This window comes from Odocoileus virginianus, chromosome 15 (genome assembly GCF_023699985.2).
Source record: "Odocoileus virginianus isolate 20LAN1187 ecotype Illinois chromosome 15, Ovbor_1.2, whole genome shotgun sequence".
Lineage (NCBI taxonomy): Eukaryota > Metazoa > Chordata > Mammalia > Artiodactyla > Cervidae > Odocoileus > Odocoileus virginianus.
This window is the reverse complement of record NC_069688.1, coordinates 30,275,673-30,419,851: the sequence shown is the minus strand read 5'-3', so window position 1 is coordinate 30,419,851 and position 144,179 is coordinate 30,275,673. Positions and strand designations below refer to the sequence as shown.

Sequence of the window (144,179 nt, the reverse complement as noted above, 5' to 3'; positions counted from 1 at the left end):
ATGCCCATACCTCTACCCACACTTTCCAGGTGATAACCACCTTCCTATTTCTGCAAGTTTCTTCTCCCTTGGGACCACATGGATGCCCTTTGCTCCACCAGGAATACGCTTCATGTGGCTGATTGCTTCTAACACATCAGGTCTCAGTTTACATGTCACTATGTCTGTGAGGCCAACTCAGGCCTTGTTACCTACATGGATAGTTTCTATAGCAATGCCCACCCTTTGTCAATTATCTTGCACTTCATATTTTAGCATCTGTCATTGTTTTTGCTTGTTTAGTGTCTGGTCTCTCCCCAGACTCTGAATTGCATGAGGACAAAGACTTTGTTTCACCTCTCACCCTGGCACCCAGTGCTTATTTCAGGGCTCAGCAAACAGTGTGCTCTCAGTAAATATTTGCAAAGGAAACGAAATTAATGAGGGCATTTTAAGAAAACTTTCCCTCAGTGTGCAGTATTTTCTTAGGAATTTCAAGAAGATTAAAGTTTTATTGGGGATTATAACTGCTTTGGGCAGAATTCATTTTAGAGGAAGTCTTACTGTCCAGACTATCTTTGGTTTATATATTTTGTCTCATGAATTTAAAGAGGAAAAGAGATTTCAATAAAATGTTGTGCCATAAAAAAAAAAAAAATCTAGGCAGCAACATTGAGTTTATGTATCTTGCTCTCAAGAATTCCTACAGCATTGCCATCAAAGTTATCATTCCTGCACTCGAGAACATTCCAGCCCAGTGAGGGCAGATGTGTGTGGAAAAATGACTAATGCACAATCGTAAAACTTTGTGATAAGGACCCAAGATGCTTTTGGAGCACCTCACAGAATGAGGGTAGAAGGGAGGAGATGTGGCCATGCAGAAGATTCTTTAAATGAGGCAACACTTGGGCTGAGCCTTGAAAGATACAGTGACATTGACCAGGAGGAGGCAAGAAGGAGAGGGGGAGGGGAGCACTGGGCAGCAGGTTGGCAGGCTCTGGACTGTGTGGTACTGGGGTACCAAGTCTCAGAGGGAGTTTGGAAGGGTCAGAGAGCCACATGACCAGCTCTCTATATATAGATAAATAGATAGATAGATAGATTTGGCCCCGCTATGCAACATAGGAGATCTTAGTTCCTCAGCGAGGGGCTGAACCTGTGCCCCCTGCATTGGAAACGCAGAGTCTCAGTCACTGAACTGCCAATGAGATCCCCAGATTTATATTTTTGATTGAGGAGAACTATGAACCTGGAATAAGTGACTTAGCCATAGTTTCACTGGGCAGATTCCTTGTGGAAAATTGGCTACCACAGAACAGCTGCCTTTGGCATTCAGAAGAAAGTGGACTGACCCGAGGATTCCCGGGAGCTTCAAGCACCATGGCAAGCCTGCAGCTCACTAGGAACTTGCAGCTGCTCCCAGGCATGGAGGTGTGAGGAATGAGGCTGTTCTTTTTGGCAAAGAATACACTGTATCTTGCAATGTCCCTGAGGCCAGGATGTAAGCAGCAACTGTGCTTTCCAACAGTTCCATGCAACTGGGAAGTTGAGTGAACACAGAATCTGAAACAATCTCTGTAGGCTGGATGATCAGCAGTGCTTATAAGGTTAGAATTGAATAAGGATAAATAATAAAGGCCACATTAAGAATAACCACAGTAAAACAAACAGAAACTCCACAAGTACAGATGAGAAAGCTGTGGTTGACTAGAAGCATATGTAGAAAAGATTTTGGAGTTTTGAGTGAGTCAGTGTAGTCAGCCATGTATGATGAGGGTGCTGAGAAAGTGAATATGAATTTAAACCACCTTGATAGCATTCTGATATTCAGGCTTAGGGAGGTGACAAACACTGTCCAACAAGGAAAAGAAAAGAATATTTGAAGTAACTGAAGTCACAGAGAAGAGGAATGAGATCATACAAATTAGCTCAGGAGGCCAGTATAAAACCAGCCAGTTAAAAGAGCAGGGAAGTACAAACAATAAGTGCTAGAGAGGATGTGGGGGAAAGGGAGCCCTCCTACACCGCTGGTGGGGATGTAAACTTATATGGCTGCTACGGAGACTGGTATGGGGGCTCCTCAAAAAACTAAAAATAGAACTACCGCACGATCCAGCAATCCTACTCTTGGGCAAATATCTGGAGAAAACCATAATTTGAGAAGATATATTCACCCTAATGTTCATTGCAGCACAATTTACATAGCCAGGATATATAATATGGAAGCAACTTAAATGTCCATCAACAGATGTGGTAGATATATACAATGAAATATTACTCAGCCATAAAAAACAAAATAATCCCACTTGCAGCAAGATGGATAGACCTAGAGATTGTCATACTGAGTGAAGTAAGGCAGACAGAGAAAGACAAATATGTGATATCACTTGCATGTGGAAACTAAAAAAATGATACAAACGAACGTGTTTACAAAACAGAAAAAGAGTCACAGATGCAGAAGACGAACTTACGGTTACCAAGGGACCAATGAGGGGAGGATGAACTGGGAGGCTGGAATCGACATATACGCACAATATATAAAGTAAATAGCTAGTAAGAGCCTGCTGTACAGCACAGCAAACTCCACTCAGTGCTCTGTAATGACCTACGTGGGAAAGGAACCTAAGAGTGGAGACGTGTATATATAGGCTTCCCTGGTGGATCAGAGGGTGAAGACTCTGCCTGCAGTGTAGCAGACCCAGGTTCAATCCCTGGGTCGGGAAGATCCCCTGGAGGAGGGCATGGCAACCACTCCAGTATTCTTGCCTGGAGAACTCCATGGACAGAGGAGCCTGGTGGGCTACACAGTCCATGGGGTTGCAAAGAGTTGGACATGACTGAGCCACTAACACTTTCACTTTTTTTCCATCAAAAAATGTAGTGATGGCAAAGAAAATGCAGAACAACATCACCAGCAAAAACAGTAGCTTCAGAAAAAAGCAGGAGGTTAAAAGCATCTTAGGTTTGTAATATCTAAATGAAGATCCTGTATATCCATTGTTGCCATGATAAAAAAAATATAATGGATTTATTTTATGACACTGGAAAACAGTTTCTTAAAAGGAAAGTTAAACAAGCAACTTCCACCAGCTTCTTTTAAAAAGATTTAGCAAAGTTTCATCTAATAACATATTAGGATAACATACAATATCACTCTGTTTCTACAACTGGCCTTTGGTTCTCTTTACCTTACTAATCTCAGAGCAAACAGAAACCTCACGACCAGCAGTAATATTTCCACTTCTCAGTAAACCTTCTTGAAAGAACAGATATTGATAAGAGTGGCAATTAACCATTTTATTGCCAATTGTAAATTAGCGATTAAAACCCAGAATTATTCATTGTTAGGCTGGCAAGCGTTCTCTTTTTGGTAGTATTTTTTTCTTGTTCTAGAAATCTGGTGTATTCCATCAATGTAAAGTGATAATAAAATTAATCAGTCTTGAGAACTCTTCTGTTCTCAATGTCCCACCCTCCAGGAAGCAGCCAGAGATATTTGTTTAAATGACAGAAGATTTTCATTTCTCTTAGGATAAAATCCAACCTCTATCCCAGAAAGCAAGGTTGTGAATCTCATTTCATGCTACTTTTCCTCTGTTCATCTTGTCCCAGCCACATGGACCTTTGTCATACCCTTAGTCATGCCTTTCTTTCCCCAAAATGAGGGGCTTTAAATTGTTCTTTACTCAGTTTACCTTTATCTGTATAGCCAAAGCTATGGTTTTTCCAGTTGTTATGTATGGATGTGAGAGTTGCACCTTAAATAAGGCTGAGTGCCCAAGAATTGATGCTTTTGAACTGTGGTGTTGGAGAAGATTCTTGAAAGTCCACTGGACAGCAAGGAGATCAAGCCACTCAATCCTAATGGAAATCACCCCTGAATTTTCATTGGAAGAACTGATGCTGAAGCTGAAACTCCAGTACTTTGGCTACCTGATGCGAAGAACTGACTCATTGGAAAAGACCCTGATGCTGGGAAAGATTGAAGGTGGGAAAAGGGGATGACAGAGGATGAGATGGTTGGATGGCATCACCGACTCAATGGACATGAGTTTGAACAAGCTCCGGGAGACAGAGAAGCCTGGCATGTTGCAATCCATGGGTCTGCAAACAGTCAGACACGACTGAGCAACTGAACAACAACAACAACAACAGTTCACTTTATTTAAAGGAACCCCTAAGGCCACAGCCCACAACTACTGTTTCTCTCTATCTCAGTTCCCTGCTTGTTTCCTTCACACCATTTAGGGCACCTTATAAACCCCTGTGTTTGTTTCTTGGTTTGCTGTTCATTTTCATGTTTCTCCTACTAGAGAGGCAAGCAAGACCCCAACCACATGAAGATCATGATGAAAAGGGACTTGACCCCAAAAGAAATGCAGAACCAGTGAAAAGTTTTAAGAAAGGGAGAGAAAAGACTGGAATTATTCTTGCAATAGCCTTGTGGCAGAACAAATGAAGAGTGAAGAACAGTCTGGAAAGATGCAAGAGGGGAAGCCCCATCAGGAGACTGTTGGGGTGGCCTAAGCCAGAAGTGATTATGGGGTGAACAAGGCATTGAATTGAGGCATTGAGGGGTGGAAAGAGGTGAATGGATTTAGGAGACATTTAGGAGATTGCACCATCAGACCTAGTGATTTTATGTGGGGAGAGAGGGAGGAAGATAAATCTAGATGATACAAGGCTTCTGGCTTGGGCAACTGAGTGGATGGATGATGTTGCCTTTGCTGCCATGGCCGGATGGGATGAAGAGCATCCTTGAGTGTCAGAACAGAATCTCCTTGGGATCTGTTGAGTTTGAGGATCATGGGAGTGGAGATGACCTGTTGAAAGTCAGAATCCCCCAAAATGCATTGGCTTAGAGAGGCAGATGCTTACTCCATACATATCTTTAAAAGAATATAAACGAATAATATTTTTATTCATTGTAGTACAGCAAATGGTAGACAAGAGTGGCATCACATGTGCCAAGAACATTATCACTTCAATGATTAGGTTAATTGGAGATGCTGAAGGGCCCAGTGACTAAGATGTGTTCTGTTGTCAAAGCCACACTAAGAGCCCAGCTCTGTACTGCTTAACCGTGTGCCCTGTGACAAGCTGCTTGGCTTTTTTTGGAGTGTCAATTTCCTTATCTGTAAAATGAGACATTTTCCCCTACTTGCAGTGTTGTGCAGAGTTAATGCAATACTTCGTGCAAGGTGCCTAGCGTCTGCAAAGTGTGGGAGAAAGAAACTGCTAGTCCACCCCTTATTTAAGGATTATTCATGGCCTTTAAGGGCTTCCCTGGTGGCTCAGATGGTAAAGAATTCACCTGCAGTGCAGGGGACCTGGGTTCGATCCCTAGGTTGGGAAGATCCCCTGGAGAAGGGACAGAGGAGCCTGGCAGGCTACAGTCCATGGGGTTGCAAAGAGTTGGACACAACTGAGTGACTTTCACTTTCATTGCCTTTAAAGCTGATTCCAGCTCAGAGATATAAGATTATGTCAGATAGGACTAGTGTAATTCAATTATATGTTTTTCCAATAATAAATATTACTGGTTAATTTATGTCTTTTTGGCTGCCCTGGGTCTTCCTCTGCTCGAGCTTTCTCTTGTTGTGGTGAGCGAGGGCTACTCTCTAGTTGCAACGCATGGGCTTTCCATTGCAGTGGCTTCTCTTCTTGCAGAGCACAGTCTCTAGGCACATGGACTTGGTAGTTGGGCTTAGTTGCCCTGCGGCATGTGGAATCTTCCCAGGCCCGGGATTGAACCCGTGTCCTCTGCTTTGGCAGGTGAATTCTTACCCACTGGACCATCAAGGAAGTCCTCTGGTAGTATTTTTTGATAAAACTTTGAGATTAGATTTATTGGCATTGACCACATTTACACAGATGGCCACAAAAGGCTAATACACAAGCCAAAGCCACAAAAATAATTTCACAAGCCAAAATCATTCCCCAAGTAAAGGGGCTATTTGGAGGAGCTGATGTCCCCAGCTTTAAGTAGGCAAATTTCAGTAACAGCTGAAGCACAATCAAGAGCAAAAAATGTAGTATTAGAAAGATTAGACACCTGTTGACTATGACAGTGTTCAAAGGCTTCTTTCTAACAGATATATGCTACACAGGAATGAGGATGATGACATGTAGTAGTGATTCCTAGAGCCTACCCAATTGGAATATTGTACACAAAGCAAATAAACCGTACAGACATTTGTGGAGGCAACAGATGCCACTTATTCTGAGAAAAGTGTTTCGTTTTGTAGCTTTATGCTTTGGAACATTCTGAGTTATAATTAACGACTAATGTTCTTACTCTCTTCATTCTGTGTGTGACATTCTAACCCTTCCCCTTTTTTTTATCCCCAGAAATTGTTTTTTTGTTTGTTTGTTCTTTGTTTTCTTGTTGTTGTTTTTGGCCCATGCAGCATGGCTTGCAGGATCTTAGTTCCCCGATCAGGGGTTGAACTTGGGTCCTCAGCATTGAAAGTACCAAGTCCTAACTGCTGTACTGCCAGGGAATTCCCAAGAAATTCTGTTTTAGATATAAACTATACTTTCCTTTTCTTGGGCAGGAAATAAAAATAGTATAAATAGCAGGAAGGAGTATATGTTTTATGAGGAAATACATAACAGATTAGGGAAGTAATTTTTTTTAATCAATTTGTCCCTAAAATGTTTCTGAACCTTTAGAGACATTTGAAGGTTTACGTATATGACTGCCAGGAAGTAGTTAAAAATTCTTCTCTGTTTATTTAGTCAAGAAGATTGGTTATCCAGTAAGTGGCAGCAAACAGCTTATAGATTCATCTTTTCTGATTTCCTAACTCTCAGATTCTTATGAATGAAGCAGAATCATTGATTGAGTAAATGGAAATGAACTTGAAAGTAGACTGTGCACATTATGACTCTCCAAAGAAGCAAATATGAATCTGTCACTTCCTTTTCTCTGAGAAGTTTTTGAAGGCAATAGAGTGTACTGATGTGTGAGCACTCAGAAGATACCATAAGGCATTTTCTGCATGACTTAATTCTTTTTCAGACGCAAAGAACAGATTCTGATGATTTACAATCATCAGTGTAAACTCCTAACACTGCCCTGCCAACTAGGGGTTGCAGACTACTTTTTTAAAGGATAATGAAAAGTGAGAAAATTGTATAGGAGTGTCATGGTCACCATATATATAAAATTTCCTGGGACAGTCCTAATTTCAAAGATTCTATGTTGCTAATCCTTTCATTATCAGACCATGCATTTAGGTTTGAAAAATATGTTCTTAAAGATCCAGTTGTTCTTAGATATATGTTAAGTAATATTTTCCAGAATCAAAGAAATTAGGAAAAGTGACTTCCTTTCTTGCAAATTATGGGAAAGCCACCTGAACAGCCTTGGCATAGATTAATGATTACTTGATCAGTTTTCATAGTATTGCAATGCTATAAATACAATAGGATTTTACCATTGCCAGTTTCATAAGCACAACATACAAACACACTGAAATATTTTTGAAGGACAACTAAGAAGTAGCATTTTAGTTTAATTCAGTTTCTGTGGCTATTTCCTAGAATCTGAAAGAAACCGTTAAAGAATGTACCTGAAACAAAGTTGCTAATCCGGAAAAATATGATATTTAGACTACACTTGATACTATTGGCCAAAAAATGACCTGGAAAAAATTACCTTTAAAGAATAAACAGTCAACTTTTTTATGACAAATTCTTTAAAAAAAAGATTCTTCTATTGAAGTTCTTATATTGCTGAAAATTGATTTGGATTAAAAGTGAACCTTCAGATCACCTTTCTGGGGATAGAAGCCATAGAAAACTTGAAAAATTCCAAAAATTTTTTATACTAATTTTTTTTTTATACTAATTTTGAAAAGAAGCAGTTCAAGCATACAGAAATGCTCCTTCCTTATTTATATGGAACTTGCTAAAGAATTAAGAGCTTATTAGAGGTACATTCTGCCTACAGTCAATACTGTACTGTATGTTTTGCAAATAAAGTTGTTTGTTGACATCATTTTGGGATATCCATGGTGCTTTTCAATTACTGTCCAACAGTAATATTTGTTTGTCTTTAAGTAAATTGCATCATCATTTGTCTAGCACCTGGCAACTTAACTCACTTTCTTATTTATTTTCTGTAAACTGACTTGCACAAAATTTCTCCCTTCTCTTTATCCTTCCCATTCCCTGAAGGGCTGAGGCTTATTATTCTGACTTGGTTTGTACACTGAAGAGGTCAAAGGTCAGCTGGAGGACTGGAATGTTTTCCCCTTACAAGAACCTTTCCTTTCCTCCAAGGCAGGGGCAAGATCCAGAGATATTTGGTTGGATTATCTGAAGTGTCATCGTTATCCAACCCAACAGAAGTATAGTGTTTACCACAGGAAGATAAAAGGCTTGTGTTTTTGTTTTGTTTTGTTGGCTGCAGTAGGTCTTCATTGCTGCCCGGGTTTTTCTCTACTTGTGGCAAGTGAGGGCTACTGGCTAGCTGCATTGCTCGGGTTTCTCTTGTTACAGAGCATGGGCTCTGGGGCACACAGACTTCAGTAGCTGTGGCTTGAGGCCTCAGTAGTTGTGGTTCAGGAATCTAGAGCACAGGCTCAATAGATGTGGCTCGAAGGCTTAGTTGCTCCGCAACCTGAGGGATCTTTCCAGACCAGGGATCGAATGCGTGTCTCCTGCATTGGCAGATGGATTCTTCACTAGGGAGCCTAAGGGAAGCTCAAAATCAGTGTTTTTATAGTCACACAAATCAGAGTTTGAATTTCTGTTCTGTTGCTTATTGCTTACAAAAACTATATTCCAAGTCACTCTCTCAGTTTTGACACCTATGATATAAGAAGCTCTGACAATTTTTTGAAGTTTAAGATATCTAGAATACTTAACTTTAGACCCTGGACTATAGTAGGATTCAAATAAATGTTAGCTAATTTGTTCAAACAATGAATAATTTTCAGTATAAAAAATACAACACAATAGAGACATTAGAGGTAAATAAACAAGGCATCTTTTGTGCCTAGGTGGCATGATACAATGGGAAAAGTGTAGGATTCAGTAACCTACCTATCTTCATCATGCTTCTCAATTAATTGAGCACCATACTGCCTCCCAGAGCTGTTACGGTAGAGTTAGACTCATACAGTGAAATATTCTCTGCCCATCCCTTTCTAGACAGAAACTGACTTATAATTTAATATCACTCTCATAATACTTGAAAAATAAGAGAGAAGAAACCAAATTTGAAGTGATCTAGGTTCTAGCTTATTTTTCCGATGGGAAAAATATGTTGATTATAACATGTTTATAACCTGTGGGTCTAAGTTCTTAGGCAGATAAACTAAGGGCTATAAAGTGAATGAGTTAAAGACATATACCAGCTCAGTAAAAAGTCCAGCCATTCTGATTTGCTGATTGCAGATCATTCATTCAACTTAGATTTATTAACTGCTTGCCATGTACAGGCATTGTATTAGGTGCTAATCATGCAACTATAAATAGAACAGTCCTTGCCGAGAGAGACACCTTAAACAGACTACTACCACAATGTCATAAGAAGTTTAATTCATTTATTTATTTAAGAAGTATCTATAGAGTGCCTATTGGGTGCTAGGCGTGGTGCTAGTGTCTTGGGTACAACAGAAAAGAAGAAAGACTCAGCCCATGATCCCATCATATATACAGTATAGTGGAGAAGACAGAAGTTTTAACAATAAATGGTTGTGACAAGAGAAGTATGGAGAACATGAAAGTGTTAGTGCTTAGTCTTGCCCAACTCTTTGCAACCCCATGAACTATTGCCTGCCAGGTTCCACTGTCCATGGAATTCTCCAAGCAAGAATATTGGAGTGACTAGCCATTTCCATCTCCAGAGGATCCTCCCAGTAGAGGGATTGAACCTGGGTCTCCCACATTGCACGCAGATTCTTTACCATCAGAGCCACCATGGGAGCTCTATGAGTGATCTTTTTTAAGGGAAATTAATCAAGTATATGGCAAATAGATGGGGGGAAAGTAGAAACAGTGACAGACTTTGTTTTCTTGGGCTCTAAAATCACTGCAGATGCTGACTACAACCATGAAATTATAGATGGGGGGAAAGTAGAAACAGTGACAGATTTTGTTTTCTTGGGCTCTAAAATCACTGCAGATGCTGACTACAGCCATGAAATTAAAAGATGCTTGCTCCTTGGAAGAAAAGCTATGACAAACCTAGACAGTGTATTAAAAAGCAAAGGCATGACTTTGCCAACAAAGGTCTATATAGTCAAAGTTATGGTCTTTCCAGTAGTCATAAAGAAGGCTGAGTGCCTAAGAATTGATGCTTTCAAACTGTAGTGCTGGAGAAACTCTTGAGAGTCCCTTGGACAACAAGAAGATCAACCCAGTCAATCCTAAAGGAAATCAATCCTGAATATTCATTGGAAGGATGGAAGCTGAAGCTCCAATACTTTGGCCACCTGATGCAAAGAGCTGACTCATTGGAAAAGATCCTGATGCTGGGAAAGATTGAAGGCAGGAGAAGGGAACAACAGAAGATAAGGTGGTTGGATGGCATCACCGACTCAATGGACATGAATTTGAGCAAACTCCAGGAGATAATAAAGGACAGGGAAGCCTGGCATGCTGCAGACCATAGGGTTGCAAAGAGTCGGACACAATTTAGCAACTAAACAATAGCAACAATCTCATGTGTGATAAAGAAGGCCTCCTAAAGGAAATGATGTTTAGGCTGAAAACTGAAAGACAGATAGAGAAAGAGGCATGTGGGAGAGAAAGTTCTGGTAGAGGTAAAAGCATGTTGGAGGGCCTAGGAGTAATACAGAGTTTGGCACATATGAGGAAATGACAAAAGTCTGACATCACTGGACAGAGAAAATGAAAAGGGGATTAGATACAGGTGTTAGGGAGCACAGAGGAAGATGCGCTTAACAGCATCCATGTCAGGGAAGGATGCCCAGAAGGGAGAAAACTAGAACTGAAGGATGAGCATGTGTTCACCAGCAGAACAAAGGGACGTGAGAGCATTTCCACCAAGGGAAGGCAAGTGTAACTGCTCAAAGATGACAAGGAGGCCGACACATTTAACTGTAGATCACATTTATGGTGATGGGTGTAAACATAATTGTATATCTGGGAATGTAATGAGGATGGAGTGCAGGATGGACCAGACTGGATGCAAGAAGACCAATTGGGAGATGAGTGCCATCATCCAGGTAGGATATAATGATGGTGTCAGGAGATGGGGAAGTGGGAGCCTGGGGGACATCTTCAAGAACATTGATGTAAAATTGGCAGGTCTTGAGAACTGATTAGGTGAAGAGATGAGGAGCAGAAGAGATCAGAACCACTCTGATCATGCCCCAACTGGAGAGATAACTATGGAGGAAGGAATAGATACTGGAGAAAAGATAAAGATGACAGTTAAAGAGATTCAACTAAGATGTCTATGGACATCCAAATGTGAACAGTCTGTAGTCAAGAGGGTATGCTAGGATGGACTCAGAAGAGAAGTCTGGGCTAAAGATGAGGATCTGGAAGTCAACAACAGTAGGCGATGATTAACTAGTGAGCTCATAACTACTTACTGTTGTTGACTTCCAGAAGTGAAAGGGTAGGGTCAATTAGAGTCAGGGTAGGGAGAAGATGAAAGTCATTTTTGAGTACCTATACTCTCTGATTTCTTAATTTTTTCTATGATGAGTATGTAATGGGCTGTGCTTAGTCACTCAGTCGTGACTGACTCTTTGCAACCCCGTGGGCTTGTAGCCCTCCAGGCTCCTCTGTCCATGGGACAAGAACACTGAATTCTTGTCCAGGCAGGAATACTGGAGTGGGCTGCCATGCCCTCCTCCAGGGGATCTTCCCAACCCAGGGATCAAACTCAGGTCTCCCACATTGCTGGTGGATTCTTTACTATCTGAGCTACCAGGGAAGCCCTGAGTGTGTAATACTACTAGGTAAAAATTTAAAGAATTTTTTAATTTAAATGTTATTTCCAGAGTTTTTACATACTAGGAGGAAAACCTCTTGTTCTGAGAACAAGGGATCAAATACTGGGTCTACATGTGCGTTTGTAGGCAAGAAGAGGAAATGTAGGCAAGAAGAGGAAATGTAGACAAAAAGTTTATTTTTTTTAATGTTCATACATTTGTTCTTCTTCATCAAACTGGTCCAAGGAGAGCACAGATGAAGGAAGCGGCAAAAATGTGGAACAGCCCACACAAAGGGAAGCAGAAGAGGGAGTTATCTAAAGGTAAGTTTAACAGGACTGAAATATATATATATATATTTTTTTTTTAATGATGCTAAACAAGCAGACAATGCTCTTAAACAGACAGTGAGAGTAATTGAAATCTGGGCTTTGTGTGATTTTTCTGGACAACATAATTGGACATGAATTGGGATGTGCAGTATTATTTACAAAAATGCAATGCAACACATTCCACAAATTAATACTTGTTATACTGCCAGGGAGGATGCAGTGTTCGTGGAGCCATGAATAGACAATAATTACATAAACTCTACATTTGCCGAGATGCACTTATTCTCTAGAAGACTCATGAGTTTGCAAAGTTAATAACATTAGACCCCTCCAGAGAATCATCACGCAGAAACTTATAAGGACAGCATGTATTTTCAAATTAATTTTGATGCCAGAGGGAAAGATAATAGGTGTGGCTCAATGTGTTGATGGGGCAAGAATTCACTGTGTCTGTTTTGAGAACATCGTCTTGCCCATTTTGTGGCTCCTTCAATACTTAAAAAAAAAAAATTATTTATTTGGCTGTGTTGGGTCTTAGTTGCAGCCCATGGGACCTTCGTTGCATCATAGGGGATCTTATGTTGTGGCACACAGGCCTCTCTAACTGTGGCACGAAAGCTCAGTTGCTCCACAGCAGGTGGGATCTTACTTTCCCGGCCAGGGTTTGAACCTGTGTTCCCTGCACTGCAAAGCAGAGTCTTAACCACTGGACCACCAAGAAAGTCCCTCCTTCAATAATTAACTCTATTCCTGGAAGATGCTGAATATCCCAGTATGAATGGCTCCTTCTAGCCTAGAGAATTTCGTTTACTTAGTGAAAGGATTTATTGGATTTTAAAATGTTTTCCTTTTGTGATTTTTCTGACCCAGAAATATGCTTTTTATTTCAGTGACTCTCTCAAAACAGCTGAATAAATGAAAGATTCTAAACAATCACCCTTAACTGTAAATCAAAATGTTATGTTTCCTCAGTTATGCTAAGATTCTTCAGTTTGTTTTCCTTCTATCATCAATAAAGAATAACCCACCACGAGAATGTTGATTAAAGGCATTCTACCAAAAATATTTACTCCATTCTGTGGCAAACACTTGTCATCTCTAACTTAAGTTGAACAGCCCATGCTTAAGTGTCATTGTGCTGCTGCATGAAATAGAGGCATCTGGAATTTATTCTCTTATTCTCTTTCTAATTATAGCTTAATTTATCAACTGCACATTTTTAAGATGGTTATTCCTAGTAGGCTTGCCCATTAGAAAACCATGCTAGAAGTATGCTTTTCAAAAATAACATTGATTTTCCTCTTTTGGGGGGCAAATATCATACTTGTTTCTATATAATTTTTTATGTATACTCAATTGTATAATTTCTAAAGTTATCCAAAAATATCTTCCTACCCCAATATTCCCCCGACCTCAATCAAAAAACTCTCATCCTTCTGGGGAATTCCCTGGCAGACCAGTGGTTAGGACTCCATGCTTCCTCTGCTTACGGCATGGGCTCAGTCTCTGGCCAGGGAACTAAAATCTCTGCAAGTCTCGCGACATGGCCAAAAGAAAAAAATAAATCTTATCCTCTCAGTGACACTCTCTCTGCCACACAGTGGACACTGGTCATGACCTTTGGAAATGGAAGACACCCTGGAGATCATTAGTCAGTGGTTGTCATTAGTTGATCATTAGTCACCTGACAGAATATAAAACTCTCCTTGGAGCAGGGGACTCACAGCCGGTGATCTGGGACAACCCAGAGGGATGGGGTGGGGAGGGGTATGGGAGAGAGACTCAGAACGGTGGGACACAAGTACACCCATGGCTGATTCCTGTCAATGTATGGCAAAAACCAACACAATATTGCAAAGTAATTAGCTTCCAATGAAAAGAAATTAATTAATTTTAAAAATTTTTAAAAAATGATATTTTCAGCATAACCAGAAAAAAAAAGAACTCACATGCCAATGCAGGAGGCGTGACGCAGGTTCAATCCCTGGGTTGGAAAGATCCCCTGGAGAAGGGAACGGCCACCCACTCCAGTATTCTTGTCTGGAGCCGTGGACAGAGGAGCCTGGTGGGCTACAGTCCATGGGGTCGCAAGAGTTGAACACAACTGAGGCGACAGCACACACGCATGCATGCAAAGTACAAACCACTATGGATTTAATCTGCAAGCCAAACCTAGTGCTCTGTGGATATGGTAAGGCCTTTGATTTAGTCCTTGTCTGAATATTTTGGCTTAAAGAATAGTTTTAGTTCTCAGAGTGACTTATTCCCATTAGTTTAAAATGCTGATTGTTCTTAGAGAATTGAGTCAGGCTCCTGTCTACTAATGCTATTGAAGTAAAAGGGTCTGTAGATTTCTACCACTAAATGTTACTTTGAGTTTTATAAATAAATCATTTCTTTTACATTAAAAAAAAAAAATCTCTCCTAGGGTGTCTGTTCTAAAAGAAGATTTAGGGACTTTAGTCCCAGAGATTCTGATTCAGTAAAACTGGAGAAAAGCCCAGTTATGTACATTTTAAAAAAAAACACATGGAATTCTGAGCACATAGAAAACACACTGAGGAATCTTTCTCTAAACTTTTTTTCCTATGGTAAGGATGCTGAGGGTAGAAGATGTAACCTGCTCATGATCTGGGTGATCTGATTGATGCAATTGTCCTCAAAGTGTTTCCACAGCTGTTCTCAACATCCCTCTGCTTACATTCTATAAAATAAGGATCAGAAAGTGGTTGCCTTCTTATGAAAAGCTTCTATCTTTACCCTAACAGGGTGGGGGTGGAGGTGGGATTGGACATTTGTGAAAGAAGGTACATGCCATTGCCTTACCAAGGAAACTAATCAAATGTTGGCATCATCAGAAAACAACCACCATAAAAGTATATATACTGTTTTCATGTGGTCCTCTGATACTATTTGTGGACAGAGTATAGACATTGAATGAATAAATGAATGAATGAAATGAATGAATACATGGTGAATAAATGAATAATTGAACAATGACTCCTGTACAAAGATAGGAGAGAAAAGGTTCAGACAGTGTGAAGCCTGTGTCAGGGTACCCCAAAAGCCCCCATCCTGGTCTCTGATAGTCAAGGTTTTCTGTCAGGTAGCAGGAAGAGGGATCCATCTTTACATAATTTTAAAATAACTTTTTGAAATTGCAGTATAGTTAATTTAAATGTTATGTTGAGATTCATCTCTAGAAAAGGAAATGAATGCTTCCATGGTGAGTACAGTAGTTCCGAGTAAGTAGCGGAAAAGAACATACAGATTTCAGTGGTTTAGGTATAGTATGAGGTTATAATTGGCTTTTTCAGAAAAAAATTTCTCTTTCCTTTGTTTCTTTTTTTCCCCTACCTCCACCAGAGGTGGAGAGGGTGTCAGTGTGGGAGATTCTCACCGTGTTTTTTAACTGGTTGGCTTTTGCTGATGAAGTTTTACTTCAGTTTGTTTGGCTTCTTTATCTGTCATGTTATTTATCTGCAGTTTTGCTTCTAGTCAAAGGGAAAACAACTGTAGTTTGTCATCCTTTAATGCTAGGAGATGACAGAAAGCTGGGTTTTATTTTTTCTTCTCTTTGAAGTATTACAACCAAAGGAGCAGATGTAAGCATCATGTTTTAACCAGAATTTTTGCTTAATTTCATGGAAACAGCCACTTCTTGGAGGACTGGTGGCCTGTTGGGCTTGGCTTCAGCAAAATTATCAGAGAAGATGGATGGGTGATTCCAGAAAATTGTGAAAGAAGAACACTACTGATTACAGAAATTCAATTTGATTCCATATTTTTAAATTGAAGTATAGTTGATTTACAGTATTGTGTTAGTTTCAGGTGTACGGCAATGTGACTTAGTTATTTTTTTCAGATTATACTGCATATTACAAGATACCAAATATAGATCCCTGTGCTATATAGTGAATCCTTGTTGCTTGTCTCTTTTATGTGTCTGTTTGTATCTATTAACCCCATACTCTTAATTTCTCCTTCCTATCCTCCCTCTTTCCTTTGGTAACCATAAATTTGTTTTCAGTGTCTGTGAGTCTGGTTTTGTTGTTTTTATTATTTTTTTTTAGTCGGTTTTTGTTTTGTATATAGATTCATTTGCATTATTTTTTAGATTCCACATTTGAGTGATATCATAAAGTATTTGTTTTTCCCTGTCTGACTCATTTCACTAAGTATAATATTTTTTAGGTTTATCCGTGTTGCTGTAAATGGCAATATTCCATATTTTTTATAGTTGAGTGATATTCCACTATATGTATATAGTATGGGGCTTCCCTCATACCATAAGGCTCAGATCATAAAAATCTGCCTGTAATGCGAGAGACCTGAGTTCAGTCTCTGAGTCAAGAAGATCCCCTGGAGAAGGGAATGGCCACCCAATCCAGCATTCTTGCCTTGATAATTCCACGGATAGAGGAGCCTGGTAGACTACAGCCCACGGGGCTGCAAAGAGTTAGACACAACTAAACACAACACACACACACACACATATACCACATCTTCTTAAGTCATCTTCTACTGATGGGCACGTGGGTTGTTATATCTTGGAAATTGTAAACAATGCTGGTATGAACATTGGGGTGTATGTATCTTTTTGAATTAGAGTTTTCAGTTTTTCTGGATATATACCTGGAAGTGGGATTGCTTAGTCACAGGGCAACTTCTCAATTTTTTAGGGAACGATCATACTGTTCTCTGTAGTGGCTGTACAGTTTACATTCCCACCAACAGTGTAGAAGTTTCCCTTTTCTCCACACCCTCTCAAGCATTTATTATTTGTACTTTTTGATGATGGCCATTCTGATCAGTGTGAAGTGATACCTCATCGTGGTTTTGATTTGCATTTCTCTCATAAGCTACATTTAAATCAATAAAATTAGAACACTCCTTCACCCCATACACAAAAATAAGCTCAAAATGGTTTTAAAGAATTAAAGATAAGATAGGACACCATAAAATTCTTAGAAGAGATCACAGGCAAAACAAACCATCTTCTGACATAAATTATGGTAATATTTTTATAGATCAATTTCCCAAGGCAAAAGAAATAAAAGCAAAAATAAATAAATGTGGGATTTCCCCAGGGGCACAGGTTCAATGCCTGGTTGGGGAACTAAGATCCAGCATGCTGCCTGGTATGGCCAAAAAAAACCCCTGCAAAAAACCAAATGAGACCTAATCAAACTTAAAAATGTTTACACAGCAAAAGAAACCATGAACAAAACTAAAAGACAACCTACAGACTGGAAGAAAATATTTGCCAATGATGCTGCTGATAATAATCCAATATTAATAAAACAAACAACCTAATAAAAAAAGGAACAATAGATAGAGGACCTAAAAAGATATTTTCCCTGAAGTATACACACAGGTAGCCAACAGGCACATGAAAAGATGATTCTATATTTATAAAACAATGCAAGCCTAACCAAAACGCGCCTTGGAAGCTCTGTGAAGCCAATGGCCTTCCTCATGTCTTTAAGCCTAATTTAGATTCTCTACAACTATCAGTGAAAGAGCCAACACTAACAAAGTTAAAATACCCTCTCAGAGACTTTGTGAAGCCTGCTACAGGCAACATCATGTCCCTTCAAGGCCACAAACACAATGCCAATGAGCCAAGAGGGGGACAATGATAGGGTGGAGCAGGGTAGAGGGAGCCACCCCGAAATGCAAAGCATAAGCCAGAACTTAGCACTTCTCTGTTTTTATGTAAAATCCTCACATTTTTTATGTTGATTCTTTTTTTTTTTTCTCTAAAGCTCCTGAATTGTAACTAAAATTGCACCTCTGAAACAAAAACCTTTGCATTCTGAACTCTAGAGTCTCCTCCATTCTGTAAATCAATGAAATTCTGGATCTCTTGCAAGATTTCCATATCAGTCTATGGAATACACTTAGGAAAATAATTCCAATCTAGGGATTTACTTTTCTGTAAAACGAAATTGCAAGAACTAGAAGGGCTCTCTTGGGAGAGAGTGATGGAGAGAGGAAAAGCACAAGCCATCCTTTTTGTGCTGTGCTAAGCTTAACAGCAAAGGGACTATAATCTTTCCATCTACAAAACTGATATAAAAAATGAAATCAGGAAAGTTTATGTCTTTCTTCATATGAAGCATCTCAGGAACCTTTCTCAAATGCACACCTTCTGGCACTACCCTACTTGTTACCCATCAATAGCTCCCCATTTCTTATAGAGCCAAAGCCGACCTCCCTAGCGTGGTGTACGGGGCCCTTCCTCTATAAGCATTGTGGGCCCTGCCCCATCTTCCCAGGCTCTCTCAGTTAATTGTGCTTCGTATTTAGTTGAGCTAATCCTTACATATAATGAAATGGAAAAACCTTAAGTGTACAATTCAAGGAGTTTTGAAAAATGTAACCAACCTATGTAACCAACTTCCTGTGATGATATAGAACGTTCCATCACCCCACCAGTGAAATTTTAAACACTGATAATACCAAGAGCTGGTGCGTGTGGAATAGCTGGAAGTCTTCTACTTTGCTGGTGGGCACATAAAATGCTGTAAGCTCTTTGAAAAACTTTCAAAATCATCACAAAAGAAACTCAGAAATGCAGGAGACCTGGGTTCGATCCCTGGGTTGGGAAGATACCCTGGAAAAGGGAATGGCTGCGGAGATCCAACCAGTCCATCCTAAAGGATATCAGTGCTAGGTGTTCATTGGAAGGACTGATTCTGAAGCTGAAACTCCAATACTTTGGCCACCTCATGTGAAGAGTTGACTCATTGGAAAAGACCCTGTTGCTGGGAGGGATTGGGGGCAGGAGGAGAAGAGGACGACAGAGGATGAGATGGCTGGATGGCATCACCAACTCGATGGGCATGAATTTGAGTAAACTCCGGAAGTTGGTGATGGACAGAGAGGCCTGGCGTGCTGCGATTCATGGAGCCACAAAGAGTCGGACACGACTGAGCGACTGAACTGATCTGAACTGAACTCACTCCAGTATTCTTGCCTGGAAAATTCCATGGATAGAGGAGCCTGGTGGGCGACAGTCCATGGTGTCACAAAGAGCTGGACACGACTGAGTAACTGACAATATCCTACGTGCTCTAATTTCCATCCCTAGAGATTAGTTTGGCCTGTTCTTGAACTTCATATAAGAAGAATCATACTCTGTGTACTCTTTGTCCCTGACTTCCATGTTCTCCTATGTATCAATAATTCTTTTTTTTAGTCACTGAGGAGTATCATATTGTATAAATATACTACAATTTTTTAATCCATTTTTCTTCTGATGGACATTTGAGTTGTTTCCATGTTTTGGCTATTATGAATAAAGCTACTGGGAACATTCTTAGGCAAGTATTTCATTGGTCATTTGCTCATGTTTTCCTTGTATAAACAAACACCTAGGGCTAGAACTTTTGGACTTCTCGTAATGATTTTAAAATGGTTTTTCAAAGTGTTTGAAGCAGTTTATGTGTCCATCAGCAACGTAGAAGAGTTCCGGTTATTCCACATGCAGCAGCATTTGGTGTTGTCAGTGTTTAAAATTTTAGTTACTTTATGGGTGTGAAATGGAATCCAGAAATAAATCCACTGTGGTTTTATTTTGTGTTTCTCTGATGACTATTACCATTCAACATTTTTTCATGTGTTTACTGACCATTTATAATCTTCTTTTGTGAAGTGCCTGTTTAAGTCTTGCCCATATACTCATTGGGTTGTCTTTTTATTATTGGTTTATAGTTCCTCACATGTTCTGGATACAAGATTTTTGTTAATCTTTAGTTGGTTGCCTTTTCATTTATTTAAGACATTTCTTGAGGGGCAAAATATCAGTTTAAATTTTTGATACATTTAATCATTATTTAATATTTAATAGAGTTTTTTTTAATACTTTTCCTAAGAAATCTGCTTATTCACATTTGAAAAATATCCTCCTGTATTTCTTTCTTTGGTTTTAGCTTTCACATTTGGGTCTAGAATTTATCTTGAATTAATTTCAGTATGTAGTGTGGTGTAGGGACCATAGTCCAATTTTTTCACATGTTTATTCAGTTATTCCAGCACCATTTGTTGAAAATATTTTCTTTTCCCATTGAAATTGTACATTTATAAAAATCTATTGGCCATATAAGTGTGGGTCTTTTCTTGTTGCTATTCTGCTTCATTGAGCAGCATAAGTATCCTTGTCCATGCCAATGCCACACTGTCTTGATTACTGTAGCCTTAAATTAATTCTTGAAATACAATTGTGTGAACATTCCAACACTGGACTGTATTTTCAGAATACTTTGGCTATTTTAGGTCTTTTGCATTTCCATTTAAACTTAGAACATATCTGTCAGTGTTACAATACAACCTGTTAGGACTGTGCCTGAGAATGCACAAGTTCTAGAAATGAGTTTGGGGAATTGACATTTTTAGCCATATTGAGTCATTTATCTTCCCATTTATTTAGATCTTTAATTTCTTTAATTTCTCTTTGCAATGTTTCCAATATACAAGTCTTGCCCATAGTTTGTTAAGTATATTAAATATTAAGCACTTAATATACTTTATAAAATTTGGGGTTTCTCTGGTGCCTCAGTGGTAAAGAATTCACCTGCCAAGCAGGATTTGATCCCTGGGTCAGGAAGATCCCCTGGAGAAGGAAATGGCAACACACTCCAGTATTCTTGCCTGGGAAATCCCAGGCACAGAGGAGCATGGCGGCTATGGTCCCTGGGGTTGCAAAGAGTTGGACACAACTTAGCAACTAAACAACAACAAAATATAATTTAAAATATTTTCAAATTCCAGTTGTCTAAGTTAGTGCCTAGAAACACATTTAATTTTTGTATATTGACCATGTATCCTACAACCTTGCCAGATTTATTCACTAGTTTTAAAAGCTTTTGGCAACCCCCTTAGGATTTTCTGTGTGCATGACCATGTTATTTGTGAATGAAGATCATTTTCTTTCTTTCCAGTCTACATGTATTTTACTTCTTTTTCTTGTATTATTGCATCTTGAATAATGTTGAATAGAAGTGGTGAGACTGAACATCCTTCCTTGCCTGGTCTTGATCTTAGAGGGATACAACTCAGTTTTTCAGTATTAAATATGGTGTAGCTAAGAATGCCCTTAATCAGAATCAGGAAACTCCCCTCTATTTCTCACAAATTTTTATTGAGAATAAATGTTGAATTTTGTAAAACTCATTTTATGCATCTTTTGAGATGTGTGTTAAGCATCTTTTGAGATGTGTGTATAGTTTTTCTTTTTCTAATACAGTAGATAACATTGATCTTTCAAATGTAAACTCCTGAGGTAAACCCAACTTGATCAGTCTGTCTTATCTCTCTCTCTTTTTTTTAAAGACTTATTTTATTTTTTCTTCCCTGGGTCTTTGTTGCTGCACTTGGGCTTTCTCCAGTTGCAGCTGGTGGGAGTACTCTCTAGTGGTGGACGGCTTTTCATTGCGGTGGCTTCTCTTGTTGTGGAGCACAGGTTCTAGGACAAGTGGGCTTCAGTCGTTGCAGCATATGGTCTCAGTAGTTGCAGCACCCAGGCTCTAGAGCTCGGGCTCAGTAGTTGTGATACACTGGCTTTGTAGCTCCATGGGATGTGGGATCTTCCTGGACTAGGGAGCAAACCCATGTCCCCTGCATTGCAAGGAAGAGTCTTACCCACTGGACCACAAGGGAAGTCCCCTCTTTTGTGTCTATATTGTCAATTTGTGTTTTCTTTTCTCTTGATTAATCTAGTTATTTGTCAATGTTATTAATTTTTTTCAAAGACTCAAATTTTGGCTTTGTAAGTTTCTTTATGTTTTTATTTCCTTGATTTTTGATTTATGTATTTATGTCCTCTTTCCCCTATCTTAAATTTAATTTTCTTTTCATTTTCCTTGTTTCTTAATGTGGAAACTTAGGCTAAAAATGTCTTTGTCTTATAAGGATTTCAAGCTACAGATTTTGTTCCAAACACTGCTTTAATATATAACACAGACTTCATTTGTGTTTTCCTTTTTCAGTTCAGAATGGTTTTTAATATTCTTTGGGATTCATTTTTTGATGCAGGTGTTTGTTATTTAGAAGTGTGCTGTTTAATTTCCACATATGTGAAACTCTGTAGGATTTCTTATTATTGATTTCTAACTATTTTAGCCATCAGAAAAACACTGCGTAAGATTTCAGTCTTTTGAAATCAATTGAGATTTGTTTCATGGCTCAGCCTTAAACTTTTTTTTTTTTTAAATAAGCACAGTTCCATAATTTTTAATGAATGAATGAACTTTTTGCTGTGCTGGATCGTCATTGCGGCCGCAGACTTTCTCTAGTTTTGGCGATTGGGGTCCACTCTTCCTTACAGAGCAAGGGCTTATTGTGGTGGCTTCTCTCATTGTGGAGCCCAGGCTCTAGGTTATGGGCTCCAGTAATTGCAGCTCAAGAACTCTAGAGCACAGGCTTGGTAGTCGCGGTACACGGGCTTAGTTGCTGCTTGGAGTGTGGGATCTTCCCTGACCAGGGACTGAACACATATCCCCTGCATTGGCAGGCAGATTCTTATCCACTGCGCCACCAGGGAAGTCCCTCGGGCCTAAACGTTTTAAAAATTACAGTAAGACTTTACCATTAAGCCATTGAACCACTGTATGATAGGTCAAGACATTTAGCTTCTATTTCCGGCAAGAATTCTTGGAACTAACAATTGTTAAGTCCCCAACAGCAGTGAAATTTGCCACTGACACTGCAATAACACATGCAGTAGATTTCAAGAACACAATAGATTCACATATTTTCTGCAAACTAGCTTCTGAGGAACAATGTACAACCTTCCCTTTTCACAAGCCTTGTAAATTTGTCCAACTGAGCCTTTTCCTGTGGCATATACATTTTCACCATCATCAGTTATCACACATCATAGCAGATTCTACTTCAGGTTGTGCTGAATTTGTATTTCTTGACTTCAGTCTCACCTCTGCTTTTTTCCACACATACTTTTCACAGAGGTTAATACTTTGGTCACCTCAAATTCTGTCTGGACTCCTCAAATAACCAATCATTGAGGAGGATCAGTAGCATCTGTCAGCTCATCAAGAGCAAGGAAAACAATGCAAAAAAAATTTTTTTAATTGATTTAAATTTAAATCTTGTTTTTAAATTGACTATTGATGCTGTTCCCCAGGCCCTCAAGCAACTGTTCTCACTAAGTGGCTAATAGTCTTAAACATGTTTATTTTTATGTACAGATTTCTTCAGCTGTTGAAATCAAACACAATTTAATTAACTTGTATTGGTAAATGGTTTTCTGCTTGAATAACAAATCACTCTGAAACTTGCTTTGATTACAGTCCCATTTTCATTTTTTTATTTTTGTGCAGAAATTTTGCTGTGATGAGATATTCTGCATTAAGTTAAAATTATCTATTTTTCTGACTGTGACTTTCCTGTGAATTAAAATATTGTTACCAAGGCTTGGTCTGATAATGCCTATATATATTGTATTCTTGTAGCACAGCTATCATGTCCTTGTATAATATACAAAATTTTTTACCATATAATAACAAAATCATCCATGCTCCACTTTGCCTTAAAATGTGACATTCAAAACCTCCTTTTCACCTCCAGACGGGTGACATTCAGGCAGCCAGTTGGGGTGGCAGACTTTCCGTCCGAGAACCATGGCGCAGTTTGTCCATAATGTTGCAGAGAACGTCCCGGCACTGGTCAACGCTCCCGTGACTTACTCCAAGCTTCAGCTGACCACATTTTGGCACTATGCCAAGGTTGAGCTGGTTCCTCCAACCCCTGCTGAGATCCCTGCAGCTATTAAGGATTGAAAAAAATAATCAACAGTGCTCAAACTGGTAGCTTCAAACAGCTCACAGTTAAGGAAGCTCAGAATGGTTTGGTGGTGACTGAGGTGTGGATGTGTGGTTTTACATTGGCAAGATCATAGATTTTAGGCAAGCATGGCATCTTTGACTATGATGTTTGAAGACTGATTTTTGACATGTGATTATATTTGCTATATTATTCAAGTGTTCTTGGACCATGTACGAGCGTACTGCTATTTCAATAAAATAAGATGGGCTTCCCTGGTAGCTCAGACAGTAAAGAATCTGCTAGCAATGAGGGAGACCCAGACATAATCCCTGGGTGGGGAAGATCCCCTGGAGAAGAGAATGACTACCCACTCCCATATTCTTGCATGAAGAATTCCATGGACAGAGGAGCCTGGCAGGTTATGGTCTATGGGCTGCAAAGAGTAGGACATGACTGAGCGACTAACACTCTCACTTTCAAGATAGTATGTCCAAAAAAAACACAGCAACCTACTCTTCTTGTTTTGACATGATAGGTATGCTCTGGTAATAAATATAAATGTCTTGGTTAACCCTAAGGGAAATCAATCCTGAATATTCATTGGAAGGACTGATGTTAAGGCTGAAGCTCCAATACTTTGGCCACCTGATGAGAAGAGCCTACTCATTGGAAAAGACCCTGATGCTGGGAAAAATTGAAGGCAGGAGGCGAAGGGGACGACAGAGGATGAGACTGTTGGGTGGCATCACCGACTCAGTGGACATGAGTTTGAGTTGGACATGACTGAGCCACTGAACAACGCAATAACAATAGTGATACGTGCTACACTCAAAATGCTGTTAGAGTTATAAGTGCATCAGCGTAAATTATCACGCACTGGGCAGCAATGAGAGTACTTCATGCACCCTCTGTTTCAATTACTCAGCTCTGCGGTCATCACACGAAAGCAACTATATATAATATATAAACAAGTGAGTGTGTCTGCCTTCCAATATGACTATATTTATGGACACTAAAATTTGAATTTCATATAATTTTCATGCCTCATAAAATATTCTTTTTGTGGTTGTTTTCCAAACATGTTAAAGTGTTGTAAAACCCATTTTTAGCTCACAGGCCATAAACACTAGATGACTGGCCATATTTGGCCTATGGGTCAGTTTGTCAACCCCTGTTCTATAGCAATCCTGAATCATTTACAGTCTTCTTTCTCTGTTGTTTCAGACCTCCCTGCCTTTGTGCATTCTGAATCCCTCTAACTTGAATCTTCCTCCTCTCTACGTTTTCCTGATGTCATTTTCCAAGACACCAATAAATCGTCACCTACTATATTTTTTATATGATTCAACAACTGTAGTTTCCATGTAATTCTGTGGTTACATTACTAAGTCCAGAAGTACATATCAAAGAGCAAGAATCTGTTACTTCACTCTTCCATAAATCACATTAAAGTAAATCTGTTATTTCATTTTGTTTTGTTTTAAATAATTAACTAGAAGTTGCCCTGAGAGGACATATGAGGTTTGTGGGATCAGCGAGAAAGTACAGAAGAATATCATTTATATCTAAAGATTGTTATGAGAATTAAACAGCATCTAAAATGAACACTCTAAGCATTGAGAAGGCTGGTAATAAAACTCAGTTTCTTCTCTCTTTCCTCCTCTGAAGATGTTTGATTTTAAGAGCAAACTGGTAAATGACCATGCTCATGACCACAGACAAAATTCAGTTCCTGTGCAGTAAATGTGCATAGATTTTCTTATGCTGGTATCATCCTTATTACCTACTAGTTAGATTCCCCTATGGTTCCATTTCTAATTCTGTGATTAAAACCTATTTTTCAAAATTATTTTACTTTAATGCAAGGCCTTCACAATACTTAGGAAGAAGAAAGGAACATTTTCCTTAAGAACCTCCGTAGATTATAAATCACATTTGTCACAGGCTTGTGGCAGATTGTAAAATATGTTATTGTTGTTCAGTCGCTAAGTCGTTTCCAACTCTTGTCACTGCATGGACTATAGCCCACCAGGCTCCTCTGTCCATGGGATTTCCCAGGCAAGAATACTGGAGTGAGTTGCCATTTCCTTCTCCAAGACTGTAAAATATAAGTACTTGTAAACATTTGCCAGGAACCATTGTTAAAGCTCTCGCTGTATAGTAAGTGCCCTACATATGAATGAGTTCCATTGTAAGAGAGTGTTCATAAGTCCAACATTTAGCGTAGGCACCCAACTAACACAATTGGCTACATAGTACTGTACAGTAATAGGTGTATGATACTTTTCACACAAATAATATGTACATAAGAAAACAAACACAAAAAATAAAGAAAACATTTTAAACCTTACAGTACAGTACCTTGAAAAGTACTATAGTGCAGAACAACAGCTGGCATACAGGGTCTGGCATGCATGTTAGCATCTTTGAAAGTTTGCAACTTAAAGATTCATATGTAGGGGGCTTACTGTATTGAAAGAAGTTAGTTCTTGGACTGTCAACGGATCTTGTGTTTCTCATACTAAAGAATGAAAAACTAGGAAATTAAGGGTGCTGAGATTATTGTTATGCCAGAGAGAGCAGAAAGGATCTCATGGACTCTACAAGGGTAAGCAAGATTCTTTTGGCCAAAAATTAAATGAATAAAAGTTAAAAAAAAAAAAAAACAAATCCAACCCCCACCCCTCCAAACCTCACATCTTCAAGAAACGGGACTAGATTGAGTTCTAGCTAAACTAATAGGTGAAATTAGGTCAAGTGGTCCTTCCCTACTAAAACCTCTGCCCTCACCTCACTGGCCTCTGAGCTTCTACCATTATCATATAACTGCTCTGAACAACCACATTCAAAACTCTGACTACCTGCTTTTGCATTTCTGCCAACAATGCAATGCAAGGGGGTTCTCTTTTCTCCACACTCTCTCCAGCATTTATTGTTTGTAGATTTTTTGATGATGGTGTGAGGTGATACCTCCTTGTAGTTTTGATTTGCATTTCTCTGATAATGAGTGATATTGAGCATCTTTTCATTAGCCATCTGTCTGTCTTCTTTGGAGAAGTGTCTATTTAGGTTTTCTGCCCACTTTGGCTTGCAGTACAGAAGGAAGTCACACACTCTACCACTTAACTCTTTAATAACTGGAGCCCTGTCATATACATCAAAGTTTGAAAACCACTTCTTTAGGAGATCTCTTATCTATCTCATCTCACCTCAGAAAGTCTCATTAAGCCTCAAAGACCCACTATTATCATGGCTGTGGTCTCTGTATTTTCCTGTGAGAGGATCTGGGGCCGAACGAGGGAAAGTCCATTTCTTAGGGTTTTACTGGCAGTATCAGACAAGGGGTGCTGTCTGTCTCAGGAAGCACACAGAGATAATAGCAGTCTTTGAATCGCATCTTCATTACTTAAGGCCATGGTATTTTCTTTGACCTTTCAGAATTTCAGTTCCTCCTCAGTAAGATGGGAGGCAGAAATCTCTATCTCAAGACTATAGTAAAGATTAAACAATATTATGGTATAAAGCACCCAGGAGAGATTCTGAAGCATGGTAGGCCGTCAATAAATGGCGGTCGCTATGAACAAGGTAAGCAGAAGCGGCAGGACTGTCTTCTGTACCAAGGGAGCAGATAAACGCAGTTGGAAAGAACAGGTGGTGACAGTGGAAAGGAAACAGGCTGCCAATCCCCAGGGCTCAGAGAAGAAAGGAAAGAGGGCTTTGGGGAGCTGGCGAAAGACCCGGAATGTCCTTCGGGTTTTATGCTGGCAAGAAGCCTCAGCTGCCCACAGCTGCTCACTTACCAACTCTTTGGAATTTTAGATTTCAGGCACGAGATGATTTATATGGTTGCTTGAGAGTGGTAAGTAATGAAGAAACTAAGTGTCCATAAAATGACCAATTTAGTAAAATTTCTGGTTTTTCTTTCTTTGCTGGTGGTGCCCTGCCAAGACCTCCAACCAAACTTGGCTCTGGGCTTCCCTGCTCTGTGCCCAGCACTCACTGGCGAGCTCTCTATCTAGGTGATTAGCCCGTGGCCACACTGCTTATCGAGCTTTGCCCAGTCTTCTCCAGTGTGAATGCTCGGGGCTCTTCACTATGCAATGAAAATAAACAGCAGTGTAAATGGTCTCCTGGCTACTCAATCCAAACCAATAAGGAAAACCTGCTTTACAAGCTTCTACTGAAACTTCTAGTAGAATAAGCAACTGATAATTCTACACCAAATGTCTGGCTTTTAGCCAGGACTAACAACTGTTCCCTTTTTGTAAGCTACATTCTGGTGACCATGGAGTCAAAATAGACATTTTGATTCTAGAGCAATTAAAAAAGAAAGGTGAAATCACAATGCCTTTATGCAAACTAACCATAGGTTTAGGATGAGGACAAAATTAACTTAAAACCTTTAAAGAAATTGGTCAACTGCCAGTCAACCATTCTGTTTAAAAAAAAAAAAAAGAGCTCAACAAAGTATAACTGTTTTTTAAATTGCTGGTACTCGTGGCTGTTAGATTTGGGTCTCCAGGCTTAGCAAATAAAAATACAGGGCCACTTCTCTTGCCATGTGAGGTTGTGCCAAGAAGAAAGATACCTATGAACTAGGAAGAATACTGGAGTGGGTAAATTGCCATTTCCTTCTCCAGGTGATCTTCTTGGCCCAGGGATCAAACCCACGTCTCCTGCTTAGTAGGCAGTTTCTTTACAGCGGAGACAGTATCTTTAGGGTATTCACATTTTAATCAACCTAGGTGTCCATGTGGCTCAGCCCCCATGAGTCCACCCTCAATTTCAGCACCAGTGCTTTCAGGTCTCTTCCATTCTGCCTGAAGAGCGGGTGACCTGGGACAAGTTCCCCGGTGTGTCTGGGTTATTTCAGACCCACCTCCAGTGTATTTAGAGCGGGGAAACTTGGTTAAGTGCACAATCTTGAAGACAAGAAGTCATCAAAGGGCAACATGCAGAACAAGAAGTGAGTATGTGAGATGGAGGAGGATTCAAAGATAAAGGAGGTAAAATGAAGTATAAACAGAGGGTCCATTTTTTTTTATCCAATAGGGACTGACTTCCATGTTTCTTGAATATCTGTAATGGATTCTTCTCTGATTTGCCATACTTTAAATTAGTATGCAGTCAGAATGAATTCAAACTTCAGTATTTATTTCCTCAATCTGGTTACATTATATGTGACGCTCATAATTCTATTACCAGTCAACGTTTTGGCCGTTATCAACTTAAGACTAATTAAGAGCAAAATAATTACCAGACATCCTGCCACAGTGGAATTTGCTTTTTTCAGTCATTTATACCGAGTCTCTATTTTTCATAGAGTAATTAATCTAGTTAGCTTTGATCTTTTCTGTCCCTGTTTAACTGAAGTCAACAGACATTTATCAAGAAACTTTTTGGTGCCGGGCAATGTGTGATGGTATCCTTCAAATAGGAAAGGATTAGACTTAGAATCCTGGAATTCAGTAGCTCACAGCTAGGCTAGGAAAAACTGTATAAATCACCTAGTCCACGTCCCTCACTTTACAGAGGATGAAACTTGTTGATAAACTAGAAAGTTCATACACAGAAAATAAGATCAAGTAACCTATCCCAAATCAAGCAACCTATCCCAAATTACAACTTATTATTTCAAGTTGCTATGTATATTTTAAATGGAAGTTTGAGTTCACCCCAAATCATCTTTCCAAGGGAAGGAGAAAGCTGAAACTTAGGGTTAGAAATCACAGTGTTGGACTTCCCTGGTGGTTCAGTGGATAAGAGTTTGCCTGCAAATGCAGGGGACATGGGTTCAATCCCTGCTTTGAGAAGATTCCACATGCCCCTGAGAAACTAAACCCTTGGGCCACAACTACTGAGCCTGTGCTCTAGGGCCCACAAGCCACAACTACTGAAGCCCATGAGCCTACACCCCATGCTCCTCAACAAAGAGAAGCCACCACAATGAGAAGCCTTCACATGGTAATGAAGAGTAGCCCATGCTTGCCGCAACCAGAGAAAGATCCAAAACAGTAATGAAGACCCAGTGCAGCCAAAAAATAAATAATAAATTTCAAAAAACCAAAAGATGTTTAAAAGAATGCACCTTTTGGCTGCTCAGACACCTTTCAACTGCCCCTCCTCTTCTACCCAACCTTGTCTTCACCAGCACCCGGCATGGCTCAGTCTCCAGAACTGTAGATGTTTTCATTACTGAAAAATAGCTGGTCTTCAAGAGTTATAAAGGAACAGACAAGGTGAGATTCACTATTGCAGATACATCTTCTAAGACCTTTGTTCCAGATATATATTCCAAAGCAAACTTTTTTTTTCATGAGAGCTCATAATCACATCATTAGATGCAATGAGGACAAAGAAATTTTTGAATTTTGATTTTACTGAGAAACATATGAATATAGTTATCCTTTTAAACCATAGAGATAATTATTTTATAATAACTTAAGGGTATAATCCTTAAAAATACTGAATCACTATGTTGTAATCTGAAACTAATATAATATTGTAAATCAACTATATTTCAATAACAAAAAGAAATAAACCATATAGATAAACAGAGAATTTGGAAAGACAGAGATCCTTAGAAGTGGTTTTCTCTAAATGTTGAGCTTATGGGTGGTTTTTCTTTGAGATTTTGCTTATTTCTCTGACTGTTTTCCATGAATACAGAAGCAGAAGAAAACATTTTAAATCATGTTTCCTAGTCTGTCAAGGACAAACAGATGTAGGTACAAGAATATATATGTTTCTTTGTGCAGTGTTTATACCAGCACAAAGACAAAGTAAGCAAACAAACTAAATGATTAAAAAGGTTAAAGACAACGGAATATTGTGAGTCAAACTAATGTCTATCAATAGAGATTGGTCAAATCCAATGGAAGATTAGGAGCCTATAGAAAAGGATGTTGTATGTTTGTACATATTTCGTGGGAAATCATCCACAATAAATGTTATATAACTTAATATATGAGGCCATCTATATTAGAAATATATTTGAGAAAAATATTTGAGGCCATCTATATTAGAAATCACTGAAAGGATATACAATTGAACTTTGAACAAGCTGGATTTCAGCATGCCAAGCGCCCCACACACAGAGTAAAAAATCCAAGTTTAACTTACAGTCAGCCCTCTGTATCCATGGTTCTGTCTTCTAAGAGGAAATGGTACCCAGATGACAGTTCTTATCTGTGTTGGTACTTTCTTCTGGCTGGGCTTGTGATTTTATTTTTTATTTGATTTTACAATCATTACCATTTTACATGTTCTTTAAATATGAGTCCTCCAAGATTCTATTTTTTCTAAATATAAATTTCTGGTATAACTGTGGAAGGTGAACATAGATAAAATGGTAGTTAAATGAACTTAAAGAATGTAACCTTCTTATCTATCCTTGAGCACTATCTAGCTTCCTTATCATGAGGGTGATAAATTCATATTTACCCTAGATTACTTTGAGTGAATCTGTTTTAATGCCACTGATGAATATGAAAAAAAGAGGTAAAAATATTTGAGTTTGATCGTTATACCTGCAAGTTACAGTCTTTTCTAAGCTTTATTATCGATGAATTTTGTTGTATAATATTTATGTGTTATGTTACAGATGATGAATTATGTTGCATAAATAGAAAAAACTATTTCAGTGAGTGAAGAAAAGAAAGGATAATTTCATTTAAAATCCTAGGAAAATAGAATTTACAATAGAATTTAATTCTATTGTTAGATTCTATAATAGAATTTGAATATTAAATTATGTACAATCTCTATTCTATCTAATGAACTGAGTAATTATTTACATATTGGCTCAGTGGTAAAGAATCCACCTGCTAATACAGATGTAGGACATGTGAGTTTGTTCCCTGGGTTGGGAAGATTCCCTGGAGGAGGGCATGGCAACCGACTCCAGTATTGACTGAAGAATCACATGGACAGAGGAACCTGGTGGGCTATAGTCCATAGGGTGGTAAAAAGTTGGACATGACTGAGCACACACACACTTATGTACACAAATTTGATCCTATATACTATATGAGAAATGACCCAGCTATAGATATTATTTTCAATGAACTTGTGATTAAATTTAAAAGAAATATATAACAAAAATAAAACAGTGACTAATACAAATTAGTAAGTAAATAGTGACCTGCCTCTTGAGAAGCCTATATGCAGATGAGGAAGCAACAGTTAGAACTGGACATGGAACAACAGACTGGTTCCAAATAGGAAAAGGAGTACGTCAAGGCTGTATACTGTCACCCTGCTTATTCAACTTATATGCAGAGTACATCATGAGAAATGCTGGGCTGGAAGAAGCACAAGCTGGAACCAAGATTGCCAGGAGAAATATCAATAACCTCAAGAACGCAGATGACACCACCCTTATGGCAGAAAGTGAAGAGGAACTAAAAAGCCTCTTGATGAGAGTGAAAGGGGAGAGTGAAAAAGTTGGCTTAAAGCTCAACATTCGGAAAACTAAGATCATGGCATCTGGTCCCATCACTTCATGAAAAATAGATGGGGAAACAGTGGAAACAGTGTCAGATTTTATTTTGGGGGGCTCCAAAAGCACTGCAGATGGTGAATGAAGCCATGAAATTAAAAGACGCTTACTCCTTGGAAGGAAAGTTATGACCTAGATAGCATATTAAAAAGCAGAGACACTACGTTGCCAACAAAGGTCTGTCTAGTCAAGGCTATGGTTTTTCCAGTGCTCATGTATGGATGTGAGAGTTGGACTATAAAGAAGGCTGAGCACCAAAGAATTGATGCTTTTGAACTGTGGTGTTGGAGAAGACTGTTGAGAGTCCCTTGGACTGCAAGGAGATCCAACCAGTTCATCCTAAAGGAAATCAGTCCTGAATATTCATTGGAAGAACTGATGTTGAAGCTGAAACTCCTAAACTTTGGCCACCTGATGTGAAGAACTGACTCATTTGAAAAGACCCTGATGCTGGGAAAGATTGAGGGCAGGAGGAGAAGGGGATGACAGATGATGAGACGGTTGGATGGCATCACCCACTAAATGGACATGAGTTTGAGTAAACTCTGGGACTTGGTGGTGGGCAGGGAGGCCTGGTGTGCTGCAGTCCATGGGGTCACAAAGAGTCAGATATGACTGAGCGACTGAACTGAACTGAACTGAGCCTATCCCTTCTCCAGGGGAACTTCCCAATCCAGAAATTGAACCGGAGTTTCCTGCATTGCAGGCAGTTTCTTTACCAGCTGAGCTACCTGGGAAGCTCAAATGGGGATGAGAGTAAGGATTAAGGTAAGGAGTATGATGCCCTTTTAGAGCAATTAACCCATCAACCTGATTGGAGTGCGAGAGAAGGAGAGAATGACATGAAAAACAGCTGAATAAATGGATTAGAGTTAAGTTATAGAGAACTATGAAAGCCAGGAGAAGTCTGGAACTGACCCAACTCGACAATCGGAGACATTTTTTTATCTCCAAGGAGGAAAAAGATAATGTTAAAATAGCAGTTTAAGGAGATGCATCTGGCAGCAGTATGTAATGTCATCTGGGGGAAGGAAGATTCTCAGTCAGAGAAGGCGACCAGGCTGCATTTGCTTTAGGTGCGTAGACAGGAGGGATGGTTTTAAAGGATATTTCAAAGGAAAAATTGCCCATGATGTAATTTAAAAAAGATATTTGCTTGACTCAGCTTATTTCCTGACCTCTGTAGCCCTCCACTTCCCCAAAGATGTGGTCATTTAAATCCCCACCTGACCATAGTTTCCAGAACCTACGCTATACTGGGAAATCAAACCCTTCTTAGTCTCCAGACCAACACTTAGTGATTCAATGTCTGTTTCTTGTGGTGTTCAAGTTTGATTACTGGGCTTCTTACTTCTTATAACTGAGCTTTTGACTTGATCTCTTCTTAGACTCTTTTAACTACTCAGTTGTGTTTTCCTGAAATTAAAAAACAAAACCAAAATCTGAAAAGACATAAGCCAAAATGGTAAATGTATAAATAGTAATATAACCCCTTTCTTTTTCTTTCTCATTTTCCTGTTCCCAATATTAAGCTTTTTTGATGAACCATGTAGTACTTTTTAAATGCAAAACTAAGAGATAGAAAAAAAAATTCAAACCCTTGTATTAAAGGGAAACATAATTGGCTAATATGAGTTGCTGACAGTACCAAAGTCGATGTTGCTGTCCTGATAAGAAACACACCTCCATCATAGGAAATAAAAAAGAAAGTCATTTCCTGATCATGGGTGAAAAGGGTGCGGACATTGCTTCATTCATTCAAATTCAGAGAATCCATCTGCAGTCTCAGTTCTCATTTTAAAGTGGAAATAGTGTTTTCTATAAAAGTTCAGCCACAAAGAGCCAAAGAATAAGGTTGTGTGTCCTGAGGAGACAGGTCAGTGACTTGCTGGCAAATAATACTCATTTCTTCACAAGCAGCACACTCTCTGACCTGATCTGACAACCAATTCCTGATGGCTACATCCAACCCAGACACAGAATAGAAATTTGTCCTGAGAAGTCTTCTGTTCAGGTCAGACCTAAAAATATTTATCTTGTCTGATTTCAGAGGATGTCCTGGTCTCTAATGATGAAAAGTCTGATGGCATTTAGGGATCTTCACAGATGAATTTTGCCACCCAGTTGGGCTTCCTCGGTGGATGAGTGGTAAAGAATCTGCCTGCAATGCAGGAGACCTGGGTTCAATCCCTGAATCAGGGAGATCCCCTGGAGAAGGGACTGGCTACCCACTCCAGTATTCTTGCATGGAGAATTCCATGGACAGAGAAGCCTGGGGAGCTACAGTCCATAGGGTCAAAAAGAGTCGGATACAACTAAAAAAATAAATTTAATGAGAGGACATGGATAGCGCATTATTAGCCCCCATCCTAACTGGCCCTACATCCTCCCAAGAATGTGACACCCCCATTAGGCAGTGATATGGAGGACTTCTGTGTGTAAGAAAGCAACCCCTCATTCCCCAAAAGAGCTCCAGTCAGTGAGGGCTCCTCGTTACCTAAGCCAGTAATTCTCCATCCAGGCTCAGCTCAAAATCCCTCGTGCTATGTGGTGTTTAGTCGCCCAGTTGTGTCCTACTCTTTGCGACTCCATGGATTGTAGCCCGCCAGGCTCCTCTGTCTATGGGGATTCTCCAGGCAGGAATACTGGAGTGGGTTGCATGCCCTCGCTCCAGGATATCTTCCTAACCAAACCCAGGTCTCCTGCATTGCAGGCAGATTCTTTACCCTCGGAGCCACCAGGGAAGCCCCTTGAGGAGCATGTAAAAATATACTTGTGTCCAGACTTCAATCATTTCAATTCAATCAACAATCTCTGGGAGGCTGGCCCAAGCATCAGTGTTTTTGTTTTCTGTTTTTAACACCCCATGATCAAGAGTCACCAATGTAAGCAGTCAAAATCTTTCAAGGCACAGGTAGAACCAACATGGTAACTGCGCCGATAGTACATCTAAAAAACCTGAAATCCAACTTGAGAAAAGATTCATTGTAAATCTCTCCAAAGGAATTTGGTTCTGAAAGAATGTGAAAAGATGGACATGAGCAGCAGGCCGGGCTTCGTTCTGAAGGCAGTCTGTGGCGACTATCTGTTTGGAGAGATCAGGAAGAGTCATAAGGCCCCAGGGAGTTTCCAGGGGTGATGACAGGCCATCTCCTCCTCCTCTTCCCACAAAATAGAAGTGGGGATTTCTTCCATTGCTGAACAGTTCTTAGGACTTCCCCAGGCTCCTTAAGAGAAGATACCAAAGTGGGGATCCCCACTCTTGGGGACTCCTGAAGCTTCCTTTAAACTGAGATTCTTGACCCCAGCTGCATTTGGAAGGCACTGAGAGAGGGAATGATATATTGATCTCTGGGCCCCATTCCAGGTCAATTAAATCAGCCTCGCTGGAGGGTGAGGGGTGGATCCCAGATGTAGGTAGTTTTAGAGCCTTCTGGGTGACGATAATGTCGAAAACAGCGGAGAACCACTGCCTTAGGCTGTCTGCCTGGTCACTGCAAAGGCCTCTTCCATTATTCAGACCAATTGGAAAGCATGAAGATTTGGAATTTGGCATTCTTTTTTTTCCCTATCCTTCGGTGGCCCTACATCCCTCCTCATGCAACCAGTGATCTTGTGTTCTGTTTAGTGTTGCCTCCCTCCTATGATGCCTCTCCATCACATCAGTTGACAAAAAATGATCAGGAACACATTCACATTAGAGAGACATAGAAAGTGGATCATCTAGAGTGACTGCTCTCTTAGAGGCACTGACAGAACAAGTAATGAGACTTGTTTATGTGTAGAATAAAGCCCAGGGAATCAAGCTGTAATTCACCAAAGGCAACAGGCTTTGGTGGGGTCCCAATGTCACTCCTCTCGTGCTTAAGAAATGTAGCAACTGTTTGGCTGGAAGAAATGCTCCTTTGTTTCCTCTGTATCATTTCCCTTGGTATTCACTTGAAAGCTGTGTCTCTTGGTATAGGTTCGGCAGGGCAGCTCCTGCAAACACTAAAAGAAGTTGAGGAAATAGAAAAAACCATGGCTGATTCATGTCAATGTATGACAAAACCCACTACAATATTGTAAAGTAATTAGCCTCCAACTAATAAAAATAAATGAAAAAAAAATTTTAAAATTACATATAAAATCATATATATTTATATGTAGAAGTATGTTATAAATATATATAAGTATACATTATAAGTATATATAACTATATATAAATATGTTATAGAAATATATATATTACAAATATACAGTCATCTCTAGGCCTTATTTTCTTCATCTTTAAAATGAGGGAGGGGACTTCCCTGGTGGTCCAGTGGTTAAAAATCAGCCTTGCAATGCAGAGGACCCAGGTTCAATTAATCCCTGACTGGGGAACTAAGACCCCACATCCCACAGAGCAACTAAGCCCACATGCCACAATTACTGAAGGCCACCTGCTCCAAAGTCCTCCCAAGCCACAACACAGGCCACAACTAGACAGTCCATGAACCACAGCAGAAGATCCTGCATGTCGAAACCAAGACCCCAGGCAGCCAAATAAATAAATAAATATTTTTAAATGAGGGAGCTGGACAAGATAATCAAGTCCCATCTAGTTCTCTGACTTTATGGCTCTTTTCTACAACTTATTTATCCACTGACTGATGAGAACCAATCCCAAATAGCACCTATTTGATATTGTTTTTAACAAAACACATTTATTTATGAGACGTGATACATTTTTTAATGAGCTTTAAAAAAAGGTGAGGGGATTACTTCTTTCTAATAAAATTGAAGAACTTAAAAGTTTCAAGTCCTAGTGATAAAAATAAGTCATGTGACTTTCAGCTAGATGCCAGGATGACTCTGTTTCCACATTTATCACCATTAAAACCGCTACCATTTATCCCAAAAGTGTTTTAATATTGAAGTACTTAAGAATGAATTATTTTTTTTTAAGTCTGGGATTCAGTAAAGAGGATGTAAATAACTTGAGTCTAGAAAAAATCGAGACAGTCTACATGCTGAAAATTTCTTAGGTTTGGAGTTTATTTTCTACCAAGTGGTTAAAAGATAAAATGGCTTAAATCTCTGATAAGTTAAAAAAAAAAAACTTAAAACCTTTACCAATGCAAGGTATTTTTAACAAATCTTGATTCACACGTGTGAGCTAATATAGGCATTTTCATCTTCCATGCCCTCCTGAAGTTTGGAAATTGGCTAAAGAAGGTAGGTTTCTTTCAATGCAATGAATTCTAAATTGAAAACCATACTGCAACTGGACTGTCCAGTATTTCACCTCTGAAGAGTAACATATAGCTTTTAACTAAACCCACTTACATTTTCTAATTTAATCTTCCTAAACAGATCTTTGAAAGGAAAGGCAGGTCTTGGCCATCCCATTTTTCAGATGAGAAAATTAATGCAGATTTTTGTTGTAGTTATTTGTTCTAATCTAGAAGCACAGAATCAGTCACCTGATTTTAAGCTGGATTCTATTACGACACATTTTCTCCACACCTGTTGTGGTTGTAAACTGCATTGTGCTTATGTTCAAGAAACAGGTCATAAAACCCCACAGGCTTTCCTACTGCTGGAGAAATAGGTCTCCATCCACACCAAGCCAAACTGGTTATAACCAATACCAACCTGCCTGAAATCCAACTTGAGAAAAGATTCATTGTAAATCTCTCCAAAGGAATTTGGTTCTGAAAGAATGTGAAAAGATGGACATGAGCAGCAGGCCGGGCTTCGTTCTGAAGGCAGTCTGTGGCGACTATCTGTTTGGAGAGATCAGGAAGAGTCATAAGGCCCCAGGGAGTTTCCAGGGGTGACGACAGGCCATCTCCTCCTCCTCTTCCCACAAAATAGAAGTGGGGATTTCTTCCATTGCTGAACAGTTCTTAGGACTTCCCCAGGCTCCTTAAGAGAAGATACCAAAGTGGGGATCCCCACTCTTGGGGACTCCTGAAGCTTCCTTTAAACTGAGGTTCTTGACCTCAGCTGCATTTGGAAGGCACTGAGAGAGGGAATGATACACTGATCTCTGGGCCCCATTCCAGGTCAATTAAATCAGCCTCGCTGGAGGGTGAGGGGTGGATCCCAGATGTAGGTAGTTTTAGAGCCTCCTGGGTGACGATAATGTCGAAAACAGCGGAGAACCACTGCTTTAGGCTGTCTGCCTGGTCACTGCAAAGGCCTCTTCCATTATTCAGACCAATTGGAAAGCATGAAGATTTGGAATTTGGCATTCTTTTTTTTCCCTATCCTTCGGTGGCCCTACATCCCTCCTCATGCAACCAGTGATCTTGTGTTCCGTTTAGTGTTGCCTCCCTCCTATGATGCCTCTCTATCACATCAGTTGACAAAAAATGATCAGGAACACATTCACATTAGAGAGACATAGAAAGTGGATCATCTAGAGTGACTGCTCTCTTAGAGGCACTGACAGAACAAGTAATGAGACTTGTTTATGTGTAGAATAAAGCCCAGGGAATCAAGCTGTAATTCACCAAAGGCAACAGGCTTTGGTGGGGTCCCAATGTCACTCCTCTCGTGCTTAAGAAATGTAGCATCTGTTTGGCTGGAAGAAACCTGCTCCCTTTGTCCTGCTGGTCATAATTCCCTGGGTTCACTTGACACAGCTGTGTCTTGGTTGGTCCCGGACAGGGGCAGCCTCCTGCAACACCTAAAAGAAGTGGAGAAATAGAAAAAAGCACACATTGACACCCAGAGACTTCTATGTGACATGAGAGCTGATCAGAAAGCAGAATAATTCTGTTCTGACAAGAATCAGTTTTCCTAACCCCCCAAAAGGAATATTATGCTCTGAGCAAACATGGGGGAAATAGAAAATAATTCAAGAGTAAGGAAGCAAGAGGGCAGGAGGAGAAAGGGACGATGGAGGATGAGACGGTTGGATGGTATCACTGACTTGATCGATGGACTTGAGTTTGAGCAAGCTTCGGGAGTTGATGATGGACAGGGAAGCTTGGCGTGCTGCAGTCCATGGGGTAACAAAGAGTCGGACATGACTGAGCAATAGAACTGAACTGAACTGAAGGAAGCAAACAAATATTTAGCTAAATCCTACTTAACTATACAACAACAGTCAAAACCAAGCTGTATGTAGCTCGTGTGCTCTGAATTGAAGCGGATGGATCAGTGAGAGTGTGAGTCATTTTGTGCTTTCAGGATGTTTCACTGGAGAGTAAGCACTGCTGCCCAAGCAATGCAGGTTTAAAGCAATCCGAACGGCAAAAGCCCCTGGGTCATCACAGCCTATTTACATCAAAATCAGTTTTTACTGTGTTTATGTCCTCTGGGAAAGTCACAGTAGAACAAATAAGAGACTTCTGTGCATATGGTTTAGCAGTTATCAGAAGAAACCCAAAAGTTATCCTTCTTGAATGGCTGGTTTAAAATATTTGTTTATTAAATGCAACCAATGTTTGAGCACAGATTGCTTATTAAATATTCAGTTTGAGATTATAAATGTGACAAGTCAATTTAATTATAAATTATGTACAAATAATGAGGGGGACCTAACTATGTTGCTAACTTGCCCACAAGCTCTCCAATTCATTTCTGTTAATGTGTTATCAGGGAAGGTGAATGAGAAAGAAATATAGCAAATAAGTAATATTCTGTCCTAAGATCTAGCATGTGACTGATGAATGGTTATAACAGTCAAGGATGAAAAGAGGACAAATAAGCAATTGCTACAAATACATTAAATTTGCAAGAACTTTTCCAAACCTGACTTTATGAAACATAAGCAGTACCAGCCAAGACATTTTTAGATGGTCCTTTTGTGGTAAAAAATAATTTGAGGTTATACTATTCTTAGTTTGGGAGGAATCTGTTGACATATGGCTCTAACAGATTACAAACACCCCCAAATTTTTGTTAGGAAAACATACTGCCTACTGTGAAATGTGTGGCTTATTACTATTTGGGAAACGCTTGGATAATAATTAAATAAAAATCATAGCAATACTTTAAACTTCTATTTTATAAATATGACTTACTGTAGCCTGATGGCTAAGTGCACCCTGGAGGCTTCAAATTTACTTTAATAATAATAATGAGGAGGAGGATGGCATCTAAAATTCATGCAACCCTATCTATGTGCCCAGGATTATGTGTATCATATCATTAAATCATCATTCTTTCCATTTTGCCTATGAGGAAAGAGGCTCTGAGAAGTTAAGTGACTTACCCAATCAAGGCCACTATGCATGGACAGCAGATTTCAGTTCCAGGTCTCTCTAATTTGCATGTCTTTACTCTTAACCACCATACTGTAGTGCCTGCCTATAGAAACTCATCAGCAAAGTAAGATAGCAAAGTCTGGTAATGCTATAAATTGGAAAATATAGACATGCACAGTTATGTCAAATATTCAAATAATTCTCTATCACTTCGGACCATTTGGTAGCATTTTTTATCTTGTGGGAGATAAAATAAAATAAGCAAAACATACTTTACAAGAGAAATTCTCCGTAACTTTGATGCAAGCAAGGATTTCTTAGGACACAAACAACTCAAATAATAAAAGAAAAAACATAAGTTGGACTTGATAAAAAATTTAAAATATTGTATCTTCTTTTAAAAAGATACCATTAAGAAAAAGGAAAGCATTCTATATCCTAGGAGGAAATAAATGTAGTGCAAATAGTTGACAAAGTACTTGGGTCCAGAGTCTATAGAGAACAGCTTACAACTCAATCGAGAAACAGTAACCCAGTTAAAAACACCAGCAAGTGATTTGAACTGATACTTTACCAGAAGATGTTTGGATGGCTAGTCAGCAAATGAAAAGACACTCAATATTATCAGTCAGAGAGAAATGCAAATTAAAACCACAAGGAGATACCAGTACACACCCACCAGAATAGCTGAGTGTAAAACGACTGAAAATATCAAGTGTCACCAAGAATGTAGAACAACAAGAACTCATACACTGCTGGTGGGAAGGTAAAATGGTACAATAACTTTGGAAAACAGTTTGACAGTTTCTTATAAAGTTAAATATATATTTATGATATGACCTAGAAATTCTAAGTATTTACCCAAGAAAACTGAAAGCATATCCATGCAAAGTTTTACACACAAATGTTTTATTAGCATTCATTTAACTTTACTCATAAGAGTTTCAACTTGAAAATAATCCAAATGCTCATCAACTAGCGGATCAAGAAACAAGTTGTGGTATATTCCTTAAAATCAAATACTATCCCCAAATAAAAGGGAATGAACCACTGATACATCCAACAACATGAATGAATCTCAAAAAAAATAAATAAAGTGCTGTATAAAAGACAACAGACACTGGGACCCAATTAAACTTTAAAAAGCTTTTGCACAGCAAAGGAAAGCATAAACAGGAGGAAAATAAAACCCTCAGAAAGGGAGAAAATACATACAAATGAAGCAACTGACAAGGCATTAATCTCCAAAATATGTGAACAGCTCATGCAGCTTAAGATCAAAAACAAACAACCCAATCAAAAAATGGGCAGAAGACCTAAATAGACACTTCTCCAAAGAAGACATACAGATGGCCAACAAACACATGAAAAGATGCTCAACATCCCTAATTATTAGAGAAACGCAAATCAAAACTACACCAGTCAGAATGATCATCAGAAAATCTATGAACAATAAATGCTGGTGGAGCAAAGGGAACCCTCTTACACAGTTGGTGGGAATGTAAATTGATACAGCCGCTATGAAGAACAGCAGGGATGTTCCTTGAAAAGCTAAAAATAGAATTACCATATGACCCAGCAATCTCATTCCTGGGCATATACCCAGAGAAAACCATAATTCAAAAAGACACATGCACCCCAATGTTCACTGCAGCACTATTTACAATAGCCAGGACATGGAAGCAATCTCCGTCAACAAAGAAATGGATAAAGACAATCTGGTACGTAGAAACAATGGAATATTACTCAGCCACAAAAAGGAACAAAATTGTGCCATTTGCAGAGATGTGGATGGACCTAGAGACTGTCATACAGAGTGAAGTGAGTCAAAGGGAAAAACAAATATTGTATTAATATAAAATCGCTTATATGTGGAATCTAGAAGAATGGTGCAGATGAACTTATTTGTAAAGCAGAAATAGAGACACAGATGTAGAACAAATGCATGGATATTAAGGGGGGGAAGTGGGGAGTAGGATGAACTGTGAGATTAGGATTGACATATATACACTACATATATAAAGTAGATAACTAATGAGAATTTACTGTGTATCACGGGGAGGTCTACTCAGTGCTCAGGGTGACCTAAGTGGGAAGGAAAATCCAAAACAGAGGATATGTGTCTAGGCATAGCTGGTTCACTTTGCTGTGCAGTAGAAACTAATACAACATTGTCAAACAACTATTTCAGTCGCCCAGTCCTATCCAACTCTTTGCAACCCCATGGACTGCAGCACACCAGGCCTCGCTGTCCCTCACCATCTCCCAAAGTTTGCCGAAGTTCATGTCCATTGCATCAGTGATGCCATCCAGCCATCTCATCCTCTGATGCCCTCCTCTCCTTCTGCCCTCAATCTTTCCCAGCATCAGGTACTAAAGCAAGTATACTTCAATAAATAATAATTAAAAAAAAGACACCAGACACGAGAGAGTACATACAGCAACAATTCCATTTATGTAAAACTCTAGAAAAAGAAAATACAATCTATAGTGATCTGCATGATGCATTTTTCTTCTCTATTGGATATTTTCTATTAGGATAAAACATGTTCTTTCTCTCAGTTCCATCCCCGTCATTAAAAAGCACATCAGCAGTTGCCTGGAGCCAGGATTGGAGAGATAAATTTACTGCAAAAAAAAAAAAAAAAAGCAGGGGCAAAAATAAATCTTTTAACATGATGGAAATGCTCTATATCTTGATTGTGGTAGTAGTTACAGGTGTATAAATCTGTCAGGCTCATGAAAATGTACACTTCAAATAAGGGATGCTTTGAACTGTATCATATACATATGATGTAAGTAGTCAGGGGAAAAATAACTGAGGAAGGATAGGGAATGCATGGGAATGTGGTGTCAGTGTAGTTTTTAAGTAGGGAGAAGCAGGGAGACCAATTAGGAGGTTATTGCAAAAATCTAGCAGAGATGATGGTGAGAGTTAGACCATGATGGCAACAATGAAGATGGTGTAGACATTGACAGATTTGAGTTGATCTTGAAAGTAAAGCCAAGAGGATTCGCTCATGACTTGGGATTGAGTTAAAATTACTTGGAATTAAGTAAAAGAGGAAATTGAGGATGAGTCCTAAACCTTAAGCCTAAGCGACTCTCATCCCTGAATTGGGGGAAACTTCAGAGAGAGATTTTCAGGGTAAAACCAGGAATTTATTTGGAGTTCATGCTAAGTTTGAGATGCATCTTAGACACCCAAGTGGAGATGAATCTAGAGGTCAGGGAGAATTCTAGACTGAAAATTTAGCTTTGGAAGTCATTAGCATGTAAAGAGTGTTTAAAGCACAAAACTGGATGAACTCATTAAGAAAGTAGAGCGAAAAGAGTTCAAGGGACTGAGTATATATCACTTCAATGTCAAGAAGCCAAACAGATGAAGAGGAATCAGCATAGAGACAGAGAAAGAGGGACCAGTGAGCTAGGAGGAAATCCAGGAGGCACATTTTTCTTAGAAGCCCTGAAGGGGAAGGAAGTGTTTTTAAAGAGGGCATGAGCAGCTGTGCTAAATGCTGCTAATGGATCAAGTAAGTTGAGGACTGAGAACTGACCATTGGTTTTAGCAACGTGATCATCAATGGTACCTTGATAATGGCAGATTTTGATGGAGAAAGAGCAAAAACCTCACTGCTGCTGCTGCTGCTAAGTCGCTTCAGTCATGTCCGAGTCTGTGCATCCCCTTAGACAGTACCCCACCAGGCTCCCCAGTCCCTGGGATTCTCCAGGCAAGAACACTGGAGTGGGTTGCCATTTCCTTCTCCACTGCATGAAAGTGAAAAGTGAAAGTGAAGTTGCTCAGTCGTGTCTGACTCTTAGCAACCCCATGGACTGCAGCCTACCAGGCTCCTCCGACCATGGAATTTTCCAGGCAAGAGTACTGGAATGGGTTGCCATTGCCTTCTCCGAAAAACCTCACTGGAGAGGGATAAACTGAGAACATGAAGAAAGAGATTAGAGACAGCAATAGAGAAAACTTTTAAAAGGACTTTTGTTAGGGAGAAGTGAAATGGCACAGGAGCCACTGGGGGAAAGGGAAGATTACGAAAGGATTGGAAACACATAGGAGAAATAACTGCCTTGATACTGATGGGTATGGTCCAGTAGAAAGGAAAAACTGATGATGTGGGGAAGAAAAAAGATAACGATGTCCTTGAGTAGACAAGAGGGGATGGGAGTGAGTGACAGGTAAGAGCATCATAAGACAGGAAAGGACCCTTGATTGTGTTGAGTCTCTCGGTGCTCCCAGCTCTCTCTGTCTTCCAGATGTGGACCACTTTTAGATAAAGGAAAACTTCCCCTTGCCCAGCTGAATGTCTGTAGACCACGTTTGCTCTGACCTCTCTCCTCATTGTGACCCTGGCTCCCCATGCCACAAACCCTATTGTCAAGTTTCTGAATGTTGCAAACACTCTTCTCCAATTAATGGGATGTGACTTCTCCTTAAAAATAGCAAATACATTTCTTTTCCGCCTAATTTTGACATTTGCACATTTGATGGATGTTGAATTACTTTCCCAAATAGTTTTTGGCAGGATGAAACCAAGGGAGCTTATTTTAGCACTCTCTCTTGTTTTTCCTGTGGCATTTTCACTTATGCCAACCCAGCCAGGGAATGAGGCATGGTGCTGAGCGGCTGCTGTGGAACTAGTAGGCTGTGTTCCTGATGCAGGAGGTAGATCGGGGAGCAGTCCTGTGTAGTCCACAAAAACCACTAAGTTAAAAAAAATATTTTGTAAACAAAGCCACTAAAAAAAACAACAATGGTTACATAAAGGCTCTAACCAGCCAGTTATATAATCTAAAATGGAGTAAAAGAATTTTAAGCAAAAAAGTCCAAGGTCTATACTATAGGATAAAGTCCTAATACGTATGATTAATCAGTTTAACCACTGTAGTGACACCCTGACTGCCAGAAGCATAAATATTTTGAAAGTCTTTGCCTTTTTATTATTCTAAGAGTGTGTTTCTAGTTTCCACGTGATAGAATTGGAGCACACACTGCTATAATTACTTTCCTATCTCTGGTTACTCCGCACGAGAGAACTGTTATGTGAATTCATTCAAAAACTTTAATGACAGCCTTCTATGTGTTAGGCACTGTGCTAGCCAGTGGGGATTTTAAAATGGTGAAGGCATGCTCCCTGATTTTGAGGATGTCGCTCTCTAGCTGGGGAGACAAACAAGAGAATTGTAATACAATGTAGTAAATGGAACACATTTGAAAGTGATTGATAGGTTATTTCAAGAGTACAAAAGGGGAGCCTCAGTCCATCCGGGGAGCTGTGGAAGGCGAGGGGCTTCTAGAAATTTCTTAGAAAATGGGAACATCAGAAACCAAGCAAGAGACAGGGAGTTTCAACCCCACTGCTCCCTAGGTTAAGATACTGGGCCAGGAGAGACTTGGTAGGTAATGCCAATAGCTGCCAACCTCGAATGTCCAATAAAGGTGTCTCCTAGGTAACAAGCACTTAGGAAGGCTTCAGCACGAGAATGACATGGTCCAATCTGTATTTTAGATGGAATTCTGATGAAGAGATTTTTCAAGGATCCTCCCAGAAGCAGACCCTGAACCAAGGGTTTATGTTCGAGGGATTTTTTTTTTTTTTTTTTAAGGAAATGATTCCAGAAGAAGCCAATAAGGAAGTAGGAGAAACAGGATGGGGGAAGCTAAGACGTCAAACACAAGAGCAGTTTCAAGTTAAGTCCTAGATTCAGCCTGAAAAGTACACCTTAGTTCATAGCAGCCCTATTTACAATAGCTGAGACATGGAAGCAAACTAAATGTTTGGACAAAGAAGATGAGGTACAATACATATATACTACAAAATATTACTCAACCACACACATACACAAAGAATGAAATAATGCCATTTGCATGGATGGACCTAGAGATTATTATATTAAGTAAGGTAAGCCATACAAAGACAGAAGCAGATTCTCAGACATAGTAAGCAAACTTATGGTTATCAAAGGGGAATGGGGCTTGATGGGAAGGATAAAACAGGAGTTTGGGAAAAACATATGCACACTAGTATATGTAAATAGAGAACGAACAAGGACCTACTGTGTAGCACAGGGAACTCTACTCAATAACCTATAAAAGGGAAAAGAATTTGGAAAAGTGTGTGTGTATGTGTGTGTGTGTGCGTGTGCACGCTTAGTTGATCAGTCGTGTCTGACTCTGCGATGCTGCGGACTATAACCTGCCAGGCAGCTCTGTCCATGGGATTCTCCAGGCAAGAATACTGGAAAGGGTTACCATTTCCTCCTCCAGGGGATCTTCCCAACCCAGGGATCGAACCCGAGTCTCCTGATGGAACCCGAGTCCAGTTGCAGGTGGATTCTTTCCCCACTGAGTTATCAGAGAATCCCACGGACACAGGAGCCTGGCGGGCTACTGTCCACAGGGTCGCCAAAGGGTCATACATGACTTATTGACTAAACAACAACAACTGAATCACTGTGCTGCATACCTGAAACTAATACAACATTATAAATCAATTGTACTTCACCGAAAAGAAAACAATTATGCCTCCGATTTGCCCCACCTTTAGGAAAGCAGCTGGTGTTTTGTAGTCCCACACCGGTTAGTTGTCCTCAACTGGCCACTCTGGGGGAAATAAAGACTCTTGGGCAGTTCCCGTTTTTCCTGTGGGCTAGGCAGTTCCATTGCCAAAGGACAGTCCTCTCTCCATTACAGTCCCAGAGAAGCATGCACAGTCCAGGGGTGGACGAACAGAGGGGGTGAAAGGGATGAAAGCAATTTGAGCAGGACACCAACAGCATCGATAAAACTGGAGTCAAGTGGGACTTCTGTTTCTTTTTACTCCTTTTTCCATAAGTCATTTTTATTTTATATTGGCATATAGTTGCCAATATATATTGACATATATTGACAATGTTGTGTTCATCTCAAGGATACAGCAAAGTGATTCATGTATACATATATCTATTCTTTTCCAGATTCTTTTCCCATCTAGATTACTACAGGATATTGAGTATATCTTGAGTATAGTTCTCTGAGCTATTCATTAGGTCCTTGTTAATAACCTATTTTATATGTGGTAATGCATACATGTGTGGGGATGTACGGGAATGAAATACTAATTTGAAGATGTGAGTCAGACATCAGCTTACATTCGTTGATGACAAGTACCTTATTTTTCAAAGCCCTATTGTCCCCACAGTTCCCAGCACAACTGGAGCAGAGGGCAAGCAGTAAATGAATGGTTAGTGCTCACATCTGAATGTCAGGTGTAGCTGAAGAGGCCACATGTACAGCTCCTTCTCCTTCATGGTGATTGGCTTTAGGTCTGGCCAAAGCTCAGTCGCTCAGTTGTGTCCGACTCTTTGAGACTCCCATTTGTGTAGGTACTCTTTTACTTGGAAACATTGCTTGTTAGAAAAGCTTGACTGCATTTTAAAAGAATCCGCGTTCTTGATCTCCAGTTAATATGTGCTCTAGTTATCCTCCCCTCATCACTAATTATCACCTTGTCTTTTATCCCCTTAGTTAGTCCAAGGACAGAAATGTCACCACTCACTCAGAAGTAAAATGGCAGTGATTTAGCAGTGGGGTAGGGGTTAGAGCCATCTATTGGATGGATTCCTGATTGTAAATGGGTACAGTCACTATGGAGAACAGTATGGAGGTCTACGGCCATACCACCCTGAACGCGCCCGATCTCGTCTGATCTCGGAAGCTAAGCAGGGTCGGGCCTGGTTAGTACTTGGATGGGAGAACAGTATGGAGGTTCCTTAAGAAACTAAAAATTGAGCTACCATTTGCTCTAGCAATCCTACTCCCGGGCATATATTTGGAAAAACCCATGTTTCAAAAATATACATGTACCCCAGTGTTCATTGCAGCACCATTTACAATAGCCAAGACATGGAAGCAGCCTAAATGTTCATCAACAGATGAATAGGAAGAAGATGTGGTACATAAATACAATGGAATATTAGTCAACCATTTAAAAAAACGTAATAATGCCATTTGGAGCAACATGGATGAACCTAGAGATTATCATACTAACTGAAGTCAGACAGAGAAAGGCAAATATGTGTTAGCACTTATATGTGAAATCTAAAAAAAAAAAAAGATACAAATGAACATATTTACAAAACAAACAAATTCATAGACCTAGAAAACAAACTTTTAGTTACCAAAGGGGAAAGGTGGAGGGGGGAGGGATAAACTAGGTGTTTGGAATTAGTATATACACACTACTATACATAAGGGATAGAGAAGCGAATGGCAACCCACTCCAATATTGCCTGGAGAATCCTTATGGACAGAGGAACCTGGCCATCTACAATCCATAGGGTCCAAGAGTTGGACTCAACTGAGCAATTAACACACACACACACACACACACATACATAAGGGAAGCCAGGTGGCTCAGTGATAAAGAATCCATCTGCTAATGCAGGGGATACTTACCTGACTTGAGATGGGAAGTTAGGAGGGTATTGCTATAGCCAGGTGACGGAGGAGGAGAGTTTGCACCAAGAATGAAGAGGCGCCAAAGGATTCAGGGAACACATAGCACCTTAAAGAGGCAGAAGAGTTTAAACATTAGCCAAGAGTCAAGGCAGGTCCTCTGGTGTTAAGCCTGGCTATCAGGGTGGGTAGAAACATCATAAAACAGATGAAATACATTTCATCTGAAAAACAGACAAAATGAAACAGAAAAATACAAGAAAATGGATGAGTATGGGGTGAGGAAAGAATGATGATCTCACAACATCTTATTCTTGTACATTTTGCTATTTTCATAATGAGACCCAACCAACTGTACCCACATAGTCTGCTGTCCTTATTAACGTGACATTACTATTCACTGTCTGCTTAGTAGAATATGACTATTCCAAGAAAAACTCTTGCCCGTGAAAACGAAGTTCCAAATAGCATTATGTGAACTGTGAACTACTCAGCTAGCCCTCAGTAGAGTAAATCACCCCTTTCTGAAGGGGTGCTAGGCTGTTATCCTGTCTGTTTGGCCCTGGTGTTTGTGATATGTGTGTGATGAGATTATGCAGTGACATTGAAGGTTATTTTTCTAAACCATGTTAGCGTTTTGAAGTAATCTCTGACTTTCAGGATCCTAAGAATATTAACTTATCTCCTTAGTTTTATTGTAACCAGGATTTCAGAAGTGACAAGATGTTTGGCTGACATGGTCAGAATAGAATTGTATTTCCTTTCTTTTTTTTTTGGCTATGCTGAGCATCTTGTGGAATCTCAGGTCTCCAATGAGGGATTGAACACAGGCCCACTACAATGGAAGAACAGTGTCTTAACCACTGAACTGCCAGGGAGTTCCCAAGTCATATTTTCGATAACCAGAACTCTTAAATGATTCTAGATCTCATAGTACTGTTGTGTTTACATATTACAGTTCAACGGCAGTATATGGAGTACACAAATATAATAGCTTCAAAAAAAACCAAAGCTCACACTACTTTTGGTGGGGCTATTATAAAATGTATCTTATGATGAGACTGATGTTGAGGAATTGGAATTAGAATACATATTTGAGTATCCAAGGTCCTCACTTACAATGTTGTCAAAATAAAATCAGAAGACTCTGAGATAGTAAGATGTATGCCATTCAGTTTTTAGGTGCTTGAATGACGTTGAAAAAGGTCATATGGATGCGATTTCATCCCTGAAGAACCATTTTAACCCCTTTAAAGGACTGAAGATAATATAAAAGTGAAGCTAAACTTTACTCCAGTTTCCCAATGGAAAAAAGCATTTCAGTTATATGAAACAAATCAACAAGGCTTGAATACAGGCACTTAAATGTAAGATAAACTAACAAAAATCCAAGCCCTCCTCCTGGTTTCTCTAAGAAAAATCGATTATGTCAGGTAGGTGAAGAAATCCAGTAGGGAATAAAAATATTCCGAAAAGCAGTTCCCCCATCCCCACCCCCTAGTGCCGCTCCAGGAGGTCCCCTGGGGACAGGGAGAGGGAAGACTTTTCATTCCCTATAACCTTCCCTTCTCTAAAGACATGTACCCAAACCAACAAACCTACAAGTCATAACTATGTTTGTTTGGCCCACGTGACTTTAAGACAAGCCCTCCAGTCCATTGTGGTAACTCACTGCTGTCCCTGAAACATCCTTTAATAAATTCCGGAATCTTCGCTCACTCAAGGATGCAGTACCGGGGCCTTTAGTAGGCAGCCTTGTGACACCTCATTAACAACTTGTTGTAAAGAGGCATCTCTTTGACCTTGATATTTTTCCAGAAAAGTGAATTATTTATTTCCCCCTGTATCCACATATGCTGTGCAGAAGCCACCCATTTATCTGACATGTTTTATTAAGGATACCAGATGTTCCTGCAGTAAGTTTTAGATATCACAGCCTCTGACAACAGAGGAAAAACAGAGCTTCACATCAACGTATACAGAGAAAATTCATGTGTCTCTGTGAATTAAATTTCTTTTCTGAGACCTTGGCAATCAGAGGCTGAGAATTACCCAGTTCTTTCTCCTAACATGTAAATAACATTAATTTATTCACATACCCTCCCTCCCGTCCAACCACCCTTCCCCCCCCTCCTCGGCTCTCCCTTCACCTACTGCTCCCCCAACCCAGGAGTTATTGAAAGCTATTAAAACTTGCACTTTTACTGTCTATATTTACCTGTTAAGTCAGGCTTTTGGACAATAGTGCGCTTTGATTCTCCTGAGTCAAGTAGGCCAAGCTAATTAGTCATCAGCATTTATGTGCTGCTAATTACCACCAGTGAGAAGTGCCTGGGAGACGCCAACACACAGCGTTAGAGCAATTTGTTTTGTGGGTTGGAGAGGTGGTTTGATTCCATTTCCCATTATATCCTCAGTACAGACTAGTCCAAGTGGTGTTGGAGATTTGAAGTGACATTTCACTTTCGGCAAAGGAGAGTCTTCCTCCCACTTGGACATTTTCATGCTAAAACAGCCCACTTGTCAAACTCATCTATTGTGGTGACAGATGTTACATGATACACAGCTAGGTAGTAAGCTGGCATCTGACATCTTTTAGCTACATGGGCACACATGTCAATATGCCATAAAATGCAGACACTTTCCCATAGAAGCTGGATAAACACTTCTCTCAGAGCCTTTGCTGTATCAATTTGGAACAGATGGGTTGCTGTTTTTCTGATGTATTATGACAAGCAGCAGCAACTACTAATCATAGCACTGAGAACTGTTGCTGTCTAATGCTGTTCTTTTTCTGTGTCACCCATTAAGTCACTGTTCTGCTCTTGAACAGAGTTTTAAAAAAAGAAAAAGGAGAAGTAAAGGAAGAAATTGGACTTTCCAGGTGGCTCAAGGCTAAAGAATCCGCCTACCAATGCAGAAGATGTGGGTTCGATCCCTGGTCCAGGAAGATCCCCTGGAGAAGGAAATGGCAACCCACCGCATTATTCTTGCTTGGGAAATCCCTTGGGCAGAGGAGCCTGGCAGACTCCATGGGGTTGCAAAAGAGTTGGGCATGACTTAGCAACTGAATAACAACAAATGAAGATTACCTGATGGTACTGGGAAGAAGAAGAGAGAGGCTTTGGCCTTTGGACCTAGAGTTTGTCTCTTCTTTTCTCATGCTTCCAAATCTGTGTTTACATACTACCGTCTGTACTAAATTCTGAAATTTTCCTAGGCCCCAAGCTTTGAACCCAGGTATCTGGGTAGGGTCTTAAGGGGGCAGGCTGAGGGAGAAGAGCTGATCTAGCCAGTGCCAAATAGGACCTGAAGTCCCCATCAACACAATCCACCTTTAACATCCTTCACTCTTAGCACAGGAGTCAAGGTTGGTCCCTTTTTGGCCTTCACATGTTGCCCTCCACAAATTCACTTAAAACTAATTTGTGTTTACATGAACATCAAGAGGTAAGCAGTCTGAGCTCTCTTGGGTGGATCAACCGGCAGCCCCACCCCATGTGACAGTCCCGGTCATGCACACCATCTAGGCATTCCTGGCACCTCAAATCAAGCGTATCAAATCATCAGAGTGTTTCATCAACCGATTGGGTAGCAGAGGGTGATTTCAGGAGCCAGGGCGCCAGAAAAAGGGATCAAAGTTAGCTTAGCATGTCCCCACGAACTTCCAAAAGCAACACTGCCTTTCCTCTGCACAACGTCCACTTTCATAGCACGGGGGCCGCCTTCACTCCTGGGCTCGCTGCAAAGTTCAGGGGGATGTCCAGGTTTGTTTGCTTTTGAAAGAGAGTGTAAAATTCCTTCATTTCTTTAGTGACAGTCACACTGCTTACAAGCTGGCTGATAGATACAGAATTCATTGAATGTGAAACGGGCCTCTGTGAGTCCACAGTGGGGAAGGAAAACCACAGAGTGATTCAGCACCCTGAAGGCTCTCTATTCACAGCTGGGGGAGAGAAAGAAGCCTGCTGCAAATCCAGGAGGGGCCGCCTCTTGTCCCATGACCAGGCAGAGGGAAACAAAAACAGCTAAACTGGGAGTTCCGTGACATTTATACTCCTTATTAATATCTATGATGCAAAAATTCCACCTGGAATTTAGAAGCTGTGTCCTGGCAAAAGATGCAAAATTTCAGTGCATTGGTTCAGGGTGTGGAATTTGCAGTCAAACATTCATACTCCAGCTGCCTCTGTCACTTTGTTGTATGACCTTGGGAAAACTACTTAAATTTGGTTTCCTCGTCTATAAAAGGAGGATAATAGTATCCATCATACAGCATTGTGAGTGTGTGTGTTAGTTGCTCAGTCATGTCCAACTCTTTGTGATCGCCAGGCTCCTCTGTCCATGGAATTGACTAGGAAAGAATACTGGAATGGGTTGCCATGCCCTTCTCCAATTATACAGTGTTATTGAGGATCAAATGAAATACTGTATGTAAAATGCTCAGAGCGGTGTCTGACACAGAATACATGCTGCACAAATATAAATATTGTTACCATTTAGATCAATAGATCCGAGTATGGGGAAGAGACGGTGAAGGAAGAAAGGAGATTTGTATACGACTGTGGTTCCCTTTAAAGATTTTCCCCTAGATATATTATCTTGAGGGGTCAGTAAATTCAACCTGTCCTAAAAGCACATTTAGAATTCCTTTGCATGCCTATCTACAGGATGAAATCTGACATTTACATTTACTTTATCAATTTAAATTTGCAGGGACTTTTATCTAAAATTCCTGTGAATTTTACCCAGAAGCAGGCCACATTGTCCCCAGATAATGCTTTAGGACAGCCTCCTGGAAGAAGAAATACCATCACAGGGATTACTGACAGAGAAGTTAGCTGTCTTTCTCACTTAGTTATCATTTTTTCCTTCAACAAATGGTATAATTCCCTAGGAAAGCAACCACATACAAATATTAAGTAACATTGGTAAAGCCACATGTTTAACTAAATATAGAAAAACCCCATTCTCAATTTCTTAAATGTAATAAACTCTAATTTGATTTGACCTTGGTTTCATCTCTGGCTTGAGGAGAATACTTCTGTCTGCTCACCAGAAACATTTACCTTTAGATTAAAAAGGGTCAGCAATTTTATTCTGATAAATATCCAGTAATACTAAGTAGCACAGACAATTGTCCTACAACAGCTTCCTTAAGTGAGGACAAGGAAATATTTGATAATCATATATAATATTTTATTTTTGGATCAAAGATTCAAATTTTACCCTGGATACAAAACTTTTCAATTTTAGAAACAAATAAGAAGACTTGAGCAGAAAAGAAAGAAAGAAAGAAAAAACACATAAACTTCAGAAGCAACTTAGTTAAAAATCCCTTGCCTTTATTTACAGTTCTTATAAGAAAATTTGCCATCTGTTCACACTTAAAAAACAAGAAGTAGCTTTATTAGTGCTCTCTTTGATCTTAGAATACCTGTTAGTAACTTTGTCTTTCTCAGTGTCTCCTCTGCTTTTCCAATTTTCTGGTTCCCCATTCTATTTTAAAAGAGTAGGAGAGGTTTTAAAACAAACCAAAACCAAGTAGTACCTCTTGGGAGCAGAGAGCATATTTTATTTTCTAATAAAATCTTTTTCTACCTCACTGCAGGTAGCTCTCAACTTTAATATAACATATGTCTGTTCATTTCTGTAAATGGGTTTGAAGATCACATTGTGAAGATGGAAAATCAGATTCATGCATTGTAAAGGTGGACAGTGGCCCCCACGGATGTCTGCTAATCCTACTCCCCAGAACCTGCAAATATGTTTCCTTACGTGGTTTAAGGAATTCTGCAGCTATGATCAAATTGAGGGTTTTGAGCTGGATAGATTATTCTGAATGATCCAGACGGACCCACTGTAACCACAAGGGGCCTGGAGGAGAAGACAGGATATCAGAAAGGAGAGGAGAGGCTTCTCTGGTGGCTCAGGAGTAAAGACTGCCTGCCAACGCAGGAGTCACAGGTTTGATCGCTGGTTTGGGAAGATCCCACATGCCTCAGAGCAACAAAGCCTGGGCACCACAACTACAAAGCCTGCGCTGTAGAGTCTGTGCTCTGCAGCAAGAGAAATCACCGCAGAGAAAAGCCTGTGCAACTGTCCGGAAGCTAACCCCCGCTCATCGCAACTAAAGAAAAGCCTGTGCGGCAACGAAGACCCAGCACAGCCAAAAATAAATAAATAAATAAAATTATTATAATAAAAGAAAAAACCGAAAGGACAGGCAACACCACATTCTAATTTTGAAGACAGAGGAAAGGGCTTCTAGAAGCTGGACTAGGAGACTGATCCTGCCCTGGTACCTCCAGAAAGAGTGTGGTCCAGCAGACCCGTGTTAGACTTCTGACCTGCAGGACTGTACCCTAATATACTTGTCGCGTTGAAGCTGTTACATGTGTAGGAATTTGTTAGAGGAGCTGTAGCAAATTAATGCACGTGTTATATGGGGGAATGTGGATCCCAAGGGAATAAAATATATTATAAAGTTCCTTAATTATGGTTCCCACTTTTGCTGCCACTGTCAGGAGCTAAACAGTTCTGACCTGGTAAGAATTTCCCTAGGTTCCCAGGTCCCATGACGGGAGGTGGTAGGATGCATGTCCTGGTCGGGACCCAGTCAGCTGTCCCCCTTCACTCTAGGGCTTCAAGAAGTTAAGCCACGTGTTGCCAAATCCACCCCCAGCGCTCCCTACCCTTTCGTGCCCACTGCCACCCAATCCAGCCATTTCAGACCACAGGCGATTCTTTAAAAAAAAAAAAATCTTATTTATTTGGCTGCTCCAGGTCTTAGCTGTGGCACACCAGATCTTTAATCTTCCTTGCAGTGTGTAGGATCTTCAGTTGTGGCATAAGAGATCTAGTTCCACTTCCAGGGATGGAACCCAGGCCCCCTGCATTGGGAGCACAGACTCCTGGCCGCTGGAGCACCAGGGAAATCCCAGGCCACAGGCAATTCTGATCGTTAACCTGCCAGGGGGTGGGTATGATAACAGGAGACTGTCCCCCTCTCCTACCCTAGCCAAGCAGTGCTTTGATCCGCAGTCACCCAGCTACACATGGCTTCCGGGCAAGCAGTACTCAGCTAATTGTCCAGCCAACCTGCCCTTGCTCCATGCTCACCTTTGACAGGGAGAGTGAGGCAGGACAAGGAATTGAGACCTGCCCTGGCTGTTTTCCTTCAGCGGGCCAACAAGCTGGAGATGAGGGTGGCCGGCAAGATGCTGTCAACAGTGGGGGAGGTGCCCAGGCAAGACCAAAGCCCTGCCCATTTAGGGTTTTTAAACAAAGGCACATCCTTGTTTCCACTCTCACCCTGAATTTCTGCTCAAAGAGTAATAAGGAGTGATCTAAAGGACCCAGTTTAGAAAGTCTAGGGGAAAAAGGCATAATTCACTTGTGGTTTGGAGTTGCCCCAATCTGCTTCAAATCTGACAAACATAATAACTAATACGGCCTTCATCACTTTAAATATAGAGATGAATTTGATAACTTTTTATAAAGACAAGGTGTTAGGGTGGATAGGCCAAATGTTTTCTCCTGTGAACCAATTCATACTGATATCAAACCCTTTTCCCCTTGAATTTAATGATCTAAAATGTCACTCTCCTATTGACCTAAAACCTCTCTTTGTGTTGTTGGGTTGCTGACCTTGGCACTAAAGCTTTCATCCTTTTGTACTATGCAGAGTGGCATTATTCTATACTTTAGGACTCTAGATTTTTTTTTTTAATTTTTATTTATTTATTTGTCTGCGTCAGTCTTAGTTGCAGCACTTGGGATCTTCATGCGTGCCAGATTTTTCAGTGTGGTGCCGGCCTCTTTAGTTGTGGTGCACAGACTCCAGAGCTCACAGGCTTCAGTAGTTGCATCAAGGGGGCTCAGGATTCCTTAAATTTTATTTTCAGGAGCTCAGATTTTTTTTTTTTCCAATTGGGCAAAGGGAAGATTCCACAAATTGAGACAAAACTTGGTTTTAATGAAAGGTGGAAGAAGAAAATGGAAAGAGCCCTGATTTTATCATCGGACAACCTCAATTCTTCTCTGAGTTTGGCAGCTTCTTAGATAAACAGTGGCCAGACCATTTACCCTTTATCAGGTTCCATCCCCATCCATAAACTAAAATATTCATAGCACCTATCTCTTGAAATTATTCTAAGGAATAAATGAGGTACTCTATGTGAAATGCTTAACATAATATACTCAATAAATACTGTTGCTGCTTATTCACTAAGTCATGTCTGACTCTTTTGCAACCCCATGGACTGCAGCCCACCAAGCTCCTCTGTCCATGGGATTTACCAAGCAAGGTACTGGAATGGATTGCCATTTCTTTCTCCAGGGGATATTCCTGACCCAGGGATCCTACCTGCCTCTCTTGTATTGGCAGTCAGATTCTTTAGCACTGAGCCACCAGGGAAGCCCTAATAATGAACATTAGCAATTCTTTTATTTTATTTTTATCCTTATCATCTTTGTTTGATTTTCTCACTGGGTTGTTTGGAAGCCAAATGAGGTCACTGCCTCTAAGCATTTATTGAGTTGTTGCTATGTGCCAAGGATTACAATGGGTGCAGAATATAAATGTGAGGTCCTTCAAAGAACTTACACAGGAGGGCACTGGTTTGATAAAATAAAGCTCTACAACTCTAAAGCAGATATAAAGTACACTATAGCTCTACAGCAATAAGAAATTAGTAATAGAATTAACCTCCTATCAATTCAGCAAGCATAACTCAGTTAACTATAGTAAGCATCTTCCCAGATTATCTCATAAGAAGATCCTATTTAAAAATTGGAAACCTGAAATAAACTATTGCAATATCAGCTATGTGATCTTAAAGAATTACTATGTTATGACCTCTCAGTTTTTCTTGAAAATCATTGATGATTTACCTCTATTCTTATTACGAAGTAATTAAAAATTTTTTCTTTTTATTTTTTTTATTGAAGGATAATTGCTTTACAGAATTTTGTTGTTTTCTGTCAAACCTCAGCATGAATCAACCATGGGCATACAAATATCCCCTTCCTTTTGAACCATCTCCCTAATTTCACACAGTTTCCCCAGCACCATTTACTAAAGAGTCTGTCTTTGCCCCATTGTATATTCTCACCTCCTTTTTCAAAAATAGGGTACCCATAGGTGCATGGGTTTATTTCTGGGCTTTCTATCTTGTTCCATTGGTCTATATTTCTGCTTTGTGCCAGTACCATTACTGTCTTGATGACTGTAGCTCTGTAGTATAATCTGAAGCCAGGAAGTTTGGTTCCTCCAGCTCCATTCCTCTTTCTCAAGACTGCTTTGGCTAGTCAGAGTCTTCTGTGTTTCCATATGAATTGTGAAACTTTTTGTTCTAGTTCTGTGAAAAATGCCATTGGTAATTTGATAGGGATCATATTGAATCTGTAGATTGCATTTGGTAATATCGTCATTTCCACAATATTGATTTTTCCTATCCAGGAACATGGAATATCTCTCCATCTGTTTATGTCATCTTTGATTATTTTTCATCAGTGTCTTATAGTTTTCGGTGTACAGTTCCTTTGTCTCCTTAGGTAAGTTTATTACTGGATATTTAATTCTTTTTGTTGCAACGGTGAATGGGATTGATTCCTTAATTTCTCTTTCTGATTTTTCATTGTTAGTATAGTGAAATGCAAGTGATTTCTGTGTATTGATTTTGCATCCTGCAACTTTGCTAAATTCACTAATTAGCTCTAGCAATTTTCTGATACTATCTTTAGGGTTTTCTATAGTATCATGTCATCTACAAACAGTGAGGACTTTACTTCTTTTCTGATCTGGATTTCTTTTATTTTTTGTTCTTCTCTGGTTGCTGTAGCTAGGACTTCCAGAATTATGTTGAGTAATAGTGGTGAAAGTGGACACCCTTGTCTTGTTCCTGATCTTAGGGGGAATGCTTTCAGTTTCTCACCACTGAGAATAATATTTGCTGTAGGCTTATCATATATGGCCTTTACTATGTTGAGGTAGTTTCCTTCGATGCCCAGTCTTTGAAGAGTTTTAATCATAAATAGGTGCTGAATTTTGTCAAAGGCTTTTTCCGAATCCATTGATATGATTTTTATCTTGCAACTTGTTAATGTGGTGTATCACATTGATTGATTTGCATATATTGAAGAATCCTTGCATTCCTGGAATAAACCCAACTTGATCATGGTGTATGAGCTTTTTGATGTGTTGCTGAATTCTGTTTGCTAAAATTTTGTTGAGGATTTTTACGTCTATGTTCATCATTGATATTAGCTTGTACTTTTCCTTTTCTGTGTTGTCTTTGTCTGGTTTTGGTGTCAGGGTGATGGTGGCCTTGTAGAATGAGTTTGGAAGTGTTCCTTCCTCTGCAATTTTTTGAAAGAGTTTTAGAAGGCTAGGCATTAGCTCTTCTCTAAATGTTTGATATAATTCTCCTGTGAAGCCATCTGGTCCTGCACTTTGTTTTTTGGGAGATTTTTGATCACAGCTTCAATTTCAGTGCTTGTAATTGGGTTGTTCATAATTTCTATTTCTTCCTGGTTCAGTCTTGGAAGTTCAAACATTTCTAAGAATCCTGTCCATTTCTTCCAGGTTATCCATGTTATTGCCATATAGTTGTTCATAATAGTCTCTTATAATTCTTTGTATTTCTGCAATGTCTGTTGTAACCTCTCCTTTTTCATTTCTAATTTTGTTGATTTGATTCTTCTCTCTTTTTTTCTTGATGAGTCTGGCTAAAGGTTTGTTAATCTTGTTTATCTTCTCAAAGAACCAGCTTTTAGTTTTAGTAATCTTTACTATTATTTCTTTCATTTCTTTTTCAATTATTTCTGCTCAGATCTTTATGATTTCTTTCCTCCTACTAATTTTTGGGTTTTTTTTTTATTCCTCTTTTCCCAGTTGTTTTAGGTATAAAGTTAGGTTGTCTATTTGATGTTTTCCTTATTTCTTGAGGTAGAATTGTATTGCTATAAACTTCCTTCTTAGAACTGCTTTCACTGCACCCCATACATTTTGAGTTGTCATGTTTTCATTGTCATTTGTTTCCAGAAACTTTTCTATTGCCCTTTTAATTTCTTAAGTAACATGTTGGTTATTTAGAAATGTCTTGTTTAATCTCCACATGCTTGTGTTTCTTACAGGTTTTTTCTTGTAATTGGTATCTAGTCTCATACTGTCGTGGTCAGAGAAGATGTTTGATATGATTTCAGTTTTCTTAAATTTACTGAGGTTTGATTTGTGACCCAAGATGTGGTCTATCCTGGAGAATGTTTCATGTGCACTTGAGAAGAAGGTGTATTCTTCTGCACTTGATGGAATGTCCTGAAGATATCAATGTGATCCATCTGGTCTAATGTGTCATTTAAGACTTGTGTTTCCTTATTAATTTTCTGTTTTGATGATCTGTCCATTGGTATAAGTGGGAAGTTAAAGTCTTCTACTATCATTGTGTTACTGTCAATTTCTCCTTTTATGTCTGTCAGTGTTTGTCTTATGTATTGAGGTACTGCTATGTTGGGTGCATAAATATTTACAATTATTATGTCTTCCTCTTGGATTGATCCCTTGATCATTATGTAGTGTCCTTCCTTATCTCTTCTAATCTTCTTTATTTTAAGGTCTATTTTGTCTAATATGAGGATTGCTATCCAGGTTTCTTTTGCTTCCCATTTTCATGGAATATATTTTTCCATCCTCTCACTTTCAGTCTATACATATCTTTATATCTGAAGTGGGCTTCTTGTAGACTGCATATATATGGGTCTTGTTTTTGTATCCATTCAGCCAGTCTGTGTCTTTTGGTTGGAGCATTTAACCATTTACATTTAAAGTAATTATGATATATATGTTCCTATTGCCATTTTCTTAATTGTTTGGGATTGATTTTGTAGATATTTTTTCTTCTCTTTGATTTCTTGACTATATAAGTCCCTTTAACATTTGTTGTAAAGCTGGTTTGATGGTACTGAATTCTCCTAAATTTTGCTTGTCTGAAAAGCTTTTTATTTATCCATCAATTTTGAATGAGATCCCTGTCAGGTACAGCCATCTTGGTTGTAGATTTTTCCCTTTCAGTACTGTAAATATATCCTGCCATTCCCTTCTGGCCTGCAGAGTTTCTGTTGAAAGTTCAGCTGTGAGGCATATTGGGTTTCCCTTGTATGTTACTTGTTGCTTCTTCCTTGCTACTTTTAATATTCTTTCTTTGTGTTTAGTCTTTGTTAGTTTGATTAGTATGTATCTTGGAATGTTTCTCCTTGGGTTTATCCTGTATGGGACTCTTTGTGCCTCTTGGACTTGATTGATTACTTTCTTTTCCATGTTGGGGAAATTTTCAACTATAATCTCTTCAAAAATTTTCTCATATCCTTTCCTTCTCTCTTCTTCTTCTGGGACCCCTATAATTCAAATGTTGGTGCCTTTGATATTATTCCAGAGGTCTCTGAGACTATCCTTAGTACTTTTCATTCTTTTTACTTTATTCTGCTCTTCAGAAGTTATTCCCACCATTTTATCTTCCAGCTCACTGATTTGTTCTTCTGCTTCAGACATTCTGCTATTGATTCCTTCTAGAGTATTTTTAATTTCAGTAATTGTGTTGTTTATCTCTGTATATTTATTCTTTATTTCTTTCAGGTCTTCATTAATTGCTTCTTGAATTTTCTCCATTTTGTTTTCAAGGTTTTTAATCATTTTTACTATCATTATTCTGAATTCTTTTTCAGGTAGTATGCCTACTTCCTCCTCATTTATTTGTACTTCTGTGTTTCTAGTTGCTTCTTTCATTTGTGCCAACAAGACTGGGCACTGACTGTGGCTCAGATCATGAAATCTTTATTGCTAAATTCAGACTTAAATTGAAGAAAATAGGAAAAACTACCAGACCATTTAGGTATGACCTAAATCAAATCCCTTACGACAGTGGAAGTGACAAATAAACTCAAGGGATTAGGTCTGATAGACAGAGTGCCTGAAGAACTATGGACAGAGGTTCCTGACATTGTACAGGAGACAGGAATCAAGACCATACCCAAGAAAAAGAAATGCAAAATGGCAAAACATTGTCTGAGGAGGCCTTACAAATAGCTGAGAAAAGAAGAGAAGCAAAAGGCAAAGGAGAAAAGGAAAGGTATACCCATTTGAATGCAGAGTTCCAAAGGATAACAAGGAGAGATAAGAAAGCCTTCGTCAGTAATCAGTGCAAAGAAATAGAGGCATACAATAGAGTAGGAAAGACTAGAGATCTCTTCAGCAAAATTAGAGATACCAAGGGAACATTTCATGCAAAGATGGGCACAATGAAGTATAGAAATGGTGTGGACCTAACAGAAGCAGAGATATTAAGAAGAGGTAGCAAGAATACCCAGAAGAACTACACAGAAAAGATCTTCATGACCCAGATTACCATGATGGTGTGATCACTCACCTAGAGCCAGATATCCTGGAATGTGAAGTCAAGTGGGCCTTAGGAAGCATCACTATGAACAAAGCAAGTGGAGGTGATGGAATTCCAGTTGAGCTATTTCAAATCCTAAAAGATGATGCTGTGAGAGTGCTACACTCAATATGCCAGCAAATTTGGAAAATTTAGCAGTGGCCACAGGATTGCAAAAGGTTAGCTTTCATTCCAATCCTCAAAAGAGGCAATGCCAAAGAATGTTCAAACTACCACGCAGTTGTACTCATCTCACACGCTAGCAAAGTAATGCTCAAAATTCTCCAACCCAGGCTTCAACAGTACACGAACTGAGAACTTCCAGATGTTCAAGCTGGATTTAGAAAAGGCAAAGGAACGAGAGATCAAATTGTCAACATCCGTTGGATCATAGAAAAAGTAAGAGAGTTCCAGAAAAACATCTATTTCTGCTTTATTGACTATGCCAAACCCTTTGACTGTGTGGATCACAACAAACTGTGGAAAATTCTTCAAGAGATGGGAATACCAGACCACCTGACCTGCCTCCTGAGAAATCTGTATGCATATCAAGAAGCAACAGTTAGAACTGGATGTGTTATAACAGACTGGTTCCAAATTGGGAAAGGAGTACATCAAGGCTGTATACTGTCACCTTGCTTATTTAACTTATATGCAGAGTACAGCATGCAAAATGCTGGGCTGAATGAAGCACATGCTGGAATCAAGATTGCAGGGAGAAATATCAATAATGTCAGATATTCAGATGACACCATCCTTATGACAGAAAGTGAAGAAGAACTGAAGAGCCTCCTGATGAAAGTGAAAGAGGAGAGTGAAAGAGTTGGTTTAAAACTCAACATTCAGAAAACTAAGATCATGGTATCTGGTTCTATCACTTCATGGCAAATAGATGGGGAAATAATGCAAACAGTGGAAGACTTTATTTTTGGTGGGTTCCAAAATCACTACAGATGGTGACTGCAGCCAGGAAATTAAAAGACGCTTGTTCCTTGGAAGAAAAGTTATGACCAACCTAGACAGCATAATAAAAAGGGGAGACATTACTTTGCCAACAAAGGTCTGTCTAGTCAAAGCTATAGTTTTTTGAGTAGTCATGTATGGATGTGAGAGTTGGGCCATAAAGAAAGCTAAGCACTGAAGAACTGATGCTTTTGAACTTTGGTGTTGAAGAAGACTCTTAAGAGTCTCTTGGACTGCGAGGACATCCAACCAGTCTATCCAAAAGAAAATCAGTCCTGAATATTCATTGGAAGAACTGATGCTGAAACTGAAACTCCAATGCTTTGGCCACCTGATTCTAGGAACTGACTCACTAGAAAAGACCCTAATGCTGGGAAAGATTGAAGGTGGGAGAAGAAGGGGATGACAGAGGATGAGATGGTTGGATGGCATCACTGACTCAATGGACATGAGTTTGAATAAGCTCCAGGAATTGTTGATGGACAGGGAAGCCTGGCATGCTGCAGTCCATGGGGTTGCAAAGAGTTGGACATGACTGAGCGACTAAACTGACCTGAACTCTCTGTCTTTTCATTATTTTTTTTAACTTATTGTGTTTGAGGTCTCCTTTTCCCAGGCTTCAAGGTTGAATTCTCTCTTTCTTTTGGTTTCTGCCCTCCTAAGGTTGGTCCAGTGGTTTGTGTAAGCCTTGTATAGGGTGAGATTTGTGCTTTTTTGTTTGTTTGTTTTTCCTCTAATGGGCAAGGCTGAGTGAGGTGGTAATCCTGTCTTCTGATGATTGTGTTTGTATTTTTGTTTTGTTTGTTGTTTAGATGATGTGTCTTGCACAGTGTGCTACTGGTGGTTGGATAATGCTGGTTTTGTATTCAACTGGTTTCCTCTGTGTAAGTTCTCACTATTCGATCCTCCCTAGGGTTAGTTCTCTGGTAGTTTAAGATCTTGGAGTCAATGCTCCCACTGCAAAGGCTCAGGGCTTGATTCTCTGGTCTGGAACAAAGTTTCCACAAGTGGTTTGTTATGGCATTAAGTGAGATTAAAACAAGTATCCCAAAATGAGAAACCAAAGATGAATCCCAGACAAATAGCAGTTACAAAATCAGGCAAATAATAAATAAAATAATGAAATATACACATATACATGTACACCCATGAGCAAAGTCAAAACAGTCCAACAACAATAAACTACAACAGATTGACCTGGAACCAAAATTGACAAAGGAAACCAAAAATTATATCTGCCAGAACAAAACGAACTAAAGCACAAACTGGAAAATAAAACTAAAGCAAGGTGCCAACTGGGGAATAAAGCAATGAAAATAAAATTAACAAATGTGTTGAGACTAAAGGAAAGAAAGAAAAGAAAGAAAGAATAGATATACAAAGTTAAATAGAGGTAGGTGAAGAAGATTTATATACATTGAAGATTAACTGCAAGGGGAAAAGAACAGTAGGAAAGGCAAGCAAAGGGATAAATGTAGAAAAACTCTAATAGGTTTAAGAAAGTTAAAATTATAAAAAAAGAGAAATGAAAAAGGAAAAAGACAGAAAAAAGGAAAAAAAGGAAAACTCCTCAGAACTGCAAAAGCCCACTATAGAGGCAGAGGTTTATAACAACAATAAAAAATGTGACAGAGGAAAAAAACAAAAAGCTCAAAAGTTTAATTAGATGTCATAATGTCAGTAAAATTGACAATTACAACCAGGGTGGGGGTTGCAAAAAAAGAAAAAAATCAAAAAGAATCTACAGAACAAGTCAAAACATAAGCATAATAAATGTTTTTCTTGAGTCACTGCTGTCAGAGTCCTTTCCCTTCCTGGGAGTCACAGTCCACCTCCCTCCCTAGGACGCCCTCCAGCACTGTGCTGATCTCTGGACCTGCTGTGGGGGCTGCTCAGAGTCTAATCTGGTCCTACTCCTCTGTGTTCTCGCCTCCAATGTCCACAGCTATCAGAGCTACTGCGTTTTCTTTTGCGGAAGCCCTCAGTGACCTTTTATATATTCCATAGACACAGAGTCGGCCTGGTTGATCGTGTGGATTTAATCTGCAGCTTGTACAGCCGGTGGGAAGGTTTTGGGTCTTCTTCCTCAGCCACACTGCCCCTGGGTTTCAACTGTGGTTTATTTCCACCTCTGCGTGTGAGTCGTCCACTGGGGTTTGCTCCTGAGGCTGCCCTGGAGGACTGGGTTTGCCCCTGTGAGGGCCAGTGTGGAGGTGGTGCAGCTGCTTGGGTCGCAGGGGTTCTGGCAGCACCAGGTACTCAGGGGAGTTGGCGGCTAGGGCAGCAGGAAATACAGTGCTCTAGAGGGGATGGCAACCAGTGTTGGCCAATACGCTCCAGTATTCTTGCCTGGAGAACCCCCCTCCCTGACAGAGAAGCCTGGCAGACCACAGTCTACAGGGTCACAAAGAGTCAGACACTACTGAAGCAACCCTGCATGCATAGACGGAAGACTTTTTTTTGCCTGTGGCAGTTCTGCCCCAGTGGGAGTTGAGCATGAAGGTGGTGCAGCTGCTTGGCCTGCGGGGACCCTAGCGGCATCAAGTGTGCGGAGACACGGACTGCCTCCACCACAGGAGTTGTGGCCCTATCAGAGCCTTTTTTCAAGCCTCTTGTAGCCGGCCATCAGAAGGCCTCTTTGGCCAGTCTCTCTCCCTAGCTCCACCTGTTCAGGCACTTAGAGGGCTCCCTTGCCTGGGCTCCGACTCTGTACTTCAGCACATCAGGCATTAGATGGGTCAGCCTCTCTATTGTTCAGCTGCCAACGCTGGCGTGCTGAGGGAGAGAGTCTATGCTGATGGCTCTACCCTCTATGTGTGACTCAGCAGTATCGCCAGGCTTTCCTCCACAGGCATTTCCCACCACAATCTCCTTCCTCACATCCTCTTGATCTGTCTCTCCATGGTCAACAGCAGCCCTTGTCCTGGGATTGCTCCACAATCCCTAAACTCCAGCTCCCAGCCACTACACCTTCCAGGGGACCTGCGTCCCCATCCGGGGTATGTATGGCTGCGGCGAGGACTGTCTGATTCGCATTCCATTTAGGCTGCCACAGATCTGATGTTTCACTCTCAGCCTTAAATGTTTCTCCTCTGACTCAGACAATTGCCCCTATGTGGGAATCGGACCCCTGCTTCAGTTCCCCCACCTGTTGAGAGCAAGTCCAGTCCTACTAACACTCTTTGTTTTCCCCCTAGTACCTACATCCTACCGAGTTTTGCATGAGTTTATATATTCTTTTCCACTGGTCAGGTACTCCTGACTGCTCTCAGCTGGTGTTCTGCATGCACTTCTGTGTCTGAAGGTGTATTCCTGATGTATCCATGGAGAGAGATGTACTCCACGTCCATCTACTCCTCCGCTGTCTTGTTCCCCTTACAATTTTTGAATTAAACACAAAACCAGTATTCTCTATTAGGTACCACAAAAGAATCAGCAGAAATATGATATGACAAATTTATAGCCTATTTAGCAAGATAACATGTAAGTACATTAAACAACTAGACAACTCAGAAAAGTGTATAATTGGTGGCATTTATGTGGAAAGTCAGAAAGAGGAGGTATCAATGGATAGAAATGTGTTGCTAACCCTTGGTTCTTGGTTCCAAAATTACAGCAAAACATGTAAAACAAGAACCACAATAAATATGGTTGAAGATGGGACACAGAGAATCATTTACTGTGCTCATTCTAGAAACCACCAAGCAAATGAATTGGAAAAACTTTACTTGACCTTTGCTCTCCAACCAAGCATTCTTCCTACTTCTCTTTTTTTTTTTCATTGACAAATCTTTCTTAGAAAAATAACTTATGGGAATTCCCTGACAGTCCAGTGGTTCAGACTTGGCATTTTCACTGCTGGGGACTGGAGTTCAATTCCTGGTCAGGGAACTAAGATCCCATAAGTAGCAAGGCACAGCCAAAAAAAGAAAAATAACTTAGGCTCATCATACAAAATTCAGAAAACTCAAAAAGTATAAAAACTTAATCCTACAGAGATAAGTACTAGTAACAGTTTGTCTTTTTTCTAGGAATTTCTTTTAATAAGACTTCACATTTCTAAGTGAGATATCAACTGAAATTACCTTGAACGTTGAGATAATAGGATAAGGTTCCTTCCATATCTCAATGGAGTTGCAATTCATTCTTTAGCATTACTTCAAATTCCCAGGGGTTTACATAATCATTTCTGGCTCCTACTTCTGATTCCACTGAATTTAACCACAAATTTACCTTCTCAAGCTGTTCTTTTTCTCTGTTCCCCACTAGTCTACAGGTGGAATTCCACCTCTTTCGTTCAGATTTTTTTTCCCCTGCAACTGTCATAAAAGACATATTTTTCTATATTTAGCAGATTTTCTGAATGTCTGGGGAAACAGTAGGGAGCTATATTAAATATATGAGACAAAAGTGAATATTAATATCCCTTTTCTAAAATCTTTTGTCACCTCATCAAGAATTTCTTACTGACTACCTCTCTCTGTGGGATCCAGCCTTCTATCCTTAAAGGTATTTTGAATTGATTTATCAAGTGACCCCAAGAGTACACTGGGATTTTGACTAGAGTTATACTAAGCACTTACATTCACTTGAGGAAAATTGATATATATAAAATGTTGAGCATCTTAGGTCTTACTGCTGATTCAGTCCTTCTTTTTAGTCACCCTGAGTTCCCACTGCAAAGTGGATTGTTTTTTAATTAAGTGATGTGTGTGTGTTAGTCATTGAGTCATATCCGACTCTTTGCGACCCCACTCACTGTAACCCACGGGCTCCTTTGTCCTTGGGATTCTCCAAGCAAGAACACTGGAGTGGGTTGCCATTTCTTCTCCAAATTAACTGGTGGCCATATATAGTTACTTTGTAATTAATCACCTTGTGGACTATTGTATTAGCCTTGTTTCTTTTTTTTTTTTTTAGTTCAATTTTTTTTTTTCCCAATTTGTATCTTGAGGCACTGTGGGTACAAGGTAATGTAACTTACAAATAGTGAATATGTTTTGCTGACTTATTTTCCATTGCTCTTCCTCTTTCTTTCTCTTGCACTTGTACATTGGATCAGAAGTTTCAAATCAATGTGAATTAACAGCAATAATATGGGCATCTTTGTCTTGTATCCAAATTTGTAAAAGGCTAGTATTATATACTAGCTGCCTCCAAGAGCTTACCCACATTTACTCAGGGACTCCCTTCGTCAGATGCCTACCTCTACTTTCCAACTAGAAATACACATCTTAAATTGCACTGTGCGTATCCAGTGATCTCTTTAACAGCTCTAATAACCTTTGGCCTCTTTGCAGTATTTGACACCACTGACAGCTCTTCTTTTCTTCACATTCTCTCCTCCACGGGCATCCATGACACTACATCATCATGATTTTATTCTTTTCTCTCTTTCTTCACACACTCATGTGTTTCCTTTTCTTTCTCCTCCTTTTTCCTTCCTTCCCTTCTTTCAACAAACATTTCTTTCCTCTTTTCTCCTTCTCTCAAAAGTCTTTACATTCAGGAACAGCTCTTTCTCACACATATAAATCTGCAGCTTTTTACCTCTCACCTGAATTTGAATCCTGCCTGTAACTCTGTCTATTCTCTGAACATCCCTACTTCTGTCCTCCACCGGAAATACTCATTGTGTGTCCAAAACTGCATTCTTCAGGACTTTGCTGTTGTTTCCGTGGTTAAGATTCCATGCTTCCTATGCAGGGGGCATGAGTTTGATCCCTGGTCAGGGAACTAAGATTGCATATGCCATGGGGCATGACAAAAAAACCCACAAAATTACACTCCTCATTGTTCCTCAAGTCAGCTTCACCTTCTCTCATTTCCCACACATACAACTCCAAGCCTTGGCATGTGCTGCTTTCTCTATGTAGAACACCTTCCTCCCTTTTATTTACCCCATTTTTTTCTCATCCTAAAAAGTCCAGGGTCCTCCTCCCTCCCTCACATGGCCTCCTTTCTGCGTTTCCCTAGCGCTGGCCTGTCCTACTTGTACTGGTCATGGACACCAGTAGGCAGACATACAGCCTGAATTCAAAGCTAGGTCTGTTTGATTCCAGAACCAGTGCTTCTAACTACTGGGTCTTGTCCACTGATGTGTTTTAATACTTGACTAAAACAACCTCCTGAAAAGTATAGGTGAATCTCAGTTGATGAAATGCCTTTGACCAAAAGCTTAGTACAGTAGAGGAAATGGATAAAACCTATGACTTGTGCTTGATCTTGATAAATGGCTTTGCAGGACAATTATATTATTGAAGCTCCAGACACTCTGCTCCACAGGAGCCTCCCACAGACTCATAACATTTTACCAGGTAGGAATGGAAGGCAGAATGACCAGTGCTATTTATGGGAACCTGTTCTGGGCAGTCCTGATCCTTTGCTCATGTACCTCCCTCCACGGATCAGCCTGTCCTGGCCCCTTTTGCCTGGATAATTCCTCCTCATTGCTTAAGTGTCTTTTAGAAAAGCTTTGATCTTCCCCCCTTGACCCTCCCACAACCACAACTGATTGGCCTAGGATAGAGTTTCTCAACCCTAGCACTATTGACATTTTATACTGGATGGTTCTTTGTTGCAGGAGGCTGTACTATATGTTGCTGGGATATTCAACAGCAACCCTGGCCTCCATCCACTAGATCCCAATAACATTCTCTCCACCCCATTAGTCATGACAAAGTTACACATCTCCAGATATTGCCAAATATCCCTTGAGAGGCAGAACCACCTACAGTTGAGAATCATCAATCTAGAGGTAGGATATGACCCAAGTGAGCTGATTTGAGTTCTGTCCTGGGATTTTTTAAATTAGAATTGAAAAAGAGGAACCAGTTCTCTCTCAGTCAGACCCTGAGCTGACATGAGGCTTAGAATTGATGGAGGAGCTGATTCTTGAGCTGTGAGGAGAGCTGATCTGCAGTAAATGAGGAAAGCACCTACATGTGGACCAAGAACAGCAAGGCTCCTGGGTACAATCAAGTGCCTGGGTCTGGTTGGTGCTGAGTCCTTGCCTTGACCCTTCTCAGTGGTTCATTATTCCAGTTGCTTTTCCTTAAGCCAATAAATATTAGCAGTTTCACCTAATCAATTTTTCAGTTGGGTTTATGACTCTTGTCACCATGAACTAACCTTACAACACTCTTCTCATGCTCATTCAATGGCATGTGCTATATTTGCTCATCTGCATCTGTAACTAAGACTATAAGCTCCTTGAGGACAGGAATTTTTCCTTCACTGTTATGTCCTCAGCAACTAATGTGCAACTTAGCACACAGTAGATGAGCAAGAAGTATTTATGGAGTAGATTTAATTAATTAAGGGATGGATGATTGAATGAATGAAGTAAGACGTGTCATGCTCCAGCCTACCCCTTACGTGTTCACTGCTTCACATACTTAAGCACTTTCAGAGGCCTCTTTGGATAGGAGTCAAATGTGGGCACCCTGCAGAATCCTCCTTTCTGAACACTGTTTAGGAACGGCGGTGTTTAAAAAAATCACAAGGACTGGTTACTGTGGCCTCAAGGGCAATGCATGACTAGATAAATTCCTCTGGCAGGAATGAGATAGGATGGAGCCAAGTCCACTGGGGAAGAATCTGTGATGCAAGAAGCAACACATGACAGGAGACAGTTCTCTGGCAGCATGGCTCGAGATCTCCCTAGGCAGCCAGGAAAGAATCCCGGTCATTATCAGAATCTAGTGTAACTGTAAAATATGACCTAATTAAGAGGTGTGTCAGCAACAGATGGAGAGTGTGCCTTCATGCTTCCCTCAGAGCGATAAACAAAGTGATGGCAATCACACTCCAACGCAGGGGTGAAGGTAGCAACCACCTCATAAAGTTGTTTTAAATTCATTAATACACTCTTTGCACTGAGAACTATCCCTGAAAAATAGCAAATGCCTGGCCAGTGACAGCTATTGATATTATTGATTTCTCATTTGGGAAATCTTTTTTCTTCTTTACAGATGAAACCCTCTCCACATAGAGATATGAAGTCTTAGAAAATTATCTTTTTTTCTTAAGCCTTCAATTTACTTAAACGTTATTTTTCAGGTGTTTTTTTTTTTTTAATCTTCATACTTCCAATTATTGCAGTCTAAGGAGTGAAAGGAGTTACTCAAATCTTTTGTTATAAATAAATCTTATAGAAGTTAATTCACAGAAGTAAAAGATTTCTCAAAGATAAATTATTCCTGGGAATTCCCTGATGGTCAGTGGTTAAGAATCTACTTTCCAATGCATGGGACACAGGTTTGATCCATGGTCCAGGGAGAACCCATGTGCCAAAGGGGCAACTAAGCTCATGTGCCGCAACCACTGAGCCTGTGAGCAGCAACTTCATGGCCTACGTGCCTAAAAGCCTGTGCATCGCAACAGAAGTCACCACAATGAGAAGTGTGTGCACTGCAATGGGAGTGCACCTCCACTAGCCACAACCAGAGAAAGCCTGCAAACAACAATGAAGACCCAGTGCAGTCAAAACTAAAATAAATAATGAATTATCCCTCATCAAATATCTGCTCTATACTACGATGTGTCAGGCACAACACAAGTTCACTGTCATTGTGGAGCTTATGGAGCAGCAGCTGGGAAGACATTGAACACTTACACAAATATAATTACAACAAGGCTGAGAAAGTGCAAACTGTTACATAAGGGTTTAGAGAGTTCACAAAGCCTTTTCAGGGGATAGAATTTTATGTTAAGACCAAAAGAATAAGGTAACCATGTTAAAGTTATAGTCAGGAGAAGTCTGGAGAATTGTGGGGGATGACAGAAGGAAGGCAACAGGGGGCCTGAAAATTAAGCTAATGCATTCCAGGCAAAATCCCAAGGTAAGAAGAAGGGTGACCTCTCATCACAAAGAACCAAGAGGCCAGTTTCTGAAATGAAAAAGACTGAGGAAAAGAAGGACACACAACAATTCTCCACAATGAGGCAGAAGGAAAATCACACAGAGCCTGGGAAGTCTTCATCCTCAAATCAATGGGAAACCATTGAAGAGTGGAAGGGAAAGTGGCACAGTCAGATGTGCTTTATGGGAGAGTAAGAGATTGTCACAGAGTCCAGTTGAAAGATGATGATATCTCAGACTTGGTGTGATGACACTGACAATTTAGAAAAGTAAATGGATTAGAGAAGTGTGTAAGAGATAGAATAGAAAGGAATTGGTGATTAATTAATGGGGAGAAGGAGGCATGGTGAGGAAGATATAATTAAAGTATAGATCAAGGATGACTCCTAAGTTACTGGCTAAAGCAACTGAGTAGATGGTGATGGCCTTTGCTAAGTTAGAGAACACTTGAGAAGATAAAAATTTGGGAGTAGGAAGGCGAGTTCTGTTTTAGAAAACATTAAGATTTACATGCTTATTATGAAACATTCTGCGGCATACCTAGCTGAACACTCGAAAGACAGATATGATGTTCTGGAGAAGATATTTTGCTGGAGAAGTGAATTTGATAGTCACCAGCGTGACATGGTAATGGGAGTCTCAAGAGTAAGTGAGACTCCCTAAGGAGAGTTGATAGAGTGACAAGAGCTGAGGAGCTCAGCAAGGAGCCCTTAGGAACTTCGATGCGGAATGAACAGTAGAGGAGAAATAGTCAACAGGCAAGCAGAAGGAACAACCAAGGTAGACAGCAGGATATACCATCACAAAACCAGGGAGAGAGAAGTTGTCACCAAACGGTTATCAGCTGCATCAAACACTAATGGGAAGTTGAAATTCAAATCTAGATTTAAGATTACAGTGGATTTAGTGGAATGGAAGTCTTTGCTGGTCAGAAGAATGTTCTCAGATAAGTGAAGGCAATGTTTTTCTCAGGTAGACCAGTTGTTTTTGTAGCAGGCCATGTTTTATTCCTTTAGTGGATCAAAAAGTCAGTGTGGCTGCTAGGACTACAAGAAACCTATTCACATGGAAAAAAAAAAAGTTACATAAGTGGAAATGGGAGCATATGAACAATCTATATGGCATTATAATTTATTTGGCACTACAGCCAAATTCTATACATTTATTATTATACTACTTGTATAATAGTATATACAAATTCCTGTGGATTAAACTTTGGAAGAAAAAATAGCGTTCTTGGAGGAAAAGGAAATTTGGAGGCTAACTTGGGAGGTTAGGCGTGAATAAGAGGACAAAATAGGACACTCGGAAGAGACTTTGTTGGAACACGTTTGGTGTAAAGGATAGAGAGTCAAAGCAATGGCACATGGGAACTGTGGACAGCGTGAGGAGTGAAAATGTTTAATGCTGACGAGAAAAAACTGCAGTGAGGGCGAGGTTAGAGCCACAAGGAGAGCCAAAGGCACAGAGAACGAGAAGTTCCAACAGGGAGTAGGATGCTTCAGACTCAGAGAAGAGGTCCAGGGAGAAGGGGAAGGCAGTGTCGCCATGGAGATTCGGAGACAGGAAGTTGGCAGTGGTCCAGCTGGCTCCCTCTAGTTTCTTCATGAGGTCGCAGACAAGGTCACCAGTGAGAATAGGAGGGGACAGCAGGTAATCAGGAAGTAAAGAGAGTAGGAAAGGGTTGGAATACATTCCAAAGAGCCTTTTATTTTTAATTTTTCAACAGAGTGGTAACATTTATTAGGAAGGAGGGATTCAATTAGACTTCCACACCACACATAAGAAACATAGTGAACCATTGTTTCTAAAGAGGAAGGAAGGAAGGCAGAGCACCCTGAATCCCAGGAGACAGGCAGCTTCAGCTGGACAAGGAGGGGAGTGTGGGCTGAGGGTGGGTTAGGCTACTGCTCACCACTCCTGCACAGTGAACTTGAGTCACTCCGACACCTCCGGGCCCCACAGAGCCTGCAGCCCGGTAGAAAGCTGTGTTCTCCAGCAAACACTTGGGTTATGGCTGGTGGCAGGGAGGAAAAAGGTCTTTTGCTTTCTTTTGCTGCACCTCTGGGGTTTTTTTTTTTTTTTTTTTTTTGCCTTTACTGACATGGTTGCTGAAGGGGCCAGGAAGGCAGCAGCTGTGGTCGGGCTGACTTCAGATAATTCAAGTGCTGGGGGAGTGGGGTCGGAGGGAGTGTGAGGGGGTGCAGCCACTACCAGGAGCTGGTGGGGCGCCCAGACCAATGCGCTCTGGCTCTTAGAAGCTGGAGAAGTGGCAGGGAGTCCAGGGAACCGTAAGACTGCTGTTCTGTACCATCTTGTTGGGTGCCTGCTGGGCACTGTATTCTGGGTTTGGCTCACTGAAGTTAGGAACCTCAGAATAAACCAAACGGAATTCCCCAATCTTCTGAAGATCACACCTATGACCAGTGCACAATGGCACACAACCTTTGAACACCGAATAACTTTTAGTGAGCTGGATAGTGTCACCAGGCTGGATCAGGTTGCCCACATCATCCCAGACAGAGATATTGATGCTGCCAGTTTTGTCTGCCACTTCGCAGGCCCACATCTTATGCCCATTCTTTGTCTTGGTCACTCAGCCTGTCTCCAGCACAATGAAATGAGGTTCAAGTTTTTGAGCCCAGGCTTGATGTACTTCATGAAGGTCTGTCTCCATCATCATACTGCCCACAGCACCACACCAGTGAGACTGCTGGACAGTGCATGCCACTGAGCCGCTTGCAAACCAGAGAGCTTTTTATTAAAGTAAGCATGGTTTGGTTGGGGAGCTTGTAGTCTTGACTATTCCTACACTTTGCAATGAAGTCATAAGTATTTGGGACTCTTGACATGGTTTGCATTATACTCTAGAGATCAAGTAAGAAAATTATATTAGTCTTAGAAAAATGAATGATTGCAATAGAATGTAAAAACCATGAATTACTGTTAAGATATCTTTTATTCATTATATATATAATTAAGTTCTAACACTTGGTGCTATATTTTTAATTTTTAAAATTCATTTCTATTGGAGTATAGTTGCTTTAAAATGCGTTAAGTTTCTTCTGTACAGCAAAGTGAATCAACTATACATATACATATATTCTCTCTTTGGGGATTAGAGAGTGCTGAAGAGAGCTTCCTCAGCTATACAGAAGGTTCTCATTAGTTATCTGTTTGAAGCTGTATTTTTAAAACTTCACATAAACTTGCCAGAGTTTCATGTTGCACAAGTTTTTTTCATCAAAGTGAATTTAAGTGGATTATGCCCTCTCCTTTTACAAGATTTTTGTTAACTGTTTTGCCATTTTCAACCCCTTCTCATAGCTGCACTGATCTATGTTGTTGTTCAGTGGCTAAATAGTGTCTGAGTCTTTGTGACCCCATGGACTGCAGCCTACCAAGCTCCACTGTCCTTGGGGTTTCCCAGGCACGAATACTGGAGTGCATTGCCATTTCTTCCTCCAGGGGATCGAATCCACATCTCTTGAGTCTCCTGCACTGACAGGCAGATTCTTTACCACTGGACCATTCAGGAAACCCTATATCCATTCTTTAGGATGTTGATGTTTTCTAAATCCTCCCACCTTCTAAATTAACTATCCACTATTAAATGGTACCACTCTCTCTTCCCAACCTGCTAGTTTTCCCTTTATTTAACAATAACAAATAATGTGCACTGTCTTAAATTTTTTCAAAGTGCTATCATATACCTGATCCTATTTATTACCATAAAAACACTGTGAATTATATATTGTGCTCATCATTCTGTAGATAAATTGAGACAACTTGTTCCAAATTGCATGACTACCAAAGAGCAAGGCTGGGATTTATACCAAAGTCTTCTAATCTTTCAACTGAATACATTTCACTCTGTATTTCCTAAGTGGAATAGCAATACCTTTTTACTTAAGAGTTCCAGTGCTCACTTCAGCAGCACATATACTAAAATTGGAATGATAAAGAATTCTATATTGTAACATAACTATACATAAATTACTTAAAAGTTGGTCTATTTAAATAAAAACAAAAAGTAAGTAATAATAGCGATGGTTTGGCAAAAGACACGAAGATATGTGTAAATGAGACTTCCCTGGTGGCACAGTGGATAGAAATCCACCTGTCAATGCAGGGGACATGGATTTGATCCTAGTCTGGGAAGAATCCACATGTCACAGAGCAAATAAGCCAGAGCTACTGAAGTCTGAGTGCCTAGAGCCTGTGCTCTGCAATAAGAGAAGTCACCACAATGAGAAGACTAATCACTACAACTAGAAAGTAGCCCCCTGCTCACTGCAACTAGAGAAAGTCAAGGCATAGCAATGAAGACAGCCTGCAACCAAAAACAAATAAATATATAAATAAATAAAATTTAAAAAATTTTATAAAAGAGTTGTGTCTCAACTCTGATTTAAAAAAAAAAAGGTATGTGTGAATAAATGAAATTTTCTTAGTCTTTATAGTCACTGAAAATGAACAAAAACTGGGGATAATTCTTCTATTTTAAGATGAAGGCTAAGTTAATGAGTGGCTATGACTTTTATCAGAGTAATAACAGAAAGGTGTGCCTTCCCTTAACAAAATTTGATTATTTAAATCTAACTCCCTCTCCTTCAAAAAAATCAAGTAAAGAGGAAATTATATTACAAAATGACCTTTTGTTGTGAAGATCTTTTTTTTTTTTTAAGATCTTTAAATAATAATTGTAAGTAACCTTTACACGCCTGGGGCTTTCCCTGGACCCTATAGGCATCTCTTATAATCCTTCTACCACCTGTGAAGTAAGTAGGTTTATTAATCTAATTTTTCAGATGAAGAAGTGTAGTAAAATACAAACCATCATATCCTACATAGTATGTGCACATAGTGTCATGGAACAGCAAGTCCCAATTAATGACAATGTATAATAACACTCCATAAAGATCCTGTTCCCCCCTCCTTTTTTTTCTCTAGAAAAAGCCAGATCTTAACCCTCGTTCCATCACTAGGTGAGTGGTAATCCTTAGACAAATCTCTCAAATTCTAAGCCTTGGTTTCCCACATCTACAAAATAAAAAGTTTGAATTTTGCCATCCCCAATGTCCTCCTTATTTCTAAAACTACTTTTACCCTTCAAATTGCTAATAATGTGAATATATATCATGCCAGGAATGCACAGACTGCCTAAGTCAGATGTACTGGTGAGGACCTACTGCTCAAACTGTTCGCAACTGGTCTGATAGAGCACAAGTACCATGATTCTTATCACTTATCCTCAAAGAAAGAAACTGGGTTAATTGACCTATTTCCAGTAATAGGACTGGAGGAATTATTAATGCATAGCACTTTAAGTGATAACCCAGAAAATCGACAAACATTTCTGGAGCTACTCTTCCAGCAGGACATTGGGAGGGGACACTGCACACAGAGATTTTCTCGCCCTTAAAGAGCTTATGAAGGAAACTAAGGAAAATATAAGTTGCTGATCCAAGTGTAGACTTGGAAAGGCCCTTTGACCTTGTCTAGTCACAGATTTACAAAAGGTAAAGGCTGAAAAGGACCTTAGAAATGCATCCCCCTCCCAGTACCACCCCCAGATGAGAAGACCAAGGGCCAGAAGAATGAGATCGCTGGTCGGCAGAGGCAGTGAGTTCACGAAAGAGCAACGATTAGAGCTCCATTCAAGAGACACAGTAGGTCCATTTAATTGGAGGGAAGGATATAGGCTAAAGGATAGTTGCCAATTGAGATGGTTATGGAGGACTTTCTGGGTCCTACATGAGAGCTGAGAAGTCAATAAAGGTCCTCGTGGTGGAGAAGGGTTCACTGGACAGTCAAGAAATCATTGTATGAAACACAGGCATTAACAATGAAGTTAGGCCCATCTCTACATATTTGATGTGGAACAATTAGCAAGTACTATTTTAAAAATGAGGGAATTCCCTGGGGTTCCAGTGATTAGGACTCCATGCTTCCACTGCCAAGGGCACAAATTTAGTCCGTAGTCTGGGAACCGAGATCCCATATGCCATGTAGCCAAAAAAAAAAAAAAAAAAAACACAGAGATAAGAAAAGAGAAAAAACAAGATATTTAGCTCTGTGTGTGTGTGTGTGTGTGTGTGTGTATGTTTGTGTATAAATGCCTAAGATATCTCTGGACAGGTTAAAATCCTGGCTACTATGTTTGCCTACAGAATTGGATGGTTGAAGTACAGGTGTGGGAGTTGGATACATTTTTCCCTGTATGTCCTTTTGAACATTTGACTTTGGAAACTGACATATATATTACTTTCATAAAAGTCATCATTTTTTAAGAAGACATTTTTGTCTAATCTGGAAAGCTTCTTTTTATATTTAAATTAAATCTGTTTGTGTTATAGATAGTACCCTCTGGTAAAGTAGTCATCGGACTATAGAGAGATAAGATCAAGACTAATATCATAGTGCCTCATTTATATCCAAAAAACGTTAGAGAGGGTGTGACATCCTGACATTAAAAGTCGATTTATTTCCCTTTGTGCTTACTCTCCCAGTAATGACTGCAGCTGTTGAATGGGTGCCAGATACTGTCACATACAACTTGGATGGGAATCTAAACGCAGTCACATCCTCCCACAACTGGCTGAGGACTCAGTGGGTGCTATAAATAGCAGGGACAAACAAATTCAATCCTGCTTTCCAAATGCAATTCATGAGAGCTCGGCAGAAAAGTGAACTTGACAACACATTGGAGTCTTTCTCTAATGAAATTGGGAGACAGAAATACCCAGTTTGATCAGACTTTGCCTTTACTAGTTATTAGTTTCTGGAACGCAACTGGACTCAGAGCACATCTAAATCCACTTAACAAGCGCTGTTAAAACAGGATTAAATCTACAAAGAGGAAGGTCAGAGAAAGACATTCCCAGCTGAGTTTGTGGTTATGTAGGAACCATCTGCTTCATCTAATAACATTTCAAAGCTTTTGTGTGAATGCATCCTCAGTCTCAGAATTGCATATATTAGCTAGCTTTAGGTTTTCTAGAAAGCAAAAAGGCATCTACCAAGTGGATTGTGTGTAACTCACTCTTTAAACCCTTTTTGGATAGCAGAAGTAGCAACAGTGACCTCCTCGTGTAGAACATCTGCCTAGTGACTTGCCAGTTTGGGAATTTTCCTGGCTTGCTTTGGAGGGTTGTTGTTGTTCAGTCACTCAGTTGTGTCCAACTCTGTGACACCACGGACTGCAGCATGCCAGGCTTCCCTGTCCGTCACTATCTCCCAGTGTATGCTCAAACTCACATCCATTGAGTCAGTGATGCCATCCAACCATCTCATCCTCTATCACCCACTTCTCCTGCCCTCAATTTTTACCAGCATCAGGATCTTTTCCAAACAATTGACTCTTTGCATCAGGTGGCCAAAAATATTGGAGCTTCAACTTCAGCAACAGTCCTTTGAATGAATATTCAGGGTTGATTTCCTTTAGGATTGACTGCTTTGATCTCCTTTCTGTCCAAGGGACTCTCAAGAGTCTTCTCCAGCACCACAGTTTGAAAGCATTAATTCTTGGTCACACAGCCTTCTTTATGTTCCAACTCTCACATCCATACATGACTGCTGATCTGGACCTTTGTAGGCAAAGTGGTATCTCTGCTTTTTAATACACTGTCTAGGTTTGTCATAGCTTTTCTTCAAGGGAGCAAGCATCTTTTAATTTCATGGCTGTAGTCACCATCTGCAGTGATTTTATAGGGTTGGCCCAAGCCAAAGACTCATGCTAACCGGTACAAACTTGCCATAATACAATTTTCCAATGGTTCCATCTTTAGTCTAGTCACTTCAACCACAGTAGTGGTTCAGAATCACCTAAGGAGCTTTGGGAAAATTCAGGGACCTGTATCTTCTCTGTCTCCAAACCTCCTGAGTTGTGAGGATCCCTGAAGAGGTAGGGCAATGAAGCAGATGGAGAACTATGATGCGAGGTACAGAAAGAGACTGGAAGGTGGAGAAGGGGCAACTGGTTCCCGGGCTCTAGGCCACAGTGTGGATTTCGATTTCCAGTCTAAGAGCAAAAGGATACCCAACGAGAACTGTTAAGAGGAAAGGCTGCTTAGGTATATGCTTGTTTTTATTTCTTGAAATGATTTTATTTATTTATTCACTTGTCTGCACTGGGTCTTCATTCCTGCATGGGCTTTTCTCTAATTGCGGCAAGCAGGGGCTACTCTCTAGTTGTCCTGCATGGGCGTCTCTTTGCAATAGCTTCTCTTGTTGCAGAGCTCGGGCTCTAGAGTTTGGGCCTCAGTAGCTGTGACACATGGGCTCTGTAGTTGTGGCTTCTAGGCTCTAGAGCACAGGCTCAATAGCTGTGGCACCTGGGCTTAGTTGCCTCACACCATACGGGTTCTTCTCTGACCAGGGATCGAACCTATGTCTCTTGCGCTGAGAGGTGGCTTCTTTAGCACTGAGCTACCAGGGAAGCCTTTGCTTTGTTTTGTTTTTTAGTCCTCCTGGCTGTAGTATAGGCACTTAGAAGGGGACAAAAGTGGATCTTGCCCATTTGGAAAGATTTATAATAATCCAGCCAGTCTGACCTAGGAAAGAGGCAGTAGAGAAAAGAAGAGTGGACAAACTTGGGGGACATATAGGAGATGAAACCAATTAAGCCACTTTGGTAATTGATTGGATACAGGAGAGAGGGAAATGAGACAAATTGAGAAGAGTTGCCAAATGCCTAGGATTCTGACAAAGGTAGAAATTTGTGCTTTTGCCTAGTCCTTCTTGGCCTGGTTGATTCGCTGCTGCTGAACTTGACCTGGGGTCTGGATGAAGGCCATCCTTGGCAGTGTTTCATGAACTGGTGGTTCACCACCCTGGGTGCCCACATAACCACTACTCAGACCCCAAAGAATAATGCAGTCACCAAAGCTTTTGTGCCTCTTCTTAACTAGAAAATACCATTTACAAGCATTAGAAGGATATTTTATTTAATATTTAGAAACCCAATCACCATGTGATATTTAGAAAAGTTTGTACTATGCAAAAATAAAATTGAAAAGAGCAAGTATTTATTGATAGAAAATATTTTCTATTGCTTAAAACCATAAAAGTTATTTAGAGGTTTACCTTAATTTAGTCATTTTACCTGTATGTATGTGTAGGTGTGGATGTATGGAGGTGTGCATCTGTGTGTCGTGTCCAGCTCTTTGCAACCCCATAAGCTGAAGCCCCCACCGCCCCCCGCCCCCCACACTCCTCTCTCCATGGGATTCTCCAGGCAAGAACACTGGAGTGGGTTGCCATTCCCTTCTCCAGGGACTCTTCCCAACCCAGAAATCAAACCCGTGTCTCCTGGTTCTCCTATATTGGTAGGTGAGTTCTTTACTGCTAGCTCCACCTGGGAAGCCAATAGATATGTGCATAAACACATACCTATATATGTTTAGGATGTCTGTGTGAGGTAGTTTTGAGAATCTGACGGGACTTTCATGTTTTTACTTCGTAATCCCTTAAAAGCAACATAATATTACCACGATATTGTGGTTAAGGAAGCGATTCCATCTTTACAGAGTGTTTGATGTTTACTGTGTAAATCAATCCACAATTGACTCTAGACAGATTGGTACTGGACCTCCACTCTCTTTTTTCTTTTAATTTTTAATTGAAATATGATTGACATACAATATGATATTAGTTGCAGGTGTACTACATAGTGATTTGACATTTGAATACATTATTAAATGAAGACCATAGTAAGTCTAGTAACCATCTGTCCCTATACAAAATTGTTACAATATATTGGCCATGTTCCTTATACTATATATTACATCCCCATAGTTTATTTATGACTGGAGGTTTGTATTTCTAAATCCCCTTCACCTATTTGTCCCTCCCACTCCCACCTCCCTCCCCTGTTTGCCCCTATATCTATATGTCTATTTTCATTTATTGTTTGTTTGCTTTTTAGATTCTACACATAAGTGAGATCATATGGCATTTGTCTTTTCCCCTCTGACTTATTTCTCTTAGCATAACACCCTCTAGGATCCATCCATGTTGTCGCAAATGGCAAGATTTCATTTATCTTTATGGTTGTGTAATATTCCATTTTATACATGTACCACATCTTCTTTATCCATTCATCTGTCAGTGGACACTTAGGCTGCTTCCATACCTTGGCTATTGTAAATAATTCTGTAATGAACATTGGGGTGCAGTTAGGGACCTCTACTCTCTTGATTCCACGACTGATAAAAAGGTTCTGAGAGGTTTGAACAGCTCAGAGGGGATCATTCTTGGCATTAGAGTGAGGGATACAAATTCCAAAGACTCCCCTCTGAGCTGCCACTTACTCTCACTGGGTGTTGGGTAAATGCACTTACCCCCTTTCAGTCCAGCCAAGACCCCTGAAAAAAAGTATTTTCTCTATAGAGGAATCTACTTGAAAGAACTTGAGAGCAAGCTCGTGGAGCCCTCCATCTTACCTCTCCTTGTTGAAACAGCTTCACCAGTAAATTGCTGTTAAATAGGTGGTTTATCTGGTTTTATTGCCCTTAATTTTATTACCTGCCCAATATAATCTTGGCCCAAGCTCCCCTGCTTAAAGGCATGGTAAAAACTTTATGTCTAGGCAAGCCCCACCCAAGGAAAGATTTTGCTTTCTTGGGTGTGGGCTCCAAGCCAGCCCTGTAGGCTGAGGCACTCTCTAACAGCCTCATTTAGAAGCTCTAAACCATTCTATAACCTTCCTTTCTGGTCTAGGGGGAGGTGGAAATAATTCAGAGAACCAAGATTAAATGAGTAAGCAAAAAGAAAGAGCAACAAGCAGAGATCTTTTTCTATATCCTCAGAGATGATCAGAATCTCTGTTTGAGATGTGACTTGCTTCAGCATCTAACCACTGAGAAAAACTTGTGGTCAAGGGAGACATCTATCATCTAGAGTCTTGGCTGGGGACTGAGGTCTAGCAAAGCCCCTCACAGAAGTGAAGTGAAGCAGTGGGGCTGAGAGCAGTGAGGTGGGAAAGTGGAGGAAGTGAAGTTGAGCTTTCAGTGAAGAACGGCGAAGTTTCCCCATCTGTTCTCTGGCATTGGGCCCAATCTTGCTATCTTGCCATTTCACGTCTCTGAGGGGATCTCTCTCTCCATCTCGCTCCTTCACTCTCTCTCTCCTTCGTATACTTCTAGGGAACAGGTTTGACCACAGGGACCCCAAGGCCTTTCTCACCACCCACAATACAGCTTGAGCAGCTGTTGGTACTACTTTAACAGCCTAGTCCTTCATTGCCTTTTAATCCTTTCTAGAACATTCTTCCTGATACCTTCTATTTAAATACATGTAATAAAACTTTTTTTTTTTGGTGCTGGTTTCTTAGGTCATTCGATTCTACTCCTGTTGCTCTTTTTCAACAACTCATGGAAAATTTGTTTTCTCTTCCTTCTTTACTACCCACACCCCCACCCCCACTCTCTGCTGCCGGTTTGACCACAGCCGGCCACAGGCCAAGAAAGCGTGGGTGGGCAGGTGCCAGTCTCTGACTGCTAGAAGCTACAGGACCTGGGACTGCGGAGTGTGGGGGTGGAAAGAGAAGTAGAGTGCAGCCCGCAGACTTTCTCAAGAAGCTTAAGAGAATTTTTCTTTTAATTTTGTTGAGAATGTTAAGAAATACTCATTCTATAGATAAACAACAAAGTCCTACTACATAGCACAGGGAACTATATTCAGTACCTTGTAACAACCTATAATGGAAAGAATCTGAAAAAGAATATATGTACAAACGTATACATATATATATACATACACACTCACTAATGCGTGTGTGTATACACACACACATTTGTTGTTGCTTTTCAGTCTCCCGGTCATGTTGAACTCTTTGTGACCCCGTGTACTGCAGCACGCCAGGACTCCCTGTCCCTCACCATCTCCTGAAATTTGCCCAAGTTCATGTCCATTGCATTAGTGATGCCATCCAGCCATCTCATCCTCTGACGCCTTCTTCTTCTGCCCTCCATCTTTCCCAGCATCAGGGACTTTTCCAATGAGTTGGCTGTTCGCATCAGATGACCAAAAATACTGGAGCTCAGCTTCGGCATCAGTCCTTCCAACGAGTAGTCAGGGCTGATCTTATCCCTTAGGATTGTCTGGTTTGATCTCCTAGCTATCCAAGGGACTTTCAGAATTCTTCTCCAACCAGCTCAGGTTGGGTACATGAGACAAGTGCTCAGGCCTGGTGCACTGGGAAGACCCAGAGGGATCGGGTGGAGAGGGAGGTGGGAGGGGGGACTGGGATGGGGAGTACATGTAAATCCATGGATAATTCATATCAATGTATAACAAAAACTACTGTAATGATGTAAAGTAATTAGCCTCCAACTAATAAAAATTAAAAAAAATTAAAAAAAAAAAAAAAAAAAAAGAATTCTTCTCCAGTACCACATTTCAAAGGCATCAACACACACATATATGTATATTAAAAAACGGAATCAGTTGTATACCAGAAAATAATACAACATTGAAAATCAACTATATTTTAATAAAAAAGAAAGAATTCTGAATAAAAACAATATATGCTGCTCTAAGAAAGCTCTCCACTACATACTCAGAAGTGAGAATGCTTAGTGATAACTAGTTAGTAGTACCTGATTCCGTTTGCTGTTAATTGTCTAAGAATGTGCATATGCAAGCTTTCATATGCATGAGACTTTTCTGGAAGGGGAGACAAAGGATTGTTCACAGTGATTACCTCTGAGGAATGGGTTGTGTGTGTGTGGAAGGGGAGGTTCTACCTTTTACTATATACGCTTCTATATTGTTTGAATTTGTTTTTTCCTCAAGAGTATGTATTGTCTTTCTAAACAAGTTTTAAGATTTTCAAAGAGAAATATTTATTTTCCATCCCTTGATGATTCATTGACCCATGGTAATTAGAATCATTAATAGCATACTAAATGGAAGTTGAGACTCAATAACACAGATTGAACAACTAATAATAATATCATTTAAAATACTTGTGATATGCCATAGAAGCAGTCATTTCTTTAAAATAATGACTTAATACTTGTCAAAATCAAATGAAGTAATTACTTTACAATCCTCAATTTATAAATAAGAAAACAAGCTCTGAGAGGTTACATAATAGTCTCAAGGTCACACAACTAGTTAGTAAGTGCTTGGGAGCTTACCACTTCATAAGGGCAGGATAAACACTTGCCTTGTCTCCAAATCCTAGCAAAGTGCCTGGTATGTGACCAGGGACACAAATATACCTGTTGAATGAATAATATATAAAGCTTATGGCCTAATAAACTACAACATTAAATTCCCCTCAAAAGCCATACTTGGGGTGGCCAAAAGGCACTTCATCAGCACATTTCACAAGTGCAGGCACAAGTTCTGGGTCAGAGTGGCATTGAAGGAAATGCAAAATCTAAGGTAAGTGCTCACATCCTAGTGCTATACTCCCTGCCTGCTGGTTCCTGCTTTAGAATCTTCATTCTATACTCCTCCCTCAACTGCTGAGGCAATAAAAACATTTTTGCCTTTTCTGACTTATTTACTACCCTAGCATTTCACTCATTTATTCATTCACTCACTCACTCATCATATGTTTAGTGAATACCTACCATTTGCAAGGCATTAAGGATACAGCAATGGAAAAGAGAGATAAGGCCATTTCTGCCTCTAGCAATTATCCTAAAGGAGGAGACAAAAGAAAAATAAAAAATAAACAAGTGAGAAAATATTAGGTAGTCTTAAGTATGTTAAAGGAAAAACATGGTGTCACAAATCCCAATTATATTATGAAAAAAATGTAATGTTTATTTTTCTAAATTCCTTTCATTAAAAGTTATTGGAGGGGTTTTCCTGGCAGTTCACTGGTTAAGATTCTACATTCCCAATGCAGGGGCTGCAAGTTCAATCTCTGGTCAGGGAACTAAGATCCCACATGCTGTGGGGCATGGCCAAAATTTTTTTTTGAGTTATTGGATGCACCACTATATATAAAATAAATAACTAATAGAACATACTGTATAGCATAGGGAACTCTACTCAATGCTCTGTGGTGACCTAAATGGGAAAGAAACTTTAAAAGACAGGCTATAGGTACATGTACAGCTGATTCACCTTACTGTACAGTAGAAATTGTTACAACATTGTAAAGCAACCATACTCCAATAAAAAAAGTTTTTTTTTTAAGTTATTGGATGCAAAAGATGAATTTAGGCCCTTCAGTTCAGTTCAGTTCAGTCGCTCAGTCGTGTCCGACTCTTTGCAACCCCATGAATCGCAACATGCCAGGCCTCTCTGTCCATCACCAACTCATGTCCATCAAGTTGGTGATGCCATCCAACCATCTCATCCTCTGTCGTCCCCTTCTCCTCCTGCCCCCAATTCCTCCCAGCATCAGGGTCTTTTCCAATGAGTCAGCTCTTCGCATGAGGTGGCCAAAGTATTGGAGTTTCAACTTTAACATCAGTCCTTCCAATGAACACCCAGGACTGATCTCCTTTAGGATGGACTCGTTGGATCTCCTTGAAGTCCAAGGGACTCTCAGGAGTCTTCTCCAACACCACAGTTCAAAAGCATCAATTTTTTGGTGCTCAGCTTTCTTCACAGTCCAACTCTCACAACCACACATGACCACTGGAAAAACCATAGCCTTGACTAGATGGACCTTTGTTGGCAAAGTAATGTCTCTGCTTTTTAATATGCTGTCTAGGTTGGTCATCACTTTCCTTCCATGGTCCTTACCTTACACCAAAACCAAAAAAATTAGCAAACAGAGATCAGAGACCTAAATGTAAGTATGAAAACTATAAAACTTTTAGAGAAAAACATGGAAATATATCTTTCTGGGCATGGGCAAAGATTTCCTAGATACAATACCAAAAGCACAATACATTAAAGAAGTGAACTTCATCAAAATTTAAAACTTTTGTGCTTCTGTTTATAATAGCCAGGACATGGAAGCAACCTAGATGCCCATCAGCAGACAAATGGATAAGGAAGCTGTGGTACATATACACCATGGAATATTACTCAGCCATTAAAAAGAATTCATTTGAATCAGTTCTAATGAGATGGATGAAACTGGAGCCCATTATACAGAGCGAAGTAAGCCAGAGAGATAAAGACCAACACAGTATACTAACGCATATATATGGAATTTAGAAAGATGGTAGCGATAACCCTATATGCAAAACAGAAAAAGAGACACAGATGTACAGAACAGACTTTTGGACTCTGTGGGAGAAGGCGAGGGTGGGATGTTTCAAGAGAACAGCATAGAAACATGCATATTATCTAGGGTGAAACAGATCACGAGCCCAGGCTGGATGCATGAGACAAGAGCTTGGGCCTGGTGCACTGGGAAGACCCAGAGGAATCGGGTGGAGAGGGAGGTGGGAGGGGGGATTGGGATGGGGAATGCATGTAAATCCATGGCTGATTCATGTCAGTGTATGGCAAAAAACACTACAGTACTGTAAAGTAATCAGCCTCCAACTAATAAAAATAAAAAATAAAAAAACCACAAATGGGGGTTTTAAGGAGCTAAGAGAATACATTTCAATCTCTGGTTTCCATTCAAATTTACCAAATAAATACCTGATTTTTGTGTTCAAACATAGCATAAGTACTACATTTCAATAAATGACATAAACTGAAAAAAAAAATAAAACTTTTGTGCTTTAAAAACACTATTAAGAAAATGGAAAGATAAGTGAGAAAATGTTTGTAATCACATACTTGATAAAAAACTTGTATCAAGAACTTATAAAGAACTCTTGCAGTTCAATAATAAGACAATCAAAATTTTTAAATGGGCAAAATATTGTGTATATATTTTACTGACATTTATATATATACACACATATATATACATAAGTAGCTAATAAGTTCATGAAAAGATGCTTAACATCATTAATTGTTAAAGAAATGCAAACTAAAATCACATGAAATACCATTTAACACCCACTGGAAATGTAATTTAAAAGATGGTTAGTCACACTGAGACACATTTTAACTTCTGAAAATTTAATTATAGACAAGGAGAGAATCTTAAAAGCAGCAAGAGAAAAACAACATTACATATAAGGGAACACCCATAAAACTATCAACAGATTTTTCAGCAGAAACGTTTCAGGGGAAGAAGCAAGGGGTATGACATATTCAAAAAACTGAAGGAAAAACACTGCCAACCAAGAATACTTCCCCAGCAAAGTTTTCCTTCAGAGTCGAACGAGGAATAAAGAATTTTCCAGAGAAGCAAAAGCTGAAGGAGTTCAGCACTACTAGACTGACCAAGTGAAAAATATTAAAAGGACTTCTTAAACCTAAACAAAAGGACAAGAAAGCATTAGTGACAAGAATTAGTGACAAGAAAGCATGAAAATATAAATCTCACCAGTAAAGGTAAATATGTGTTAAACTCAGAATACTCTCCTGCTATATTGCTGTTGGGTAAATCACTTATAAATCCAGACAGAAGGTTAAATAATAAAAAGTTTAAAACAGTTAAAATTAAAATAACTTGTTGATGGATACACAAGGTAAAAAGAAATTGTGACATCAAAAACATTAAATGGAGAAGGATAATAAAAACATATAGCTTTAGAATGTGTTCAAAGTTAAGTTGCTATCAACTTCAAATAGACTGTTATAAATATAAGGTGTTTTATGGAAGCCTCATAGCAACAACAAAAGAAAATTGTACAGTAGATACACAAAAGATAAATAGGAAGAAATCTAACCGTGAAAGAGAGGGAGTGAAAGTCACTCAGTGGTGTCTGACTCTTTGCGACCCCTTGGGCTATACAGTCCATGGAATTCTCCAGGCCAGAATACTAGAGTGGGTAGCTGTTCACTTCTTCAGGGGATCTTCCCAACTCAGGGACTGAGCCCAGGTCTCCCGCGTCGCTGGCAGATTCTCCACCGCCTGAGTCACCAGGGAAGCCCAAGAAATGTGGAGTGGGCAGCCTATCCTTTCTCCAGCGTAGCTTCCTGACACAGGAATTGAAGCAGGGTCTCCTTCTTCTGAAGCATTGCAGGCAGATTCTTTACCATAAAGAGGAAGAAATCTAAGCATACCACTACAGAGAAGTAGCAAATCAAAGGGAGAGAGCAAGAGAAGACAGGAATAAAGGAATGAGAAGGCAGTCAGAAAACAATAAACAAAATGGCAATAGTAATCTCATATCTGTCAAGTATTGGTTTAAGTGTAAATGAAATAAATTCTACAATCAAAAGACCTAGAGTGACTAAATGGATTAAAAGTAAAGTTAAGGGGCTTCCCTGGTGGTACGGTGGATAAGAATTCACCTGCCAATGCAGGGACATGGGTTCAATCTCTGTTCTGGGGAGATTCCATGTGCCATGGAGCAACTAAGCCTGTGCACCACAACTGCTGAGCCCGTGTTCTTCAGGCCACAAGTCACAGCTACTGAGCATGCATGACACAACCGCTGAAGCCCGTGCACCTAAAACCAGCGTGTCTCAACAAGAGAAGCCACTGCAATGAGAAGCCCATGCACCACAACAGAGAATATACCTGCTCTCCACAGCTAGAGAAAGCCCATGCACATTAACAATATACCCTACTCCCCACAACTAGAGGAAGCCCGTGCACAGTAACAAAAACCCAGTGCAACCAAAATAAATAAGCAAATAAATTTTAAAAATACATAAAAACAAAATTAAGGGACTTGATTTTAAGGAACTTCCCTGGTGGTCCAGTGGTTGGAAATCTACTTTCCAATGAAGGGGTCATGTTTTCCATCTGTGGTTGGGAAACTAAGATCCCACCTGTTATGGGGCAATTAAGCCCATGCCATAACTAGAGAGCCCATATGTCACAACTAAATAAATGTTTTAAAAACTTAAGACCCAACTCTATGTTGCTTACAAGAGACACATCTACTTTAAGGAACAAACACAGACTGAAAGTGAAGGGATGGAAAAACTAGTACATACAGATGGAAACCAAAAGAAGCAGAGGTAACCATATTTGTGTGTGTATGTGCTCAGTCATGCCCAACTCTTTGCAAAAACCAGACCCCATAGACTGTAGCCCACCCATTTCCTCTGTACATGGGATTTTCCAGGCAAGAATACTAGAGCAAGTTGCCATTTCCTACTTCCTGAAGCAGGGATCGAACTTGAGTCTCTTGCGTCTCCTGTATTGGCAGGTGGATTCTTTACCACTGCACCACCTAGGAAGACCCTAACTATACTTATACCAGGCAAAATAAACTTTAAGCCAAAAACTGTAATGAAAGACAAAGGTTATTATATAATGAAAAAGGTGTCAATCCAACAAGAAGATATAATATTTGTAAATATTTATGCATCCAACATAGAAGTGGTCTCCCTGGTGGTTCAGATGGTAAAAAAAAAAAGTCTATATTCAATGCAGGAAACCCAGGTTTGATCCCTGGGTCAGGAAGACCCCCTGGAGAAGGAAATGGAAACCCACTCCAGTATTCTTGCCAGGAAAATCCCGTGGACAGAGAAGCCTGGTGAGCAAATGCTAACAAACCTGAAAAGAGAAAGAGACAGCAACTTAATAACAGTAGGAACTTCATCTCCCACTTTTAATGATGAATAAATCATCCAGATAGAAACTTAATAAGGAAACATTGAACTTAAACTACATATCAGGCCTGATGGACTTAATGGACATTTATAGAACATTCCAACCATCAGCAGCAGAATGCATATTCATCTCAAGTGCACAAGGAATAAGTCTTAATAGATTTAAGAAGATTGAAATTATGTCAAATATCTTTTCTTACCATAATGATATGACACTAGAAATCAATTGCAACAAATAAAATGGAAAATTTACAAGTATAGGGATTAAACTACCTGCTACTGAACAATCAATGGGTGAAAAAGAAATCAAAAGAGAAACAAAAAAATAACTTGAGACAAATGAAAATGGAAATACAGCTTATGAAAATTATGGGATGCAGCAAAAGCAGTTCTAAGAGAGAGATTCTCAACAACAAATGTCTAAATTAATTAAAGAAACAAAGGTCTCAAATAAGCAATCCAATTTTACATCTCAAGAAACCAAAAGAGAACAAACTAAGCCCAAAGTTAGTAGAAGAAAGGAAATAAATGAAATAGAGAATAACAAGAGAGCAGGGGAAAAAATCAATAAAACTAGGTACTGGTTTTGCAAAAATAAACAAAGTAGACAAACCTTTAGCTAAACTTATGAAGAAAAAAAGAAAAAACTAAAATAAACTTTTTTAAAAATGAAAAAGGAGACACTACAACTGACACCACATAAATGCAAAGGATCATAACAGACTTCTATGAACAATTGTATACTAACAAATTAGACAACCTAGAAGAAATGGATAAATTCCTAGAAACATACAACCTACCAAGACTGAATCATGAATAGGAAATCTTAAAAAAACAACTACTAGTTATGAGCTTGAATCAGTAATCAAAAACCTCCCAGAAAACAAATGTGCAGGAACTGATAGCTTCACTGGTAAGTACTACCAGACACTTCAAGAAGAATTAATACCAATCCTTCTCAAACTCTTATATAAAGTTGAAGAGGACAGAAGAGTTCCTAACTCATTTTACAAGGCCAGCATTACCTCAATACCAAAACCAGACAAAGGCATTGTGAAAAATTAAAGGCCAATATTCTTGATGAACAGTAACTCAGTGGTAAAGAGTCCGCCTGCAATGCAAGAGACAGAATAGACATAGTTTCAATCTCTGGGTCAGGAAGAGTCCCTGGAGAAAGGCATGGCAACCCATTCCAGTATTCTTGCTGGAAAAATCTCAGCAGCAGAGGAGCCTGGCAGGCTACAGGCTACATCCATGGGGTCGCAAAGAGTTGGACACGAATGAAGCGACTGAGCACTATAGCACTGTCTCTGATGAACATAGATGCAAAAATCCTCAACCAAATTCAACAATTCACTGAAGGAACATAAATGGGTCAAGTGGGATTTATTCCAGGAATCCAAGGATGGCTTAACATCTACAAATTCACCAACGTGATACACCATGTTAACAAAATGAAGGATTTAAAAATGTATGACCATCTCAATAGATGCAGAAAAACTTTGACCAAAATTCAACATCAATTCATGATTTAAAAAAAAAGAATTCTCAACAAATTGGGGGTAAAGGGAAGATACCCCAATATAACAAAGGCCATATGTGACAAGTTCACATCTAACATCATTCTCAACAGAGAAAATTTGAAAACCTTTCTTCTAAGATCAGGAATAAGACAAAAATCTCTACTTTTACCACTTTAATTCAACATAGTACTGGAAGTCCTAGTCAGGACAATTAGACAAGGCATCCAAAAAGAAAGAAAGGCATCCAAATCAGAAAGGGAGAAGTAAAAGTGTCTCAATTTGCAGTTGATGGCATATTATATAGAGAAATGCCTAAAGACTCTACTAATAAACACTATTAGGTCTAATGAGCTAATTTAGTAAAGCTTCAAGATACAAAATCAACATACAAAGGTCAGTTGTAGGGACTTTCCTCATGGTCCAGTGGTTAAGAATCCGCCTGCTGATGCAGGGAATATGGGTTTGATCCTTGGTCTGGGAGAATCCCACATGCTGTGGAACAACTAAGCCCATGTACCACAATTACTAAGCCCAAGCTCTAGAATCTGTGCTTCACAACTAGAGAGTAGCCTCCACTCACTACAAGAGAGCGCCTGCAGGGAGCAACGAAGAGCCCATGAGCTTTAACAAAGTCCCAGCACAGACAAACATAAATAAAATATAGTTTTTAAAAAAAGATCAGTTGTGTTTCTAAGCATGTCGCCAGCTGTATGACACAGTTAGTAGTAAAACAACTAAATAAGAAACCAAGTTGCCCCACCCATGAAGTTCCCCTTTTAGAAAGTCCTGGGTAACCTAGATAACTAACCACTTCAGTGATCCCACTCTTCCCTTCCCATTCCCTAATTCCTGCTCTTATGTTTAAAATTTGCCAAGAATAAATCCACAAAACCCTAGGCACCCCACCCTCAGACCCTAATAACAGCAGAACCCCAGGTTTGTATTCTCTCTCTTGTTCTACTTTCAACCTCACTGAGTGGCCCTTATGTGTGCCATGTAAACCCCAGGCCTGTGAGTAATAAATCTTGGTTTTTCAAAGTTCCCTGATGGTTGTTGTTGAGATGTGTGTTGGAATCATAAGACCCACAAGAGCTGACCCAGCCGCAACATTGGCTCCAGGCAGGGAAATATCTGTGGGCTACCCAGTCCAGTATTCTTGCCCGGAGAATTCCAGGGACTGAGGAACCTGGCATCTATAGTCCACGGGGTCACAAAGAATCGGGCACAACTGAGTGACTACTTTCACTTCACTTTCATTCACCACAAGTAGATGTGTCCAAAGGAGTACCTCAGGCATCCCTAGCCAATAGCATCACCAACAATGGGCTGAGATGAACACAGAACAACACCATACACAAAAATCAGCTAGAAATGGATAAAAGACTTGAGCATGACTTGAAACCATAAAACTCCTAGAAGAAAACATATGCAGTAAGTTCCTTGACATTGGTCTTAGCAATGATATTTTTGGATCTGACACACCAAAAGGAAAAGCAAGAAAAGCAAAACCAAAAAAGTGGAACTATATTAAACTAAAAAGCTTTAAACAACAAAGAAAATCATCAAAAAAAAAATGAAAAGGTAATCCATGGAATGGGAGATAATCTTTGCAAATCATATATCTGTGAGTGGTTAATATCTAAAATATATGAAGAATTCATACAACTCAATAGCAAAAAAGCAAAACAAATCTGAATAAAAAGTAGGCAGAGAAACTGAGTGGACATTTTCCCATAGAAGAGAAACAATGGCCAACAAGTAAATGAAAAGATGTTCAAATCACTAATCACCAAAAAAAATGCAAATCAAAACCACAATCAGATATCATCTCACATGCCTGTTGGAATGACTATCATCAAAAAAAAAACAAGAAATCAGTATTGGCAAAGATGTACTGAAAGGAGACTTGTACCCTGTCATGAGAATGCAGATTGTTGCAGCTACTATAGAAAACAGTATGAAAGTTTCTCAAAAAATAAAAAATAGAACTAGCAAATGATCCAGAAATCTCACTCATGGGTGCACATCCAAAGGAAATGAAAATAGGTTATAGATGAGACATCAACACTCTCACATTCACTACATCTTTATTCACAATTGCCATGACATGGAAACAACCTACCTGTTCATCAACAGATGAATGGATAAAGAAAATATCACACATACACACACAAACACAGGAATATTACTCAGGCATGAGAAAGAAGAAAATTCTGCATTTGCAACAAACGGATGGACCCTGAAGGCTAAGTGAAAGGTAATCAAACAGAGAAAGACAAATACTACATGGAATTGCTAATATGTAGAATTTTTTTTTTAAAGACAAACTCACAGAAAAAGAGAACAGGAGTTGCTAAGGCCTAGAAGGTGGGAAAATAGGGAGAAGTAAGTAAAAGGATCCAAACTTTCACCTATAAGATAAATAAGATCTGATGACCTTATGTAAAATATGATGGCTATACTGATAACACTCTGATATATAATTGAAGTTTGCCAAGAGAGTAGAACTTACAAATTTCATACACAGAAAAGAAATACATGAGGTGATGGATGTGCTAATTAACAAAATGGGGGAATCCTTTCACAATGTATTCATATACCAGATCACCATGATATACACTTAAAATCTTATAATTTCATGTGTCAATTATACCTCAATAAAGTTGAAACTTAAAATATAAAAATAAAAGACAATAAGTTGGCAAGGATATGAAGATAGGCATATTCATTGTTGTGCTCTCATATGCCGGTGGTGAGAATGTAAAATTTTACAGTCAGTTTGAAAATCATGGCAGTTTCTTAAAATATTAAACATCCCATATGATTCAACAATTCTATTCTTTGTTATGTAACCGAGAGAGATAAAAGCATATGATCACATGTTCAAAGCAGCACTATTTCCAGCTGCTAAATATTGAAGAAATCTAAGTATCCATGGACAGATGGATAGAGAAGAAGATGTGGTATATATGTATAACAGAATATTACTCAGCTATAAAAAATGAAATTTTGCTATTTGCAATAACATGGATGGACTTAGGGGGAATTATGCTAAGCAAAATAAGACAAATACTGTATAATATCACTTATACATGGAATAAAAAAAAACTAGTGGCTAGAACAGAAAATAAACAGACTCACAGATACAAAGAACAAGCTTATGGTTACTAATGGGGAGACAGAAGAGCGAAGCAGTAAGATAAGTGTAGGGAATTGTAAGTACAGACTATTATGCATAAAATAAGCTACAAGAATGTATTATACAACACAGAATATAGCCAAAATTTTTAACAACTATAAACTGAATATAACCTTAAAAAAAAAACATATGATTGCATAAAGACTTGGATAGCAATGTTCTCAGCAGCATTATTCATAAAAACCAAAAAGTGGAAATAATCCACATGTCTATAAGCTGGTGAATAGGTAAACAAAATATGATATTGCCATACAATAAAATATAATTCAGTAATAAAAGACTGAAATAGACATGTTTGCAACAACAAGGATGAACTTCAAAAACAATGCAAAGTAAAGAAGTCAGTCACAAAAGATCATATACTGTATAATTTCATTTATGTGAAATGTCCAGAATAGTCAGATTTCTAGAAACAGGAAGTAGTTCAGTGGTTGCCTGGGGCCTGGAATAGAAATGGAAATTAACTGCAAATGAGCATGTGAGATTTTACCAGGGCGATGGCCAGGTTCTAAAACCAAAAGATGGTGATAGTTGAACAACCAAGTAAATTAATAAAAGATAACTGAAGTGTATGTTTAAAACTAGTGAATGTTATAATACGTTAAAAGTTATTAAGAAGAAAGATTTGGGAATTTTGGGGCAAGGTATCACAGCGAGTTCACTCTCTGAAAACATCACTCAAGAGCAAACGAAAACAAAAAGTTCAAAGCAAAAATGTATTAGAAAAAAAAATCTTAATTCATTATAGAATCCTGTCTTTAGTTTCTTAAGTAAATCACAGTAAGAATGTCAAAATTCAGTTTCTCATTTTCCATTCAATCATTCACTCTCCAGATAAACGAAGAAATCTTCCATTTAGACTTCCAAGTATATCATCCTGAAAGAGAGGGAAGGGATGAGATCCCCATTCAACAAACGGTATTTACATTCTGAAGTGTATTCGTGTCCCCTGCCTGTGATTCCCAGCCTTTGGCCTTTACGGATGGACCTCTGACCTGCTTTTCTACCACCCTCCCGACCTTACATGAATGGGTTTCACCCTTGGGATCGTCTTTGTTTTATTTGACCCATCTTTCTACACGCTGACCCACGCTCTCTCCCTAGTGCATTTGCCCTTTGTTTTCCAGCCCCATTTCCTTTTCTAGGGTGCCTCCCAGCCTCTACTGCTCCTTCCTAGCCCTACTTTCTAAGGGCAGAAACGAAGATTCTCATCCATTCTTTCCAGAGTCCTCTGTGGCTCTCCTGGCCAGGGAAGGTGCTGGAATGTGACTTCAGCACATTCCAGTCAACCTGAACCCTGGCAGGGAAGAATGAGCTCTTGCACAATTAGGGGGAGTGTTTTACGACCTGTTATTGTTACTGTAACATTGTCAGACTTTTGAAGAAAGAGAGGGTTAATTATTGACAAAGTTGCCATGAAACTTTCCCTAAAATACTTTCACACTTAGTGGGGGGAAAGGAGGCTAGAAACCAAGCATTCAAAGGAATTAAAAATAAAACTGTGTCTCTCCCATTTTAATTTTCATTCCTCTCTAACATTCTAAAATTGAAGGAAAGAAAGACTCTGTGTGAGAGGAAACTATTGGAACTTTTTAAAGGGAGCTAAATTATTTTTACTGTTTTTTCTAGCTACAAATAGCTATATAAATGAATAATAAATTTATTTTAAAGTCTGATAATTTTTTACAGCATGTAGAGACTTTCATGAATAATCATAAATTTCCTTCACTTCCAGAGTGCCTGTATGTAAGGAACATTCCATAAGAGAGAGGTTCTAATCATTGGTGGTAATTACATGAAACCTAGAGTCATTAGACACTATTAATTGTCTGAAATATAACCAGAAGAAAAATAAACATCAGGGAGGAAATCTAGCATGACTATAATTAGTTTAATTACAATCCCTCTGGTCCATAAGAAAAATCTCAAAGTTGGTATTTCAAAATTGATTTAATTAAATTTTAAGTAACTTTTTTGTAATGTTTAAGTAGCTTTTTAGTTATTTAACCAGTTAGCAATCTTTGTTCTTTATTTAACCAGATATGAGTCCTAAACTCTTTTTACCCAGTGTTTTCTGATACCACTTTTTTTTTTTTTAATCAAAGGTGTTCATGTTAACATTTAACAGGAATCCACTCAAGTAGAACATTTCGACAGGAGCCAGATGCTCTAGCCATCACACCCAGGTGGAGAACTGCTAAGTCTGACCTGGGGGCCAGGACCTTGGAGCCCTCTCAGCGACTCTGAGTTGTCACCTGCCTCATGAGTCTCTCCATCTCCTCCCATCACCTTGAGCTCCACACACCCAAACCCCAGATCCTCACCTCTTCTTGTCCTAGGTAAATACACCCATCCCCATTTTGGGAGTCCTTTCCAAATTTAAAACAATCTGCATGATCCCACCCTCCTTCTCCTCTACACCATAACCATCAACTCAAGTCGTATGAGTCTCGGCCCTGAAATATCACCATCCGTTCCCCTGCCCAGTCTTCCTCTTCATTTCATCTTAACTACAGTTGTGTCATAACTAGTCACCCGGCCCCGTCTCTTCAGGCTTCAATCCTCCAGACATACCATTTCACTCCTGGCCTTCAGCTCTCTCTCTTTTGCCGGGTGAGCAGGTGAAGCCCCGGCTTGTCAGTCAAGAACTTCCGGGCTCTGAACACACTGTGTTGTTTCAGAGATGCTGAGGATCCACTACATCACTTTCTACTCCAATCAGAGCTGACCCCACACCCTGTGCTGAAAGAGCCCCTGTGGGTCCCTATCCCTGTCTCTGCCTTCCCTACTGGGCACAGGCTCTGCCAGACAACTCCAAACATCTTTTAGCTGCTCTGAGCATCTGTTCCCAGGAAGCCTGCCTTCAGCAAGAAATGATTTCCAACCTCACTTTTATTCTCTTCATTGTTTTGGTTTTTTTTTTTTAATTTCAAAGCTATGTTTACCTCAAACTTTAGAAGTATCACTTCTAAAATAAATTTGTCAATAAACATTATACATTTAGAAAGCCTTGAACTGGATTTCCCATTTGATTTTTTAATTGTTTCCACAATTTGTAAAGGTTATAGTCCATTCATAGTTATTATAAAATATTGGCTACATTCCCTGTGTTTTACAATATATTCTTATAGCTTATTTATTTTACCTCATATAGAAATTTTTTTAAATTTTTAATTGATAGATAATTGCTTTACAATGTTGTGTTGGTTTCTTGCGTACAGTAATGTGAATCAGCTGTAAATATACACATATCTCCTCCCTCTTGAGCCTCCCTCTTCCTTCCCCATCCCACCCTCTAGGTCATCACAGAACACCAGACTGAGCTCCCTGCATTATACAGCAACTTTCCACTAACTGTCTATTTTACACATAGTAATGTATATAATTCAATGCTACTCTCTCAATTTATCCCACCCTCTCTTTAGAGCTTATTTACTTTATACATATCAGTTTGCACCTCTTAATCCCCTACCTCTATCCTACTCCACCGCCCCCCAATTCCTTTAGCACCAACCTTAAACCTCCCAAACATTTACCATGATCTTTCATCTTTATAGTCATACCCCTCCTCCCTAAACAGACAGAAAACTCCAGAAGGGCAGGCAAAATATTTTCCTCCTCTTTTGATGTAATAGGCAACTAAATAAAGCAGAACCAGCAGGTATGAGTTTGAATCTTGACTTTTGCTACTTATGAGGTGAGTTACCTTGAGGAAGTTACACAACCTCTCTGCGCCTGTTTTCTCTAAAATAGGGATGATAAGTAGTACTATCTTTAGCGAGACATTAAAATCTCACTCTTCTTTAATGAGAATTAAATGATTATAGTGCCTTGAACAGCGTATATTCAAAATATAGTCTTCAAAAAGTATTACTTTGTTTTACCATTTTTCTTCTCTTTATGTCAGTGTCTATATTATGCCTTATACATAGTAAGTGCTAAACTACAATAAATTGATAGGATTTCAAGATATGTCTGATGTGGATTAGCAGCCTTAACAGCAACTTCCTGCTCACATATAAAGCTATGGGTCCACCATGTAAAAGGCTGCACTGTGCTCTTGTGGGCTTGCATTCCACTCACTTTGTTGTTGTCCAGTCACTCAGTCGTGTCCAATTCTTTGCAGCTCCATGGACTGCAACATACCAGGCTTCCCTGTCCTTCAGCATCTTCCGGAGCTTGCTCAACTCATGTCCATTGAATCAGTGATGCCATCCAACCATCTCGTCCTCTGCCATCCCCTTCTCCTCCTGCCCTCAACCTTCCCCAGCATCAGGGTCTTTTGTAATGACTTGGCTCTTTGTATCAGGTGCCCAAGGTAGTGGAGCTTCAGCCTTAGCATCGGTTCTTCCAACGAATATTCAGGATTGATTTCCTTTAGCATGGGTAATTTGATCTCCTTGCAGTCCAAGGGATTCTCAAGAGTCTTTAGTGATTTGTAATTGCTCTGAGTTTCTGCTTTACGTGGTCTGGGGAGAGGTCAGTTAAAAAAAAAAAAAAAATCTCCTCCAATAATTCTGCTATGTAGCCAAAATGGAGCATTACTGGTCAATCACTCAGTTTTATGACTTGGTGGAAAAACCTGACTGGTTTTGGTTTTGGTTTCATTTAGTTTCTCTTCATCTGTCACCCTCATCCTAACCCACCTCCAGGCACTAACTTTCCAGGCCCTGTCTGAGCCTCAGCTGGGATCTATGTTGTAAGGGATAAGATAATCAGTGAGAAACATATATCAAAACCCAGAGTATGTCTATCACTGAACAGCAATGTGTTTCACAGTTATTAATGGTATTTTAATGAGCAGGCTTCATAGCCACTCTCTGCAGCAACTGAAATAACACCAGCCTCTCAGCTGACTGCCTAGGTGGTATATACCAATATGAGTATCCCTGTCTCTATACTCACTCAGTTTTCCTTTCAATCAGTCAGGATTTGAATGGAAAGAAGGGAAATTTTTGGAAAGTATCAGTTAAGCTGCTCTTGAACTTCGGAGAACAAAAGAATTACCCATAGTCTTTGCTGGTCATGCAGAGGACTCAGGGTAAACATTGGAAATACCAATACTTGAGTTGCAGAGAGCAGTTAGAATACCAGTTATAAGTGATAGTTGAAATCATGGTGGGGGTGGGGGTGTGATTCTCCAAAGTGAGTAAGTAAAAAGCAATCAATAAAAGAGATTGCAAAGGATCTACAACAACAAAAGAAGTAGAAGAAATAAAACAGAGTGGTGTTCTTGAAGCCATGGAGAGGAATTTCCAAGGCATTCCCTCCAGAAATTCAGATTCAGTTAATTTGAGGTGGGGCCCAGAAATCCACAATTCCCTGAATATTATGTATAGCCACTTTGAGGCACAAGGGTACATTTCACTTTATAAATAAGTGAAAAAAAAAAACCCAAAACAAAATGTTTAATAAGAGTTCATTTGATATCAAATTTCTCTCAAGTATTTCTAATATGGACCTCATCACATGGGAGACAAGATTTTATCTTTTGCTGCCCAAAGACCTAATTAACTGTAGGAGAAACTTACATTAATTAAATGAAATTCAAGTTGGCCTCAAGAGTAATTTTCTTTGACTGAGTACAAGATTCACAACTTTAGCAGTCAAAGCACGGATGTGACATACGTTATAGTACCAACTATCTTTTCTCTACTAGGAAAAACATCTGAGATGGTAAATGCCATAGGTAAGGGGGGATCAAGGAGACAGTTTCATTTATTCATTTGTTCATGCCTTCATTCAACATATATTTATTCAATATCTATTATGTGTCAGGTACTATTAGACAAGGGATATACTAAAGTGGAAAAAAGTCCCAGCCTCTAATTGTCACTACAATCACAATCACATAAAAAGATATAAACATATCAGATAAACATGTTGTACACCTTAAGTTTATGTTATATGTCAAATATATTTCAATTAAAAATAAAAAGAAGTTTGCATTTCAAAATAAGCCAACCATTCCCTCAGATCTTTTTTGAATGCAATCTGGGCATAGGAGATGAGTAAGATTAGGTGAGATGTTCCCTTTGGAAATGACAATAACCAATTATTCAAAAGACTCTCATTTCCTAGGCACTCTTCTAGGTTCTTTACATACAAAGATTAATAAGGACTGGTCCTGACATCATCGAGTTGGAAGTACAGAGAGAGATAACTAAACATTTCATTCTAATACAATGTAAAGATATACACAGAAGGCTTTTGAAGCATGGATTCTTGAGAAATGAGGCTGGAAAAATATGTCAGGGCCAGATTGTGAAAACATTGAATGTCATGGTCAGGGATCTGGACTTGATTCTGTAGGTTGTGTGGCCTTGGAAGATCTTTGAGTAAAGAAGTGACACCATCAGACTTGTATTTTAGAAACTCACCTGGAGACAAGATAATTAAGAAGCTATTACAATAGTCTTGGCAGCAGATAATGAAAGTCAGAGTTGAATTGTGACAGTGAAAATAAAATGAGAAGTCAAATTCAAGACTTCCAGAATCAGAAATGGCAAGATATAGAAGAGGAAGGATGTGGGGAAAGAGGGAGGAGGAACTGAAACTCCTAAGACTTAGTTTAGGTGACTGTGTACATGGGAACCCTATCAACCCAGTTAGAGAAGAGGAGAGGAGAGTTCAGTTTGAAGACTGGGGATGAGGGTAGAAATAAGAACCCATTCCACTTGGCTACCTGGAAAGATCTGGTTAGAATATTTATGAGCAGTTGGAAATACAGGTCAGGAGTTCGGGAGCAAAGTTGAAGCTAGATGTGGAGATAATAATCAATAAGAGATAGTTGAATTTATGGGGGAAAAAATAGATGTTCAAGGGGTGAATAGGGTAAAAAAAAAAAAAGAAAATGAGAGAAGAAAAGAGGAGAGAGACCAGAGAAGATCTATTGCCAAGAATAGCCAAAGATGTAGAACAGGACAGTATCCTTGGAGCCATGGAAAATAGTTTCCAGAGGAAAAATAGGTGGTCAAAAGGCGATAGACCAAGTATGAAGAAGGCACACCTCTGATAGCTCATCTCTCTACATGCTGATCGCTCCTAACTTACATCCATCTAGATCTCTCCTCCAAATTTCAGTACATTTATTTATCCATCTGAACAAAATGTCTAAGCTATCCTTCTGTGGGCCAACATTATGTTTGGAAGACAGCATTCCACAAGATAGTCTGGTACTGCCTTCCAGGAGCTCCCAACACAGACGTTCACAGACACATATCAGTGTGATAAAGGCCATGAGAACAGAGAGGAGGGCCCCTCTCACCCAATCCAGGAGGGAGGAGTTCAGGAAAACTTCCTGTAGGGAGGCACGTTTCAGCTGAGACACAAGGAGGAACAAAGGTGAACCACGGGAAGAAAAGACGAGGGGGGAGGAGGGAGAGAAGACAAGTCTGGGAGGGAGAGAAGACCAGTGTTTTCAATGAACTGGAAAAACTTCAATGCAAGAGGAATGGGAATAGAGGAGTCTGGGAAATGTACAGAAGACAGACTGAGGGCTTTGATAGGTATATCAGTCATTTATAGAATCATAATTATAACCACAAACACTCACATGGTACTCACTCTGCACACTTATTGCATTTGAAGTGTTAGATTTGCACTGACTACCGTAATGCTGGGAAAGATTGAAGGCAGGAGGAGAAGAGGATAATAGGGAATGATACGGTTGGATGGCATCACTGAATCAATGGACCTGAATTTGAGCAAACTCTAGGAGACAGTGAAAGACAGGGAAGCCTGGCGAGCTGCAGTCCATGGGGTCACAAAGAGCCGGACATGACTTAGCGACTGAACACAGCAACAATCCTTCCAACAATCCTAGGAGGTAAGCAGTTCTAGTCCTCATTGATCTAATAGCAATGAGGGTTCACAGACAAGCTGTGAAGAGAATCAGTAGCAGCTGGATGTTCCAGCATGAAACATGCAAGTCGTCACAATCATCCTTCTGAGTCCGCACTCCCTCTCTGCGCTGCTCACCTCAGCTCTGGCGCCACCAGCTTCCCAGTCACTAACGCTGGGAAGTGCATCTTTGCTACCTATGTCTAGCCACTCCCTAAACCTTGTCAACTTTACCTCCACTTCTATCTGCTCCTCACTCTCACCTCCTGGGTTTCAGGGTTTCCTGGGGTTCACACTACCACAACCTCCTTCTCACTGACTTCTGGCTTTCTCAAGATGTCTCTTCCTCTTTTAAATCCATTTCTCTCTGAATGCAAACATGACCACACGTGTGTGTGCTCAATTGCTTCAGGGTCCAACTCTGCAACCCTATGGCCTGTATCCCACCAGGCTCCTCTGCCCATGGGATTCTCCAGGCAAGAATACTGGAGTGGGGAGCCACTCCCTTCTCCAGGGGGGCCCACTCAGGGGTGGAACCTGTGCCTCCTGCATCTCCTGCATTGCAGGCAGATTCTTTACTGCTGAGCCACAGAGGAAGCCCAAACACGACCACATACGGTCCTTACTGTAAAGACACCAAGGCCCTGAGTATGTTTGAAGCTCTCCTTGTTAACTGGGCTCACTTCCAGGACAATGACAAGCCGTCTGGGAGACAGATTAACAGCTAGAGGGTAACCAGTACTTAACATATGCTGGGCTCTACCCTCAGCCCTTTACACGAATTCTCTCAATTTTCACAGTAGTCATACACGTCAAGGTTGTGGAAACTGGGGCCCAGGTAATTTAAGGAACTTGCCAAAGGACACAGAGTTCCTGGCGCTGGGATGGGCACCTTGGCTCCGAGTCTATTCGGGGGAGAAGGGAGAAAAGCAGGCCCAATGAGGTTGGTGAGGAAATAAAATGAAAGAAAGCCTCACAAAGCTCTGAGATGATTGTGCTATGACAGCTGCTACTGTCTCCTCTCACACACTTGTGTATGTGCATGCTCAGTCGTACCCAACTGTTTTGAGATTCGTGGACTGTAGCCCATCAGGCTTCTTTGTCCACGGGATTCTCCAGGCAGGAATACTTGATGGGATTGCCATTTCCTCCTCCAGGGGATCTTCCAGACTCAGCGATCGAACCCACATCTCTTGTGTCTCCTGTATTGGCAGGCAGATTCTTTACCACTGCGCCACTTGGGAAACCCACACACTTGGAGAATCACAAATGTACAAAGTCTGACTGCTCAGCGTGGCCCAGCCCCACCTCTCCACATCCTCTCTGTACTCAGCCTGCCATGTGGCTGCTCAGTTTCACTGCCTGTCTCTGGCTCCCTGCCCTCCGCCTGCTTCTACCCTGTAGTAAGGACGCTCTTATTTTTGCTTTCCTCTGGCTCTCAGCCTCTTCTTTCACTCACAGTCCAGCCCAGCATCTAGGACACGATGCACCACTGGAATAAGGCTGTGTATACACCACTGGGCTGTGTCTGCTTTTTCTAACCCACCTTAGATTTCTTTCAGCTATTCAGGTTTATGAGGTTACATCAGTATTGAAATGGTCTAAATTCATTCCATTCATTCAGCATGTATTTTGTTCTACTATTTGGAAGTCACCATGCTAAGTTCTGAAACAAGTACATGGTAGAGACCATCTCAGAACATGACCCGTTCCCTGAGCCACACTAAGATCAGATCACGGAGAAACAGCAGATGCCCCCAGCTGGGTCCCACAGCCCCCCAGTGCACACACACTTGGTCTATTTATTTATTTTAACCAAGTGTTCTCTGCTTTTTTTGGGGGGGGGGGTTGTTGCTGCACTGGGTCTTTGTTGCTGTGTGCAGGCTTTCTCTAGTTGTGGTGAGCGGGGGCTACTCTCTAGGTGCAGTGGGTGGATGTCTCACTGTGGTGGCGTCTCTTATTGCAGAGCACAGGCTCTAGGGCCCGTGGGCTTCAGTAGTTGCCTCGTGTGGACTCAGTAGTGTGGCTCCTGGGCTCCAGAGCACAGGCTCAACACTTGGGGTGCATGGACTTAGTTGCTCTGTGGAATGTGGGATCCTCCGGGGTCAGGGATCCAACCCGAGTCTCCTGCATTGGCAGGCAGATTCTTTACCACTGAGCCACCAGGGAAGTCTCACACTTGGTTTATTGTGTAACACACAGGATTATAAATATCTGCTTCTATGTCTGTCTTTACCTCTAGACCAAGTTCCCCGAAGTCTGGGACATTTTCTTTCATCTATACCCGCAAAGTCTAGTGTGATACCCATGGAACAAAATGAATTTGAGCACTTTTTAGTAATACAGAATTCATAATACTTCAGTTCTACTGTATGTGAATAATGGGCCAACTATGACCCCAGATACTTTCCATATATTGTACCACATTAAATCCTCCCAAGTGAAATGAGGTAGGAACTATTATCATCTCCATTTTCCAAATGAGGAAACTGAAGCATAGATATGTTAAGTGACCTTTCTGAAGACAGTCTCCAATATGGAACACCATATATTCCTTAGGGTCCATCACTGGTCTTATTTTTAGTCTTAATTTAGCTGTCATCTGAAACTCCCTAATCCTACTGTCCAAGTCTTTGTATCTCTCTGGCATACAACATGCTTGTTTGGAAAGAAGTTTCCAAGTGTGCTGTCATTAGAATCCCCACCCCCAACAGAAGTCAGGAATAGAACAGCATAATCCTATTTTGTGCTCACATATGGGGTGTTAAAGGAGACCCATTTGAGAAGACGTGCTCTAGATATACAGTGAAATATTACTCAACTACCATAAAGAATGAAATTTTGCCATTTGCAACAACATCTTCACTTTCACTTTTCCTTTCATGCATTGGAGAGGGGAAATGGCAACCCACTCCAGTGTTCTTGCCTGGAGAATTCCAGGGACGGGGGAGCCTGATGGGCTGCCGTCTATGGGGTCGCACAGAGTCGGACACGACTGAAGTGACTTAGCAGCAGCAGAAGGGACTGAAGGGTATCATGCTTAGTGAAATAAGTTAGAGCAACAAATACTGTTATGTGATCATGATCACTGTTACATGGAATCTAAAAAATAAAATAAATGAATTAATACAAAAAAACTAAATATAAAGGAAATCCACTACTGTAATTACTGTGGATGGAGGTATGGGAAAGATTCAAATCAGGTAGTTTATTTAGAAGTGTCCAAATTCCAGCCAAAAGAAAAAAGCTTTTGTAATGTGAGCTGTCCCGTTTTTCCTCCCATTTTAAAGGAGAAAAATCTTCCCCAACCCCTCCCATACCCTTCCCCCCAAGACTGGATTTAGATAAGCCTAGAGCCAAAACCACTGGGTAGATTGCAGAACAATTGGCCTTCAGGTGGGGTTTAATGAAAGACTTTGAATTCTTAGGGGTCACCTGAGTGCTAGTTTTGCAGAACCTCCCTCTGTTTTCCCTGGGGGAGTTGCTCATGCGCTCTCTCTCCCCACCCTCATTTATCTATGTAAAGGTACTTCAGAGACCTGGCTCCCCGCAGATATCCTGACCTGACTCTCCTGCAGTCTCCACCCCTCCAACCCTACCTCCAGCACCCAACTAGAAGCTCCCGCTGGGCTTGTTACCCTACACTCCAGTCTGAGGACCTGAGCAGAGTCAGGTGATTGCTCCCTCCTTCCTGGAAAACCCAGCTGTCCCTCACTGCAGGCCTGTCTCTCTGTGCCTGGTTTTCTTGCAACAAGCAGCAAGCGTACCTTCTCCAGTCTTGGACTTTACTTGCTTGTGTTCCCCACTCCCCACCCCAATTTCTCCCTGTCCTCTAAATGCCCTCCACTCTAGGCCACCAAGTACAAAATCTACCTTACATGACATTTCCATACCCCCCTTTAAAGATAAGGGCTTCCCTGGTGGCTTAGAGGGTAAAGAATCTACCTGAAAGCAGGAGACCTGGGTTTGATCCCTGGGTTGGAAAGATCCCCTGGAGGAGGGCATGGCAACTCATTCCAGTATTCTTGCCAAAGTATTCCTTGGCGGTCCAGTGGTTAAGACTCCATGCTTCCAATGCAAGGGATTCGGGTTTGATCCCTGGTTGGGGAAATAAGATCCCACATGTTGGATGGAGTCAAGAAAAATTTTTTAAACTATTATTTCTTAAAAATTCAATTATTTCCCAAAGGCAATTATCAGTAGCTATTAAGTTTTAACTTGAAACATAATGGCATATATATGTTTGTTTCTGTTTGTTCATTCACCTTGGGCTTCCCAGATAGCTCAGTGGTAAAGAATCTGCCTGCCAATGCAGAAGATGCAAGGAGGCACAGGTTTGATCCCTGGGTCAGAAAAATCCCTTGGAGGAGAAAATGGCAACCCAGTCCAGTATTCTTGCCTGAAGAATCCCATGGACAGAGGAGCCTGGCAGGCTACAGTCCATGGGGTAGAAGAGTCAGGCACGACTGAATACAGCACACATGCATACTTCATTCACCTAATATTTTTGCTGAGAATCTACCATATGCTTGCCTGGTGTGGTGATAGGCACTGATGAAATCATAGAAAGCAGGCTTTTTTCTCAAGGAGCAGAAGTCCTGCAAGGGAGACAGACAAATACAAACATAAAAACTGCCCTTGGGTTTCTTCCTGGGACATGTCTTATTATGATTCATGTATCCACTCACTCATTCAACAAATGTTCTTGGAGCCCCATGTGCATCAACCCCCTATCTTAGGCACTGGGAAACAGTGTGACAAGACTGTGCCCTGTTGGGGGTGACATTCCCATCGTGGAGGAGTCAGACGTGAATATGTGGACAAGCGAACCTCAGTTCACAGAGGGGTGCAGGCTGAGCGGATGCAACACAGCAGGAGCTAGACAGCTTCTGAAGTGATGGTGGACCACTTCCTCAGAAAGGAGGAACTAAGGACGGCAAGCTGGGATGACCCTGAAAGATGGGAAAGCCTCTCGTGCGAAGATCAGGCTGAAAAAACAGGCTGGAATGAGACCAGATGGTGGGAATGAACTGGGCGGGCTGGCAGGGCAGAAGTTGGGCCAGTGTGTCTGGAGCCTGGGTCCCAGAAAGGATGGAAAGGGGCATGAAGAAAGGGCAGATGGGATGGGTTAGGTCAAGAGGGCCTAACAGGGACCACAAGCATGCGTTTGATCCTAGCTACAATGACTTTGGATCCAGTGAGCAACTTCCAGGTCATCATTTTGTAAACAAAGTGTAAAGCCTGTACCAGTTCCTGAGTGCTTCATATCTGCCTGCCAATATGATCTTTTTTTTTTTTTGCCAATATGGTCTTAACAGCAACCCTGTGAGGTCAGCCTTATTGTTGTCCATTTGGGGGAGGAGAAAGCGGCCTAAAGAGATCCAGTGGCCAGCCCAGGGTGACTCGCCTGGTGTCAGGATTTGCAACGCAGCCTTCTGACTCCAGTCCACACTTTCCAGACCTCAGAGAAACCTGAAGAACCAGATATTAAACACTGTCTTTAAATACAGAAGAAGGAAAAAAATATTCCTTCTCAACTTTTTGTCTCCATCAAGAGCTTTCCAATTCTTAGAAACACTTCTTTGCCCCCAGAGTCCCTTAACCTGTTAAAAGTCCTTTACACATTCTTTGGACAGGTTTATCTGAGAGGCTGAGGGGTTCGGAGGCGATCTCGCCTGAGGCAGGAGCACGTGCTACTCCAGGCGGGCGTGTTTTGTTTTGTTTTAAATACCATCAATTAAATGCTCTTAAGACTGTAAACCCTCCTTCGTCCTCCTCTGGGCTCTGTAGAAATGTAACTTAGTGGCCTGCTATCTCCCTCCCTTGAAATTCCGATGAATCCTACAGCAATTAATTGGCATTCATGGTTCTCAGGCAGGAGAGGGGAGATGGGTGCTCTCCTCTGCGGCAGGCTGGGCTCCTCAAACTTCAGTGTGCACACAATCGCCCGGGAGTCTCGTTTCAAATGCGGATTCTGACTCAGAAGTTCTGGGGTGGGCCTCGATCGCCCTCCTTAACAACTGGAGGTGAGCACCGGAAGAATCGCCCGCTCAGAGAGATCACCGGGAGCAAGGGAGGTGATCATTTTCCAGGCTCGGCAACAAACAACCAAAGGCACAGTGAAGTACCAGTCTTCCCAGGAGGCTCAGCTGGTGAAGAATCCGCCTGCAGTGCAGGGCCCCAGGGTTCCAGCCCTCGGTCGTGAAGATCCCTTGGAGAAGGGAACGACAACCCCCTCCAGTTTTCTTGCCTGGAGAATTCCACGGACAGAGGAGCCTGGCCGGCTACGGTCCAAGGGGTTGCAAAGAGTCGGAGCGGCTAACACTTTCACATAAGGAACCACAGAGAGCCTCGCTTGGAACTTTTCTGCTGGAAACCTGGCCCAACATTAAACAATTTCATCATAAACTCTCTGAACACACTGGGAAATGATAAGATCACGCTAAGGGGGCCTGACGCAGGCCTAGGTTCCACGTGGTTAGAGGACCGTCTCAGAATCTTTAAACCCTCAGGGCAGGAGTAGGGCCTGGTGAAAGCCTCAGAAATTCCTTTCCCAGTAGCAGGAAGCTTCAGTGTCCACACATCTAGAGACTCAGGACACTAAGGATCCCCCATGTGGGTAGGGACACTGCCTCTCCCGCTCGCCCAGCACTGGGGCTGAAGGCGGGGGGGGGGGGGGGGGGGGGGGGGGGGGGGGGGGGATCAGCCCAACCCCCACCGCTTCCTCCCCACACTCCGGAGGGCCAGCTCTTTGCCCAGGAGTGGCAGCTGGCAGGCAAGACTGCCATCCAGGAATCTCTCAAGATCATCTGACCCCTGGTGTAGGATAGGAGCAGCACCGAATGAGCTAACCCAAAGCTGACTTTAAAGACTGAGTTGAAAATAAAGATGGTCATTTATAAGATGTGAGAATTCATTATATCTTAAAGTAATCACCTGGAAAAACCTATGACTTTACAAGTAAAATATGACTGTCCCCTGTCTCATCACCTTAACTGTTCTATGGTTATATCTAATAATGTATTTGACTTAAATGCTGCCTTTAATAGTAGTATGTTGAACATTTTCATTTTGCGGTAAGTCCCCTACACACTTACTTAGAAAAGACCCTGATGCTGGGAATGATTGAAGGCAGGAGGAGGAGATGACAGAGGACTAGATGGTTGGATGTCATCGCCCACTCAAACATGAGCTTGAGCAAGCTCTGGGAGATGGGGTAGGACAGGAAAGCCTGGCGTGCTGCAGTTCAGTCGCAAAGAGTCGGACGCAACTGAGCAACTGAACAATAACAACAACCCCTACACACGAATGCTCATAAGTCCAATTTGTAAATCCAACAAAGTTAACATAGGTACCCAGCTAACACAGTTATATAGTACTGTACTGTAATAGGTATATGATATTTGTCGCACAAATAATACCTTAAAGTGTTAGACTTTCAATTGTGTCTCTTTGCAACCCCATGGACTATAACCCTCCAGGCTCCTCTGTTCACAGAATTTCCCAGGCGAGAACACTGGAGTGGGTTACCATTTCCTCCCCCAGGGGATCTTCCCCACCCAGGAATCAAACCAAGGTCTCCTGTATTGCAGGCAGATTCTCTAGCATCTAGGCCACTGGCGAAGCCATAATACCTAAATAACAAACACTAAAAATGAGCATTTTTAATCTTATAGTACAGTACCTTGAAAAGTACGGTAATACCAGATACATCCCCTCTTGCTTCCGGACATCCTGGGCTTGAAATAAAGATACTTTACAGTACTGTAAAGTACACAACAGGACAACCACTTGTAGAGAATGCACACACATGACAATGAACTAACTTACATGACTGGACGTGCAAATGCATACCAGCAACTTTAAAAGTTCGCAACTTGAAGCTTCCTATGTAGGGGACTTATTGTATAAGCTACAAACTTCAGCAGCAGAGGTTAAGCTCTGGCGTAGACACGTGTTTCTCTGTTGCATTATTCTGTGCATTGGGAGTTTTTATTTTTTATTTTTTGGAGTTTTTAAAAACAAAACATGAATTCTTATCTCTAACTCCCTACTCCCTTCTATAACCAGTCCATTGTTAACTCGCCATCTATTAATAGAAAACCTTCTTCATTTTCTGCCTGTTCTCCCTCCCAGGCCATCCCCTCTCACACAGGCCCAGTGTTCTTCGCCCTGGTCTACACTGGTGCAATCCTCACTGATTTCACCAAATCTTTCCTTCCCTACCTCAGAAAAACCCTCCTAAAACATACTTTCCATCAAACCATGCTCCAGCTCAGAAGTCTTCAGCAATTCCCTCACTGGCAACCAAACAGAACTGAAATTCTGAAGCCTGGCACTGAAGGTCTCTTTCCGGACCCTCCCGCTTCTGTCGTAAATTACTTAACCTCTCTGAGCCTCCATTATTCATTTAAAAACTGTGGTTTTTGGTACCAACCTCTCAAACATTGAAATAAGCAAAGCCCTCTCATCAGACGGCCTAAGATATAGTAAGTGCTCAGGAAATATGATTTCTACTTTTGCCTAAAGAACATATACTCTCCCCAAACCAGATTACTTCTTCTTAGATTTACTGAGCTCTTTCCTGAGGTTGTCCATTTGCTGAAGTGTGTTAACTGTGCTCAACATTCTGGGCCCATACCTCCTGCCCTCCTGCCTGTCCTTGCTTTGTTTCTTATCCTTTTAGGTTTATTTGTATAATTCTGATGAATGGCCTTCTCCCACTCTAGACTGGAAATTCCTTGTAGGCAGTGGGCAGTGTCTCACACACACACACACACACACACACACACACACACACAAACTTTTCAGCAAATACAAGCCCAGCTGACATATCACATTTTTCCTGATCTTTTCCATTCTTTCCAACCGCCTCAGCTGCTAGTCTCTTTGACACGACTCACCGGGTCTTGTTCATTGGTAGTGTGTGAATAAATATTATTCTCTTACAATGGTACCAGATATACTCAGTGTAAAATTTTTTGAATTATAAAGACAAAATAAGAAGGAAGAGAGAAAGAATGAAAGAAAAATAACAAGGTAATGAGCGAAGAGATGCTCCCAGCAAAGAACGCAAGTCACCCCCCTGAGGAGGGTCTAAATGATGATGAGTGACTACAGATTATAGAGCCAGGAAACTGGGTAGTGGTGGCATCTCTAGGAAGTTGAAAAATTAATATAAAGACCAATATAAAGTAAGTAAAATCTTAGTCCATCATAAATGCAGTTATAGGGTGCACATTAAGAAAATTCCAGGAGATAGTGAAAGAGAGGGAAGCTAGGTGTCCTGCAGTCCATGGGGTCGCAAAGAGTTGGACATGACTTAGTGACTGAATGCAACAAAAACTATACTTAGAAAACGACTGAAATATTTTCAGGGGCTACTGTGCCTTGGCATAATTTTTACCTTGAAAGCCTAACCTCTACCATCCCCATAAAATTAAACTCCCCTAAATTATAAGCACTTAAATTGGGGTCTTTTACATCTTGGTGTGGTCACATGTCATAAAGACATGGAATAACTTAGAAGTCAATGTATCTTCCAGTGATAATCAGCCAACACCTCCCTTAAGCAATTCCCTTTGGCTATAAAGCAAAGCTTATTGAATTAGCACATACTTATCAAAAGTTGGTACTACTTAGTCTCATTAATGAATTTGAAATTTCAAGTACAGACTTGGTGAAATGATTCCATTGTGCTGTAAGTATGCTAGATTTTGCCAAGTACTGATAACAGATTTGGCACAGTTTCAGTACTAAGTGGAATTATGTATTTATTACTTAAATTATGTAAGCTATCCATACTTACTATAAAAAGAAAAGAATAGGTATATACTTAGGAAAAAGAAGAAAATATATACACAAGAAGAAGGTATACACTTAAGCAAAAAAAAGAAATACAATTCAACTACCCAAAGATAGAGATTATTAGCATTTTACATTGTAATTTTTCATAGTTTTTTTCAGTATGTGTATGTGTGTGTCCTTTGTGTGTGTGTGTCTTTTTAATGAATACTTCAAAATTACACTGGTTGTTAAAAAAATGAATCATAGAATGTAAAAATTGAGTGATTGTAGCCTAAGCCCTTCATTTGACAGTTGCAAAAAACTGCAAGATTCTTTCCTAAGGGTAGAACATGGCTGGACTATAATTACACTGACTTTGAAAATATGAGTCCTTTGTGTCCCAGAATATAATTCATGTTCTTGCTTGTTTGCATCTCAGTGATACAGGACTCCAAACACTATGCTCTAGAACCAAAAACTACACAATAGGAAAGAAAAGGTGAAATTCGATTGATGAGGTTTCAAAACAGTCAGAAAATGTCATACAGAGTGAAGTAAGTCAAAAAGAAAAAGACAAATGTTGTATATTAACACAAACATATGGAATCTAGAAAAATAGTATTGATGAACCTATTTGCAGAGCAGGAACAGAAGTCTAGAACAGACGTGTGGACATGGTGGGGGAAGGATGAATTGAGCGGGGAGCGCTGACATATACCCACTCCCATGTTTAGAATAGACAGCTAGTGGGAAGCTGCTGTTAGGGCTCAGTTTGGTGCATTGTGATGACTTAGGGGGGTGGGATGGAGGGTGGGAAGGGGGCTCAAGAGGGAGAGGATCAGTCAGTTCAGTCGCTCATTCCCTCATTCGTGTCCTACTCTTCGCCACCCTGTGGACGGCAGCACACCAGGTTTCCTTGTCCATCAGCAACTCCCAGAGCTTCTTCAAATTCATGTCCATCGAGTCTCAAGTCGGTGATGCCATCCAACCATCTCCTATATGTATATTATTACATATGAGTGATTCACATTGTTCTGCAACAGAAACTAATGCAATATTGTAAAGCAATTACATTCCAATAAAAAAAGTTATCAGATTGATACTGAAGTCACTTTTTTCCATACTAGGAAAGGACTTTTAACTAAGAATCAGAAAAACTGCATTGTGATTCCCACTCTGGTAATTACAGCCTTGGGACTTGGTAACCTCTCTTCCTATCTCCTCATCTATAGAATAGAAATGATCTCTTTTTCCATTCTTATTTTCATTAAACCAAATGAATTCAGAATGTGAAAGCATTTTATAACTGTGAAATGTCATGGAAAGTGAGGTGCTGTTGAAAACAAGTGAGAGGAGACCTAAATGCATAGATCACTACTCAAGCAAATCATAAATCTCATCTTCCCTCAGGCTGCAATGCTCTTCTCAACTTGGATTGTTATTGTGAATGTGTGTGTGTGTTTTCACATCACTCTGTACATCTCTGCTTCACACAACTATCACAATGTACTATCATTCTGGGATTCTATTTCTGTCTTGCTCACTAGATAATAAACTCTTTTTTTTTTTTTTTTGATGGTAAACCCTTTAATGATGAGAACTGTCTTACAACCTGAGGCCTGGGTATATTAATCTCCCTCAGCCCTGCCCAAAACAAGCTGCCTCCAATCCTTCACTCAGGGTTTGCCAACCTGCTCATCACCCTCAAGCTCCACCTCTCTCACAACACCCCTCCCCACCAAGAAGCTTTAGAAGCACCATTAACCTCTCTCATAGGTCTCCAGCATCTAAAATAATGCCTTGAGGCTAACACTGTAGACAGTGAAAAGTTGACAGAGGGATGAATGAGTGAGGCTGCTGAATTACTGTCTCTGTCTTTAAGAATGTTCTTTTCCTGTCAGTCAAGGCCTCCTCTATTTAAATCTCTGAAATCTGATCATGGACAATTTTGGTTTGATTATTCAAGAAGGCTCATGACTTGTAATAACTTGTGAGATCCCGAAGGAAGAATGTGAGTGAGGGCCAGGGTCAGAACCTGTGCTCTCAGTTCCTAGGTTAACCTTTCCAGCCTGCTGCCTCTTCTACGTGGCTTTATTATCACAGACATTGTCCTGTATTCAGTGATGCTAGGAATCCACCTCTTTTGACTCTGAAGTCCAAGTTCCGTCTTCTATAGCTCTCAAAAAGATTAGCATTTTCAAAGAGCTTTGTTATCTCCTTCCTCCTTTACAGATTAGGCAAGAGACTCAGAGAGGTTCAATAATGTGCCGAAGGTCATCCAGCTGATAGGGCTTTCCAAATAAGCTCAGCGGTAAAGAATCTTCCTGCCAGAGCAGGAGACGCTGGTTCTATCCCTGGGTCAGCAAGATCCCCTGGAGGAGGAAATGTCAAGTCACTCCAGTATTCTTGCCTGGAAAATCCCATGGACAGAGAACCTGGTGGGCTACAATCCATGGGGTCGCAAAAGAGTCAGACACAACAACTGAGAACATACCCTGCTAGTAAGGGACAGAGAGGACCTGGAAATCAAGATCTCTGATTCCATGTAAATGTTAATTTCTCCATACAATAGAATGCAATAATATTGGACAAAGAAATCACCCAATACGTTATTAACTGAATGAAGAAGAAATAGAAGTCAAAAGAAGGAAGGAAGGGCAAACGGAGCACTGGTTCAATATGTGTGTAAAATTTGTTCTATACAGACACTTCTTAGAGATTTAATAATATTAGTTGTTGATAGTATTTATAAGCATGCTACTATATCTTATATGTATGTTCTTGCAGAGTGTAGTAAGGTGTTTTCCACAGTTGTTGTTCAGTCATTCAGTTGTGTCCAACTCTTTGAGACCCCATGGACTGCAGCACGCCAGGCTTCCCTGTCCATCACCAACTCCCAGAACCTACTCAAACTCATGTCCATTGAGTCAGTGATGTCATCCAACCATCTCATCCTCTGTCGCCCCCTTTTCCTACTGCCTTCAATCTTTCCTGGTATCAGGGTCTTTTCAAATGCGTCAGCTCTTCTCATCAGGTGGCCAAAATATTGAAGATTAAGCATCAGTTCTTCCAATGAATATTCAGGACTGATTTCCTTTAGGTTTGACTGGCTTGATCTTCTTGTTGTCCAAGGGACTCTCAACTCTTCTCCAACACCACAGTTAAAAGCATCAATTCTTAGGCACTCAGCCTTCCTTATAGTCCAACTCTCACATCCATACATGACTACTGGAAAAACCATAGCTTTTACTATATGACCTTTGTTGGCAAAGTAATATCTCTGCTTTTTAATATGTTGTCTAGGTTTGTCATAGCTTTTCAATAGTAGGGCTCAGTAAATGTCCATATGAGTATGGAGGAGACAAATGGATGAGTTTATTAGGTAACTCCTGCCATGATAAGTAGTTGAGAGTAGACCTTATTAGAGGTTCTGGTGAGCAGTGCAGAGGCTAAAGTGTTAGTCGTTCAGTCATGTCTGACCCTTTGTGATCCCATAAATGGTATCCTCCCAGGAGCCTCTGTCCATAGGATTTTCCAGGCAAGAATACTGGAGTGGGTAGCCATGCCCTTCTTCAGGGGATCTTCCCGACCCAGAGATCGATCCTGGGTCTCCCTCATTGCAAGCAGATTCTGTACCATCTGAGCCACCAGGGAAGTTCAGAGGCTAAAGAATGGGAATCAACTCTGAAAGCACAGTGCTACATCCTAGGGACCCATGATCTGGAAGTGCCATAGGTTGGTGGAGTCCAAACCGAGGAAGTCCCCAAGGCCAGGAAGGCAGAGTGGGTAAAGGGGAAAGCCCTCAGGCCTCCAAGGCTAGGGCCTAGCTCCGCTTCCAGGTTAGGTCTCTTTCAACTTATATTTCCTCATCCTGAAAAATGCTTTCTAAGATCCCTTACAGCTCCACTTAATAGAAAAATATTAACTTAAGAATAATACAGATGGTGTGCAATCTACAAATAAAGTCATTTGGTGGGTGAGTCAGCAATTTAGCATTTTGGGGAAAGCACACAGGCTCTGGAGAGACTGAGCATGTATCCCAGCTCAGCTACATACTATGTGTGTGAACAAACTTGGAAAAACTGCATAGTCCCTCAAGGCCTCCAGTTCCTCTTCTATAAATAGGGATACTAATTCCTACTTCATAAGGTTGTTGAGAAAATTAAATAACTTTAAAAGTGCCTAGATTAGTGACAACACATATGATAGAAGTGTTAGCTCTTGTTACTAACATTGGAGCCTGTAGACTTTCATTAGAAAAATACAAGAGTGAGTACCTTGGGCAAGTCAATTTTTAAATACTTGAAAGTCGTGAAAGCCAACTTGGATGTCTGAAGTGTTGACCGAGAGCAGGAGAAACACAGGAAGAGACAGAAGAGAAAACCAAATGCCTGACCTTTCCCATTGCCATAGATGGTGACCAGGATAAGGAAATATTTATCAGAGATGCAAGAGTGAGTATGAACAGATAGCTCTTTATATTGTGTTTCAGAATGCTAGCAAGCGACTTCCCTGGTAGTTCGGTGGATGAGAACCCACCTGCAAACGCAGGGGACACAGATACAATCCCTGGTCCAGGAAGACTCCACGTGCTGCAGAACAGCCAAGCCTGTGTGCCCCACCCGGTGAGCCCGAGTACGCTGACCGCTGAAGCCCACGTACCCAGAGCTTGGGCTCCGCAGCAAGAGCAGCCGCCGCAATGAGAAGCCGAACACCCGACAAAGGGTCGCCTCTGCTCACTGCAGTGAGAGAAAGCCCACACACAGCAACAGAGACCCAGTGCAGTCAAAAGTTCTATTTTTAAAAAAAGCTTGCAAGAAAAGGAACTTTCATTTGAAACAGTGTACAGCTGCCATTAAAAAGACTTAATAATAAGTTGTAAGTATTATAACAGTAAGATGAACAATACAACTTAAAAAATAGGCAAAACAATTTATAAATACTTCATAAAAAAAGATATATGAGTAACAGATAGATACATTTTTTAAATGATCAACATCTAGTCTTCAGAGAAAAACAATTAAGACCATACTGAAATATTTTAGAGCTATATTATTAGATACATAAAACTTTAGAACTGTCAAAAAGATTTATACAGTGACATCATTCTTTAAATTTGATTTGTTGTATACCAAATGTTGTGAATATTTTTTTTCATTTATTTTTATTAGTTGGAGGCTAATTACTTTACAATATTGTAGTGGGTTTTGTCATACACTGACATGAATCAGCCATGGAGTTACTTGTATTCCCCATCCCGATCCCCCCTCCTACCTCCCTCTCCACCCAATTCCTCTGGGTCTTCCCATTGCACCAGGCCCGAGTACTTATCTCATGCATCCAACCTGGGCTGGTGATCTGTTTCACCATAGATAATATACATGTTTTGATGCTGTTCTTTCGAAACATCCCACCCTCACCTTCTCCCACAGAGTCCAAAAGTCTGTTCTGTACATCTGTGTCCCTTTTTCTGTTTTGCATATAGGGTTATCATTACCATCTTTCTAAATTCCATATATATTGTTAGTATACTGTAATGTTCTTTATCTTTCTGGCTTACTTCACTCTGTATAATGGGCTCCAGTTTCATCCATCTCATTAGAACTGATTCAAATGAATTCTTTTTAATGGCTGAGTAATATTCCATGGTGTATATGTACCACAACTTCCTTATCCATTTGTCTGCTGATGGGCATCTAGGTTGCTTCCATGCCCTGGCTATTATAAACAGTGCTGCGATGAACATTGGGGTGCACGTTTCTCTTTCAGATCTGGTTTCCTCAGTGTGTATGCCCAGGAGTGGGATTGCTGGGTCATATGGCAGTTCTATTTCCAGTTGTGAACATATTTTTAGAATAATATTTCTTAGAATTTCTTGAACACATTTCCTCTAAATATATACAAATATATTTTGAATATATATGCTATATATAATCTTGTTTGTGTTTTTAAAATTAGTTTTAACTAATAAGTTTTTAGTGAAAATATCAATGAGATATATACCCAGAAATATCTGAAAATTAAAGAAACTGGCAATAGAAAATATTAACAAGAATGTAAAGCCATTGTAACTCTAGCCAGTTTGGAAAATAGTATGGTAGTACCTTATAAAGTTAAATATACATTTAGCATGTGACCAAGAAATCTGCCTATGATGAGGGAAACCTGGGTTTGATCCCGGGCCTAGAGAATTCCATGGACAGGAGCCAGGTGTCCATAAACAGGACAAAGGATAAACAAACTGTGGTATAGTCATAAAATATTATGCATCAACTAAAAAGGAATAAACTACAGCCACATAACAATGTGAGTGCATCTCCAAAACATTATACTGATTGAAAAAAGAGTTTTAAAAGTAAATAAATAAATAATAAAAATAAAAAAGAATAACACAGAAGAGTACATACCACACGATTCTATTTTCATGAAGCTCTAGAATAGGCAAATTTAACCAAAGGTGGAAACATTTGAAATATTGATTGCTTCTGCAGGAATGGGGAAGAGGAAAAAAACTCCAGGACACTGAGTTCAAAAATTATTTGAAGACATTCACTGTTCCTCTCTTTCTTTAACTTAAACTTAAACGGCTTAGTTTCCTATTTAGTTTCTTTAAGCAGCTCTTTTTCCTTGTCTCAGCAGATTTTACCTCCTGTACTGGTATTTTGGTCTCAGGAAGTTGACAGTTGGATGAATAAGATGAAGAATCTGTCAGAAAGACACAGTGTAGAATAACACATCTTGCTACTCTTCCAAATGTGTCCAAGGGTCAGAGATCCTACTGGTCACTTTTGAGAAAGTTGTAATTAACAGACCTATAGCTAATATCAACAGACAGACCTCAAAAAGATTGTAAAAACTAGGACAAAATGCATGCCATATAATGTGTGTGTGTGTGTGTGTGCGCGCACACGCACACGCACATGCATGCTTAGTCATTCAGTCGTGTCTGACTGTTTGCAACCTCATGGACTGTAGCCCACCAGGCTCATCTGTCCATGGAATTCTCAAATCCTGAATATCTGAGTGGGCTACTATTTCCTACTCCAGGAGATCTTCCTGACCCAGGGACTGAACCCTCGTTTCTTACATCTCCTGCATTAGTAGGCGTATTCTGTACCACTTCACCACTTGGGAAGCCCATGCCATATAATACTATTTATGCAAAATTTAAAAGCATACATACAATGCTATATTTTGATTAAAGAATCAAAATATAAACATAAGAAAAGTGAAAGTCGCTCAATCGTGTCTGACTCTTTGTGACCCCATGGACTGTAGCCCACCAGACTCCTCTGTTCATGGGATTTCCCAGGCAAGAATACTGGAATGGTTTGCCATTCCCTCCTCCAGGGGATCTTTCCTGACGCAGGGATCGAACCCAGGTCTCCCGCATTGCGGGGTAGATTCTTCAGCATCTGAGTCACCAGAGACAGGAAGTATATGCGCTAACTTCAGGGTGCTGGTCGAGTCTAGGGAGAGAGGGCTAGGGAATAGTTATAAAGGGATCATCAATTACATCTAAATTATTTAATATCTAGGCTTCCCTGGTGGATCAGCTGGTAAAGAATTTGCCTACAATGTAGGAGACCTGGGTTCTATCCCTGGGTCAGAAAGATCCCATTGACAAAGGAAGGGCTACCGACTTCAGTATTCTTGCCTGAAGAATTTCATGGACAGAGGAGCCAGGCAAGCTATGTAGTCCATGCGGTCGCAAAGAGGAAGGCATGATTCAGCAACCACGTCACATGCACGCATTTAATATCTATCCATATTAAAATTGCTGAAAACTGTTTTTTGGATTGTAACATTACTCTCTGTACTTGTCTGTGTGTCTGACACTTTTCATAGTCAAACATAACAAGATTGAGACAGACATTAGCTTTGTGGGCTGGACAGCCCTGGTACTGGTAGCATCTCTCCCAGTATCTGACTGCCTTGAAACATTCAAAAAAAGAAAAAAGCTATGCCTCACCAAGAATCATTTTTTTAAAAATACTTGTTTATTTATTTGGTTGCACTGGGTCTTAGTTGCAGCACTCAGGATCTTCAGTTGCTGTGTTTGAGCTGTTTAGTTGTAGCATGCAGGATCTAGTTCCCTGACCAGGGACTGAGCTCCAGCCCCCTGCACTGGAAGTGCAGAGGCTTAGCCACTGGACCACCAGGGAAATACGACTAACAGTCTTCTTAGTAGCATCTTAGAAAAGGAACATCTGCTTTCCCTCTTAGCAAGTGCTCTCAAGAAAAATCTATTGATAGCTACATCTTCCCTTTTCTGAGTATCAGCTTCTATCAACCTATAATTCCCAAGAAACAGAGCTCAAGTCCAAAACAGATCAAGTCAAACCAGTTTTGTCTGAACGACATAAGGGGAATTTCATCATAATTAAAGGTCCCTTTAAACCTAGAATTTCTTTTTTTTTCGTCCAGTTTTATTTATTTATTTATTTATTTATTTATTTATTTATTTTACTTTACAATATAGTATTGGCTTTGCCATACATTGACATGAATCCACCATGGGTGTACATGTGTTCCCCATCCTGAACCGCCCTCCCACCTTCCTCCCTATCCCATCCCTCTGGGTCATCCCAGTGCACCAGCCCCGAGCACCCTGTCTCATGCATCGAACCTGGACTGTTGATTCATTTCACATGTGATAATTTATATGTTTCAATACCATTCTCCCTTATCATCCTGCCTTCTCTCACAGAGTCCAAAAGACTGTTCTATACATCTGTGTCTCTTTTCCTATCTCGCATACATGGTTATTGTTACTATCTTTCTAAATTCCATATATATATATATATATATATATGTGTGTGTGTGTGTGTGTTAGTATACTGTATTGGTGTTTTTCTTTCTGGCTTACTTCACTCTGTATAATAGGCTCCAGTTTCATCCACCTCATTAGAACTGATTCAAATGTATTCTTTTTAATGGCTGAGTAATATTCCATTGTGTATATGTACCACAGCTTTCTTATCCATTTGTCTGCTGATGGACATCTAGGTTGCTTCCATGTCCTGGCTATTATAAACAGTGCTGTGATGAACATTGGGGTACATGTGTCTCTCTCAATTCTGTAAATGTGGAATTTCTATGGTTGATCTTTTCTCCCCAGAACATTTCTTAAGTTATGAGATGCTTTTCTCCTCAAATACCAATAGAACAAACCATCAGCTATACCTGCAGGTTCAAATTTTTGTTTTTGTTTTCTAATAATGTAGTTAGCAACTTGGCCACTGGATGCTATTCTTGTTGTAAGCAAAAGAGCGATCAAAAATAACCCATTTATCTGGAAGCAGCATCTAAAAATCTCAAAGGAGTTGTTAACTATCAGTAGGCGAGAGGATTGCTTTATCTGGGACACTAAGATGATCAGAGACAGCACAGTGTACTATTACCATAAAAAATTTAAAAATTAAAAAACAGAAATTAAGCTCCAAAACCAGCATTAAGTTTCCAATCAATGGACTACCGATGATAGGGCATCACTGGTGGCTCAGACTGTAAAGAATCCGCCTGCAATGCACAAGACCCGGGTTCGATCCCTGAGTTGGGAAGATCCCCTGGAGAAGGAAATGGCAACCCACTCCAGAATTCTTACCTGGAGGATTCCATATTAGCATTCACTGATGGTGGTTCAGATTAAATGAGTGTCCACATTAAATGCATGACTTAGGTAGTCACCTAAATCTATTTATATTTTTCCCAGAACACATATCACATTTCACTATATCTTTTAATTTGCATATTGGTTTTGCTGACTGTGTCTACCCACTCCAGAATACAGCTGATGCCTGAGAGCAGGTATCTCTGTCTGTGTTGTTCACTGCCTGTGACATAGCTAGTGTTTAGTAACTAGTTGTGGACTGAATGAATTTCTTCATTTCGTAATCCCTATCTACCAAATAAGGTTTCCCTGATAGCTCAGTTGGTAAAGAATCCACCTGCAATGTAGTAGACCTGGTTCGATTCCTGGATTGGGAAGATCCACTGGAGAAGGGATAGGCTACCCACTCCAGTATTCTCGGGCTTCCTTTTGTGGCTCAGCTGGTAAAGAATCTGCCTGCGATGCCAAATGATCATCTTAACAATAAAACAAATATGGCTACTCTTTTATTGAGGCCTGACTACATGCCAGATGCTAGGCTAAGCGCTTTACATACACTTCACTTACTGGTTTAACAGCCCCCTGTGACCCAGGTATGTGTCTCACCTTGTGAATAAGAGGAAACCCAGACTTAGGATAAGTGAACTGCCTTAGGCCATACAATGAAAAAGAAGCAGAGCAGGGATTTGAATTCCAGTCTGTGAAATGCCATATTAGGCTCCTAAACCCTGTCTCATATGTCAACATAGTAGGAGACGTAGACTTATGTGTCCAACACCGGGAAGAACTGATTTCTCTCGGCTCCAATTAGAACTGGTAACTTTGCAGTGTCCAGTATTGCCCTTGCCCTTTACCAGCTCTCTTCCATTATTACATGTGACATACTCATAGAAAGAGAAAACTAGTGTTCCCTCACAAATTCAGACCTGTCCTCACCCCTACCACATGGCACATGACTTTGTCCCAAGGTCACTCTGGTTAATAATGATGTTGCTTTGTCAAGCACACTCACTTAAAAATTTTTTTTATTTTTATCTATTCGGCTGCACGGAGTCTTTCAAATGGGATCTTAACTTGCTTGCAGCATACAAACCCTTAGCTGTGGCATGTGGGATCTAGTTCCCTGACCAGGGATCAAACCTGGGCCCCATTGGGAGCTCGGAGTCTTAGCTCCTAGACCATCAGAGAAGATCTCACATTCATTCCTGAAGTCAAGAGACAATCATGAGGTTCTTAGAAGTGTGGTTTAGGGGGAAAAGGTTGAGCTTTGGAATTGTACAGTCCTGGGCTCAAACGTTCTTTCTGTATTTGCCACCAGTGTGACATTTGAAAGCTATTTGATTCTTCAGGGCTTGGGTTTTTCACTAGTAAAGTGGAAATACTGACACCTACCTCTTAAAGTTGTTGAGATGTTAAAGAAGATTCTGGCAATAAATATTAAGGCTTTTTCTCTTTCACATGGAGACACAGGAACAAACTAGTTCCCTCCTCCTCCAAGTTAGAAAAACAAAGGAAGGAGGGACGAAAAGAGTCGGATACACTGGGCAACTGAACAACTAGAGTGGAGACATAGCAACGTGTCTCATCTTGTTTGAGTCCTGTTTCGAGGAGAATGAGGTACAAGGCAAGGAGAAAGGAACTGAGGTGTTTCTCTTTAAGACCCCTCTACTCTGGGCATGTGAACTTCCATTGTGAGTGATAGACAGGGGCTAAGAAGTGAGGAGAGGGGATGTCTTGATGGTCTAGTGGTTAAGACTCCATACTTCGAATGCCAGAGACACAGGTTCCATCCCTGGTCTGGAAACTCAGATCCCACAGGCTATTTGTCTCAGCCACGAAAAAAAAGAAGCACAATCTCTCCCTTTCCCTTCACCCACCAACCCAAAAAAGAAAGGAAGATTAACAAAAGAAGTGAGGAGAGGACCAGGGAAGGGGAAAACTCAGGGAGATTTGTCCAGATCTGCAGTTGCCATAAAACAACCAGAATGGTCTCTCGTTTTCCCACTTATTTGTAGGTTTCTTTACATATTCTAAAGAGTAATTCTTTTATCTGTTAAAAGTATGCATCTAAACACCTCTTTGCAATCTGTGACTGTCTTTTTTTAAATTTATTTATTTTTAATTGAAGGATAATTGCTTTATACTATTGTGTTTGCCTACATCAGCATGAATCCACCATGGGTATACATATGTCCCCTCCCTTTTGAACCTTCCTCCCACCTCCCACCCTGTTATAGCTGTCTTTTTAATTTTTTTATTGGTGTTATTTTTTTTAGTGGTATGAGTATTTATTGCTTTAAAAGTTTAAAAAGGCAAATAAAGCATTTTAAAAATAAAGCATTTAGCATTTTAAAAAACTAAGGTAAATGCATATTTAACTGGCACACAAGTGTTAGACTATTAGTTATAGTTACTCTTTTCTATATTTCACGATATTTTATAAAACAAAAATAAAAACAAACACCAAGGAAAATTTTGACCCTTATTCCTCTCACCTTAAGCCCTAAACAAGATAAGCACACAAACCTCTTTCTTTTCCTGATCTTAAATATACTTTATGGAAGGTTATTGAACCCAGGACAAGAAACTGCATCTAAAAATGACTTGGAATTCTGGGGACATTCTTGGCTAAGACACCCAATCATAGGAACAGCCCCAGGCCAAATTGTGAAAGAGTTACGTGTCTCTGGGCGCCTCCATTCCTGAACCCCCACCCTGGCCTTTCAACATCTTCTCCTCCCCGCAGGCATCTGGTAGTCTCCTGGGATTCCCAAAGTCACCTCTCCCAGCCCTGGTCATATAGAGTCACACAAAAGTAAAAAACCAACTAAACGTGAATTCAACCCCAGAAGCATTTCCACGTTGAAAGTCTTTAGAGAAGGACAAAGACAGACAAATGAAAACAGTCAGAATTCCTCAGTGTGGTTTCTCAAAAGCAGGCACAAAATGACCCAGAAGCTCCCAACACTCCCACACCCACTGCTGTTGGAGTGCAGAGCCGCCGTCTTATTACCCATCAGAGCCCAGGGGCCACCAGCCCACAGAGCTTCCCTTGTCTTGTCTTGTCTGTGCCGGGCTCTGTGGGAGACTTGCGTGGGGAGGGGGGTTTGTCTGTGAAGAGAACACCAAAACCCCTCTCCTCAGGGGGCATTCAGTCTATGTTTGTGATGGGGAGGGGAGAGCAGTAAGGGTCTTGAGAAGGTCTACAAATAAAGTGAGTCAACTTACGTTATATTATCTTTGACAATAAGTACTTTGGAGAAGAACCAAGCAGGAAAGGGGACCAGCAGAACAGGGACTGATGCACTTTGACCGGTTAAGGTCGGGGTGTCATTCGAGCAAAGACTTGAAGAAGAAGGTGAAGGGTGAGCCAGGAGGCTCTGTAAGGAAAAGAGGGCAGCAAGTAGGTGAACCGCCCCACCTCCCAGCTCTCCAACATTCCCTGTCCTTCAAGACTGAACCTCTCAAGTTCTAAGACATCATGCGATGTTTTGCTTCACTAGTTTGTATACACTGTTCCCTTTGCCTGAGATCCACCGCCTATCTTTTCTGCCTGGCCAATTCTTACTTGTCCTTCCTGACCCAGATCAGATGCCACCTCCCCCACGAAACCTTCTTCAGTGCCTCTAGACAGATGCACTTTCAAAACACTGCATTCACTTCTTACTAGAAACCCATGCTCCCTTTCTGGGGGAGTGTTTCACAGTATTCTCACAACAAGGGGTGAGCTATTACTACCATCATTGCTGTTAGACCTACAAGAAAACAAGTTCTAACAGGTTGAGTAACTGGTCCTGGGTCATCAGCTAGATTTGGAAGGCTGGACGTTAAAGTCAACAACCTGTGCTGCAAAACAAGGCCCTTCCTGAAAAACCTAGGAGCCTCATCAAGCACTGGGTAAAGTGTATTTGTTTCAGAATGTTCTGTCTATTTCTTGATCAACTTGAGGACAGACCCCATTTTTGTTTGGATGGAGGAGAGGTTGTCTGGAGAGTATCAGGTAAATATTTGTTCAATGAATAAAGGGATGAATTAATCACCAACAGTGCAGGCACTCATGTGGAATTTATTTTTGAGCAGGAGCCTTCCTGTGCTACCGAAATCATACCTCAGGGGTGACTACGCAGTCCCCTGACCTCACCAGAATCAGGTAATGCTAAGGGAAGGGATTTTTCGGCATTTGGCTACACTCTTTCCACTTTGGGCACCTTTAAGTAAGGCGGGCGGGGGTCAGGTCAGCACATGGAGCCACAGAGCATACAGGTGGCAGGACAACAGGACCTGGGGCCAGAGGCCACTAAGCAGCTAGACCTGGGGACTAAGCCTCTCTCGCCCCTGAATCTTGTCTCAGTGTTTCTCTCCTAAACACACACGTAAACTTCAGACCCCAGATCTCCAAGCAGGACAGGAAGAGAGTGCATTTTCCCCAGACTTTCTGAAAAGGTGGAGAGTGTAGTTTTCCATTGACTGGACCCACTTCCCCAGTGGCTCAACAGGTAAAGAATCTGTCTGCAACACTGGAAATACAGGAGATGCAGGTTTGATCCTTGGGTCAGGAAGACCCCCCGGAGAAGGAAATTGCGCCTCACTCCAGTATTCTTGCCCAGGAAATCCTATGGAAAGAGGAGCCTCATGGGCTACAGTCCAAAGGGTCGCAAAGAGTCACACATGTCTGAGAGACTTAGCACACACTCATGCAGGGTAATAAATGAGATGCTGTGTTCAAACTCTGGTAGAAGAGAAAAGGAAGGGAATAAGGTCTAAGAGTGAGCAAGAAAGAGGGAAGAGCAGGTCTTGAAGGTGACTTTCTAATAGATGCTTAATCTCTGTTCCAGGTAGGCACCTGTGAAATATTTACTAAGTAAATTAGCTGGATCTATGGGAGGGAAACTTTTTTTGCTTCCAGCAGTTGGAGATGGTGTTTTTCTTCCAAATCAGGATGAGGAAACATTTATGTCACTCTTTTCAGTTTCTAAAGGGCTTTCCACATGCAACGTCTCAATATGAAAGTGGGGGTGGCTAATTGTTGCTTCTCCACCTCCTTCGTTCACTCATCTGCAACCGTATTCATACAACACCCTGGACATGCCAGGTATGTGCAATGAGCTCAGATACCTAGAAGCCACGGCCGGTCTACCAAGAGCCCCGGACCCGAAGGGATACCACATGAGTGACTGTGGAGATAGTCAAAGGAGCCAAGAAAGTTGTCTATCAGGCCCTCACATCAGCCCAAAACAGGGGAGAAAGTCTCCAAAGATGAGTCCTATGTGAGCAAAGTCTAAGAAATCTGTTCAGTGTTTTTCTTTTGACTGAATTATCTTATTGTTTAAACGTGAAAGCAATGTCCTATGTTCTAAGGGAGATGGAAGGGCTGAGATACAAGCCCTGAAGTATTCTACTTTCCTAGAGCCCCAGCACCCCCTCCTGGGTAGATGAGCTCTGGATGAGCTCTCAGCTCCATGTGGAGGCAGGAGGCAAAGGGGAAACACCACCCCTACCCGCTCTTTACAGACTAGAACACCAAAATCCAAACTCTACTCTTATTTAATTCTGTTAAACGTGTACAACACTGGCAGAGGCAATGCATGACCCCAGGTGCCTCTTTGCAAAACACAGAGAGGGACATATGTATAGGGAATGCGTGAGTGTATGCTAAGTGGCTTCAGTCGTGTACGACTCTGTGACCCCACGGACTGTAGCCCACCAGGCTCCTCTGTGCATGGGATTCTCCAGGCAAGAATACTGGAGTGGGTTGCCATGCCCTCCTCCAGGGGATCTTCCCAACCCAGGGATCAAACCCCAGATCTCCTGCATTGCAGGCGGATTCTTTACCATCTGAGCCACCGGGGAAGCCCATACATTTGTGTGCGTACATATATATATGTATGTCTGTATAGATGGACATCTCCTCTAAGATTGGTTCCAGCTCTAGCTTTTCTTTTACAACTCACAGCCGTATCAACCATTTTCATCTCAGGTGCTTTCATGGTATGTTATCTTGAGAACTGAGGGTTTGTGATCAGAGAACAAGGAGTCAGAGTGGGAAGGGGAAGATTCTGGGAGGCTGAGAATGAGGGAGTCCTTTGGTGAGGTGGGTGGGGTGGGGAAAAGGTTTGAAAAGGGGAGGGCTCCTCCCACCCTTATCCTTCCCTCTTTGGAGGTCATTTTCTTTTCTCTGCTGGTGTCCCTTGCCGTCCCTCCACTAGAAATGATGTTGAATACCAGCATCACCAAGGTGTCTATCTCATGCTTTGGCCCCAGTAGGAGTCACAGTCTTAAATTTTCAGGCCTATTGTGGGTTGGGCACTGAGTACCTGCTAATACACTTGGAGAGTGTTTTAAGCAGATGCCTTCAGACCACACGATAAAGAATAAATACATAGAGGGACTTCCCTGGTGGCCCAGAGGTAGAGAATCCACCTTGCAATGAAGAGAAGGAAACTAAGATCGCACCGGCTACAGAGCAACTAAGGCCACATACACTGGAGACCATGTGCCACAACTAGAGTCCATGTGCCGCATCAAAAAGATCCCTCATGCAGGAGCAAAGACCCGAGGCAGCCCAAATAAAGAAAGAAAGATAGAATGAATAGGTGGAGTAAAAGCAACGAAACTTTGTGTGGAATCTCACAACTGACCGAGAGCTATATTACTTCATTATCCCTTCCGCACAGCCCTTTGGGCTGGGCAGTCACCACATCTCAAAGACGAGGAATAAGGCCATGTAGAGTCAGAAGGCAAACCCAAGGCCACCTGTCTGGTTATCACAGGGTGTAAACAGTGGGATGCAAATACTAAGGAAGAAGTTGCAGGGAGAGTTCAGAACCCACTCCATTTCTGGCCAGTGGGCCAGCAGGGTAAACCATACCACTCGATTCCAACATGCCAAAGGAGAAAGGACCACCTCAAATGTACCATATAGTGACACCTAGCATCTCCGTCTCTGCAGCTTCCTTCTTCCTAAGATTTGAAAACTAGAGGGTATGAAGAAAAGGGAATACTCCTACCCAGTGCTGGGAATATAAATTGGTGCAGCCACAATGGAAGTTCCTTAAAAACTAAAAATAGAGTTACCATATGATATAGCCATCCCACTCCTAGGCATATATCCAGAAAAGAGGAAAACTCTAATTCAAAAAGATGTTCACAGCAGCACTATTTACAGTAGCTAAGACATGGAAGCAACCCAAGGGTCTTTCCACTGACAGAAAAATGGATAAAGAAGATGTGGCACATGTATACACAACAGAATATTATTTAGCCAAAGGCGAGAGGGCTAGGGAGGGATAAGTTAGGAGTTTGGGATTAATAGATCACACTACTATATATAAAATAGATAAACAACAAAGACCTACTGTAAAGCACAGGGAGCTATATTCAATATCTTGTAATAACCTACAATGGAAAAGAATCTGAAAAAGTAAAGAGATAAATATATATATGTATAACTGAATCATTTTGCTGTATACCTGAAACTAACATATCATTGTAATTCAACTATACTTTAATAAAATAAAAAAAAAGATTTGAAAACCAAGTAAGGAAAATCTACTAAAGAAAATCAATTCTTTGATCATGATCTCCTCCCACACCCTTTATTCTGCTTAGAACCAGCTGTGTAAGAAATAAACCTCTTCTGGGGCATTTAAAACTTGCAGTTTTTGCCAGTTCAACAAACAGTTACTTTACTTTTCCAACCCGTTCCACGTGGAGGGTGGGTTATGACTCAGCAGACACCTGGGGGTGTCCACAGAAGAGCATCGAGGGGTGGCCAGGGATTACTTTGAGGTTCCGAGGCTCCTCCACCCGGAGCAGCGGACCAAGGCTTCAGCTGTGACCTTGTGTCCTTTCCCAGCTCCAAAGGCACTTCCACTCAGACCTCAGGCTTGGACAGAATCCTAACGATAAAAATATAACAATTAAAAATAGAAAAACAAATATAAATACTACTGCCTCGCTCATAGAAACATGAGCACATTATATAGAGTCTCTATCATAATTTCTTGCTCAAAGAATTTTCGGTATTAACATCCTTTCAAGTCGACAGCAAGGTGAATTCAAAGTGAATCCCCAGAGCCTAGGAAGGTGCTTGCTGCTCAGTAAGTATTTATTGACTGTTTGACTCTCCCAACCTGCACCGGGACACACCTCAGGCAAAGAAGACAGGGAGATGAAGCAAGCCCTCGAGTCTGCTGCGGAGGGCTAAGGGCTTCGCTGGTATGTACAAGGGAGGGTTTTAAAGTTTAATGAAGACTGCTGCAGTGTGGGTTAGATCAGGACCCACAGCAGTAGATTCTGTTGGACTAAAACATCAAAGAACTAGGTGGTGCCTAGGAGCTGTCCTGAAGGCAGGCTCCCTGAGAGCAGGCAACACCATCTAGTGCACCCCTTGTCAATCAGAAAGTAGACTGGCCCTGGAAGAAGTCACTTAAGCCCTCCTCGCCTCAGTTCCACATCTGTGAAATACGAAAAAGGAGATGTCCGTGGCAATGGCTGTTTAAAGGCTCTGTGTGTGCTTAGTCGTGTCTGACTCTCTGCAACCCCATGGACGGTAGCCAGCCTGGCTCCTCTGTCCATGGGATTTTCCAGGAAAGAATACTGGAGTGGGTTGCCATCCCTCCTCAGGGGATCTTCCTGACCCAGAGGTCAAATTGGGATCTCTTCTACCTCCTGCATTGGCAGGTGGATCCTTTACCACTGAGCAGCTTAGATCGGGGGCTTCCAGGTGGCACTAGTAGTGAAAAACCCACCTGCCAGTGCACAAATAGAAGCGTTCAGTCCCTGGGTCGGGAAGATCCCCTGGAGGAGGGCACGGCAACCCACTCCAGTATTCTTGCCTGGAGAATCCCAAGAACAGAAGAGCCCGGCGGGCTACATACAGCCCATGGGGTCACGAACAGTCAGACACCATGGAGGAGGTTTAGCATGCACACACGCACACCTTGGATCAGACAATGTGTGTGAAGGTCTCTGAGGAGATTAACAACCCCTGGGTAAGTACAGGTATTCTCTTTGTCGGCCCAGCATCATGTAGAGGGACTTCGTAACCACGTGTGAGATGGAATAAAGGAAATCTCATTTAAAATGGAATCAGAAGGCTAGAATGGAGAGCCTTAGGCACTGTCACTTCAGGTCATTTACAAACAGAAGCAAGTCAGTTACAGACCCCAACAGGAAGATGCTCCATGCCCAGCAACAAGCCCAGCCTGTGGAAAACTCCTGCCATCCCACACTCTTGCTTCCCTCCAATGGACTTGCACGAAAAACCACTCTTCCCAACTTTGTCCCTTTTCTTGAGCAGCTTGTTTGCTTGTTTGCCATTGGGCTCACCTATATTTTCGCCATAACTTCATTGTCCGAATAGCAATTCCTCTGCTATTCTCAAATCAACCCATGATGCTGGTAAAATAACTGGCTGTTTTATTTTTTATAACAATACACTCACTGGAAGAATAACTAAAGGACAGTGAATTGCTCTTTGTAGATTCTGGGTGGGCAGAACACTGGGAGAATATTTCAGGGCAGTAGTCTAGGAGAGAGCCAGTGAAAGTCACTCAGTCGTGTCCGACTCCTAGTAGACTAGGAGGAGGTGCTCAAATGAGTGGATAGAGGGGTGTCATAAGTGTCACAGGCACCATCGGGGTGCCTTAGGGAGTGGTGGTGGCGGTTTAGTCGCTAAGTCATGTCCGACTCTTGCAACAGCACTGGAAGCCAAAGGAGAGAATCCAAGTGTCTCGAAGTGTCCCATGAGCCTCTGTGAATACAGTCACCAAGTGAAGGGGAGTTTCAGTGAAACTTTAGGGGACAAGGGTGGCTTGGCATATTACACACAAGAAAGAATCTAAGTTGAAGGCATTTAAAATAGCACAAAATACACTGAAACATAGCATCCATCCAGCATTACCTCTGAGCTGATGACCACGCGGAACTCAAAACTTCTGTTCACTCAGAGACCTTATCCAGGAAGGAACTTTGACCTGCTCTGTGGGTACCTGGTCCAGTCCCTCTGATGGTGACTCTTAGCCCAGGACTTGGGAAGACACTTCCTAAAAAGCCACCCAGTTCTCAATCCAAGCTCAGGCTTTTTCAGAACACAATCACAGGATGAAGCCCAAGCTTCGTTATAGAAGGCCCCTTCTTTCTCTATGTGTCCTCATCAGTGAGGCTCTCTCACCAATGCGTGTCATTTCTGGGTGGCAAGGGAATGAAGACAGGTGGAGACCCGCTCTTCTGAGGCCTCCAAGCTCTACTCAGACCCTCTAGGGGGGCCCTTCTCTGTTTATTCCATTCCAGGCCCTGCTCTACACCAGAGCCAATGCCACTTTGAGAAAAGGGGCAGTCAAGAACTCTTTTCTCTTTCTCTATTTTTCTTTCATTTTTAATTGGGAAAGTTTGAGCACATGTGCAACCTAAGAGAAAGAGGCCAGCAAAACAGAAGAGATGTTATTTATAATTGCCATATTTCATCAAACCCAATATGCTCTCAATTTAAAAATGAATGAACCATTTTGTATATCACCATTCTTGCTTGCCAATTTATGACATCCCATCCTGATTTCAGAGATTTTTAAACAGGGGAAAATATGTACTATATCTAATATAAAGAGGTACTATCATGTTCATTGGAAAGTTAAGCAAAGCAGTAGTTAGTATTTGTTTAACAAACCTTTATTTAATATTACTGTGTTCCAGGCACTGTTTTTAGAACTTTATAAACAATAATTCATTTACTCCTTGGAACAACTCTGTGAGGTAATTATTGTCATCCCCATTTTACAGATCAGAAAACTGAGGCTCTGAGAGGTTAAGAAATTATCCCAAAGTCATTAAGTAATGGATGCATGCTACAAATCCCAGTCATTGCCCTCAGAGCCTTTCTTCTTTCATTAATCCATCCAACTTTGGTTCACAGTAAAATTCTGGTGACTAAATGAATGAGTGAATGAATGAATTAAAGATTAACGAAAACTGAACGTCAAGCCCAGAACTTAGCATGAATGTCTCTTAGTCCCCTACTTCTCTTAGGTAAAGGCCAGCATGGCTTCCCTAAATTCAAGGTCAGAGAACTTTAGTTAAGTACGAAAGGAACTGAGAAGACAAGAACAGGGAGAGTGAGATGTGGTGTGCAGAAAAGAAACAAAAGTTGCAAAATAATCAGCATGACTGTTTTGTAGTTGTGACCGCAGCTATCAGCAACGTGGTCCGGACTGTGAAGGGCAGTGTTCTGGGAGAGAGCGCCACCTACTGAATGACCATCACCACAGCCGGAGAATTTCCTCCAAGACCGCTGAGACAGCCGGAGAGGCGACCGAAACAGCTTGAGAAATGGATCTACAATGAGCAAGTCAGTTTACCAACAAATACTCTTGAATCTAGAGCTAACTTCTTCTCCAGGCCATGCAGATGGTAATAGCTCAGAGAGTCTTCTACGGAAGAAGTTAAAGAATCCAGAAAAGATCCGCTTGGCCTGAACAGGCAGGACTCTGCTGAATTCCATGGCCTGTGGTCTAGTGCATTTCCATGTTATACAGGGAGACAATGAACGCAAAGGGAAACCCGTGTTCTTAAAGAAGAAAAAACTAGCAGTTATTGAGTCTACTTTGCGCCTTACCAGTGTATTCATTTCACTTTCATTCGTTCAGTAAATATTTGCTGAGCAGTTACTATGCGCCGAGCACTGCCCCCAGACAATGGCAAAACAGCCCTGAACAAAGTTTCCCTCGCGAGGCGGAGGAGAAGCGATGGACAGAAAATAAACAAGTACTCCGGTAATTTCAGGCAGTGAGAATCACGGTCAAGGAAATAAAACCAGAAACTTGGAGGCGGGGGGGTGGGGGTGGTGGGGAGGTTAGAGTGATCACATCATTCAAAACTACCAATCAAACCGAGAGAATAGCATTGACATATATACACTACCCTGTATGCTAGCGGGAAGCTGCTGTCTAAGCACCAGGAGCTCAGCCTGGTGCTCTGTGATGACCTGAGGGTGAGATGCGGGGGTGGGAGGGAGCCTCAAGAGGGAGGGGAAATATATATATGTAGTTATGACTGATTCTCGCTGCTGTAACAGCAGAAACCATCACAACTTGTAAAGCAATTAACCTCCAATTAAAAATAAATTAAAAATAACTACCAATCATCCTGTGAGATATTCTCACTCCAAATATAATATATAGTATATACAATATATATTTTATATTTATGAATATTTTTGTATTTTTATGTAAATTTTAAATATGTGTATATATACTCACTCCCACTCTACAAGCTCTGAGAGGTAAATTATTTAACCTGAGGCCCATTGAATTCACTTGTCAGGGAGGGAAGGGCAATCAACCTGGCTAGGATTTAATTTTCTGCCTTCCTGAACCCAAAGCCTATCTCTCTTTACTTCTGAGGCTGCCCAGGAAAAGAGGAAGATGGACAATCAGCGCAGGATGTCCTAACTGGCATGTTCTGTCAGTCAACATCTCACTGTAAGAGTTGTTTACAAGACCCAAGTGTCTCAAGCAGGGCACAGACGTGGTATGCATGTGGGTTCTCAGAATCTGATGGTCCTTGATCTTTCCGAGTACCCTTAAGAGAGAAAAAGCAAGCAAAGATCCTTTAGTTCTTGCTGTGGGAGGCAGTGTATTTATCCATGAGGCTTATACTGCTCTTATAGTAATACCTCCAAGACATTTTTAAAGCTTTTTTTTATTATAGGAGTCTCATCACTTTAGAGGATGTGTGGACTTCCTTGTACTTTCACAGTAAACCATCATTTCCAAGAAAATGGGAAGAGATGCCAGGGAGAGTTCTGCGGTCTGCGTCTTGCCGAGTCATCTGAAGGACAGGGAACACTGGATCACCTCCTAGAGGAAGAAGCTGCTCTTTGTGCCTGAGGTCGGAAGGATGTTGCCATCCCCTCGGAATGTCCATGGCAGACTCCTCACATTGTCAGAGCCCCTCTCGGCCAGCTTGTTGCTTCCTCACTCCCCTCGGAAGCCGGAAAGGACATGTGTTTCCTCACACCCACTGCTTTTCTCCTCCAAGGGCCAGGCGCGGGTTCGTGGGCTGCCAGTGAGCGCAGCAGCTGAAGCCACCACAGATTATGTCGTAAAGAATTTACGGTAGTTTCCAACCAGCAAAGATGACTGCGCATCCTACAACTGGGCTTCATCAGAAAGGAGCTGCTCCTCTTGACAAGCCCAGCTGCCAGCTGACTTTAAAACCTAGCTCTTCTCGGGCTCACAGATGCCAAGGAGGAACTGCATTATTAACACGCGGACGCCAATGACCACTGCAGACGCGGCCGCTGCCTCTGTCCTCCCAGCCTCCCTCCTGTTATCCCTACTGGCTGCTTTCCTTCCCCAAAGCCTGATGCTATTTAATGCACTGTTATTGAATTTGAAAATGGCTACAAGCCTTTTGAAAACAATAGCCCATTAGGAAACATAAAATAACCAGAGCAGACTCTAAAGTGATTTTGAAAAATGACATGGGCCGATAATGCCAACACTTCACTCTACCAGCCTTCCGCACCTCCTTCAGGGTTATATGCTTGCATCCTGCAGTTGTCCTTGAGGAAAGTGGTCTGTAAAACCTTACTGAGGTAAAACTGAATTACAGCCTGATCGCACATGGGGCTCCCCTGATAAGATCTTTTCTGTGTAAAGCTTGGTGAGTTGTGCTTTCGTACAGTTCCCCCTTCCCACCCCCCCCCACCCCCGTCTCACTATATGAATCCTCAACCCCAGGATTGAGAGTCTCCTCCTGTTTTTAACTAATTTATTTATCACTGGGTTTTGCATTAGATACCGTAAGCAGTCCAGGATGTTCAAGAGCACAACCTCTGGGAAATGGCACTTTCCCCTCTCTCATAAGGTCCTCCAGCTATCTTCACACTTCTCTGTTTCCAAATGACTGTAGCTTTTATTTTCTCTCTCATGTTATCGTCATGGGTCTTTTAATGTTGATCTGTTAGGAACTTGCAAGCTCATCCTCAGCCTCTCATTCGTGTCTGACTCTTTGCAACCCTATGGACTGTAACCCACCAGGCTACTCTGTCCATGGGATTTTTCAGGTGAGAATACTGGAGCGGGTTGCCATTTCCTCCTCCAGGAGATCTTCCTTACCCAGGGATCAAACCACGCAGGAATGTCCTGCATCTTCTGCCTTGAAGGCAGATTTTTCACTGCTAAGCCATCAGAGAAGCCCCTCTTAGGAACTTAGTACCTTACTATCTCAGTATCCTGAGCTGCAGACATTTATTGCTAATGTCATGGACAATGTTTCTTCCTAAGATGTTTCATTCATTCAGCCCAGGGTTTTTGGAGAACCAGCGGCATTAACCAGCAGTGGTTCAGAAACCTGGGGTAAGTAGGGGTAAGCAGGCCAGGTGAACAAGACTGGGGAAAGAACAGTTTGAGGAAGTCCTGGAGGCACGCCCAGTTTGAAAGCGCTGTTTTGCATTTTGAACAGAGGGAGCAGTTTAAGGAAGGGTTTGGAGGCATGGCAAGTCTGGAGCATTGTAAGCATTGTAATTCAGTAAAGCTGGGGTGAGAGGAACTCTGAGGGACAGAAAGAAGAGAGGCGAAGGGACCCGGGGCATAGATAAACTTGCTTTAATATACCCACAGCCCAACAAAATGCCCCCTGCCTTTGTGCATGAGTGCTAAGTCGCATCCCACTCTACGATCCCAGGCTCCTCTTGTCCATGAGATTTTTCAGGCAAGAATACTGGAGTGGGTTGTCATTCCCTTTTCCAGGGGATCTTTCCAACCCAGATATATTCTTTACTGCTAAGCCAGCTGGGAAGCCCATGCTTTGATTACTAGCCAAAAGTCTGATCAAATGCCTTGAATTTTAGATAGACACACACACTCACCCTTCTTTACTTTTGGGAGGGGGGATTTTTAAAGTTTTTTTAAACATCAGGGAAGCCTGAAGAAACTCTTTAATCCTGAGGAAAATTAATATATTATAAGCACAAAACAGAAATCAGTGTTCACAAATCTAAAAAGAAATTATACAAATGAACTTACTTACAAAACAGAGACTCACAGACTTAGAAAACAAACTCATGGTTGTAGGGGGGAAGGGATAGTTAAGAACTTTGGGAAGGTCATGTACACACCGCTGTACTTAAAATGGATGACCAACAAAAACCTATTGCATAGCACATGGAACTCTGCTCAATGTTATGTGGCAGCCTGGATGGGAAGGGAGTTTGGGGGGAAATGGATACATGTATATATATGCGGAGTCGCTTTGCCATTCACCTGAAACTACCACAACATAGTTAATCAGCTATACCCCAACACAAAATGGTTTTGGTGTTAAAAATATAAAGCAAGACAAACAAAAAAATTTACTTTAATGTCTTGACATACAAAAATTTATATGTAATTAATGTATGCAACTTGATAAGCTTAGGGACAAACACAGTCTTTCTATCACCTCCAAAAGTTCTTATATATCTGTCTATCTCTTTGGGGACAAGGAGGAATCTCTTTTTAATTTTTTTACAAAACAACTTTTTATTGAAGTATAGATTATTTATTATTATTAGCTTTACTTAAAAAAAAAAATTTGGCCAGGTTGAGTGGCTTTCAGGATTTTAGTTCCCAGAGTAGTGATCCAGCCTGGGTCCTGACAGTCAAAGCACCGAGTCCTAATCACTGAACAGCCATGAAATTCTCCAGTTTTCTTTTTATCCTTTTGATTTAAAACTACTATGCCCTATCATTAGTAGGACTGTGATTGTGGCACATGAGATTTGATATAATTGGTTCCCCTTCTACAGCCTCCATATATTCATGTATTTGCTAACTGTTCAGTTAAACACTTTGCTTACAAGCTCCTTTTCAAAATCATCTTTCCATCCTAAATAGTGGAATATATAAAGCATAGGAATATATCCATATAATTCAAGTTGAGGTTTAGAGTCATTCCATAAATCTATGTGCTAGATTTGGGGAAATTCTGAGAAAATTGAAAAATTACATGTGCAATGATATAGACATTTAATTAGCTGTTAATTAGAGAAAACAAAATACCCTAGTCTGTAAAGATTGTTCATTGCTGAAATCCCCAATGTGAAAGGCTGCAGTTTACACGCCAGCCCCTTGCACAGCAGTGGGTGTGAATAATTCTCCCCTCGCTGATGCCCGTGGCTCTCCATCTGTCGATACATTACTGTCTGAATCTCGACAGCGAAGGCATATTTTTAAAATCTTGTCTTCCTTTTTGCATTTCACTCTGATTTTCTACCGAAGCAATGTTAATTTCAGCTCCGGCAAACAGTGGTCCCAGCTCGTTAGGAATGAGGACACTTCTACAGGTCCTTTTTCTGATCATCATAAATTATGAGGTGACACTGACAGAGGTGAAGTCAGATCTGTTTGACGACCTAAGAGAACCAGGCAGAGAATCAAATGGTTTTTAAATGGAATGAAATGCTGGCATCTTGGTTTCCAGGCTTTGAGAGTCAAAAACACAGTGAAAATAATTTAGATCACACACATACATCACTTTCTCTTCAATGAGAGTATCTAATAATAACCAACATTTTGGTGGAAATTCAGAGATATGCAAAGCCAACAAAGAGTTTGGGGTACTGATTTGCAAATAAAGATGAGAGGTACCAAATCTAAAGATGTAGATAGCAATTTAACTGAAGGAGGAACTGAAAGAAATATAATTTGAAAACCTCTGGGTTCTAGAAGAGTGTTTTTTTAAACAAGGACATAGAAAATTTTAGCAAGCACACATACATACTCACAAATAGAAAATGAAAAAAGAAATCTGCAATTGAAGAAGGGACAATCTCTTAAGGAAAAGATAATCATGAAATAATAGTGTTTTTTGTACATCCATATTAAAATCTAAAGCCCAGTCAGGTGTTTTAAGGTTTATTGGAAAGGATGTACAGATATAAAACAATTCTATATACAAAGAACTGGTATTTAATGGACATGGCAGTCTCCCTCTTAGATCTCCTGTCTGTCCAAATCTGTCCAGTTCCTGTCGTCCAACTACACCCCCTGGCCTTACGGACAAACCTGAGCCTTGGGAGGAATTCTGGCACGCTGTGAAGAGTTGCTGTTTAATATTGATTTTTAATGCCAGCTTTGTTCCGCTCCCCCCCCCCACCCCCGTTTGTGTTTTGCTTTATTTTTCTCTGTCCTTAGCTGAAGCTTCTTTTGACTGAACATGGACGAGTCTTTAAGGCTCACTCCCACCTAGAAATCTTGATGGAAGAAAACAGAAAGTGACCCAGAAAGCATCTGATAACAGAGCTCACTACTGTAGGTCTCTGCAAAGAGTGATGCTGGAGAATCTCGGTGTTACCTGGCTGCAGAGTGGGATGGAGCAGGTGGAACGTGCCGCTGGAGAACCCAGGGCTCCAGCGGCTTCCGCGGCCAGCACTTCCGCCGAGTGCCGCGCGGGGGCGCTGCGGGGCCGCCGCGTCTCCCTACATTTCACGCTGAGCCTGAAACCTAGAAACGCCTACGGGGTATTAAGCCTGGGAGGGGGCGAGGACTGGAAGCTGGAGGCCAGATACTGAGAACCACGATCCTGTTCGCTAAATGGAGACTTGGATACAAGTCAGGTTAATCTTTAAACACCAGGACACTTACAGATTTGATGTTGGGTGTTAGGGAGGTCGGAGAAGGAGACTTACTAGAGGCAATGACCACGCCCTCCTTGGAGAGCAAATTTACTCCTCCCAGGAAAACAAAGCCCTGCAATCTGGGGACATTTTCCCAAGGCAGCTTGCTGATCATCTGCCGTTTCTTGAGCTTGTCCCAGGAGGGGCTCACTCCCACCCCTGCCCCACCCCACGCTGCCCCACCCCCAAGCAGCTTATGAAAAGAATTCCTTCCAATACCCCCAAGACGCTTTCTGAAAGCAGTTCTGGCAAATATGGTTTCCATTTTCTCTTTACATCCGCAGGGATTTTAGTATCCCGCGCAGTAACCAAGCTCCGGGGAAAATAAAGAAGGCGTGTGATCTCAGAGCTGCCTCTTAGGACGAGTGGACTGCTCATCCCGCTGCCCCTTCCTGTGTTGGGCTATGCAGAGCCCGGGGGTGGAGGAGCCTGTTAATTTGAAGTCTGCCCCTCCAGTGGATTTAAAGTGTCAGGCTATGTCCTGGTTCAGTCCAGAGTAGTCTCAGTGTATATACTCTTCCTTTAATATCATGTTTCAGTTTTTGCTGAAGGATTCTGAGAGGCACAGAAGTATCTGGTAGCATGGCATAGGCAGAGCTCCTGAAGAGCTGATGCTTTCGAACTGTGGTGCTGGAGAAGACTCTTGAGAGTCCCCTGGACTGCAGGGAGATCAAACCAGTCAATCCTAGAGGAAATCAACCCTGAAGATTCATTGGAAGGACTGGTGCTGAAGCTGCAATACTTTGGCCACCTGATGCAAATCAAAGACCGACTCACTGGAAAAGACCCTGATGCTGGGAAAGATTGAAGGTGGGAGGAGAAGGGGATGACAGAGGATGAGATGGTTGGATGCCATCACCTACTCAATGGACAAGAGGTTGAGCAAACTCCGGGAGACAGTGAAGGACAGGGAAGTCTGGCCTGCTGCAGTTCTTGGGGTTGCAGAGTCAGAATCAACTGACTGACTGAACAAGAACAACAATGTATTGTCACAAGACTACAGATCAGACGCGTAGATAAAACACTAAGAGGCATGGTTGAGCACAGAAAGAAGCAACCTCTGTGGGCAGGAGGTTCAAGGAAGATCTCTCAAAGGACAGGGGAACTTGTTGGGACTCCAAGGGGTGAGGAAGGTTTGAGTGGCTGGCATGAATTATGTGGGGCTGAGAACCAGGCATCCTGTCAATCAGTATCTATCCAGGGCTCATTTTGGAGAAGGAACACATTCTAGGGAGTGTCCCTAGTGCTCTGAAGATAGTAAGCTGACCACACTATTAGATCTTGAGGGCTCGTAGGAGAAATAGTTGGAGAGGTTAAGGCCAGTTTTCTGAGTCCTTTGAAGACAAAACAAAAAAAGTTTAAAATTGACTCTCTGGGCCAGAGTTTCCCCACAAGTACGGGTCACACTGGTGTGAGTCGATGAGTTGGAAGTGAGTGGAGGTAGTGACCCATTTCAGCGAAGCTGGATGGGGGTGAGGCCTGGACTTCCCAGACCAGGGAGCTTCTTTCTACTCGGCAGCTTCCTTTGTGTACCCCCGTGTCTGTGAAATATTATCCTAGTCTGTATTTGCCATGACTTGGAAATATCTGGCTGTAACTGCTCTATAGACTTGAGTTGCTAAAGACACTGGGACATGTGTGTGATATTTTGAGTTGTAATTTTATTTTCCTCCCCAACTAGATTATAAACCCCTCCAGGAGAGGAACTCTGTTGTTTCTCTCTGCTTGTTCCCATTTTGCCACATAGGGAGTAAACGCTCAAGAGGCACATGATAGTTTGAGTAATTGAATATTATGGCTTTAAATAACTAAACCTCACAAATCATCTAAGACTGCTCTGCTTGCTTCTGAGAAGGCTTAGAAATCATAAAAGTCTGAGTGGGGGTAACTCTAAGACATGAGTCAGAAAACTGTACTTCAAAGGAATGTGAAAACATTTCTGCTGGTGGTCACGTTTAGAGCTGTCAAGAAAGAAAGATCAGAGAGTCTCAAATGGTGAATAGTATAAAGAAATAATTCTCTCAGTTAAGACCTGGGTTTTTGGTCTTGAAGAATCAAGGATGGCTCATTTGCATATTAGAAACCTTCTGAGCATAAGTCTACTGACATTCTATTTACCAGTCATCAGAATAACAATATTTTCCTCCTTAAATCTATCTTTACTCTTAGGTGGGGTGGGTCATGAAATTTCACTTAAAGGGAAAGGGACAGAAACTGCTTGGTTGTCCCTCAAGATGCTAAGCATACAATTACGCTGCATGCGTGTGTGTTAAGTCATTTCAGTCATGTCCAACTCTTTGCAACCCTATGACTGTAGCCCACCAGACTCCTCTGTCCATGGGATTCTCCAGGCATGAATACTGGAGTGGGTAACCATGCCCTCCTCCAGGGTATCTTCCCGACCCAGGGATCGAACCTGTGTCATTTACCATTTGTGCCACCTGGTCAACCCCTAGAATTACCATATGACCTAGTAGTTTCATTCCTAGGTATCTACCCAGGAGAAATGAAGATATATGTCCACACAAAAACTGTTAATTGCATAGAGGCATCATCATAGCCCAAGTGTGTAAACAGCTCAAATGTCCATGAACTGGCAAATGGACAAGTAAAATACACTATTTCCATGCAATGAAATATAATTGAGCAATTAAAAGGAATTACTTACTGATCCATGCTACAACTTGAAATCGCATTACTGAGACAAGTCATTCAACCACGAATTGTCATTTCTATGAAAAGAAAGTGAAAGTGAAGTCGCTCAGTCATATCCAACTCTTTACAACCCCATGGACTATAGCCTACCAGACTCCTCCATCCATGGGATTTTCCAGGCAAGAAAACTGGAGTGGGTTGCCATTTCCTTCTCCAGGAGATCTTCCCGACCCAGGGATTGAACCCCGGTCTTCCGCATTGTAGGCAGATGCTTTATGGTCTGAGCCACCAGGGAAGCCTCTGATTTCTATGAAATGACTAGTCAGATTTATAGACAGCAAGTAGAGTGATGATTGCTTAGAGCTGAAGACAGGTGAGGGAAATGAGATTGCTAATGGGTATGGAATTCCCTTCTGAGATGGTAAAGATGTCCTAAAATTAGATTATGGTGATGGTTGCACAACTCTGTGAATATACTACAAAGCATAAAAAAAAAAAGGGTGATGATTGAAAAAAGGAAGAAGTAATCACAGTGAAAGGAGCCTGCTCAGCTTGGTGGGCAAGGGGCCTTTAACCCGAGGACTTGTTTCCCCAGGTTTCTCCAAAGGAGAATCAAAGGGTGGAATAAGGGGCGCGTGGAAACGGCTGACAGAGCAACTGAGGTTAAGGAAGAGGAAGATGAAAGGTGATGGTGAGGTTAGTGTGGAAAAAAAGGTCAGCAGAGCAAGTTAGTGCTCTTGAGGGGAAGAAAGGGCGACAAATCATAACCAGTTTTTTCTCCTCTCAGGGGATCCTGGTAGGTTTCACATGGAAGTTATCCAGCAGCCCACCTAGAGAGTCGCTCTTCCCTGCGTGGTCAGCTGCTCCACAGCCCACCCCCTTTCCTTTAAAGGCAGATGCGATCTACCTTCCAGGGGTAGGTGAATCCAGTCGTCTGAAT

General features: G+C 40.8%; 1 pseudogene; it reads right to left on the bottom strand.

Moving 5' to 3' along the window:
- Window positions 1-74,421: 74,421 nt before the first annotated feature.
- LOC110135840 (SOSS complex subunit B1-like) lies at window positions 74,422-140,699 on the bottom strand (annotated as a pseudogene).
- Between the last annotated feature and the right edge of the window lie 3,480 nt (window positions 140,700-144,179).